General features: G+C 36.5%; 1 protein-coding gene across 1 annotated transcript; it reads right to left on the bottom strand.

Annotated features, from left to right (window-relative positions):
• Nucleotides 1–30,796: 30,796 nt before the first annotated feature.
• On the bottom strand, nucleotides 30,797–113,020 carry LOC131859291 (replication protein A 70 kDa DNA-binding subunit A-like). Its single transcript, XM_059212882.1, has 3 exons — nucleotides 112,889–113,020; nucleotides 112,109–112,306; nucleotides 30,797–31,891 (listed from the first exon to the last, which is right to left on the bottom strand). Exons 1-3 carry the CDS (start codon nucleotides 113,018–113,020, stop codon nucleotides 30,797–30,799), a joined length of 1,425 nt encoding a protein of 474 aa, XP_059068865.1.
• Nucleotides 113,021–144,179: the final 31,159 nt, after the last annotated feature.

Here is a 144,179-nt window from a genome sequence, read left to right as displayed (position 1 = left end):
TGTTTTTATGGATGATTAAGTTTGTATGATTCACCCCCCCCTCTCATCTTGTTGGCTATTGGATCTGTACTTATATTAAGTATCAGAGCTATCATTATGTTGCACCAAATGCCAAATATTCTTAATATGCCACAAATTTGGGTCAATAAAGAAATTCCTAACATGTCATCAAATAAGAATATGTTTCTAAAAAGTGTAGATGACTATTGAGAAGAAAAACATGTGATAGAAAATGAAAGACATAGAGAATAGAATACAAGAAACAACAAAGAAAAAATGAGGGTCCCCCACCTCATTCTATGATTGAAAAAGCCCTTGATCAGAGGGATAAAGATCAACAAGAGGGCTTTAAAATGGTGGATAGAAACTCGATGGAGAGGAGAAGGAAAAATTCCCAACAGTTGGCACTCGAGAAAATTAGGGCGGCTAACCCTAAAAAACATTAAGCAAGATAATGGTAGAACTGCTGTACAAAGAAATGTTATATCACCTATGGAAGATGATGCACATGAATTATCTCCAGAGAGAATATTCTCAGGTATGAATGCCAATACCTCCCTAGTCAAATCTATGGTTAGAAATTTTGAAGGGTTGGACCAAAATAGTAGTGAATTAGGTAATGGAGGAACCCCTTGTTGGGACTCCTAACAAACATGAACCTCGTAGGGATTCTGCTGAAATGGATGTGTCCTATGAGCCTTCTATTTGCAATGACCCTGGAGTGGTGGAGGAAGGTCCCCCTCTTACCCAATTCACTACAGAGTCGACCATGGCCCTTCCCCCTAAGAAGTTTGATGAGATTGCACATAACTGCATTATTGAGGTCATTGTTTCCGACCCTAGTAGTGGTCTCCCTAACCCAACTGAGTCGTCAACAGATGTTGTTGATAGTCTTGATTGTAATAGAGATAGATTAACCATACACGAACTCGATATTGGGGGTGAGGTGGCCATCAGTCAATGCACTCCCACTAAGGATTCAGACTACGGAGATGACTCCCAATTTGAGGAGGATTTTGTGAAGGAGGGAGAATAGATGGTTGACAGTAAGAACACTGATCGTAAGCCTAGGAGGAGAAGAGATAGGCCACTAGGCTCCAAAAACAAAGGCTCATCTAATAGAAGGAAGGCATAAGAGAAGAAGGAACTCCCTAAATGATTCAACAGATTCAAGACTGCCAAAGAGACATAATCAATCCCCTTCGACATGATGAAGTGTATCTCATGGAATATCTAGAATCACCAGATAGGAAGCAGATAGTTGGGAGATTTATTAATCAATATAGAGATGCAGACATGGTTATGTTGCAAGAGCTCAAAGTAGTTAAGTTCTCTCAAGGTCAATATTGATTTCATATGGAGAGATTCTATCAAAACTTGCATGGATCATGATAAAGGGATAGGGGGAGTGGGGCTCCTTATCGAACCTAAATGGAAGGAGCACATCATTAGTTAAGGGCACTCATGATGTAATAGAGCTATTTAAGCCACAATAAACATTAACAACTCAGTTATTGGTATTTGTTCAGTATATGTTGCTAATGACTATAGGGAGAGGGCTGAGTTGTGGGATTGGATTGCTTCTCTTCCTAGCATCCCTTGGATCATAGGGGGGGACTTTAACATGATTGAAATCCATGAGCACAAATCTAGTGGTGCATCTATGGAGTGGAAGGGGTTTGAAAAGTTCCATTGGGATAGGATGAAGAATTGTAAGAATCTCTTTGACCCCTTAGTAAGTGACAAGCAAGCTGCAAAGGGGATCTAGTATACCTGATGCAATTACCAGAGACGAAAACACAGAAAATACTATAGACTGGATAGATTTTATGCAGACAAGGATTTTTTTTCTTTCACACCAGATGAGCAGGGCAACACAATGGTAGTTTGGTCGGTTTCCCTATCTTATCACCATCTAGTCATCTCATAAGGATGGGTGACACACCAACAAGGCAAGGGAGGGGTGGAGACAAATTTATACTCAATACTCAGCTTCTTAAGGATCAAGATGTGTTTGCTACTATTAATATTATTAGGATTCTTAACAAAGGGAATGAGAACTTGCACTCCCACATCAACAAATGGAATCAGAATGTTAAAAGTTGGCAAAACCTGCTGCAAACCATTGGAACAAAAAGATAAAGATAATAGATTTCAGGAGAGATCCCTAACTGATGAGCTCGATCGGGTGGAAGAAGAAATTCAGAGCAACCCAAGTAATATTGAGTTGTCCAACAGAGTTCCCAAATTAGAGACACTTGGAGGAGACACCAACAAGTTAAAATGAAAGGAGCTATGGTTAGGGCCCGTAGAAATTGGATGCAATTTGGAGACAAAGGGACTAAGTTCTTCTTCAATCTACTTAGATAGAATAAAAACAAAGAGAAGATTGATAGACTGTGGGTTGACAATAAGGAATTTTTAGAGGTAGAAGACATCAAATAAGCCTTTGTCTTATTCTATAAGAATCTCTTCTCTTTTGAAGATTCTACCGCATCTCAGAGAGCTAGAGAGAAATGCAGACTCTTATCCCCAACAAAATTTCAGAGGAAGATTCCAGAGCTCTGAAACAATCAATATCTGTGGAGGAAGTGGAGAAAGCCATATGAGCTCTGAAAAATGATAAATCTCGAGGCCCCGATGGATTGCCTATTGAATTTTATAAAGCCAATATGGGCTGGAGTAGCAAAGACCTTCATGAACTGTATGTTGAGTCTCTGGAGAAAGGGTCCCTAGGAGACTCCATAAATAAAGGGATTATTAAACTTTTACCTAAGGAAGGAGACAAGACACTTATTAAAAATTGGAGACCTATTACTCTCCTCAACATGTCTTATAAGATATTGGCAAAAATTCTAGCCCTTAGATTGGAAAATGTGTTGCCTAAATTCATCTGTCCTACACAAACAGGGTTCATCAAGGGGAGATTCATACTTGAGAACTTAATTACCAACTAGGAAGCAATGGACTAGGCCAAAGTTTTCGGGAAAAATGTTGCAATGTTTCTTTTAGATTTTGAGAAAGCCTACGATAGAGTTGGATGGGATTTTATTATGATGATGTTAAAAGCATTCAGTTTTCCCACTGAGTTCTATCACTATGTGAAAGTGTTACTCAAAGATGCATCCACACAGGTTGAAGTAAATGATTCTCTTACTTAGGTTATTAAACTGGAAAGGTCCATCAGGTAAAGATGCCCCCATGCCCCCGGCTCTGCTTGCCATTGCCTCTGATGCATTGTACTACTTATTAAGAGATTGCACTATTTCCCCTAACATTAGAGGTGTTGTGCTTCCTGACGGTTTAGATCTGTTGAACATCCAATTTGCAGATGATACCGCTCTATTTGTGGAGCTATCTAAACAAAACTTGGAATCCCTTGACAATAAAATCAAATTCCTTGGTGAAATCTTAGGGGCCAAAATCTCTCAAGCTAAGGCCATCCTTCTTGGGTGGAAGGAGGATCCTTCAGATTGGCTAGGTCAAAAGAAGTTGAATAAGTGGAACAATAAATATCTTTCCCTAGCAGGAAGAGTGCAGGTCTGCCAGAAGGTTCTCTCATCCTATAGTATTTATTACTCCTTTGTCTGGATGTTTTGCAACTATCAAATCTTGGAAATCTAAAAAATTATAAGGAAGTTTTTATGGTCTGGTGGCAATGGGAACAATAAAATACATGCAGTTAAATGGAATTGGTGTCATACTGAGAAGAGGTTGGGAGGGCTCAAATTGAAAGATTTGAGACTTCAAGGGATTGCACTTGCTACTAAGCGGACATTTCAGGCATTGGAAGGTCCTTGTCAGAAACAACATTGAGAAGGTAGTTCCTAAAGGGGCCAAATCATGGAAGTCTCTACCCTTTTGTGATCTGGTGGCTAAAGGTTTCCCAGTCTCAGTGTAGGGGACATGTGTGTTTAAACCTATCTGGAGGGCTTGGGAAATTGTGAGACCTTACATCACCAATAATAGGGCCAACAACAATGACCTCATTCACGGGGAAAGATCTATTTGATGGAATCTGTATCACACCTCAAAGTCGCTTATCGTTACTCAAGGCTCTCTGCTAGAGCGTAAGCTAATAAAACTATTTGCTGCTTTAAAGATATTATTGACAATGATAAGATTATGAGATAGGAGGTACTTAGTAACAAATATGACCTTCATGCTTCTCATAGAAGAACTTATAATATGGTTAGAAGTGCCTGTAGTGTTCTTCGATTGCCTAAATTGTGTCATGTGGTTAATAATAGATTTATATCTTACAAATGGAAGGATGATATTCTTCTCTTTGATGTTAAGTCTATAATTGTTTATAACACTCTTTCTTATGATGAATCGATAATCAATCATGCTAACAAGTTGTGGTATGCAGATTTAACAGTAACACAGTGGCAAAAAATATTTGTAGGTTTATGGAGCAACCCCATTGCTCCTAAAAAGAAATGTTTTAAATGGCTTATGTTAATTAACAAACTTCCTTTCGGAAAAGATTAGTCAAGTACTGATGTGTGTAATGTATGTAGAATACCTAAATCTAGAAGACATATTTTCTTTGCGTGCAGTATTGCTAAAGAGATCTAGTTAATGTTTGGCATTTCTATTCCTAATCAGGTTAACATTATGGAAATTCTTACTGGTCGCATTCATGGTTTGAAAAAAGACACTAATCTATTTTGGCATATTCTTTCTATTGATATTTTATGGTACATCGAGAAGATTAGAAATGAGGATAAGCTCCAAGGTAAGACTAGGGACCTTACTGAGTCATTTCGTGGACTCACTCTTCATCATATTATTTTTCAGGTCTCTGTCACTATGAAGATTGAGAGGAACAAATTTCTGAGGTTTCTCAAGGATGGCCATACAACAACATTTATCTACAAGCTGAAGAACGACTATGAGTGGAGACGTATTACAAGAGACCATAACTCTTTTGTCAAAGCTCTTGAGACTCTTAATGCAAAAATCTAGAGAGCCAGGGATCCCTCAGTTGAGAACAATATGGATGGAAGGCCCCATGGGATGGACAATGTGGATGGAACCCTGTCATGGTCACCTCCATGATTGACTTCATACTTTTTTGCCTTTTTTTGCTAGTCAATTTGGTCGTTTGGATAATATCTATATGTATAGTATGTATTTTTTGTGTAAGCAGAACTGATAGCATCTCATCTTAGGTTTGGACATGAGTATATAGGTATTGGTTGTTGATCTAGAGGCATAGCCTCAATGGACTGTTGAAGCTGTATTATCTGTTTCCTCTTTATAATATATATATATATATATAAGAGACATGTTTCTATTATAGATTCTTAATTAAAAAATGAAGTTTATTGCTTTATTATATTCTCTTTTGAAAAGACTTCTTTATTCATTGTGAAGATATGTTTCTATTATAATTTTTAATAAAAAATTAACTTTAAAATTTAATATTATTTATTGAGTTATTTACTTTCTTCAAATACTTCATCTTCAATTAATTTCTAATAACTACACTTTCTAAACTAGCAGTTGCAGGGGGAGTGCCTGCAACAGGAGGCCGATAGGTCTGATTGTAAAGGCAATATGTTAGTAGATGTATTAGAGTTGTAATATTGAGAGGTATATTGATTTACATTCATGCCATAGAAGTATTGTATAACTGAATAACAAAATTCTATTAAAGTTAAACAAATAATTGTACAGTTTGAAAATTTTGGTGTACATAACCCAGCCAATGGTTGTTCCCAAAGTTGAAAATTTTCCACCCACCATCCCCAATGCTGGTGTATGCAGCATGATGTACTTGAAGAAAATGTCATGAATATTTTATTTACATTTTTTTTAGGCTATATTATTCCCAACCAAATGTTTTTGTTGGACCCAAAGTATTGTTGTTATCCACCCTCCATCCCCCATGCTAGTAAGAGTAGCATGTTATATAGCTTTTTGTTGAATTCCATGTGATCTATATGATGAAAGACCTGCATCATTGTTTCATTTATATAAGTTAGATTTGGATAACATGTAAGATTGGTGAAGTTAAATACTTTTAAAATCTTGAACATTTGAAGTGTAGTAATTTTTAGTAATATAATACCTCATGGATGTGAAATGGTAGAATTGGAATCTCAACTATCATTCATGTCAGTATTTGTTTGTTGTGAGAGAGCTTTTCTGCAGAGAACTTTTTGAAATCAATAATTAAATTTGGTTTAAGAAGTGAAAGCAAGTTAATTTTTCTAAGTGGTTATGATATAGTTATCCACCTAACAGTATTTTGTATTTTGAAAAGATTTACATACCTTGATAGTAATGAGTTTGGTGTATTGGCTGTTGTTCTTTATGGAAAGCTATATTCTTGAGTGAAGAGAACCTGAAAGTGTGAAGGGGTGTTAAAGAGAGAAGGTAGTTAATGTTGAATAGAATAATAGTTACCAATTGAAAACCTTCACAAACCATAATACGTGTAAAAGTGAACATGTCCAGAGATAGTTGAACAACCTAAACAAAGTAAGAAGCCTGCAAGCACAGGTTGGAAAATCTTAAGGCTGTTGCAAATAATATGTATTTTTGCATTATTAGATGATATTAAATATATTGAACAAGTGAGTAAGGTTTACACACCGTGAAAGTAATGATGTTGCTGCATTTGATGCTATTCTTTACTGAAAGCAATCAAAAGAACTTGAAGGTGTAAAGGAATGTTAATGAGAAAAGGTAGCTAATGATAAATAGTATAATACTTACCAATTGTAAAGAGAGACACAGTGAGCAAATACCATCAGAAACCATTATACATGTAAAAGTGAACAGGTGCCTTGTAGAGTGAAAGTGGTCAAATCTACAAACAGTTAAAGAACATAAACAAAGAAAGAAGCCTGGAAGTACACCACAGAAAATTTGAAGAGTGTTGCAAATAATATGTATTAAAACATTAGTAGTGGATATTAAATGTATTGAATAAGTGGGTAAGGTTTACATACCTTGAAATGAATGAGCTTGGTGTATTGGATGTTCTTCTTCATCGAAAGCTAACCTTCACAAACCATAATACCTGTGAAAGGGAAGAGGTGTCTTGCAGACTGAAAGTGGTCACACCCACAAACAGATAAAAAACACAAACAAAGTAAGAACCCTATATTAGAACATCATTAGTGGATATTAAATGCATTGAACAAGTGGCTAATATTTGTAATTGTTATATTCATATATTTTACAACTTTCTTTGTTGGGTTGCATTTGGAACCTGTGATAAATAACAAAGTATGATAAAGTAATTTTGGCAAATAGGAGGGGAAAAAATTGTTGAAAGCAATAAAATAGTTGAACAAGAAGTGGGTGTTAGATGTGTACCTTTTGTTGCAAAGTTGGGACATGTAAAAGGGCTCTTCAATTTCATAGACGTTAGTTGTGTTGTTGATCCTGAAAAGTACAAACATTGTTTTGGGTTGATACATTGAATAGAAGATATACAATAAGTGAAAACATAATGAAGATGTGATTTGCATACCTGATTGTGTTTGTTTTGTAGGTATGTTTCTTTTGTTTTGCGCGAAAGCTCCAACAAGCGGGCTTCCTCGGTCTTTCTTAGAATTGTTGATCTTGTACCTTTCAATCATGAGTACCTTTGGTAGGTGAAGGCTGGTTGTATGCGTAAGTGTTCAATTGCTTTTACTCTTGAAAGTGCTGTGAATGTTAGGCCTTGTTTCTCTATTTTTCCGATGTCAACTATGGCAAAGTCTAATGTTAGCCCCTGTGATTTGTGAATAGTAATGCCCCATGCCATTGCTAGTGGAATTTGTGTGTGGTTTCCTCTAGTAATTGGTGGAATAGGCACATGTTTTGCATTTTGTGGATCCCATGAAGGACCAGTATAATGTTTGAAAAGAACGACCACATATTTTGGCAAATCAGGTGGTTTGGAAGCTGCATCATAGACAATTTGTTTGATTTGACCCAAAGCACCATTTACAAAGCCAACTTCTATCCATAAATTTGCAATAAGCATAATTTCCTGGTCTATAGAAAGAAGAATTTCAAATGGTAGTTGTTCTTCTTGGTGTGCCTACTTATCTCTTCGATGGGCAATGATTGTTGTTGCACGTGCAATGGGTGAGTGCAATTGTGTTAACATTTTTATGTTGTGTGCACTTGAAGCTGCATTTGTTGCAAACAAATGCTTCTGTTGGCTGAAGTGGTTATTCTGATCAAGTGTCAAAGCATGAGTTGACTGCAATTGGAGGGATTCCCAATCTGTTTGCAATGGTGTTGTGTTGCGGATATTAAGCAACATTTCACAAAAACTTATCTATGAAAAACTTGTGCCTTGTTGACGAAATGGAATATCTAAGGTCACAACAGTATTGAATGTGTGCCATAGAGCCAGTGTCATTGAGTGAGATGCGTATAATGGCTTATCCATAACTGGCGAAAGCTGTGCAAGATCACCAACCAAAATGACTGAGATAGCTGCAAATGATTCATGTTGTCTGCTGGGAAAAGCTTCTCGCAATATTTTATCAATATTAATGAGTAATTGAGGGCCAACAAAGCTCATTTCATCTATTAAAATGTAACGTAAATGTTTGCATTGCCCTTGAAACATTAATAGGGAATGGCCTGTTAAGGGTTTGTATTATTGAATGGGTATACAGAGGGCAACATGGTTTGTGGTTGCTTGGATATTATATGCGGAAACACCTGTTGGTACTAGTACAAGAAAAGGGTATTGTGCATGTTCTAAATTTGAATTTAACTATCTGCATATGCAGTCAATAAGAAATGATTTTCTAGTGCCTGTTGTGCCTTGAATGATTAATCGTAATGGTGAAGAATGCAAGTTCTATTCAACATGAGTTTTAATGATATCAAGTGCAATAATTTGGTTTCTTGCAAGCTCATAGTTAGTAGGTACATTTAAATGTGGGTTGGCAAGGTTGTGGGGTGCTTGGCTTTTCTCTGTTAAAATAAATTGAGATGCTTTTGAATGCAGTGCTTCATCAGGTATAGAAGAAGTCCAATCAAAGTGTAGATCAAAATCATGTCTGCCAAGCATTTGAAGAGCAACAACGTCAAAGTTGTTTGATACTCCCATTTGTGACAAGAACTCCCATTTGTACAGATCTTCATGAGTAGATTGTTGAATGTCTTCTGGTTGTAGCTCTTCACCAGTTTCTGTTGTAATGTGTTCTTCAAAACCATTTACATGCCAGTAGATGTAATATGTACTTAGAAGATGTTTCCAATTTATTATAATTTCTTTAGCTGAGTTCCCTATATGTAGAGGAATGATTCGAAATGGTTTGTAAAGAAGCAATTCACTCCAATAGAAACTTTCAAAACTACTATCCTCTTCTAAAGGTAAAGATTTGTGTTGTGGGTAGACATTTAAAATTGCTGGTAGCTTTCTTTTCACCCATTTACATGATTTACGCTGGTTAGAGTATGTATATAGCTAGGCTGAATGAAGCAGAGTCAGGTTTGCTAATTCTGATGGTCATTTCATGTAGTTTGAGATATAAGATATTGAGGTTTGAGATCCTTCATCACAATTAGCTATGCGTTGGAAGATTCTTTTGCCAACATTGAGCGTTACACACTAATACATTTGGACTAGATTTTCGACTGAGGTTTCCAATGTAGAAGGTATATTATGGCCAAATTTGATTTTTTTTTGAAAAAATGCCTGCATTCATCATAATTCCGATGGAAATTACCCATTTGGTTTCGATGAAGAAGGCATTAGCAATGAGAATTTTCTTTTTTTCAAAAAAGTGCTCAAGTTCATCGTAATTCCGACGATAACGACCATTACAAAATAAAAAAAGAGGCGGGGAATTCATTTTTGAATTGTAATCCCGCGTAGGTGTTCATGGTGACTTCAACCCCCAAGAACATCAAACCCGCATCAAAGGCAATCCCACACAGGAGGTAGATTCAAATTGCCCTAGTTTTTAATTTCATGTTGCAAAAAATATACATGTGGTGGTTAATTGTCCTAGTTTAATCTCATAAAACCATAGAACTGTGATTGAGGAGTGAGCATTCAATTTTGTATCAGCAATCCCTTCCTCCCGTATACGCGCGTATTGATTGTTCACATGAGATCACATCTCTTTGCGACATCATATCAAACAATTCACGAGCCTTGTCCATGTTTCCACATTTTGCATTCATGTCAAGCAGGGCATTTGCAAGTACAACACCTAACAAAATTCGTCTATCCGTTATGCTTTGATGGATGTCCATACCCTGTTCCAAAGCTCCCATTTTTGCACAGGCAGGGAGGATGCTGGAAAAGGTTGTGGAATTTGGCTTTATGCCTTCCAATTTAATTTTCTTGAAAGTGTCTAAAGCCTTTTCGACAAATCCATTTTGTGCATATCCAACAATCATTGTAGTCCATGAGACAACATTTCTTTCAGGCATTCTATCAAATAGTTCATGTGCCTTGTCTATGCTTCCACATTTTGCATACATGTCTACCAAGGCAGTTACAACTACAACATCTGAAAAAATTTCTCTATCCTTTATGCTTCGATGCATGTCCATACCCTATTCCAAATCTCCCATTTTGGCACAGGCAGGGAGGATAGTAGCAATGGTCGTGGAATTTGGCTTTACACCTGCTGATTGCATTTGCTTGAAAGTTTCTAAAGCCTTCTCAACAAATCCATTTTGTGCAGTTGCAACTACATCTGACAAAATTCCTCTATCTTTTATGCTTTGATGGATGTCCATACCCTTTTCCAAAGCTCCCATTTTGGCACAGGCTGGGAGTAGGCTGGCAAACGTAACTAAAGAAATGCAATGATCAGCTCCAAAGACATCAAACCACTACTAACAAAACCGAGAGTCTAAAATATGATAGGGAATAGTGTGAGCTGTCCTGAAATAAAATATTTTATTTTCAATTTCAACTAAAACATAATTACTCGGCCATTTAATGTTATTAATGAGTGTTTAATTTATGAAAGAGATAAATGGTTGGCCACAAGTACATGAGTTACTAAATGCACACAAATAAGTGAATTTGATATTCAAAACTATCTACAATGAATTCAATTCTTGTCCATTAGTCATTTATGTTTGCAATAAGCATCTTTCTTTGTTTTTCTTAATCTTTATTTATAGTTATGTGCATATTCCACATTCTATAATTAGGATATCAATTTCTATGGCTGAACACTAGCATGATGTTTGTGTTGTGGTATAGATGCGTGGAAACATAATTATGGGATTGTTATATTATAGAGATCATAAATCTAGATATCGCATATTAGTTATAGCTCTTCTTGGATTGAGTCTAAAGTTGACATACAGTCATAAAGCCATTATTAGCAGATCTATCCATTTCTAGTAAAGACAATTGAGAAAGTCATTTTGATATTGAGAGTTTCTTATCTGTTTACCTATTGATCATTATTAAGCCATAATATTTAGGTCTATTTATCTCTCTTGCAAAACCTCTGTAAGTGTCCTAGATTGTCCCTACTACTCACTCTTCAATTCAGAAAAATGGAGTTCTAAAGATTTGTTGCACAAGATGGCATTGAACATATCAACAAGGCTATCATGGAAGGCATGTTCGAGCTTCCACTTGTACAACTTACAAAAAATGGTTTGTTGATAGAAGAAATTCTTGAAATAGGGATACAATCAAAAGACAAGTAAGTACATACAAACCTCCTCAGTTGAAAGTAAAATATGTGTATAAAAAGAGTACATTGAATCCCAATCCATAAACACAATAGAGATACCGATGGAGACTTAATTGGATGTAGCATGTCGCACCAAATTTGTTAGAGTATGCTAAGCTAGTACATAATGTTTCGTAAAGCCACATTAGTATTTTACCCAGATCATTATCTACCAAAACTAACTATAGTAATCCTTTTGAGGATTAATTTCATGGTGCTAGATCTTCATTTAGTTCCACTTCTTGTTGGAGATAAGAACAATTATTTCTTGAGGTAGATGAATATCCCATCAACAAAGGACAAGACCCTTTCTAGAATATAACAAATTCTACTGCAACAAAAGATCATGGGGGTTTCACTAGAGATATTGAATAAGAGATAGACTTCTACTGCTGCATTAAAAGCATTGGCATGCTCTTCATTTATTGATGTAAACTCTCTGTGACGCCACCACAACCAACAAAGGTGTAAAAAGTTGTTTGCAATGCATGGATTTTTAGGATTGTCCTTTGAGAAAATAGAATTAAAGTATGGAAGTAGGATCTGCCAGCTCTTGAGGGAAAGACCATGTCAGACAATAATTTCTGTTTTCTTGCCTGTGAAGAAAGACCTTGTCAGACAATATCAACAAACAACAAAATAAGGAAACAATTGCTAGATTGTGGTCTAACTTGAAAAGAAAAGGTGATGGAAAATGTTATTGTCCGTGCAAAATTTGTAAGGGGTTAAAGACTAGAAGACTTCTAATCAAAACAATGAAGAAAAATTGTAGGCTGCATGGTCACATTGAAGGTGGACATGATTATCATCTATTGGTAAGTTTTTCATTATATCATTTTGACAATTTATATACATAATAAATCACGTGATGATGAGATCATGATCATGATTTATTTATGTATATCAATTTTATATAGGTCGAGCACCCCGGAGCACATGGTATGGATCAACACAACCCTGAGAATATGGTTTTCGAAGTGGACGAACATGGAGGTGTGAATATCGAAGCTGAAGATAATGATCCCATGGAAGATGACGATCATGAGCCAGAAAACACAATTGAAGATGATGGTACAAATACATTGATCCATAACTCATTTAGTACTCGCGCAACTGAACATGATGATGAAGATGACCTTGATGTTGTTCATGATGTTCCTCTACTTGAGAAGGCATCTGAGGCCCTTTATGAAGGCTCGCAGGCAACTCTTCTCTCTGCTGTATTGTTGTTGGTGAGCTTGAAGGTTATGAATGGTTTATCCAACATAACAATGTCACATATGTTAAGTTATGTCATATATGTCATAATAAACTGTGAATCATGTTGTACCATTAATATTATTTATTATAACAAATTATCTTTTGTTGTTGTAGATTGATAGGTGAGTTTTTGTTACCACCATCAAATATTCTACCTCACTCATACTGAGAATTATCTGCAGTTATGAAAGATATTGGAATGGAGTATCAAGCAATAGATGCTTGTACCAATGATCATATTATATATCACAAACAACATGAATTTCAAATTGAATGCCCTGAATGTCATATCCGTAGATATCAAATAGATCAAATAACAAAAAGGGTTCCTCTCAAGGTTCTTCACTATATTCCCATTATTCCACGTATGCAACGATTATTCAAGTGCACTAGCTTGGCACAATTTATGGATTACCATGCACGCAATAGAAGTCAAGATGACATTATTCGAATGCCTGCGGATGCTTTAGCATTTATGGACATAGAGGAAAAGTGGCCACACTTTAAAGAAGAACCTCATAATCTCAGGCTTTCATTGGCAGCGGACGGTGTCAATCCATTTGGAGAGATGAGATTTGTTTACTCAGTGTGGCCTATTTTTGTTATCAACAATAACATTCCTCCATGGATGTCAATAAAGAGGGAGCACATAATGTTGGCAATGATTGTTCCAGGTATTTTATCATTTAAATATAGTCGTCTAAATTTAATTATAAATATTGCAGTAAAATGGTCATAATAATTATGTAATGTTTTTGTTCATTCGATTAGGTAAGTACCATGTTAAAGATATGAATGTATATATTGAGCCTCTTATCGACGAGTTGCTGGAGTTATGGAATGGTGTCACTATGTATGATGTCTCTAGACCAATAGGACAAAGACAATTTCAATTCCATGCAATGCTTCTATGGACAATACACGATGCCCTGGGGCTAACACATTTTTGTGGTATGTTATAGTGTTTAAGTTGTGCATGAACATTATAATTCAAAAAATTATCATATTTAATCCAATTATACATTATCTTGTAGGTCTTCAAACAAAGGGAAAATTTGCATGTCATGTTTGTGGTCCAAAGATGAAATCTCGTCATTCAAAAAGTTTAGGAAAGCAGGTGTTTGATGAGTATAAGCACTTTCTCCACAAAAATCATAAGTATCGAAATACTGAAAAACATCTTTTCACTGGGAAAGAAGAGAATACATCAAAGCCACGAAGAATGACACCTCACTTGTGGAAGTTGGAATATAATAGAATTAATCATTAAGGTAATGTCATTCCATCTATTGGTTTGTCATAAAACATCTTTTCTATTTTGTTTTGTTTACTGATGATGTGATTGATGATCATGAAGGTCGTGAAGGCATAAATGACCACCTTCCTAAGAGAATAAAAAGTTATCCCTGACAATTTAGTAGGTTGCCCTACTATGAGCAGTTACAAATTGTTCATTTGTTTGATAGTATGCATATTAGAAAGAATATAACAGAGACATTATGGAAAATATTGGATGGAATGCGTGACAAAGAAATTTTTTTCAAAATATGTAGTGACATTCAGGATTCCAATCATGCAATGATAAATGTCATTCAATCAAATAGCCATGGAGACCAGATTAATATAAGTGAGCTTCCTTGGTTATTAACGGACCAGCAAAGCAATGCTATAAAAGAAGTCATACGAAAAATTCGATTTCCCACAGGATTTGCTGCGAACATAAATAATCTCACATCAAAGAAAAGTGAATTTGGGCTAGGGATGAAAACACATGATTGGCATACCTTCATTAAGGTAATTCATGTTCTTGTGTTTTTAGTATGTATTTAAGTACTGAGCGTACGTGTACTTTTCATTATGTTACAAAAAAATGAAAAGATAATTTTATAATTGTTGCAGTACGTTCTACCTCTATCTCTCCCAGATGACTTCAACAATAATGTCAAGCAAGTCATATATGATCTTGGAATATACATAAGGTAAGTAGTGATATTTGTTTAGTTCGTTGTATAGATATTATATTTGCGATTTGTTTTACTTCTTATGTAATTTTTTTTTTTTGCATCTTGAATACCTTGTAGGTGGTTTTCATATAAAGAAATCCATAAAGACGATATAAAATATTGGAAGAGAAAAATTCCTCATTTAATGTGTGAAATGCAAAAGTGTCTACCTCCAGCTTTTTTCAATGCACAAGAACACTACCTCATACACCAAGTTGAGGAGATTGAATTGTGTGGACTTGTACACACTAGGTCAATGTGGATGGTTGAGAGGCACTTGAAATTTTTGAAGGCTTTGGTTCGACAAAGAGCACATCCTGAGGGTTCTATGGTGGAGGGATATATGGTATACTAGACTATGGTGTACATTTCTGAATATCTTCCTAAGTTTGCAGCAAAGATCCACGTGGACCACATTTGGGATCCCAACACCATTAACAAATTTGAAGGGGAGTACTTGACGGGGAAAGGTAGACTGAGGAAAGTGAGAGGTAATTATAAGATGTTATTGTAGTTAATTAATTCTTAATCTTCAAAATAAATCGATTGTAAGACGTCTATTTATTTTTTGTACAGTTGGTCGAGAGTGGGATGCACTACATTTGTATATTGCAAACAATCTTGATTGGATGACTGTATGGATTGAATGTTGTCAACATTCTGGACGCACGTTAACATGGGAAGGTGTGGCTTCATTGGTTAAAGAAGCACATCGTAATGGAGATTCCAATGTTACGCAAAGGGAAATTGATTTAGCATGTGGTTTAAGAGATAAACAAGTACGTATAAATTTATTAATCACCCATATGTTTATCAACTCACAATGCAATAAATTTTACATGTTTGACATATCGCAGTTCAAACACCACAATGCTATGTGCTGCAATGGTCATAAATTTCGCATAAAAAAGTTGGATGACATGAAGAAAACTTGTGATTCTGGCATCACTGCAATCTTTGAGATGACAAATATTTCATCGAGAAATGACATTCATCCTCAACAGTCTCAAAATCCATACTATGGTATTTTGGATGATATACTTGAGTGTGACTTTAATTCCTTCAAATTAGTTTTGTTCGTCGTCAAATGGTATAGGCTGCGATTGAATAAAAATGATCCTGATAGAACTGTTATTGAACATGATAATGGTTTTATAGTGCTAAATACAAGGTCATTTGAACCAGTTGGGGATGAGCCCTATGTTCTTCCAAGCCAATGTGAGCAAGTATTTTACTCAGAGGTTCCACATAAACCGGGTTGGTCATTTGTTGTTAGACATGATCCAAGAGGAAGGCCGATAACGTATAATGTGATGGAAGATAAAGTGGATGATGATCACGATCGACAGTTTCACAATGACGATGAAGAAGAACAAGAAGAAGAAGAAGAAGACGACGACGACGACGACGACGACGACGACGACGACGATGATGATGATGATGATGATGATGATGATGATGATGATGATGATGATGATGATGGTGATGGTGATGATGGTGATGATGATGGTGAAGACATTGATGATGATGATGATGACGACAACGACGACGACGACGACGACGACGACGATGATGATGATGATGATGATGATGATGGCGATGATGACCTTGATGTTCATGATGATGAGGAATGAAATGTATGCGGAATGCGATTAGTATATTATCTATTGAATATTGACTTCTTGATAGAATTTTTTTTACATAATTAATTCATTCTATTTTGAATTCTAATGCCATTACATAATTAATTCATGATGCACCTTTTAATATGGAGATGGAGATAGGGGGTGTGACTATTTATGTGAAATTTTTTAAACTGTGTTTATTTATGGAAATTGGATTGTTTATTAGCTATGTGACTATTTATGTGATCATTTAGTTGAGGATCCTGCATAGTCTACATAAAGTAAAGGTAAAGAATTACAAAATTTACAATGATTTTGATGACAACATCTTTTTATTATTTAATACTCTTTTTGTCTACAAAGTTCATGTTGTTCATGTTGTGTATGATGTAATTTCGCTAACGTTTTTTATATTTTTTCTTTGTCACAGGCCAACATGGATCCATCACATATCGCAGGCAGAGATGTACCTTGTGACACTTCTACCGAGCAGGTAAACCTCATTGTAATTTTACAAATTAGGTAGAAGCAAACTGTTACATTATTATGTTCTTTTTTTAGTGATTTATACTAATTTTGTAATTGTTAATGATATTCTTGACATATACGGATGTTCGGGGAAAGGGAAAGGGAGTTGCAGTACCTGAGTACCTTTCTATGGATGTGGAATCATTAGGGTTAAGAAATGATGACCCTGAAGATCCCACAGACCTTGTGAAATTCTTTAAAATGCCTCTTATAAAAATTAGAAAAGAGATTGTTGCTTTGGCAGACGTGCATCCTACCACTGATGAGATATGACAGAGGGTGGAATTATTGTATAAGACAGCAGAAAACTTGCAAGTAAGCAGTAATGAAAGCTTTAATTATAACAAAAGGTCAGTAATGGTTTATATTTTATTCTCTTTTTATGTCATTAACTAAAATATGTACGTATTGTTTTTACAACAATTTATCCGCCCTCATGAAAGTCGTTCCTACGATCAGGGTGTTGCAGGATCAAGTGATGACGATTTTCTTGTATTATCACTTGCTTGGCTTATCACTCTGAGTAGCCAAAACACATCATACTTGATACTGTCAATTTTCAAAATAAAGGTTCATCCTTGTTTACAATTCTTGCACTTTTCATATATTTAATGTTTGATATATTTAATGTATTATTCTTTAGGTGCTGTTAATGTTACTCTGCAAATGCCGACACCGCCTCATCAGAGGTCACCCTTACCTATATTGCCGACTACAATGTCGGCAACACGTAGCATGCAGACATCCTCTAGTGCACGTCATATTGGCCCACCCACTATTGGTAGATCCCTCTTTTTCTCTATCTTCTGTCATGTGTTTATTTACCTTCAAGCGCTCTTTCTTGAATTCTAATGCCATTTCATAGTGGATTCATTTTTTGCAGGAGGAGATGCACATGAGGATGTGCCACATGTGACTATTGCTAATAACATAGCATCATTTCCTGGATCTTCTCATATTGCTAGTACGGGAACATTGCAGGCCACATTTGTGGTGAGCGACGAAGAAATGCTTCCTTTAAAGATACAAAAGGTTCCAGGTACTTTAAAATTATTATTATATATACTCTAATTGTAATTTGCTTTATGATCACTCGTTTTGGACTAATATTGATCCCATGAATTTTTTGCAGGCAACAATATTTTCTATAAACATCTTAGTGACATTTCATTGCAGATATTTGGACCCACCATACGTAAAAGGTGGTACACCATATGTGAACTAACCCTTATCCACTTTTGATTTCATATCATTGCTAGAATACTTTTCCTTTGATCCATTTCTTGAAGTGTAATAAATGTAGCTTCAGTTCATTTCTAAATCTAACAGGTTTTTTTTTTCTTTAAAAGGTGGAATGACCAAGAAAAAAGGTTAAAAGATGAATTGACAAGCCAAATGGTTGAGTGGTTTGGAAATGACACCTTTGACAAAACCAAGCTCCTTGAAAAAGTTGGCACATATGTAAAGTATGTGAGGGACCAATATAGGACCCATTTAGAGAGGAACCTAAAGTACGAGCGTCCCCCCATGATTCCAAAGAGGGAGTGGAAGGACCTGATTTTGGATGCCAAGGAGAGAATTGAAAGGAAAAAAGGAAATACACCAGTAGATGCCAGAAGAAGGTACGAAATACTATTCAGAATGTAATTATGTACTAATTAATTACTCTTTATATTTATATAATCTAACATATTTCAAACTTTTTATAGACTGAGTGACACGTCAAAGGAAAAGCACAGGAAACACAAACTCGGCTCTGGTGGTTACATGAAACTTGTTGCATGAATTGTAAGTATCTCATGTAAACTCCCATATTGTCTCAAAATATTAATAAATTGCAAACGTTTTTTTTTATCAAACAATGCAAGCAAAATTCACGGTACCAAGCAAAAATGCAGGGCTCTGAATTCAATAGAGCGCCCACAGAAGATGACAAGAGAATTGCCTACCAGCAAGGCTATTTAGCCGTGGCTGATCGACTATGAGAATTGAGTGGGCATACACAACATTCAAGTGCATCTGTCACATAGGTAAATATGGTAAATGGAAGTTGTTTCAAATTGAATACTTTACCAATAATCTAATTGATGTTGAGTTCCAACATAAAGTGACTATATTTGTTTTAAATAAGCAAGCAATGATAACAATGTGCATGTCATTGGAATGCAGCCTGCTAATTGTGAAACACCACCTGCACATGAAGGTCCGGATGTGCATCCCAGTAGTGAAGGTATTCATTTGCTATTCAAATTTATTTATTTAGCTATTAATACAATTAAACATCTTAATTTGTAATTAGAGTAGTAATTAATGTAACCTTTCTTGTTAATATTTTAAAGCATGTAGTCGGTGGTGAGCAAGTGGAGCATGATCTGGGTACACAACCTCAAGAACGTGATGTTCCCCACTCAGGTGAAGAGGACCGTGGTGTTCAACATGTTGAGGTTGAGGCTACACAAAATGATGTCGCCCCATCAGGTAAAGAGTACAACAATTATGTTCTCTAAATTAATGTAACAATAATAATTTTTTTGTTTTTGAATTTAACCCATTTCTTTGTTATTGCAGAGGAGCCCCCTTCACTTCAGTGTCCTCATCCTCAGTATAGGACTAGGCATACATTGAGATCACAAGTAGTTCGTGGAACATTTGTAGAGGGGGGAAATGATGAAGACACCGATGTTCCACTTAGTCTTTTCATAGCTTCAAAGAAAAAACAAAGAAAGAAATGATTGTAATATAACTTATTTGATAATGACTGATTTTATGTGTTAGTGAATGTAATTATGTGCTAATTAATGGTTATGGATGATATGTGTTAATTAATATTGATGAATGTTGCGTGTTAATTAATGTTAATCAATGTTATGTGTTAATGAACGTTATTTGATATTAATGAATGAATGCTATATTTTATTAATGGTAGAAAGAATTAATGAATGAATGTTATAAGATGTTAACAGGGAATTTAGAGTGATGTTAGGGGGGGGGAGGGGCCAAATGAGTTTCCACCTTCACGTGGTTGGCCCTGTTAAGTAGAGAATATTAAACTATTCTCAAAACCAAGCGAAGCTCAACAAGGTAACACACTTTTCAATATTTCATTATGTTGCACAATTAATCTTATTGAATAATGTATATTGAATCTTAATTGCAGGGTCTAACAGAGCCAACACAAACAACAACACCACGAGTTGCTGGCTATAATGAACTCCCATATTGTCTTGTCTTTACACGAACAATATAAGTTGCTTCTAGTGTTGATATCCAAGGTGGGACTGCAAAAGTTATGAATATGCCTCATCCTTGTAAGTTTTTTTATTACAACTCCTAATTCTTGAGACCAAACTTTTTGTTCTTGATGTTTTTCACTAGTTGTCATAACCTCTGACTTTGATGCTTGTGCCTTAATAGAACTAGATGTTTCTTGTATGCATACTTGGTCAAGGACTGCATTATGATGCTATAGGGCTACAAACTAAGAATATTTATTGTATTGAGTTGCACATTTGACATGAGTTGTCCTATGACTGCTATGCACATTTATGTATATAGACTATTTCTAGTCTGTATATTGATATTAATTTTGAGAAAATATTACAAAACTTAGAGTATTCTCCATAAGACTAGAAAAAAGCTCAGATAAATTTCTGCAGCGTTTTCTTACAATTACTTGCGATCATTTTTTTAGGAGTCCTGGTATCCATTTATAATAGTATGGATGCATACAAGCTTTGGACCCTTCAAAAGAAAGTTTGTTACAAACAACTGATCATTTTCAAGATGTGGTTATAAGTCCTTTTCAGCATCTGCAGCTTCCTCTGCTTGTTGTTCTGTTGCAACCTCCTGTAACTGCTCCCGAGCATCTTCTTTCTGTCCCATATACTTATCTTTCCACTCCTGATACACATCATCACTAGGCCAATTAAAACTAGCAATCTTCTGTTTCATATCTTCTAGCCGCTTCCAAGTGACTCGTACATGCCCAATCTCTATTTCTATGAAACCATAATGAAATTACACTTTTTCAATTTCCTCAATTGTTTGGACAAATAAGGATGTGTTATCAATACTAATAATCTGATTGATCCTTAGGGACAAATTATGGTCCACCTCCTTTAACCAAGTCTTCTCTTCCTTTAGTTGGATAGGACCAATGAAACCTCCTGGAAACATTTCAAATTTATGATTTGAATATTCTTTCTTATAAAGTTGGGCTTTTCTTTTTATACCTACTCCTTCCACTGAAAGAATATTCGTCTCTTTTATAAACTCACACGTGGACCTTAGATTGTCATTCTCTTCTGCATCTGCATGGGAAGAACACATGAGCTCTAACTCTTTACCTCTAGGCACCCACTTATTCAGGATTGGTTCCAAAGTGGCTTCTTCTTCTCTCAATTTGATCAAAATCTCAAGAATCAAGATGGTGGCTTTCACCTTCTCCTCATATTTGTTTGCATACAATGTCTGAGCTTGTTTCAATTTTTTTAACTCGTGTTGGACATTTTCAGGTAATTGGGAACTAGAAGGCATAGGAGAAGGGGGATATTCAATGATGGGAATAGTAGGAGGGGGTCTTGCTGGAGAGGAGGCTATCATGAGTGTAGAAGATTCACCGGGATGATATTGACCTGCCAGTTGACTCTGGAGTCTAGCAATTATGCTGTCTCTGTTGGCTATTCCTTCTTTAGCATCATTGTAAGCTTTTAAAATAGTCTCCAACTTCAATTGGAGATTAGCCTTTTCTTGTGCCTCTTTCTCTACCATGGCAACACTGAATTTTGCAGTCTCTAGGACTGTGCTTGCAGCTTCCACTACCCCTGTGTCTTGGACTCTTTTAACTATCATGCCTCCTAAGAGGCTAGAATTTGATGCATCCTTCCTTCTTTTGTTTTCATCCTTCTTTAAAGACCACATGACAAGAGCAACATTATCTTTGCTGAATGTCACTCCTTCCATAGGCTTTGTTTCTTTCTTCACTGCATCAAGCACTAAGGCATCAACTATATCCCATTCAGGGAGAATCAACACACCAGCCTTTGCTACCATTTCTCTTCCTTTGTTAGGGGTGATTGCTTTGAACTCCTCCATCATTTCTTTCTTAACCTCTTCTTCTACCTAAGTTGTATTTTTAAGAGGCTGTTCACTTTTCCTCTGTTCACATCTAGTCTTGAATTGATCAATATTTTGCTTCCATAGAAACTGTATAAAAGCTCCTGATGTGACAAAATTACTATCAGCTAGGAATTCTTCACTAGCTTGCTTAATAGTAAGGTCCATCTCTTGGCCCTTTAACTCACCATCAGTCAAATCCATTTCAACATTAGGTGGCTCTTCGGGCATCCCCTCTTGGGTCTCCTCATAGGTATAGGCAATCTCACCGAGACTCCCTAACTACAATAATTGTTTAGCCACAACTTGTTCATCTCCAATGTGGATAGGAGACTGAGATGGAGAATATTGAGGCTCATCAGTTTCAATTTCCTTTCCTACTCTCTTCTTCTTAGGGGAATCCTGGATGTCAATGACATCTTCAATTTTCCTCTTCCCTTTTGAAGTGGAAGGCTCACCTGTCACTGGCATTATCAGAGTGTACACCTTTTGTGCATTACATAGTCACCACGTGGGATATCTCTAGCAAAGGCAGGCTTAGCCAATACCATCTTAGCCTTATCAGGCTCATTTTACATTATGGCCTCCCTTTTTTCTTTTAAGGTCTGCATGAGATCTTCAAAATAAAGAATCAGGAATTTTATTTTCTCCTCAAATGGATTGAAGCTAGAAAGGGGGTCATAGCCAGTGTCAAATTGATGGATAAAATCAAGGGCTTTCTTATATGCCACCTGCTTCTCCTTCCTCAGTTCTTTCTCATCTAAGCTGAATTCATTTCTAATTAGATCTTCTAGGAACTAAAATTGATGTGGCCTACCTATGCACACTGCTCTTTTTCTGAACATGCCATTGAAAAAATCCTTGGGGTCTGCACATCTTGACACTGCAGTAGATAGCCTATATGGCTTAAAGAATTCTTCAAAAAATCTGGTAATAGTTGGGAAAATAGTCCCTTTACCTCTATTGGTTAGCTCTGCTTCTTGTACTCCCCCAATTTGTCTTAGGACTTCTGCAATCCCTATCTTCAATGGGACCTGATAGGGTAGTAAAAAGGGGGTGCCTCTAAATCCAAACACTCTAAAAATAGTAGACATAGGGTACAAATATATGTCTCCCCAATTGTGAACAATCTTGATATCCTCTGCAAACTCCTTTGGTCTGAGAAACTCCAAAAGAGCCTTAGGAATTCTAGGGTTTTCTCTGCATAGAAGAATCCTAATTTTAGATGCAAAGCATCTATCAAACTTTAAATAACTTGCATCTTCTCTATCCCAAGATAGAACAGTACTCCACAATTGCGTGGGCATCTCCTCTTTATCCTTGACCTTAATCAGGTCCATCTCCTTTCCAAAATAATTAGCCCCTTTGAACATAAACATATGCATTAACATAGAGTACCATCCAAATGGCCTATCCACCTTACCATTTTTTATTCCTACTAGCCCTTTATGAATTGCATCAGCAAGGTATGAGGCATAATAAAATGTTATTGCTAGGGAGGGGTTTAGAATTTGTGCAATCATTAACATATAATGGGTTGGCATATTCTTTTCAACATCCTCTCCAAAAATATAGCATAATGCCCAATACATACCCTTAGCTCTTAGAGTGAATAGGTTGAGAGAGAATGGTTCCATTGTGCTGGGGCCTACAACTATTAACCCCCCTATCTTTACAAAGAATTCTTTCAATGGGCCACTTCTAAGATGATCCCTTTGTGTGTTGTAAACCTGGGCTAACGACTCAAAGTCAATAGGTTCTAACAAATTGGAGGACTCACTGAGTTTAAACACTTTCCTGAATTCATCTTCATTTATCTCAGTCAAGACTGATCCCTTTATGTTCCTGATGCATCTTGCCACAGAGTCATAATTTTGTGCAATCAGGGCTAACAGATCTACATCCATAAAAACACCTAGGACCACAAGCTTTCCTACATCTTGCTCCCATATGCCATTCAAAGGAGCTAGGGATTTTCTTTGCCCAAAACCGACTTTGAAGAGTCCTAAGCCTGACAATCCTATTTCAGGGTCCCTCAACCAATTACCCTTATCATAAAGGCCATCTCCAATTTTTAGACGAGGGTTCTTAGGCACTAGCTCTTTGGCCTTAGCCCTAGCATTGGTGGACATGGTTAATTGCTCTAAAAAATCATCACAGATATTTCGGTCCTGGTAATTCACTTTCCCTGTAAATTCTCTTTTGGGTGCCATTCTGGTCAAACAATTATACCACTAGAAGCTAGCACAGACCTCTAATGAAGTAATTCACACATCAGTATTTGAGAACAAACCAAGAGTTATCAAGAAAAGCACAAGAAACCTGATTATTCGCCTGAAGAAAATCGCTCTGCAACAATTCACTCTACAACAATTTGCTCTGCAACAAACTTCGATGAAACAATACTTAGCAATCAAGTTGATGCAGACGGAAAATGGCAAGTTGGCATTTAAGTTTTTAGAAATTAACTCCGCATGCTTTGGATTTCTTTTCAGAATTAACTTTGCCAAATCGAATTCAAAACTGGCTCCAACAGGTCATAATTTCTCTAAGTCTTTCCTCTGTTTTGCTCTTTCGCTACTTCGCAAAACATAAAACCCATGCTCTTTTCTTTCATGAAACAATGCTGGCCATTGGATCTCGAGAACTTACATCGCCTTTATCTCCATTTAATCTCTTTGCTTTAGTGTCGGGCCCTACCTCCTTTTTGCCACTTCACAGAGTTTAACAGTCGTGCACTTTTCCTTTGCGAGGCCGCGCTAAGCGTTAGATCAAACTCAAATCACCTAGCCTTTAACTCCAACCGGGACTGTTAATCCTTTTAACTAACCACGCCTCATCTTGACAGCTAACTGTTTTTTCCATTTCGCTAACATTAAGCTACGGGCATCTTTAGGTCACGAAACAATGAGAAGCTTTGGATCAATCTTGAGATGAATGCCTTTTAAGTGGGCCCTTTATCTAGGAATTACTTACCCCACTTGTTATCCAATTAATAAACGCCACATGGCAGTCGGCCATTAGCCCTGGAAACTCCTTTTGGTTCCACCCTTAATCCGCCACGTGTTCCCTTTTACTATTCCCACATAACTGCTAGTTACACCTAGGCGGGCCCTCAACCACTTTTTTAAACCACGTGTCACGTCACTCCTCCGTGTGATTTCCACCTGTCTTTCACGACTTTGCGAACATTATTCTTCGTTTGGCTTGCAGCCACGAAACCATGAGAACCATTAGATCAAAACAGACCTGATCTGCTTTTAACTTCATACCATGCATGTCCATTGGGCCCATCGGCCTTTTTGCTACTTCGTAATGACTAACTTGCTAGCATCTTATCTTTGCGAATTCACGCGAGCCGTTAGATCTCAAGAACTTGCTCATTGTTTACTCTTTTTATGACAACCTTGCCCGGACCCACTGCATACCGCCAACTGAGTGCCTTGTCACCACTATGTCATCGCCAACTGGGGTTACCACATTTACTACCACTCTTAGCGAGACCCTCCACCTTTTCACTATTTTGCTGAAGGTATATCTCGTGCATCTCCCGACCATGAAACAATGAGAAGCCATTGATCTTTTTCCAAGCTCTACAAAAAGCGACAACTGTTATGCCACGTCACTCCTCCGTGTGATTTCCACCTATCTTTCGCGACTTTGCGAACATTATTCTTCATTTGGCTTGCAGCCATGAAACCACGAGAATCGTTAGATCAAAATAGACCTGATCTACTTTTAACTTCATGCCATGCCTGTCCCTTGGGCCCATCGGCCTTTTCGCTACTTCTCAATGACTAACTTGCTAGCATCTTATCTTCACAAATTCACGCGAGCCATTAGATCTTAAGAACTTGCTTGTTGTTTACTCTTTTTATGACAACCTTGCCTGGACCCACTGCATACCGCCAACTGAGTGCCTTGTCATCGCCAACTGGGGTTACCACATTTACTACCACTCTTAGCGGGACCCTCCACCTTTTTGCTATTTTGCTGAAGGTATAGCTCGTGCATCTCCCGACCACAAAACAACGAGAAGCCATTGATCTTTTTCTAACCTGATCATTCTTTAACCAAAGAAGACCGCTTATCTCTGGGACCCGCCAAACCCTTTTGCCACTTCATGAAGGTTAAAACACGTTCAACTTAACCTCACGAAACCACGTTGTCCATCCGATCAGATGAAACTTGATCAGTGTTTAGCTTTGGTCCAAACCTATATGCCAGGTCCACCTTCGCCTTTCGCTACTTCACGAAAACTAAGTTTCAAGCACTTTTTGGTCGCAAATCAACGCGGGCCGTCAAATCAATAGAAAATCGCATGATACTTATAAGGCCCGATGGACATTAGAAAAGGCAGACTAAAAGCGAACAAGAATAAAATATTTAAAGGGACCGCCTAGGTAAATGACAAGGGGAGAACACTTTTATGATAAATGGACCCATCGCTTAAGTGAATACAGTAACGCCAAATTAGAAACCAAAAGGGCTTTTCTCAGGTATTGAAGAGACTTAAAACCTAAACCCTGAACCCCTTAGGATTTAAAACAAATTGAAAGAACTTCCTTCCTTCGATGGCTCTTTTATATTTATTTTTTTTATAAAAATGATCATCGTTGGAATTACGACGAATACCAAGCTTTCGACTGACGACTTCTTTGACTGTCGGCAGAGTCCATTGGATTGTCGAATTTCCGACGAGAATGGCATCGTCGACCAATCAGATGCCGAGTTTTTGACGGTGGATTTTGTCAACACTCCGATGAAAATTCATCAAAAATCTGACAAACGGCCATTGAAAATTAGCTCCGAATGTATTAGTGACAAATTAGTGTGTGCAAGATATCAATGGGAGTTTAAGCAGCATGTGACAAGTTTCTTGTGTGCTAATGTCCCTATCAGCAACAATTCCCATTAACAGTCTTTGGTATGCTAAGAGAATTGTATCATCTGAATTTGTTGATTCAACTATGCGTTTCAGGATATCAGTATAACTTTCTGACTTCTGTTCAGTTTTGGATGCATACTTTGAGATATATTGTAGAACTGCTTTTTTGGAGCAGACAGGTTGACAGTCAACATTAGCCCTCCATATGGTGAGCATTGTTGGGTTGTGTACATTTAGACGATTGTCATTCCTTGCTGGTTTGTATGATGGGTTATTGTTGTGGTCTAATATCAATGAGGATTCATGTTGTTCAGGCCAAGGAGCTTTGTACCGACATTGAAGAGTTGAGTTTTTTTTCCTCAAGCAGGTATACTCTGAAAACTTTGTATGTCATTGAACAACATTGCCCAAGTCAGTATAATTAGTGCAAGGATCAGACCTAGATATGATCTCTGTATCTACAAGACATGGATCTGAAATTGCGGGCATATATTGCCTATTCAAGAGAGCTTCTTCAGGACGTGGATTCCATGTTGTGATGTACTGGTCAAAGAAGTGTTTAACTGATTGGATACTTGCATGATCTGACCAATCAAGGTTATCAACATTTGGTGCTTCTGGTAACCAAAAAAAGCCATGTATATGTGCAGATCCTCGGTGTTGCCATTCATATATGTACCAATGGTCAATGGTTTTCAATTCTTTGACAATGACTTCATCATGAAAGATTTGAAATCTTAAGTGCAAGTATAAAGCTATAATGTGTGGATTATTGACTAAATTTTCAATAAATTGTCTTCTATTGTTGGGTACAGTAGTTGACTTTGTTTTTGGCAATAACTTATGCAAGTTTGGCCATTTTGTATCAGATGAGCTTAAGGTAAAGAACAGTGTAGGTGCACCTAACTATTCTATCATTGATGTAAGGTCACGCCGGGATTTGCTCCAAAATGCTCGTGTACCATGCAACGAGGCTGCATATCACATGATATGATTTGGTAATTCACTTGAGGGTGTATTTTGTAAGTATTCTTTTAGGCCATGATGATTGTGTGGAAGACTATCTTCTAGATTAGTCTTAATGAACACAATAGCTGATTGTTGGGATCGATGTCTCATCATAAGATTATAGATATAATATCTAAAGCGAACATGTTGCCCAAATATTTGATCATAATATTTGATCAGGTGCAAAGCATATTCATGTAAATGTACATGCCTTGTTCTTTGTTGTAGTGGTAAAGCCATTCTAGAAGGGAAAAGTGCCAGGAATGCCATGGAAAGGAGGCCCTCTGTATTGTACTCATTGATAGGTGATGTACTGATTTGTGGCCAAGGAACAATGGTGTTGTTGCTATTATCTAAATGGAGGATGTTTTTTATGGCATCAAGTTCTGGTATTGATGATGGTAGTTGTGGGATAAATGAGGAAGTATTCTCCCCTATTTGTTCTTCATTGTTAATATTCGACAGAGTGGAAGTATCTTGAACAACATCTTCTTGCAGTGAATGCACTAAATATAGTAGCTCTGCAATGTCAATGGTTTGGTCTGGCAATAGATGCACTGCATCTAGATCAATGACTACATCCTTGTAGTATTGATCATGTTTCATTTTGTAAGCCAATGCATTCATGACGTGAAATCTATTCATGTAACAGTCATAAGTTAATCCTTGTAAATTGGTTCTATGGACAATAAGAATTTCTAATTGCTTAATATGACAAGGTAATGTTATTGCAATTTCAGAAATATCTTGTGGGAAGTTTATTGTATGGCCAAAATATTTGTATTGGTCTCCCCTTGCGTGCGTTACTTGTAAAACATGGGCAATTCTTGATATGAGCATTTCTTCTACTTGAGAGAGAGACTTTAAAACATAAGGTTGCTCACTTGGGTCCATATTGTTTGATAATGAGAAACGATGGAGGCCTTTTTCACCATAACATCTCATGCACATAAGTACGTGATTGACTTTTTTAATAGTCACTCCCACATACATTTCTTTACAAACAAAACATGGCTCTGTGACCTCCAACATATCAATCCTTTTGCGGAAATTAGACAATATATTTTGAAATGAAGGAGTCTTCAGAACAAGTTCAGGAGCAGTAGAATATGTTTGATTGACATTAATTTGCTCAAGATCATTGTTTTCTATTTGTAATAACTTTCTTGAGTTATTGTCAGGTTTGTGTAGTGCATGACGTCTCAATTGTCGTTTCTTGGAGATATTGTCTTTGTTCTTTGCATAGTAAGTTCTATTGGTCTGGCTTCTCTTCAATTTGATAGCATCAATTTGTTGAGGGCAAGGCTGGATAGATATCTAATATTTCAAAGAGAGTAGAGGTATGTCAGAGTTTTCATAATTGAAGATAGTTAACTTTGAAGTATGTATTAAGAATGTATGAGAATTCAAAATTGCTTCATCTATAGTTATGCGATTTTAGAGGATTTGTTCTGTATGTAAAGTAGTTTTGTGATGTTTATTTGTATGTGTAGTGATCTGTTCTGTTGTTTTGTTGCTCTCATTTACTGAACTTATATGTACACATATTTATATATATGTAAATGACTTTACTTGAAATGTATGGGTTTTGTAAAGTTATAAATTGTCTTTGTAGTGTTCTTCTGCGTACACTTGTTGTTAGTAACTTGGTTTTTCAAAAGCATCATTGTAATATAGGTATGCATAGATATAGTAATTTTTGATACATATAGATGTATGTATACATATACACATGTATATATACATATGAATTAAATATTCAAAGTGTTGTATACAAACATATTCACATATATAACTACACATGTATATATCAAAAAAACTAAGACCTTGAATAATTATAGTATATATATATATGAGTGTATATATGTATAATTCTTTGTTGTTGTTAGTTGCTTGCTGTTTTTAAAAGCATGATTCTAATATAGGTATGCACAGATATAGTAATTTCTAATACATACAGATGTATGTATACATATACACATGTATATATACATATCATTTAAAAATTCAAAGTTCTGTATATGAACATATGCACATATATAACTACACATGTATATATCAAAAATACTATAACTATGAATACTTATATATAGATATGTACATATATAAGTATACTTGTATATCTGCAGAATTCTATAACTGTGAATAATTCTGGTGTTGTATAGTTATACAAATAGATATTACAAAGAAGAAGAAGAAGATATATGTGCATATATGTATAAATTTTCTGCAAATAAGATAGAGTTCGGTACATTTAAAAGTAATGAGTATGAGTGAAAATAACTTATGTCAGGAGGAAAAACTTTCAAAGAGATAAGAGATAGATGTAAGAAATGCACATATAGATATTTATAGAAGCAACCATGTGTTTGTAAAAGGTAATTGTTTGTATATGTAAAACTATTAAATATGTAAATTATCTAATTAAATAATTGTATTGTAAACTAAAAGTTTAATAATTAGGAAAGATGCGTTATAACTCTAAGCCTGTGTACTCAGGCGGCCAATTTCTGCAAGTAGTGCATGACACTCAACTTTGAAGTCAACAGGAGAGATTTTATTGACCATGACTTTCATCTTTGATTCTGAATTATATGTGTCAGTGGAAACTAGCAGTGTGAATGAATAGTGATGTGACAATAGTCTCTTGATCACTGAGCAAGGTGTTTGTGTTGTTGTCACATCATTTTATAGTGCACAAAGCTCTTTTGCAGTTTTGTGTAGCAAGTGAATGCCACCCTCATCAAATGTAGTGGCCCATAGAATACCTGTGGCATCTTGTAACTTTACTGGCAAGAGGTAACTATAATTACAATCTTGCATAGTCATTTCACATCTAGGGCAGAACCAAGAATCATCAACTTGTTGTGTACATTTGTTTTTGCAAGGCCTTCCATTGACTATTAGTGGACAAGTTGTGTAACATAAATTTTGGTCAGTTACGTTTACAAAACGCAGAACAACTAGCAAAGTAGTTTGAATTGTTTCTGGTTTGATACTCATCCTCTCACGGATTGAAGAAATAGTCATTCTAGTATATTTCCCATCTATGTGGATAGTTTCTGCAACAAAGGGTACAACAAGCAAAGGCTCCTTTCCTCTTAATGTTAGAGGTTCTGCTTCTGGAAAAGTTGGGTTGATATGTAATATGGTTGTAGCTGTTATGTTTATAAGCTTCCCATTGAAATAGCCAACATGAGCATTACGCAAAGCAAGGATAACCACACTATAATTGGTTAACATATTTTTCAATTCTAGGCCTTTTTGTTCTGCCATTGGACCCCATAGGTTGATGTCAATTGTTGAACCAGATAGATCATTAATTTTCACAACACGTTTTTGTGTTTGACTGCCATCTTTCCTGTGTATTGATATGATATCTCCAACGTATAAAATAAGGCCAATTATGTCAACCAATGTGTTATTTGTTAGATGAAACAATTCACTAATGGGTGTGAAAAGAGGACGTTGTTGATCTGATTGTTCTTCGTTGCTGCAACGTTTTAGTATGGATGCATCAGACAAGATGATTTCTAAATAACTATTTAGTTTGTTGTACCTCACATTTGCCTCCTTAATGGATCCCTTTGAAATAATATAATGTGAACCTACGTCCACACGGTTAGAGTGTAACTGAGCTATTTCATCAAAACATGTGACTCTAATTTCACAGCCCTCATAGTCAACAATGTCAAAACTAAACACATGGCCATTTTTTATGGCTGTGCTATATGCCTTAATAGGGCGTTTATGAGTAACTCTCCCATTGATTGTCCATTTATTCTAGTATGGATTCAAAGTTTTGATAGGGCTTATATTTTCAGAAGTTGTTGTTTGCGGGGATGGCAATTCAGTGGGAAACTGAAGAGATCGTTTAGATGTTGATGGTCTATACTCAAACATTATTTCTGGTTTTTGTTCTTTGAACATGTATATTGGTTTACCAAAGAACGGGCAATCACTTTGTTTCACTTCCAAACTAAGTATTACAATAGTCATGTGAAAACAAAAGACTTCTTTTTAAATTACTGTTAATTATACTTAAACAAAATTTAAAAGAGATGAAACATATTGTATTTAATAACCATAGTTTGTTTCCTACATTGTGTTCATATGTATCAACATGTATAACTCGATAATTGGACTATTGTGCCTATTTTTAGAATATCTGAATCTATTAGAGTAGCATATTTAGAAGGCAAGATTGCCAACTGCATGTATGTGCCATCAGATAACACTAATTTATGTCTGTTAGTATCATCTGTGTTGTTCTGCATTTTCTAAAATGACAAAACTTGTAGCAATGTTGAAGGAAGGTCATCCCCAACATTGATAGATTGTATTGCAAAAGGGGTAGGGGCATACTCTAAGGATTTTGCCTACAAAAAAAATATGAATATAGAGGATTTAATTTTAACGTTAAGCAGGTCATATATTTGCTTACTTGTTAATATAAAGCTTGTGTTAGTAAAGTATGTAATCAAGCTATGTTATCTACAGAGTATTCATCTACTTTTGCACTATGCTATGAAAAAATGATGCATGTGGTAATGAAAAGGATGGTATGGAAAAGAGAGATGTATTGTCAAAAAAAAGAGCATAAAAGCTTTCTATTTTGAAAAGCTTTGATAATTTAGCTTACCAAACTATCAATTGTGCAGTGGTCTATCAGTTCAGATGTGGCTGTTGAAGATGACATTGTGCATATATACCTTTTGACAATTAAAAGTAAATTATAAGCATGATGAATTCTAGTTCTTATATCAGAATACAATCACAACATGATTTAAGCTGATCAAAGGTATATATGCACAAGCACAGTAAAATTAACTAAGCATAGAGTAGCGCTGTTAGAGTTTAAATTTTGTCTCAAATGGTAACATATTGATCATAATGTGATTGAAACATGTATTCAAAACGATAATTGGTCATATGCTGATAAGCTTAAAAAACATAAAGTATCACTTTATGATTTACGTATTTGAGAACATGTTAACAAAATATGAGTTCATCTCATCAAAGATCATTCAAAATATAAGATGCATTTGTTTGTTTCAAATGTTAATCAAAAAATGAATGTAACTTTTCAAAGATTCAATAATTACAAAAACATAGGATCAACCCAAGCAACCCATCCAAGCTGGTTATCAGTCCATTTAAATACTCTGTCTTCCAATGTGAAAATAACCATTGGATCAGTTAATTGTTCAGTACTTGGTATTGATAAAGGCACTAATTCAATACTATGTATGGTTGTTACAACACTACAAGATGTAGAAAGGTTCACTGTTGTTTGGTTTGGTGATTTATGTTGGTAGTGTTGAATTATCTTTCTGAGGTTGCTCTTTAACTCGTTGCTTTATTGAAACATGCTTTTAATGACATTGTTGATGTCATTTGTTTCTTTCAATCTTCTATCCATTGTTGAAATTTGATTGTGTTAGTGTGGTTGTTTTCTGTTGGAATGACAAAATGGAAATGCATTACTAAAAAAAGTGAACATAGAAGAATAATACAACATATCTTTAAGTAGGTCATATTTTTTTTTGTAAATCGTAACGAATTTAGTATTGACTGATTATAAAAACTTGTAATAATTAGTTAAATACTTTAAGCTTTGTAAAATGACTAATGAGCCAACTTTGAGATGTGATTACTTTTTTTTTGGATATATAAATTTCAGAATGAATTTACATGTAGGCAATGCTTTCACTCTGCAAGACAAGTGCTTAGTTTGATTTATTTTAGAGTATATGTATATATATCCATAGATATACATACACGTATACATGTCTATATAGATATACATACACGTATACATATACATCTATATCTATATATATACATGGATATATATATTTAAGTATGGACATGAATGCTTTCACTCTGCAAGGTAAGTATTCAGTTTTACAGTTTGAAGGGTCTGTGAAATGAATACAACAACGAAATCAAATACACTTGTGTGTTTGGCTAGGGAGGAAAACATTAAGGACAACACCACTTCAAAAATGAGAATTTATAATTAGTAAAGGAAAGAACGTATCTATCTTATATAATAAGTTGGTCACAAAATGAGAATTATACACATCAATTGCAAAATATTAATGTTGTAAAAGTGGAACATTTTTTAGTGGTTATTTATCTTGGAGATTAAAGGCCTTCATGTGCACAAATTCAGTTATCTGATTTGTGTGAATCTGAGCAAACATTTTGTGAAGCAATGTTGTGTTTAATGTTTTCCTGTGCAAGATGCAAAATCCTGCTATCAATCCTTGTCATTGTCAAGCTTGGGAAAATATACCGAGAAGTGTCCTTTTCATGTATAAATCCTCAAGATATATATGTGAATGTTGAGCAAAGCTCATCAAGATAGTTTAATAGGGAGAAATCACAGGGATAATCATGGTAGGATCAAAACAAATGCAAGGAGTCATGGCCTAATAATGGGAATTTCATATAATGTATCCTTAGACTTGATAAACGTGTAGGTACTTATATGTGATGAGGTTTACATGACAATAGAAAGTGAACAATGATAGTCGTCAAGGAAGTCATTTTTTGAAAAAAATTAGATCTTAGATAACATGGAGCAAAAATAAAGACGATAGTGAATTATTAGAGAAATCACAAGGATTTTCATACTAAGATTATATAAACCTTAAGGGGTTTCCTACATAAAATGACAAAGAAGTTTACAAAACAGGGGAAAATTTAGAATCTTATAACAAGCAGTTAATGACATCCTTTAAATATCAAGCAATAACCTATAGTATTCATCAATAGTATCAACCAAGGTTAACCATGATAAAGTGAAATTTATTGAGTTGCATTTTTCTGAGTTTATAGATTAATATTGAATTGGGTTTTATGCAATGCTTTACGAAACACTTTCGGTTTGTGTGCATTTTGTTGTAGGTTAAAAGGGTTTTAGTTGGGTGTTGCAATTTGGAGATATTCATTGATTTAAGTTTTAACCAGTATCAATAGTTTAAGGTTCTATTTCGACTACGATATTTCTTAATTTGCTTTAATGTTTTCATCCCTGATGGTGTGCACGAATGTCGACGTTCTTTATGGCCGCTTCGAACCATAAAATGTAATTTCTTTTGTTGCTCTCGAAAATATTTTGGTCTACAAATTTTCATATAACGTTGGATGTAGTTGTCGAGTTAGGTTTTATTCTGCCTGTCAGTGTTTTGTTGGGCTTGTTTGTGAGCTTCTAGTCGTGAATGGTTTTACTCTGCAAGGTAAGTGTTTATTTTAAAGTTTTTTTTAATTTGTAATGCATTGTTTTATAGTGTTTTTTTTTTTCCACGTGCAGTACTTGCAGGGTTGTTATTTTGTTTATGTTGTTTAATTGTTTTTGGATGTGACTACTTTCACTCTGCAAGACAAATGTTTATTTTAAAGTTTGTTGCATTTGTAATGCATTTTTTTATAGTGTGCTTATGTTTTTCCGTGGTGTGCTTGTAGGGTTCTTACTTTGTCATGGGCGCTTGAAGCTATAAAATGTAATTTGTTTTGTTGTTGTTGTAAGTATTTTACTCTGTAAATTTTCTTGTAACATTGGATTTAGTTGCCGAGTTAGGTTTTCTTCTGCTTGTGAGTGTTTTCTTGATGGGGTTTCTAAGCTTCTCACTGCAAGGTAACTATTTTGTTGTTGTCGTAAGTATTTTACTATGCAAGGTAACTGTTTACTAATGTTTGTATTGCATTGTTGTTAATTTACAACAGTATTTATGTGATTACTGCTGTGTGCACATGAAGGCTTTTATTTTGTAAGATTATATATATATATATATATATATATATATATATATATATATATATATATATATATACATCATGTGTATATATATGTACATGTATATACATACATACATACATACATACATACATACATATATATATATATATATATAGAGAGAGAGAGAGAGAGAGAGAGATGTGTTGGCACTCTAAAAATTTCTTTATCCTTGCAGGCTTGCTACTTTGTTTATGTTATTTAACTATTTGTGGACGTGACTACTTTTAGACTACAATGCAGACTTGTATCAATAAATCCTACACACTTTAGAATGGAGTTATTAAAATAGAGATATGATAAAACCCTATATATATACATACACACATGTGTATATATACATACATGCATATATATATGCGTACATGTGTGTATTTATATACATGTATACATGCCTATACATACATGCATATATATGTGTACATATTTATGTACATATACATATAGCAACAATACAATGCATTCTAAGAAAAAAAATTATATATATACTTTGTTTATGTTATTTAACTATTTGTGGACGTGACTACTTTCAGACTACAATGTAGACTTGTATCAATAAATCCTACACACTTTAGAATGGAGTTATTAAAATAGAGGTTTGATAAAACCCTATATATATATATATATATATATATATATATATATATACATACACACATGTGTATATATACATACATGCATATATATATATGTGTACATGTGTGTATTTATATACATGTATACATGCCTATAAATACATGTATATGTGTGTGTGTGTGTGTGTGTGTGTGTGTGTGTGTGTGTGTGTGTACATATGTGTATGTACATATACATATAGCAACACTACAATGCATTCTAAGAAAAACAATTATATATATACTTTGTTTATATTATTTAACTATTTGTGGATGTGACTACTTTCAGACTACAACGCAGACTTGTATCAATAAATCCTACACACTTTAGAAGAATGTTATTAAAATAGAGATTTGATAAAACCCTATATATATACATACACACATGTGTATATATTCATACATGCATATATATATGTGCACATGTGTGTATTTATATACGTGTATACATGCCTACACACACACACACACACACACACACACACACACACACACACACACACACATATATATATGTACATTTGTGTATGTACATATACATATATCAACACTACAAAGCATTCTAAGAAAAACAATTATATGTATATGTATATGTATATGTATATGTATATGTATATGTATATGTATATATATATGTATATATATATATATATACATGTATATATATATATATATATATATGTATATATATACATGTATATATATATACATGTATATATATATATACATGTATATATATATATACATGTATATATATATATATACATGTATATATATATACATGTATATATATATATATACATGTATATATATATACATGTATATATATATACATGTATATATATATATATATTGGTACTCTAAAAATTTGTTTATCCTTGCAGGGTTCATATATATATATATGTATATGTATATGTATATGTATATGTATATATATATCTATATATATATATATATATATATTGGTACTCTAAAAATTTGTTTATCCTTGCAGGGTTCTTACTTTGTTTATGTTGTTTAACTATTTGTGGACATGACTACTTTCAGACTGCAACCCACACTTCTATATATAAATGCTACAGACTTCAGAATGGACTTATTAAAACACTTATATACATAAATGTGTACGCATAAAGAACGTCGACATTCGTGCACACCCTCGGGGATGAAAACATTAAAGACAACGTCACTTCGAAAACAGAGCACATACATGGACAGGACCGGAAGCGGACAGCTGAGGAAAATGCAGGGACACGTCACCATGTGGGCTAAAACGTCGGGCAGTGGACACGTCACCACAGGAAGGAAAACACTGGTTGCAAGACATTCCGGCGGTTGGCGGAATGTCTTGCACTTTGTAGGCGGGTTTCTCCCACTAAAAGCCTATCAACTTAATAAATGCTACAGACTTCAAAATGGAGTTATTAAAACACACATTTGATAAAAGTATATATATATATATATATATATATATATATATATATATACACGCATATAAATATTCGTACATGTCTGTATATATGTAATAACCCACCATAATTAACTCAACAAAATTGACCATTCTTTTTTTGTGTGTTTAATTTAATCATTGTGTTTGATTCAATTGCATACTCTGGGCATCCATCCATTTGGATTAGGCATTCATCCATCCGGGATGAGCATCTAACCATACGGGTTAGGCATTTGTCCGTACGGAACATAAGATTTCATCTATCCAATATGGGATAGGCATCTACCCATACGGGGTAGGCATCTATCCAACCGGGATAGGAGGTGCTCTGGCCAGAGACTTAGACTCATCGGGACCATTCGGGTCCTGAGCCACTCGCTAAGTACTACACTCTTCTAACAGAAGTGCACCGAGGTCATCGTCCTTAGGAGTAATTGAATAACATAATACAAGCTTGAATTCTACCTTGGAATTTGGCTTAAAGCCTCGGGAAGTCAAGTGAATCCATACGGGATTCCTTCCGAGTATGCATTGAATTACTTTTTCCAATTTTAATTATCTTATCTTTCAAAATAGGATTCTTACTCAATCTTTCCTTTTTCAAGCATAGAGCCCACCCACAAATGCCTGAGTACGAGGGACAACTCCGTTCCAAGACTGCCTACATACCCGCTTCGGCACGGGATCAAGGCGTAAAGTATGTAGTTCTATTTTCTACTCTATGGTTTGATGTAAACTGATTAGTGGGTATGCAACCCTTTCTAGGGTCAATGTCCCAGACAGTTTCTCTGCGGTTGCTACCCACGATGGTAGCGCTTAAGCAAAGGCTCAAGATGGCCTATTGCTTGTGGCCTAAAACAACTAGATCCTAATTCCTATCATGAGCGTCACCCTTGACCAATTGCCAATCGACGACAAATCTTCAAGATTTAATCAACTTCGTAAAAGTATTTCACTCAACATCCCTATAGGGGTTTACTATAGTTTAACTAGGCGAATGAAAGATCGTTTTACAATTATCTTATTAAATTATTGATCCAAGGGGGATTACCCGCCCCTTTGATTTTAACCTCCAAGTGTCCCTTATTACTCCCCGACAATTTATAGGGATGATGCCATAGACATCATTGATGTAGCTTTATTAGGCGTTAAGTGCAGTAGTACAACATGATGGCATTACCCGTAAGCGTGACCCAGAGGCACCGTATATACCGAACGCTACTACGTTTTGGTTTCCATCTTCCTTCATTTATTTTTCTAACTAAGAAGCTATGAAAACATCATGCTTGAAAATAATTACTAATTGAACGTGCATAATTTTAATTGATTGAAATAACTACTTGAGGAGTTACATAGAATAAAAACCATAACTTGAAATATAACTTGCATATTAATAATTACATGTGTACTTGCATGGAGATGATAACGTTAATAAAAGTAATTAATCTATAAGTAATTTGCATGATATAAGAATAGTGTAACTTGCGTGTATGATTAAGCAATTCAAAAATAGTAATTAATTTAGACCTTCGATACAATCATATTAATGTGAATTAATCGCTAAAGGCCAACTAAGTGCCCCAATGGATCTTAAATGGATTGAATAACTCAAATTAAGAGAATATAATTTACAATTATAAAATTTACTAAGGATAAATTAATTACGAACTTGCTACACAATAATCCCAAAATTTTTCCTAAGTCAAAATTCAATATCTTAAAATTTATACTAAGGGAAGAATCAACATTTCCTAAATGCCATTATTAACAAAACTTAAAATTTAAACTAAAATAATTAATAGCAATTAACTTAAATTTTTAACCCAAGTAATTACTAAAACTTCAAATTGCAAAATATATAAAAACTAACTATAAACTAAATAGGCAAAAAAAAAATTGAAATAGTTAATAGGGGTGTGGGGTAGGGACCACGGGTCCCATTGTTGAAATGTGGCGACTGATCAACAAAGTACTGTACACTCAGCATGTATCCTCGCCGAGGTCCGGTAGGGGTTCGGGGGTGGTAGCCCCCGAGAAAAGCGGGGGTTCGGGGGCGGCAGCCCCCGAGAAATTTTTTTTTTGCCATTTTTCGTTGATGAAAACCAACATTGTAATAAAACCCTAAAAAGGCCGACTTTGTTTGTTGCCCTAAAAACGCATGTTGTAAGCGGCTGGGATGCTTAAGGCATTGTAAGGTTGATGTACTATTTTTTGCTGGATAATAAGAAAGATTGGACGACTGTGTATGGTGGACGTAACCCATTCTGGGTGAACCACGTTAAATCTCTGTGTTATCTATGTCCTGTTTTATTTCTTTATCTTTTGTATTTAAATCTGCATATAATTGTTAGTTCATATTTGCTTCGGATCTGATTGAAACCCTAACACCCATCACCCCTGCGGTCCTGCATGCGCAGGCCCGCAGGGTTGAGGGGACATCGCGGGTCCCTCCATTCCCCCTGCGGCCACTATTGTGACAATGACCGCATAGGTAGTGGAGGGTACCACTACCCCCCCCCCCCCCCATCCCCCCCAGGCGGTTACAATAATTGTTGTCCCTGCATGCCATCCGCTAACCGTTCGAATATTTTTTGAATGTCGTGCCAGTTCGCCTTGCAATATTTAATAGATTTTAATATTTGAAATAAATTTGATGTATACTTATATATGCATTTTTATATGTAAGAGGATTGCATTTCCAGATTATTAAATTACATAAAGAAGAGCAGATAACAAGTATGTGTATAAAAGAATATTAATGTAAGAGAGAATAACAAATTAAATCCCAGGGACAAAAATATAATAGAGAAATAAAATAACCAAAGAAGGATTTATTTATTCATTCACAGAGAGATTTATTTCTTTATACAGAGAGATTTATTCACAGAGAAAGATTAATTTATTCATTCATAGAGAGATTTATTCCTTCACACAGAGAGATTTATTCACAGAGAAAGATTAATTTATTCATTCATAGAGAGATTTATTACTTCACACAGAGAGATTAATTTATTCATTCATAGAGAGATTTATTACTTCACACAGAGAGATTAATTTATTCATTCATAGAGAGATTTATTCCTTCACATAGAGAGATTTATTCACAGAGAAAGATTAATTTATTCATTCATAGAGAGATTTATTCCTTCACACAGAGAGATTAATTTATTTTTATATTCAATATCATCTAAGAGAAAATAGAAAAGCAAAAATTTGATTCTCTACCTTTTAAATAGATTAAATAAGATATACAAGAGAATTTTGCATTTGTATTTAAAAGAGAAGGGATCATAACACTGTATTTCTTTAAAGGAAACAAAAATAGATTTTTCTTCTTATCTAGCTATTGAGAAATGATTTCTTCATAATACTATATGCAACCAAAGAATCTAGAAACTATATATTTTACTAAATACAAATTCCTCATAAGATAAAGGGAGAGAACCTGGTTTACTGAAGCTTGATGTTGAATCCTCTAGCTATCCTTTGATCTTTCCTTGCAGTGTGAGAGATATCCTTCAACCAACAACTAAAACAAATCCTGCAACAAAAATGAGACTACAAAAAAAACTTGGGAAATTTCCTTCAAAACATAATCAACTCTCTTCTTTGAAACTTGCCTACAATTTTATAAGAAAATTCCCTCCATTCCACTATCTAAAAAATTTAATTAAAAGGGAGATTCTTTCCCAATTTTGGACTTCATGCAATTGATTAAACTTAGTGGGGGAGTTACATGCAAGGTGGTGGAGAATCCTCTAGAAACTTCTTGTTCTTCCTACAACATGTGCCATAATTGGATGTCGAAAATAAATAAATAAAAATAATGTATATTTTCCATGTGTGTGTATGTGTTATTATTATTTTATCCTTTTATAATATTCATTCAATCATTTAAATAGCTTATCCAAAAATATAATAGAGTTGTATTTTAAATCCAAAAGTGATAAAGGAGGGTTGTGACATCCTCCCCCCCTTAATTTGTGCATCGTCCTGATGCACTTATTGAATGCATCCAAAAGAGTCTATAGTTCATGATTAAAACAAAAAAGGAAACATTTGCTGCATTTCCTTAGTATCTTCCCACGTGGCATTCTTTTCATCATACTGGTCCCATTGCACTTTGCATTGATCAACCTCTCTGTTGCACAACTGGCACTGGCGCCTCTCCAAGATTTTGAATGGCTCTATCATTATTCCTCCCATTTCCTGGACCTATAAAGCATCCCAATTCAAAATGTGTTTCTCATCAGGTACATACTTTTTAAGAAGAGATACATGGAAGACATCATGGATTCAGCTCAATTGGGGAGGTAAGGTCAACCGGTATGCAACTGGATTGATCCTTCCCAATATTTCAAAGGGTCCAATAGAACGAGGACAAATCTTATGGAACTCTTGTGTGGCCTAACCCTTAGGAAGACTTTCTCTCCCACCTCAAACTCCCTTGGCGTCCTGTTTTTGTCTGCATAACTTTTCTGCCTATCTGAGGCTTCCTTCAATCTTTGCCTAATTTCCTTAGTTTTCCTTTCCATCTCCTTCAACATATCTGGTCCAACAATTACTCTATCTTCGAGACTATCCCAACTCAAAGGTGTTCGACATGGTCTACCATACAATGCTTCGAAAGGTGTCATTCCCAAAGATGTTTGATACGTATTATTGTAAGCAAATTCCACTAGAGGTAGGTATTCTTCCCATTTCCTCTGTTGGTCCATGCAATACATGTGAAGTAGGTCTTCCATAATCTGATTTGTCCTTTCTGTCTGACCGTCAGTTTCAGGATGGTATGCAGTGCTAAAATTTAGTTGAGTTCCCAGAGCTACTTGAAGAGTTGTCCAAAACTTTGAAGTGAATCTAGCATCTCTATCTGATATGATTTTCTCTGGTATTCCATGCAACCTAAATATTTCCTTAACAAAGCACCTAGCCAAGGTAGGTACATCATCCGTTAGGTTCCCTGGTATAAAGTGTGCCACCTTAGTGAGTTTGTCAATTACCACCATTATTGCATCATGCCTAGAAGGTGACATGGGTAACCCTTGCACAAAATCCATGCTAATAACTTGCCACTTGTGTTGAGGTACATCGTGCAATTGTAACAATCCAGCTGGATGTCTATGTTCTGCCTTTACTCTTTGACACTCCAAACATTTAGCCACATACTTGACAATGTCATTCTTCATCCCTTGCCAAAAGTAAAACTTCTTTAGATCTGCGTAAAGTTTGTTAACTCCTAGGTGCCCTGAATAAGGGGCATTGTGAGCCTCCGACAAGACTACTTCCCTTAAGTTCCCTGAATTAGGAATATAGATTATGTTATTGTATCTGAGCAACCCATCTTCGTCTAATGTATACCCTTCAATCTTAGGATCGATTGGATCATATTCTAGAGTCAATTTGACTTGCTCATACCATGGGTCATGTCCTTGTTCATCCATTACTTGCCTTTTGAAAGAAGTTTTAAATGTTGCTATAGTCATCAAGTATCTCCTCCTACTTAAGGCATCTGCCACCCTATTTTCCTTCCCCTTAATATATTCAATTTCAAAATCATATTCACTTAGAAACTCTAACCACCTTCTTTGTTTGGCATTTAAGTGGGGTTGGGTAAAGATGTACTTCAGTCCTTGGTTATCTGACTTTAACTCAAAGGGCTTTTCTAGTAAGAAATGTCTCCATTTTTGTAGGGCATGCACAATCACTGCCAACTCTAAGTCATGGGGTGCATAATTGACTTCATGAGTCTTTAGCTTTCTGGATTCGTAAGCTACTACCCCTTCATCTTGGACGAGTACTCCTCCTAAACCTTCAATAGAAGCATCAGTTACGACTATGAAGTGTCCATTCGGATCTGGTACCTTTAGAATGGGTGTTGAAGTTAGTTTCCCTTTCAAAATTTGGAATGCCTTATCACTTTATGTTGTCCACACAAACCTTTTACCCTTCCTTTGTAATGAGGTGATGGGGTTTGCTATCTTAGAGAATCCTTCCACAAACCTCCTATAGTAACCTGCTAGCCCCATAAAGCTTCTTACCTCTAAAATGTTTTTAGGGATTGGCCATTCTACTATTGCCTTTATTTTATCTGGATCAACTGCTATTCCTTCCTTTGATATTATAAGCCCAAGGTAGTGAATCTTTTCCTCAAAGAAGGCACATTTGGACAATTTCCCATATAACTTATGTTCTCTCAACCTTTGCAAAACAATTTGTAGGTGTACTAAATGTTCCTCCTCATTCCTAGAGTAAATCAATATGTCATCCAGAAATACCAAAACAAATTTATCCAAGTAGTCATGGAGTACACTATTCATTAGGTTCATAAATGCAGCTGGGGCATTGGTTACACCAAAAGGAACTACTGTGAATTCATAATGCCCATATCTAGTCCTGAAAGCTATTTTTGGAATGTCTTCCTCCTTAATTCTGAGTTGATGGTACCCTGACCGGAGGTCTATCTTTGAGAAAACTGCTGCTCCTTTCATTTGGTCAAAAAGATCCTCTATGCAAGGTAAGGGATACCTATTCTTTATGGTGACTTTGTTCAACATCCTATAGTCAATGCATAGCCTTAAGGTTCCATCCTTCTTCTTAACAAACAAAACTGGCACTCCCCATGGTGATACACTTGGCCTTATTAATCCCTTAGCTAAGAGTTCCTCTAATTGCATTTTGAGCTCTTGTAATTCAGTTGTGTTCATTCGGTAAGGTGCCCTTGATACTGGTTCAGCTCTTGGTAGTACTTCGATAGAAAAGTCATACTTCCTTTTAGGGGGTAAGCCGGGTAATTCTTCTGGAAAAACATCCTTGAATTCTTTTAAGAAAGGGGTATTTTCAAAGGTTGGTGTATTTTCCTCTTTTCCTTCATCAATTTCAACCATATAGATTAAGCCTCCTCTTCTCCTTTCCTTCTTTAATTGCATGACTGAGATGGTTTCTATATTAATGGGTTTAAACTTTCCTTGGATTTTGACCTTTTCCCCCCCATCATCCAAACATTCAACAACTTTGTTATAGCAATCTACATTAGCTTGATGGTCCGTTAACCAACTCATTCCAATAATTACATCATATAATCCCAGGGGTGCCACATAGAGATCTACCCTTGTTTCAAACTCAGGAAATTGTACCCTTGCCCTCGGCAAACACTTAGTTACTTCCCTAGTTGCCTTATCCCCATATTGAACCATCCATGATGACTCCATTTGATTAACTTTTAATGCATATTTCCTTACTAATATAGGTGAGATGAAACATTCAGATGATCCAGTGTCAATTAGAATTGAAATTGGTTGTTCAAATAGTGTACCTGTAGTTTCCACGGGGACATTCTGGTATCTTCCTCTTCGGTTCCTAACTGCTGCATGAATCCTCTGTTTGGGGCCCTTGTTGGGGTTGATTGGCCCTAATCTGTCCTTGCATCCTGGGGCACTCTCTGGCAAAATGGTTTTCCCCACACATAAAGCATCCACCTGGAGGACCCCTCCTACCTTGATTCCTAGGGGGATCATTCCTTGTTTCATTGGCCCTGGGTGGATAAGTTATCCTGTTTTGTTGGTCATTCCTATTATAGTTGCCTCTGTTATAGTTGCCTCTGTTATTATTGCCCCTGTTATTATTATTATTATTTCCATTCCTCTGATATTGATTAGGAGGTGGCCTTCTTTTGGAAGAATTATTTCTTTGACCTTTGTTGAAATTAGTGTTCCCATTGAATTCCTGCTTCCTTTTAAATGAGTGGTTCCCATTATAGTTCTGCCCTGCTAGTGTTTGAATCTTCCTCTCTTTCCTTAGGCACTTTTCAAGTACTCCATTCATGTTTTTGGGTCCATGCATGTCAACCTCTGCCCCTATGTTGGTATTAAGCCCCAAAATGAACTTCCTTGCTTGGCCTTCTTCATCTTTCTGGTACATAGGTACATATTTAAGCAACTTGGCAAACTTATCCCAATATTGTTGAACGAATAGGGGCCCTTGACGTAGATTATGGAATTCTGTCACCTTCTCATCAAAGAACAATTGAGGGAGCCACCTATCTCGGAAGTGGTGAACAAATTGATCCCATGTGACCGTATCCCTGCTATACCCATTTTGTTCCTTGGTGTTGGTCCACCAACTAGCTGCCTCCCCTGTGAGTTGATAGGAACCCCATAAGGCTTTGGTTGTTTCGCTAAAATCTCTTAGTTCAAAATACTTTTCCATTTCATTTAGCCAATTCTAAGCTCCTTCACCAATTTGCCTCCCATTGAACTTAGGACGGGTGATTTTCTTTAAGTCCTTGGAGAGTTCCAATATGTTATTTTCCTTTCTATTACCCACCATATTCCCTTGATTGCTACCAGGGTTTCCATTTTTGGTACCACTTCTATTTTCAAAGTCATTTTGCCTTTCCCTAAGGTTCTGCATTAATTGTTCCACGAAGTTGATTTTATCTCTTTGTTCGGTTAGAAGGTCGATTATAGCTTGGACCCCATCTTCGTTATTTCCTGGGTTGTGTCAATCCTCTTCATGGTCTTCCTCATGGTTTTCTTCATGGTTTTCCTCATGGTTTTCCTCATAGTTTTCTTCCCTTTGACTCCTAGTATGTCTTCCATTACCCCTTCCTCTTCCTCTTCCTCTTCCTCTTGCCATTCTAGGTTTTTACCTGAAAGTTAAATTATGTAGTTAGTTCTTGATTTAGGATTTTAAAATTTAATTTCTACCATTGCAAAACATTCCCTTAGTTGAATAAATTGAAGTGAGCACAAGGCCTAGATTTGAACCTTTGCTCTGATACCACATGTAATAACCCACCATAATTAACTCAACAAAATTGACCATTCTTTTTTTTTGTGTTTAATTTAATCATTGTGTTTGATTCAATTGCATACTCTGGGCATCCATCCATTTGGATTAGGCATTCATCCATCCGGGATGAGCATCTAACTGTACGGGTTAGACATTTGTCCATACAGAACATAAGATTTCATATATCCAATACGGGATAGGCATCTACCCATACGGGGTAGGCATCTATCCAACCGGGATAGGAGGTGCTCTAGCCAGAGACTTAGACTCATTGGGACCATTCGGGTCCCGATCCACTCGCTAAGTACTACACTCTTCTAACAGAAGTGCACCGAGGTCGCCATCCTTAGGAGTAATTGAATAACATAATAGAAGATTGAATTCCGCCTCGGAATTCGGCTTAAAGCCTCGGGAAGTCAAGCGAATCCATACGATTCCTTCCGAGTATGCATTGAATTACTTTTTCCAATTTTAATTATCTTATCTTTCAAAATAGGATTCTTACTCAGTCTTTCCTTTTCCAAGCCTAGACCCCACCCACGAACGCCTGAGTATGAGGGACAACTCCGTCCCAAGACTACCTACATACCCGCTTCGACATGGGATCAAGGCGTAAAGTATATAGTTCTATTTTCTACTCTATGGTTTGATGTAAACTGATTAGTGGGTACGCAACCCTTTCTAGGGTCAATGTCCCAGACAGTTTCTCTGCGGTTGCTACCCACAATGGTAGCGCTTAAGCAAAGGCTCAAGATGGCCTATTGCTTGTGGCCTAAAACAACTAGATCCTAATTCTTATCATGAGCATCACCCTTGACCAATTGCCAATCGACAACAAATCTTCGAGATTTAATCAACTTCGTAAAAGTATTTCACTCAACATCCCTATAGGGGTTTACTATAGTTTAACTCAGCGGATGAAAGATCGTTTTAGAATTATCTTATTAAATTATCAATCCAAGGGGGATTACCTGCCCCTTGGATTTTAACCTCCAAGTGTCCCTTATTACTCCTCGACGATTTATAGGGACGATGCCATAGACGTTGTTGATTTAGCTTTATTAGGCGTTAAGTGCAGTAGTTCAACACGACGACATTACCCATAAGTGTGACCCAGAGGCACCGTATATACCGAACGCTACTAGGTTTTGGTTTCCATCTTCCTTCATTTAGTTTTCTAACTAAGAAGCTATGAAAATATCATGCTTGAAAATAATTACTAATTGAACATGCATAATTTTAATTGATTGAAATAACTACTTGAGGAGTTACGTAGAATAAAAACCATAACTTGAAATATAACTTGCATATGAAAACTTGCATATTAATAATTACATGTGTACTTGCATGGAGATGATAACGTCAATAAAAGTAATTAATCTATAAGTAATTTGCATGATATAAGAATAGTGTAACTTGCGTGTATGATGAAGCAATCCAAAAATAGTAATTAATTTAGACCTTCGATACAATCATATTAATGTGAATTAATCGCTAAAGGCCAACTAAGTGCCCCAATGGATCTTAAATGGATTGAATAACTCAAATTAAGAGAATATAATTTACAATTATAAAATTTACTAAGGATAACTTAATTACAAACTTGCTACACAATAATCCCCAAATTTTTCCTAAGTCGAAATTCAATATCTTAAAATTTATACTAAGGGAAGAATCAACATTTCCTAAATGCCATTATTAACAAAACTTAAAATTTAAACTAAAATAATTAATAGCAATTAACTTAAATTTTTAACCCAAGTAATTACTAAAACTTCAAATTGCAAAATATATAAAAACTAACTATAAACTAAACAGGCAAATTTTTTTTTGAAATAGTTAATAGGGGTGCGGGGTGGGGACCACAGGTCCCATCACCCCTACGGTCCTGCATGCACAGGCTCGCAGGGTTGAGGGGACATCGCGGGCCCTCCATTCCCCCTGCGGCCACTGCTGTGACAGTGACCGCACGGGTAGTGGAGGGTACCACTGCCCCCCCTGGCGGTTACAATAACTGTTGTCCCTGCATGCCATCCGTTAACCATTCAAATATTTTTCGAATGTCATGCCAATTCGCCTTGCAATATTTAATAGATTTTAATGTTTGAAATAAATTATATGTATATTTATATATGAATTTTTATATGTAAGAGGATTGCATTTCCAGATTATTAAATTACATAAAGAAGAGCAGATAACAGGTATGTGTATAAAAAAATATTAATGTAAGAGAGAATAACAAATTAAATCCCAGGGACAAAAATATAATAGAGAAATAAAATAACCAGAGAAGGATTTATTTATTCATTCACAGAGAGATTTATTCACAGAGAAAGATTAATTTATTCATTCATAGAGAGATTTATTCCTTCACACAGAGAGATTTATTCATAGAGAAAGATTAATTTATTCATTTATAGAGAGATTTATTCCTTCACACGGTGAGATTTATTCACAGAGAAAGATTAATTTATTCATTCATAGAGAGATTTATTCCTTCATATAGAGAGATTAATTTATTTTTATATTCAATATCATCTAAGAGAAAACAGAAAAGCAAAAATCTGATTCTCTACCTTTTAAATAGATTAAATAAGATATATAAGAGAATTCTGCATTTGTATTTAAAAGCGAAGGGATTATAACACTGTATTTCTTTAAAGGAAACAAAAATAGATTTTTCTTCTTATCTAGCCATTGAGAAATGATTTCTTCATAATACTATATGCAACCAAAGAATCTAGAAACTATATATTTTACTAAATACAAATTCCTCATAAGATAAAGGGAGAGAACCTGGTTTACTGAAGCTTGATGTTGAATCCTTTAGCTATCCTTTGATCTTTCCTTGCAGCTTGAGAGATATCCTTCAACCAACAACTAAAACAAATCCTGCAACAAAAATGAGACTACAAAAAAAACTTGGGAAATTTCCTTCAAAACATAATCAACTCTCTTCTTTGAAACTTGCCTACAATTTTATAAGAAAATTCCCTCCATTCCACTATCTAGAAAATTTAATTAAAAGGGAGATTCTTTCCCAATTTTGGACTTCATGCAATTGATTAAACTTAGTGGGGGAGTTACATGCAAGGTGGCGGAGAATCCTCTAGAAACTTATTATTCTTCCTACAACATGTGCCATAATTGGATGTGGAAAATAAATAAATAAAAATAATGTATATTTTCCATGTGTGTGTGTGTGTTATTATTATTTTATCCTTTTATAATATTCATTCAATCATTTAAATAGCTTATCCAAAAATATAATAAAGTTGTATTTTAAATCCAAAAGTGATAAAGGAGGGTTGTGATAATATATATAGATGTATACATGCCTATATATATATATATATATATCAACACTATATATCCTTAAAAATTAAAGTTTCTTTTTTTCTAATTATATTTTCTCTCTAAAAATGACTTTTTTTTATTGTGAAGATATGTTTCTATTATGATTTAGAAACGAATCAACTTCAAAATTTAATACTATATGTTTTTTTTTTGGTTTTTTTTTTAAATTTCTTCAATTATTTCATCTTAAATTAATTTCTAAAAACCATACTTTTAGTGTTAAAATAAATTTTTCTATTATAAACTCTTTAAAAAACTCAATTTTTTTAATCATTATTATTATATTTTCTCTCTAAAAGGGATATTTATTAATTTCTATTGTGAAGATATGTTTCTATTATGAATTTGGAAAACAATTTCAAAACTTAATCCTATTTATTAATTTATTTACTTGTTTAAATATTTCATCTAAAATTAGTATTTCAAATCACACTTTCTAATTTTTAAAACAAAATTGTATTAATATTTATTATTATTTAATTTTCTATTTTGAAATTTTATGTATATATATCTTTAGAAAAAAAGAATTATATAAAATAAAAGGCAATTTGATAAAAAAATAGACACTTCATGAAAGATATGATACGTATTATTTTCATCAATAATCTATAGATAAAATTTTATTTATATGTTTTAGTAAGCTTTGTGTAATTATATTATAGGCCAAATTGTTCCTAAGAAATAAGAGGCAAATTTAGGGAACAAAATTCATAATAAATCCTATGCTCAAACACTTGCTCACTGTCAATGGGATGGGACAAAGAGATGCTAAAATGTGAGAAAGGGAAAAGAGGAACATTCATCCATATAAAAATTGGAAAACTTGGAAGCGGAGCATATAGCCACTAAAAAATGGTGGTAATGTTTAGTATAAAATGGAGATGGCAAGAAATAGCATGCAACAACTGCAACCGCCTTAGCCTCTTCTGAGACTATACCTTCATGGTGGCCTTAGCTTCTGTCATGGTAACCTAGTCCACATCAACCACTATAGACTTACTTTGTGCAGTAATTTTGTTCAAAAAATTTGGTATCCCTATCCAAAGGAGAATATGATGAAAAGGAAAAGAAGCCATGCTTGGACTTTGACATACTTCCTCATGGCATTGATTCCTACTTTTCTGGGCCATAAGAGACAACAAATCGTGTTGAAGCCCTTTCACAGAATCAATGGTGCCTCCGATGATGGATGCTTGATCTACCTGAATGAATACACCAGAAGAAAAACCCGATTGAATAATCATGCATAATGTTATGCTCAGCACTAACAAACAAACACAAATCATTCTATTCAAGTTACATTTCAATCTTGAAGGGTAAAATCAATTACATATAATGTTTCCAACAGATATTAAATCATACCAAAACTGACTTCTTATTAAAAATTTATTTGAGAAGTTGAAGAGAAACCTACCAAGTCTAGTGCAGAGATGCCTTGATGATGAACACTGACAGGTGCATACAACTTAGTCTCTAACCCAAAGCTCCAACCCTATTAAAACTTCTCATGCATGTTCAATAGAATTATAATTCCATTTAAGTATATAAAATAGAATCATTGCCATTCGTTTCTAAGTATATAAAATCGTTACATCTTTAATGAGAGTGAAAGAGTGCAGTATTATTCGACTCCATGTCCTTTTTGACAATTAATAAACATGTCAGTCAATTATATGATATCTCTTGGTATTATTTTAATCTTTAATTTTTTATTTTTAAAACACAAAAAAATGGGATGGATGCCACTGTAATGCTAGGCCTCTCCACGTAATGATAGAGTTGTTTATTAGAGGAATGGGTCTTCTTGTTATCTTCCAGTTGGGCACTGGAACTGTTGATTATCATTGATTACTTTCTACTAATAACTATAGGTAGTCTGCAAAATAATCCATCTTCATACAGTACGAAGAGAACCTAGTAAATGCAATAGTTATGCACATACGCAATACTCTGCAAGCATGACCTATGCTTGATTGTCTTATGCCATGCTAGGCCGGGGAATTAAATCCTCCTTAAGTAGTAGCTATGTGGGTAACTATGGCATAACACAAAATTGTTACACACCCTTCATTGCAATGGCAAAGGATATGAAATATGTAAAGAATCTCAGAAAGATTGCATAACAAGCTGTGCTGATTCTAAGAAATTATTTTATGAAAAAGCTTAAAATAGTTTAATGTTATGAGAATCAGGGCATTTTATGAAAAATCAAAGAAATTAAGTATAGAAAGAAACAATTCATGCAAAATTATCAAAATTAAATCTAAAATATTTTAAAATATTAATAGCTATATTTATCCAACCAGATTTTGGATTATTGATTCAAAATTAAATAGAGGGAGCTTGTTATCATGATGGTGAAAAGGAGTTACTAGTTTCATAGCGGCATAAATCTTTATGGAAAAAGTTTTAAAATAGCACAAGTCATGAGGAGGAAGTGGAAGACGTTATTGATAAAAACAACACAAACATAGAAATACAAAGGAGACAAGAGAGAAACTCATAAATGGGCTCTACTAAACACAGGCCCTTACAATTGAATTTATAAGAAGATAAATAGAAGATTCTGGATAAGAGTTAGTTACAAACTTAATGATGGGCAATTGAAACAGTGCAACACAAGAATCACGTGGACAGAAGTCTCTAGAAGTCATTCGGTGGAGGAATTTTCTGGAAGACAAAAGTTTCTAGGAAAATCTGGAGGATAATTAATTTATCTCCAACATCCCCCCATAAATTAATTATCGAATTGTTTTTGATATCCCCCCATAATCGAATTAGGATGGGTCCTGGTCTCAAGCCTTTTTAGGTACCCATTTACAACAAATTCTGTTTCCCTTAATCACTTTGAGTTTTCACAGTTTATCCTTAACCGATTCGCTACAAACTTCTCTTTTACAATAACTTTTGGGTTTTTAACCGGTTTACCCATAACCATTTGGGTTTTCCCCAACTGATACAATCGCTTTGAATTTCACATTACTTTGGTATTTTTTACCCAAACAAGTGGTTTTGGCTTACCACAAACCATCACAATAGACTCATATAAAAAACAAACCATCTACCGAGACACATAGGTAACCAGCCACTATGCTCGCCAGTTCTATAGGAATGCTTTCCAGATACATGGTTCTTCAATATATTAAACCAAACACTGCTACAATACATACTTTCAAATTTACCTTTTAACAAAAGTGACTCACACTCAATATATTTGCCCATTTACATCGACACACTTGTTAATTTCACAAACAACACTTAACTATTCCTTTGCAAATTCACACAGTCTTCACAACTCGCAACACTAAGGAGATATCTTTGAACTCCAACAATCTTATTTGACATGACCACTTTTGACAACGATATAGCCTTCAAATTTAGAGACACAAGTTTTCTCACCACCATAAAAAAAAACACTTTCCACATTTAATCAAAACACCATTTTCTTCTCACCTCCAACCAAACCATTTTAAACTATTGGTTGTTGTACTATGGCCAATAGCACAACTTCCTCTAGTACTTGATTCCATTGTAGCACACTTGAAGCTTTGAGGCCCACAAGTCCATCCACGCTTCCATTTTCAGTTCCCTTAAACTTGCCATCACAAGACACTAACAATCATGAACAATCTGACTTCAAGAAACACAAACACACAGCACAACACACATTGCTAACAAGTAACAACCCGCTGAAAAATATAGGTCACAACACACATAGTTGACAGCCTAATTAGAAAATAACACAGAGCCAACTTAGAACAAAAAACTGGGCTGTTTCAGAAACAATATCGAACTTCAATCCTGGCTCAGATTTCTGCACTTTTAACCTTCAGCAACGTCGAACAAGCTGCAAAGCAAGCCAATCTACTGGGCATAGAAAAACAGAACACAAAGACACTTGAACATAGCAAAGATTATTCAATGCAAATCATAGAAAGCAGCCAGCATCCTAGCTTGTTGCTCTGATACCATATTAACAGATAAGAGTTTGCAGTGAAGAAAACAGAGCATGAAATACACTTGCACAGAAAAAACAGAGCAACAGAACACTAAAATTAAATTCATATATTTCACAGCAGTATGCTGCTATATTCATACACATTGCATTGCAAATGTTAAGGGAGGCTGCTGTATTTAAAGTCTGTATGCAGACCTCCAGAACATTCTGATCTTATCTGCAAAGTCTACCGTGAAGAGAGAGAGTTCTAGAAGATAAAAAGTCTAGAAGAGGCGTTGGCTGGAGAATTCTGGAAAAGTCTATAATAAATATTTACCTACTAGCACTGTAGTGTATTAACTAAACATTATTCTAACAGTTATTCGGCTAAAAATAACCTAAAGTTATGGGAATCAACAAGGGAGTGTAAGGCATGGAAGGTATTATTCATTCATTTTGCAGCAACTCAGTATAAAGGACAGTTTTGTAAAGAAAAATCTGAAAAAACAGAGAAACCAAACATGAATAGAAAGATTTCATGCACAAAAGTTTTGGGCATCTGTGCCCTTCGCTTGAAAGAGAGCCTCAACCAGATGTTACTTATCTACAGCCGCTGTGACCAACATTCTTCTCCTCGCCCTTCCCCACACAATCTCAAGATTCGAACTCGCAACATTTGATAGCTGATCATATTTTGAGGATTACAAGTCACCACTATACACTTCAATGGAAGATTAACTTCACATTAACAAAGATGACTTTATATAGTGGAAAAGAGTACTAAGTGACAAAAGTTGCCGACCATGTCAAAGACATTAGCAGGGAGGTTACAGACATAGATTTATAACCTGAACATTACATTCTGGGCATAAACAAGTTTACTAGGCTCTGGGTATTGTCTTTGCCATATTAATAAAAGAAGACAAGCAGCTGTAATTTGACAACAAAAGCTCAATAACCTAGCTTGGAATAGATAATGTTCAGTGAATGCTTATCATATTTCTAAGTTGATCATAATGTATTGCAAAATCTTATCCTTTCAGCACACTTTTCAGAAAGTTATGCAAGCTCTTTACACATAAACCTCTTCTGAAGAATTCATCAAGATAGTTTCTAATGGATTGAATTTGATATACAATTGGTGCAGAGCTCAGCAAGACAATCCAGGATCATTTCAGGATTTGCATGGTGTGAAGGTGAAAATGTCATTTTTTTGGGGGGGTGTCTATATCTAAAGTAGAGGTGAACAATGGGAAGTTGAAGTTCGTTGTTGGACCCTTCTCTCCTAACTTTGATCCTTCAAGTTTTGATGTCAGCCCAACTTGTACATAGGCCCATCTAAGTCATATACCAGATATGAAAAACTGCTTAAAATCCATTAGAAAAATAAATATTTATTATTTTAATATTATATTGCTTAATTAAATTGATTAAATAAGGATTATTGTTTATGTTAGAACTATGTAAGATTATGTTTCTATCAAAGAAAATAAGACTGTATAAGCACTTAATTAGAATGAATTTAGGTTAATTTTGTATGATTCAAGCATTTTATTATTGAATAATTATTGTTAAATTGAATACATTGAATACTGATTTAAATTATGATTTTTAATTGTTCATAAATAGAAATTATCTTCTCTTTAATTATTAATATGATGTATGATAATTGTGTTTATAGATATAAGAATGAAAATAAGTGATAAACTTTGATATACCAAACATTTTTTACATTCAATTGTATATACATCTATACAAAAATATAATAAAAATGAATCAATCCATAATCTGTGTGAACTCCTACTCTAGGGATGTGTATTAAAGTTGCATAGCCTAACACAGATTCGCACAGGTTTTATGATACCTATGGGCAGACTAACATAGATTCACAAAGGTGTAAAGCAATATAAATATAAACTATAATGAGCTTGTAAACCAAACCTGTAATGACAGGAGTGTCCGATTTGAACTTTAGCCGACCCACAAAATTACAAGAGTTCAACAAAGATAGCAATAGACTGAAAAGATCAACAGTGCATCTATAATAAACTCCTTGGTCTGTGGACATGCCCTGTCAAATCATTCAGATTTGAGCCTTTTCCATCAAAATAGCTATCTTCAACCACAGCGGCTAAAAAAAACACTTAACCGGTCATTCCCCCTCAGCGGGAGCTGACCGCATTTAATGCAAATGGTTGTTAGAGGAAAAGAGTTAAGTTTAAAAGCCTTAAAGAGATTTAAATTTAAAGGCCTAGCTGTGCGGGGCTTCAACTAAGCTTCTTCTCGCTGCTGGAAACATGTCTGTCAACCAAACTCCTAGCTACTAAAAATTTTTAAGGTCGAATTCCTCTATCCACCAAGTCTGTTGAATACCTTCTGCTGCCAATTTTGATAAGGAATCTGTTGTTGAATACCTTCTGCTACCAATTTTGATAAGGAATCTGTTTCTGAGTTGGCTTCTCTGTAAATATGTTTGCAAGTGAAATTGTCAAATTTTTCCAAAATATAGAGGCATTTTTCCAACAACGTATTGAGTTTCCAGTTCGGAATACTTGACACCCTTATCGCATTTATATCTAAGGTTGAATCCCCTTCTATTTCAACCTTTCTAATACCTTTCTTGAGACACTCTTGCAAGCCAATCATCAGAGCCGAACTGCGAGCTTCCCAATGAAACTACCTTCATGGTCCCTTATAACACACACAACCCTCATTTGGAGGAGTCCAAACTGCTTCACTTTGCTTGACCCCAATACCCCTAAGAAAGAAGGAATCTTGATCCATGGCCAACTAGATCTGATCCGAGCATCACTGTCCATGAAGTTATTTTTGCCAACTGATAGATCTAAATCAAGTCTGTTATTAATATTCTCAACAATAGATTCTTCTAGAGAGTTCACAATTGAGCCAAGTTTCCTTGTTTTATTCTCAAGAATTCTCCTATTTCTCTCTTTCCAGACCTCCCAAACTAGGCAAGAAATGCTGACTTCCCATAAAGAGCTGAGGATACCATTATGTGGATTGATTGGCCAACCTTGAAAAAGAGATACAATATCTTAGGGATATCTTATCCCCAGTCAAAATTTTCCTTCTAGTGGCTAGCCACGCAAAAACCTGCCTTAGGAATATCTTATTTGATCTTCATGTGATTTAATTAATAAAGGAATAATTAGTCAAAACAAATCCTATTTGATCTTCATATTATTTGATTAATGTCATTGCTCACTATTTGGAATTAATATAAACTTCAATTATAGAAGCTTCTCCACATGAAAGGTAGAGAAAATAGATATTGATCCATAAAAAATGCAAGCATAATGTTTTGGGTAATATAGTAACACATTTTAGTCTCATAATAGAGACAAAATTATTAATTCATCATTACTAAGCATGCTGATTATATTGAAAAATTAATTCTATATTTATATTTATTATATATTGTCTACTCTAATTATTAAATATAAATATTATATATAATATTACTTAAATTGATAAAAAAAATTAAAAGTTTAAATTGAAAAAATATAATATTAAATTACTTTTAATATAATCAATATTTTTTTTTTAAAATATACAAATTTAAATTAGAAAAATATTTAAAAATATGAATTATGTCAATGATATAAGACAACTCCTAAATGGTGTGTGATTGGCTAGACATGAACTTAAGTAGAATTGCTGAAACAACCCATGGAGACAAATGGCGCACATTTTTGAAATTCATCTAGGTGGGTGTGAAGTGGTTTTTTCACATGATGGTCACAAGTCAAAGCGTATGATTTTGGGTGATTTGTGGGAGATTGGGTTGTTGATATTTTGATAGGATGTAGGTGTAACACAATATCTTCTAACAATCTATACTGCACTGCCCAGGACCTTGTGGAATGTGTATTCTCTTGCATTGGTTTGTGAGAATGTAGCTAACAACTTTCTACAACTCTAATCACAAGCTGACAAAATATTGCAAAACAAAATTTTAGATAAAAAACCGTGAGTTGCTCATAGCATATTGTCTAATATGAATTTATACAAGAAATCTTTGCAATTTGATTGGTAGAGAGAAAACAGTTTAATCCCCATTTAAAGGGGTTGCCTCCACTATAGTTCCCTTGCAGGAACTAATAAAAAATGCTAACTAATTAAGTTCCAAGGATACCCACAAAACCCCTGGGTCAATTAATATGTCTTGTTCTTTTGAAGATCTCGGTTCCTGTTGGGATTAAGGTGTCTCAACCTTAGAGTCCTAACATGCCAAATTAATTTATTCTAAGATATAAACTTCCTAAGTTCTCATTCACTTGGTGGGAACTAGGTGGCATCCTACATGGTAGGTGATGAAATGACATATTCCTTATTTTCTAGGAAGTTGGTACCCACTTGGAAGATTCTATGTTAGAGTAGAAATTGATTTGGTATTTTCCCGTGTTGACTAAAGAGTCTAGGATTTCAATTTCTATTATGTATTGGAGTTGTATTTTAGCTATTGACATTTATGGTGGAGTTCACTTGTACAAGTGGTGTAAGGTAAGGAAGGTGCCTATTCCTGACACTAATACATTTGGACTAGGTTTTCGACTGAGCTTTCTGACAGAGAAGGTATATTGTGGCCAAATTTGATTTGTTTTGAAAAAATGCCCGCATTCATCGTAATTCCGACGGAAATTACCCATTTGGTTTCGACGAAGAAGGCATTAGCAATGAGAATTTTCTTTTTTTCAAAAAAGTGCTCGAGTTCGTCGTAATTCTGATGACAGCGGCCATTACAAAATAAAAAAAGAGGTGGGGAATTCATTTGTGAATTGCAATCCCGCGTAGGCGTCCGTGGCGACTTCAACCCCTAAGAACATCAAACTCGCGTCGAAGGCAATCCCACGTAGGAGATAGATTCAAATTGCCCTAGTTTTTAATTTCATGTTGCAAAAAATATACATGTGGTGGTTAATTGTCCTAGTTTAATCTCGTAAAACCATAGAACTGTGATTGAGGAGTGAGTGTTCAGTTTTGTATCAGAAATCTCTTCCTCACGTATACACGCATGTTAATTGTTCACATGAGATCACATCTCTTTGTGGCATCGTATCAAACAATTCACGAGCCTTGTCCATGTTTCCACATTTTGCATTCATGTCAAGCAGGGCATTTGCAAGTACAACACCTAACAAAATTCCTCTATCTGTTATGCTTTGATGGATGTCCATACCCTGTTCCAAAGCTCCCATTTTTGCACAGGCAGGGAGGATGCTGGCAAAGGTTGTGGAATTTGGCTTTATGCCTTCCAATTTCATTTGCTTGAAAGTGTCTAAAGCCTTTTCGACAAATCCATTTTGTGCATATCCAGCAATCGTTGCAGTCCACGAGACAATATTTCTTTCAGGCATTCTATCAAACAGTTCACATGCCTTGTCTATGCTTCCACATTTTGCATACATGTCTACCAAGGCAATTACAACTACAACATCTGACAAAATTTCTCTATCCTTTATGCTTCAATGAATGTCCATACCCTGTTCCAAATCTCCCATTTTGGCCCAGGCAGGGAGGATAGTAACAATGGTCATGGAATTTGGCTTTACACCTGCCGATTGCATTTGCTTGAAAGTTTCTAAAGCCTTCTCAACAAATCCATTTTGTGCAGTTGCAACTACATCTGACAAAATTCCTCTATCTTTTATGCTTTGATGGATGTCCATACCCTGTTCCAAAGCTCCCATTTTGGCACAGGCTGGGAGTAGGCTGGAAAACGTAACTAAAGAAATGCAATGATCAGCTTCAAAGACATCAAACCACTACTAACAAAACCGAGAGTCTAAAATATGATAGGGAATAGTGTGAGCTGTCCTGAAATAAAATATTTTATTTTCAATTTCAACTAAAACATAATTACTCAGCCATTTAATGTTATTAATAAGTGTTTAATTTATGAAAGAGATAAATGGTTGGCCACAAGTACATGAGTTACTAAATGCACACAAATAAGTGAATTTGATATCCAAAACTATCTACAATGAATTCAATTCTTGTCCATTAGTCATTTATGTTTGCAACAAGCATCTTTCTTTGTTTTTCTTAATCTTTATTCATAGTTATGTGCATATTTCACATTCTATAATTAGGATATCAATTGCTATGGCTGAACACTAGCATGATGTTTGTGTTGTGGTATAGATGCGTGGAAACATAATTATGGGATTGTTATATCATAGAGATCATAAATCTAGATATCGCATATTAGTTCTAGCTCTTCTTGGATTGAGTCTAAAGTTGACATACAGTCATAAAGCCATTATTAGCAGATCTATCCATTTCTAGTAAAGACAATTGAGAAAGTCATTTTGATATTGAGAGTTTCTTATCTGTTTACCTATTGATCATTATTAAGCCATAATATTTAGGTCTATTTATCTCTCTTGCAAAACCTCTGTAAGTGTCCTAGATTGTCCCTACTACTCACTCTTCAATTCAGAAAAATGGAGTTCTAAAGATTTGTTGCACAAGATGGTGTTGAATGTATCAACAAGGCTAGCATGGAAGGCATGTTCAAGCTTCCACTTGTACAACTTACAACAAATGATTTTTTGATAGAAGAAATTCTTGAAATAGGGATACAATCGAAAGACAAGTACATACAAACCTCCTCAGTTGAAAGTAAAATCTGTGTATAAAAAGAGTACATTGAATCCCAATCCATAAACACAATAGAGATACCGATGAAGACTTAATTGGATGTAGCATGTCGCACCAAAGTTGTTAGATTATGCTAAGCTAGTACATAATGTTTCGTAAAGCTACATTAGTATTTTACCCAGATCATTATCTACCAAAACTAACTATAGTAATCATTTTGAGGATTCATTTCATGGTGCTAGATCTTCATTTAGTTCCACTTCTTGTTGGAGAAAAGAACATTTATTTCTTGAGGTAGATGAATATCCCATCAACAAAGGACAAGACCCTTTCTAAAATATAACAAATTCTACTCCAACATAAGATCATGGGGGTTTCACTAGAGATATTGAATAAGAGATAGACTTCTACTGCTGCATTAAAAGCATTGGCATGTTCTTCATTTATTGATGTAAACTCTCTGTTTTGCCACCACAACCAACAAAGGTGTAAAAAGTTGTTTGCAATGCATGGATTTTTAGGATTGTCCTTTGAGAAAACAAAATTAAAGTATGGAATTAAGTGGTAAAGGGGCTTCTGGAAACAAGAGGGACAGAGAGGTAGTGGAAGTGAAAACTTCTGGTGCTGTGTCTGCTCCATCTTAGAATGGGAATGACGAAGGTGCTATAAGAGGAGCTGAGAAGGGTGTTGGAAGAAGTGGGGGTGTTTACATTCCCCCATTTAAGCTGGCTCAAATGATGAAAGATGTGCAAGACAAGAGCAGATTGTGATATTACTAGATCAACGAATCCTATTATTTATTGAGTATTTCTTGTTTTCCACATTGTGTGATGTACCATAAGCAAAATAGAAATCTAAATTCAATAAGATGCTTTGTTCAATGATGATAATTTCTATTTTCTTGCCTGTGAAGAAAGACCATGTCAGACAATATCAACGAACAACAAAATTAGGAGACAATTGCTAGATTGTGGTCTAACTTGAAAAGAAAAGGTGATGGAAAATGTTATTGTCCGTGTAAAATTTGTAAGGCGTTAAAGACTAGAAGACTTCTAATCAAAACAGTGAAGAAACATTGTAGGCTGCATGGTCACATTGAAGGTGGACATGATTATCATCCATTGGTAAGTTTTTCATTATATCGTTTTGACAATTTATATACATAATAAATCACGTGATGATGAGATCATGATCACGGTTTATTTATGTATATCAATTTTATATAGGTCAAGCACCCCAGAGCACATGGTATGGATCAACACAACCCTGAGAATATGGTTTTTGAAGTGGACAAACATTGAGGTGTGAATATCGAAGCTGAAGATAATGATCCCATGGAAGATGAGGATCATGAGCCAGAACACACAATTGAAGATGATGGTACAAATACATTGATCCATGACTCATTTAGTACTCGCGCAACTGATCATGATAATGAAGATGACTTTGATGTTGTTCATGATGTCCCTCTACTTGAGAAGGCATCTGAGGCCCTTTACGAAGGCTCGCAGGCAACTCTTCTCTCTGCTGTATTGTTGTTGGTGAACTTGAAGGTTATGAATGGTTTATCCAACATAACAATGTCACGTATGTCAAGGCATGTCATATATGTCATAATAAACTGTGAATCATGTTGTACCATTAATATTCTTTATTATAACAAATTATATTTTGTTGTTGTAGATTGATAGGTGAGTTTTTGTTACCACCATCAAATATTCTACCTCGCTCAAACCGAGAATTATCTGCCGCTGTGAAAGATATTGGAATGGAGTATCAAGCAATAGATGCTTGTCCCAATGATCATATTATATATCACAAACAACATGAATTTCAAACTGAATGCCCTGAATGTCATATCAGTAGATATCAAACAAATCAGATAACAAAAAGGGTTCCTCGCAAGGTTCTTTGCTATATTCCCATTATTCCACGTATGTAACGATTATTCAAGTGCACTAGCTTGGCACAATTCATGGATTACCATGCACGCAATAGAAGTCGAGACGACATTATTCAAATGCCTGCGGATGGTTCAACATTTATGGACATAAAGGAAAAGTGGCCACACTTTAAAGAAGAACCTCGTAATCTCAGGCTTTCATTGGCAGCGGACGGTGTCAATCCATTTGGAGAGATGAGATCTGTTTACTTAGTGTGGCCTGTTTTTGTTATCAACAATAACATTCCTCCATGGATTTCAATAAAGAGGGAGCACATAATGTTGGCAATGATTGTTCCAGGTATTTTATCATTTAAATATAGTCGTCTAAATTTAATTATAAATATTGTAGTAAAATGGTCATAATAATTATGTAATGTTTTTGTTCATTTGATTAGGTAAGTACCAAGTTAAAGATATGAATGTATATATCGAGCCTCTTATCGATGAGTTGCTGGAGTTATGGAATGGTGTCACTATGTATGACGTCTCTAGACCAATAGGACAAAGACAATTTCAATTCCATGTGATGCTTCTATGGACAATACACGATGCCCCGGGGCTAACACATTTTTGTGGTATGTTATAGTGTTTAAGTTGTGCATGAACATTATAATTCAAAAAATTATCATATTTAATCGAATTATATATTATCTTGTAGGTCTTCAAACAAAGGGAAAATTTGTGTGTCCTGTTTGTGGTCCAAAGATGAAATCTCGTCATTCAAAAAGTTTAGGAAAGCAGGTGTTTGCTGAGTATAGGCACTTTCTCCACAAAAATCTTAAGTATCAAAATACTGAAAAACATCTTTTCAATGGGAAAGAAGAGAATACATCAAAGCCATGAAGAATGACACCTCACCTGCGGAAGTTGGAATATAATAGAATTAATCGTCAAGGTAATGCCATTCCATCTATTGGTTTGTCATAAAAAATCTTTTCTATTTTTTTTTGTTTACTGATGATGTGATTGATGATCATGAAGGTTGTGAAGGCATAAATGACTACCTTCCTAAGGGAATAAAAAGTTATCCATGACAATTTAGTAGGTTGCCCTACTATGAGCAGTTACAAATTGTTCATTTGTTTGATAGTATGCATATTGGAAAGAATATAACAGAGACATTATGGAAAATATTGGATGGAAGCCATGACAAAGAAAAAATTGTCAAAATATGTAGTGACATTCAGGATTCCAATCATGCAATGATAAATGTCATTCAATTAAATAGCCATGGAGACCAGATTAATATAAGTGAGCTTCCTTGGTTATTAACGGACCAGCAAAGCAATGCTATAAAAGAAGTCATACGAAAAATTCGATTTCCCACAGGATTTACTGCGAACATAAACAATCTCATATCAAAGAAAAGTGAATTTGGGCCAGGGATGAAAATGCATGATTGGCATACCTGCATTAAGGTAATTCATGTTCTTGTGTTTTTAGTATGTATTTAAGTACTACACGTATGTGTACTTTTCATTATGTTACAAAAAAATGAAAAGATAATTTTATAATTGTTGCAGTACGTTCTACCTCTATCTCTCCCAGACAACTTCGACAATAATGTCAAGCAAGTCATATATGATCTTGGAAAATACATGAGGTAAGTAGTGGTATTTGTTTAGTTCGTTGTATAGATATTATATTTGCGATTTGTTTTACTTCTTATGTAATATATTTTTTTGCGTCTTGAATACCTTGTAGGTGGTTGTCATGTAAAGAAATCCATAAAGACGATATAAAATATTGGAAGAGAAAAATTCCTCATTTAATGTGTGAAATGCAAAAGTGTCTACCTCTAGCTTTTTTCAATGCACAAGAACACTACCTCATACACCAAGTTGAGGAGATTGAATTGTGTGGACCTGTACACACTAGGTCAATGTGGATGGTTGAGAGGCACTTGAAATTTTTGAAAGCTTTGGTTCGACAAAGAGCACATCCTGAGGGTTCTATGGCAGAGGGATATATGCTATACCAGACTATGGTGTACATTTCTGAATACCTTCCTAAGTTTGCAGCAAAGATCCACGTGGATCGCATTTGGGATCCCAACACCATTAACAAATTCGAAGGGGAGTACTTGATGGAGAAAGGTAGATTGAGGAAAGTGAGAGGTAATTATAAGATGTTATTGTAGTTAATTAATTCTTAATCTTCAAAATAAATCGATTGTAAGACGTCTATTTATTTTTTGTACAGTTGGTCGAGAGTGGGATGCACTACATTTGTATACTGCAAACAATCTTGATTGGATGATGGTATGGATTGAAAGTTGTCAACATTTTGGATGCACGTTAACATGGGAAGGTGTGGCTTCATTGGTTAAAGAAGCACATCGTAATGGAGATTCCAATGTTACGCAAAGGGAAATTGATTTAGCATATGGTTTAAGAGATAAACAGGTATGCATAAATTTATTAATCACCCATATGTTTATCAACTCATAATGCAATAAATTTTACATGTTTGACATATCGCAGGTCAAACAACACAACGCTATGTGTTGCAATGGTCATAAATTTTGCATTAAAAAGTTGGATGACACGAAGAAAACTTGTGATTCTGGCATCACTGCAGTCTTTGAGGTGACAAATATTTCTTCAAGAAATTACATTCATCCTCAACAGTCTCAAAATCGATACTTTGGCATTTTGGATGATATACTTGAGTGTGACTTTAATTCCTTCAAATTAGTTTTGTTCGTCGTCAAATGGTACAGGCTACGATTGAATAAAAATGATCCTAATAGAACTGTTATTGAACATTATAATGGTTTTATAATGCTAAATACAAGGTCATTTGAACCAGTTGGGGATGAGCCCTATGTTCTTCCAAGCCAATGTGAGCAAGTATTTTACTCAGAGGTTCCACATAAACTGGGTTGGTCATTTGTTGTTAGACACGATCCAAGAGGAAGGCTGATAAAGTATAATGTGATGGAAGAAGAAGATACAGAAGAAGTAGAAGATGAAGTGGATGATGATCACGATCGACAATTTCACAATGACGATGAAGAAGAAGAAGAAGAAGAAGAAGATGATGATGATGATGATGATGATGATGATGATGATGATGATGATGATGATGACGATGATGGTGATAATGGTGATGATGATGGCGAAGACGTTGATGATGATGATGATGATGATGACGATGACGATGACGGCAATGATGATGATGATGATGATGATGATGATGATGATGATGATGATGATGATGATGATGATGATGATGATGATGATGATGATGATGATGTTGGCGATGATGACCTTGATGTTCATGATGATGAAGAATGAAATGCATGAGGTATGCGATTAGTATATTATCTATTTAATATTGATTTCTTGATAGAATTTTTTTTACATAATTAATTCATTATGTTTTGAATTCTAATGCCATTACATAATTAATTCATGATGCACCTTTTAATATGGAGATGGAGATAGGGAGTGTGACTATTTATGTGACAATTTTTAAACTGTGTTTATTTATGGAAATTGGATTGTTTATTGGCTATGTGACTATTTATGTGACCATTTAGTTGAGGATCTTGCATAGTCTACATAAAGTAAAGGTAAGGAATTAAAAAATTTACAATTATTTTGATGACAACATCTTTTTATTATTTAATACTCTTTTTGTCTACAAAGTTCATGTTGTCATGTTGTGTACGATGTAATTTCGCTAACGTTTTTTATATTTTTTCTTTGTCACAGGCCGACATGGATCCATCACATATCACAGACAAAGATATACCTTGCGACACTTCTACCGAGCAGGTAAACCTCATTGTAATTGTACAAATTAGGTAGAAGCAAACTGTTGCATTATTATGTTCTTTTTTTAGCGATTTATACTAATTTTGTAATTGTTAATGATATTCTTGACATAGACGGATGTTCGGGGAAAGGGAAAGGGAGTTGCAGTACCTGAGCACCTTTTTAGGGATGTGGAATCATTAGCGTTAAGCAATGATGACCCTGAAGATCCCACAGGCCTTGTGGAATTCTTTAAAATGCCTCTTATAAAAATTAGAAAAGAGATTGTTTCTTTGGCAACCGTGCATCCTACCACTGATGAGATACAACAAAGGGTGGAATTATTGTTTCAGACAGCAGAAAACTTGCAAGTAAGCAGTAATGAAAGCTTTAATTATAACAAAAGTTCAATGATGGTTTATATTTTATTCTCTTTTATGTCATTAACTAAAATATGTACGTATTGTTTTTACAGAAATTTGTCCGCCCTCATGAAAGTCGTTCCCACGATCAGGGTGTTGCAGGATCTTTAGGCGATGATGATTTTCTTGTATTATAACTTGCTTGGCTTATCACTCTGAGTACCCAAAACACATCATACTTGATACTGTCAATTTTCAAAATAAAGGTTCATCCTTGTTTACAATTCTTGCACTTTTCATATATTTAATGTATTATTCTTTAGGTGTTGTCAATGTTACTGTGCAAATGCCGACGCCACCTCATCAGAGGTTACCCTCACTTGTATTGCTGACTGCAATGTCGGCAACACGTAGCATGCAAACATCCTCTAGTGCATGTCATATTGGCCCGCCCACCGTTGGTAGATCCCTCTTTTGCTCTATCTTCTGTCATGTGTTTATTTCCCTTCAAGCGTTCTTTCTTGAATTCTTATGCCATTTCATAGTGGATTCATTTTTTGTAGGAGGAGATGCACATGAGGATGTGCCAGAGGCAACTACTACTGATAACATACCATCATTTCCTAGATCTTCTTGTATTGATAGTATGGGAATGTTGCAGGCCACATTGGTGGTGAGCGATGAAGAAATGCTTCCCTTAAAGATACAAAAGGTTCCAAGTACTTTAAAATAATTATTATATATAATCTAATTGTAATTTACTTTATGATCACTCGTTTTGGACTAATGATCCCATGAATTTTTTGCAGGCAATGATATTTTCTATAAACATCTTAGTGACACTGCATTGCAGATATTTGGGCCCACCATACGTAAAAGGTAGTACATCATATGTGAACTAACCCTAATCCAATTTTGATTTCATATCATTGCTAGAATACTTTTCCTTTGATCCATTTCTTGAAGTGTAATAAATGTAGCTTCAGTTCATTTCTGAATCTAATAGGTTTGTTTTTGCTTTAAAAGGTGGAATGACCAAGAAAAACGGTTAAAAGATGAATTGACAAACCAAATGGTTGAGTGGTTTGGAAATGACACCTTTGACAAAACCAAGCTCCTTGAAAAAGCTGGTACATATCTAAAGTATGTGAGGGACCAATACAAGACCCATTTGGAGAGGAACCTAAAGTACGAGCGTTCCCCCATGATTCTAGAGAGGGAGTGGAAGGACTTGATTTTGGATGCCAAGGAGAGAATTGAAAGGAAAAAAGGAAATACACCAATAGATGCCAGAAGAAGGTACGTGATACTATTAAGAATCTAATTATGTACTAATTAATTACTCTTTATATTTATATAATCTAACATATTTCAAACTTTTTATAGACTGAGTGACACGTCAAAGGCAACCAAGGCAAGGCAAGAAAAGCACGGGCAACACACTCTCGGCTCTGGTGGTTACATGAAACTTGTTGCACGAATTGTAAGTATCTCATGTAAACGAAATATTGCATCAAAATATTAATAAATTGCAAACGTTTTTTTTTTATCAAACAATGCAAGCAAAATTCATGGTACCATGCAAAAATGTAGGGCTCTGAATTCAATAGAGTGCCCACAGAAGATGACAAGAGAATTGCCTACCAGAAAGGCTATTTAGTCGTGGCTGATCGACTATGAGAATTGAGTGGGCATACACAACATTAGAGTGCATCCGTCACACAGGTAAATATGCTAAATGGAAGTTGTTGAGTTCCAACATAAAGTGACTATATTTGTTTTAAATAAGCAAGCAATGATAACAATGTGCATGTCAGTGGAATGCAGCCTGCTAATTGTGAAACACCACCTGCACATGAATCAACTGACTCAAGTGTATGTTAATTATCTTATGATGGTCATTTATGACCGTTATTCTTAGTAGACATTAAGCAGTTCACTAGATAGTTGGTTAGTAAACCAGTGAGTAAACCATTGTCCAATAACCAGTGGATCTTATCACCTTATACAAAAAAACTGAAAATATATATGAAAATTTAGGCTCATTTTCAGTGTTGATCCTCAAGAGATTTTAGAAAAGAAAGCATTAACAAATACCAGTGCCTTATCTAGGGTACAGAGTCATCTGAGTTCAAACAATAATATCACAATTAGACATCTTCATACATCTCATCACCTCGGCTTCTATCAACCCCACATATGCCTGACATATGTAAGAATTTATCATTACTGGACTAGACTGTGTTTATCAAATTCGAGATCCCCAACAAACAACTTATTGATAGAGATATTTCCTGCATATTTAATTTCCCTAAGAAACATGTCTATAAAAACTGCATTATAGTCTATGTTCAACTGAATAACCCTAGATTACTCAAAATTGAAACCAATAAACTATTGAAAGTAAACCAGAAGACAACACAAAATCTAGGCTCGAAAGTTCATAGTCTGTATATTGATATTAATTTTGAAAAGTATTACAAAACTCAAAGTATTCTCCATAAGACTAGAAAATCCCAGATATATTTCTGCAGAGTTTTCTTACAAATTATTTTGATCCCCCTTTTCATTAGTCCTGGTATCCATTTATATAATCATGGATACATACAAGCTTCAGACCCCTTTTCAAAAAGAGTTTGTTACAAACTGAAAAATACTCCCCAAGAAACGGTTACAAGTCCTTTTTAGCATCTTTGGCCTCTTGCACTTTTTGCTCAGTTGCAACCTCTTGTAACTACTCCGGAGCATCTTCTTCCTGCACCGCATATTTTTTGGACCACTCTTGAAAAACATCATCGATAAGCCATGAGTAGCCAATAAGCTTTTTCCAAGAGTTCCTTATTTTCCTCACTTCCGACTCCAAGAAACCATAATGTGATTTGATCTTTTCTATTTCCTCAATTGTTTTAACAAACAGTGAGGTGTCATCTTTATTGATTATTTCATTTACCCTTAGAGACAAATTAGCTCCTAACTCATCCAGCCATACCTGTTTGTCCTTTATCTAATTTTGGTTGACAAAACCTCCAGGAAACAGTTCAAATTTGTGCTCAGTATACTCTTTTCTATATAAATTAGCCTTCATTTCCACATTGGCTTTCCCTTCTGCCAGCTTTGTCAAACCTTTGGTCAATTCACATGTGGATTTGATAGTGGCATCGGATCCAGCTTCATCATAAGATACACACATGAATTCTAAATCTACTTCCCTTGGGATCCACTTATTTAGAATAGGCTCTAGAATGGCCTTGTCCTCATTTAACTCACAAAGAGTGTCAAAAATTCTCTTCATATTGATATGTACCATGGGAGCATCAACGGTATCAACAAAACTCAAAATTGTAGCCTTTATCTTCTCCTCATACTTATTTGCAAATAAGGCCCGAGCCTGTTTCAACTTTTCCAATTCATGTTGATAAGTCTCAGCTGGTTGAAAACCAGAAGGCATATGAGAAGGAGGGAATTCTATGATGGGACTAGTAGGTGGGGGCCTTGCTGGAGAAGAAGAAATTGCCAAGGTAGAGGACTCACCTCCTTGGTATTGTCCCATCAGCTGACTTTGAAGTTTGGTAATGATAGTGTCCTTGTTGGCTACCTCCTTTTTGGCTTCATTATAAGCCTTTAAAATTGTTTCCAACCTAATTTGGAGATCAGCCTTTTCTTTTGCTTCCTTCTCTACTACTACTACATTGAACTTAGCAGTCTCTAAAACAGTACTAGCTGCTTCCACTACCCCTGTATCCTAAACTCTTCTGACTATCATAGCTCCTAGAAGGTTATACTATGAGGTATCTTTCCTTCTTCTACCTTCATCTCTTTTAAGGGACCACATAACCAGAGAAGCATCATCTTTGTTGAATACCACTCCCTTCATTGGCTTAGTTTCCTTTCTGACCACTTCAAGAACCAATGCATTAGCTATATCCCATTTAGGGAGGATTAGCACACCAGCCTTATCCACCATCTCTCTTCCAGCCTCAGAAGTGATAGCTTTGAACTCAACCATCATTTCTTGTTTAACCTCTTCCTCCACTTGGGCTACATCCTTGAGAGGCTATTTATTTACCCTTTGCTCACATCTGATCTTGAATTGATCAATATTTTGCTTCCACAGAAACTGCATAAAAGCTCCTGATGTGACAAAATTGTTGTCAACTAGGAATTCTTCACTAGCTTTTTTGACAGTAATGTCCAATTCTTTTCCCTATAGCTCACCATCAGTTACATCCATTTCAGCATAGGGTGGCTCTTCTGGCATTCCTTCTTGAGTCTCATTGTAGGTGTAGGCAATTTCACCCAGACTCCCCAATTGTATCAATTGCTCAGCCACCACTTGCTCATCTCCTATATGAATAGGGGACTGAGATGGAGAGTACTGAGGGTCATCAGTTTCAATTTCTTTACCTGTCCTCTGCCTCTTAGGCGAATCCTGAATCTCAATAGTATCTTCAATGGCCCTTTTCCCTCTAGAAGTAGAAGGTTCACCTGTTACTGGCATCATTACAATATACTTAGATCTCTTGTGCATTATATAATCACCTGGTGGAATAGCCTTAGCAAAGGCAAGCTTGGCTAGGACCAATTTAGCCCCGTCAAGATCATTCTGCATTATGGCTTCTCTTTTTTCCTTCAGGGTTTGCATTGAATCTTCAAAATAAAGAATTAAGAATTTAACATTTTCTTCAAAAGGGGTAAAACTAGAGAGAGGATAATAACTAGAATCAAATTGATGGATACAGTCAAGGGATCTTCTGTATGAAATCCACTTCTCCTTCCTCAACTCCTGCTCATCTAGACTAAATTCATTCCTGATCAAATCTTTAGGGAATTGGAATTGGTGAGGCCTGATTTTACAAACTGCTCTCTTCCTGAACATGTCGTTGAAGAAATCTTTAGGATCGACACACCTTGACACTGCAATTGATAAGATGTATGGTTTAAAGAATTTTTCAAAATACTTCCATCCACCTTTGGTAATTACAAAATGATGAGCCATGGTGATGGTTGGGAAAATTGTCCCTTTACCCCTGTTAGTTAACTCGGCCTCTTGCACTCCTCTAATCTGTCTTAATACTTCTACAATCCCTATCTTTAATGGAACCTGATAGGGCAGTAGATAAGGGGTACCCCTAAATCCAAACACTCTAAAAACAATAGAAATAGGATATAGATACATATCTCCCCAGTTATGAACAATCTTGATATCCTCTGCAAATTCCTTGGGCCTAAGGAATTCCAAAAGAGCCTTGGGAATCCTAGGGTTTTCTGCACACAAGAGAACTCTAATTTTAGATGCAAAGCATCTATCAAACTTTAGATAACTTGCATTCTCTCTATCCCAAGATAGAACAGTACTCTGCAATTGCACTGGCATCTCCTCTTTATCCTTGACCTTAACCAGGTCCATCTCTTTTGCAAAATAATCAGCCCCTTTGAATAGAAACATATGCATCAACAAGGAATACCATCCAAATGGCTTGTCTACCTTACCATTCTTAATTCCTACTAAGCCTACATGGATAGCATCAAAGAGGAAAGGAGCAAAGTCAAATGTTATGGCCAGGGAAGGGTTCAAAATTTGGGCAATCATTAACATATAATGGACGGGCATGTTTTTCTCAGTATCTTCTCCAAAACTTTGACACAGTGTCCAGTACATACCCTTAGCTCTCAAGGTAAATAAATCCAGGGAAAATGGATCCATTGTGCTAGGGCCTACAACTATTAATCCCCCTATTTTGACAAAAAATTCTCTCAATGGACCACTCCTAAGATGATCTCTTTGGGCATTGTAAACTTGGGTTAATGCCTCAAAATCAATAGGCTCAAGGTAGCTGGAAGCTTCACTAAACTTGAAGACATTCCTAAATTCATCATCTTTGATTTCGACAAGGGCTGATCCCTTTATGTTCTAATGCATTTGGTAGCAGGGTCATAATTCTGCGCAATTAGGATCAACAGATCTACATCCATGAAAACACCTGGGACCACAAGCTTCCCTACATCTAAATTCCAGATACTATTCATAGGGGAAGGGGCATGTCTCTGACCAAAACCCACTTTAAACAAAATGAGACCGAATATCCCTATTTCAGGGTCCCTCAACCAATTTCCTTTATCATATAAACCATCCCCAATTTTCAAATGGGGGTTTTTTGGCACTAACTCCTTGGCCCTAGCCCCAACATTGGTCGACATGGTTAACTGCTCAAGAAAGTCATCCCAAATATTTTGGTCCTGGTAATTTACCTTCCCTGTTAATTCTCTTTTGGGTCCCATTTTAGGAGTATGCAACTAGGCCAATTATCAATCAAAGCAATTTTCTAACAGGACAAGACCACAATTCAACAATCTTTAAGCAATGGGTAAACAAAGAGCAAGAGAACCTGATTTCGGTTTGCAAACTTTTGCTCTGCACCAGCTCTCTCTGCAACTTCTTCTGTGAAATGATACCCTCGTTCAATTGATGCGAGGATATATATGACAATTTGGCTCCTTAAATGCGACATTAACACCGCATGTTTCGACCGTCCCTTCAGAATTGAATTCATGAAAGAATTCAAAAATTTGGCTCCAACGGATCAAAACTGCTCTAAGTATTTTTCATTTTGCTCTTTCGCTGTTTCATAGAGCGTAAAGCTCTTGCATGTTCATCTAGCAAAAAGACGCCAACCGTTGGATCAGATAGAACTTGCACCACTTTTACCCTTTTGACTCTTCCTGCCAAGCTGAAAATCCTTTCGCTATTTCGCGATGGGTAACCATCTTGCATCTTGACCTCACGAAGCTGCGCTAGCTATCCGATCAACTGAAACTTGATCGATCTTTACATTGTCCTAACCTGGCGGTTTATATCACTAGCTACGTTCAAAACAGTTAACACTAATAATTTTCTCTATTTCACGAATGGTAACCATCATGCATTTAAAGGTTGCGAAATAACGCCCGCCGTTAGATCCTTCTTGAGGTGCCCTTCCTTTAACAACCTGTTAGAACCGGCAAACGTGGGCCCTCTGAATCAGTGCCATTCACTTTGGCATTCGATCCCTCTTGAACTGACGTGTCAACTTCCTACTCACTAAAAGACTTCAGCGGGATCCACTTCTGAAATGCCACCTATGCCTGGCAGGTCACCTCTTTGTCTTTAGTTTATATCACTCTATTTGTTGGGCCCACCACTTGGTCACCAAGTTTTTTCTTTGATTTACGTGATCTGGAGGACACGTGTAACCTTTTGATTTGCGATCCCTACCTCCTGGACTGCTCACTTGGAATGCCATGTCATTTCGCCACTTCGCGAAAACTAACTCTCGAGCATCTTTGGGTTGTGAATCAACGTAGGTCATTGATTATTCTCTGAACCATTCACTCTTTACTCGTTAGAAAAACCACCGGCTTCTAGGACCCACCACAACCTTTCGCTATTTCGCAATAGTTAAAACACGTGCGCTTTGATCTCACGAAATAATGAGGGCCATCCAATCAGATAGAACATGATCGGTCTTTAATCTTCAGACGAAGCTTGGATGATGGGCCCACCAAACCCTTTCGCTATTTCGCAGAAGGGTAAAACTTGGTTATTTTTATCTCGCGAAACAACGTGAGGCATCAGATCTCAGGGACTTGCACTACTGTTACTCTTTCTACTAACCACTTCACTCGGGCCCACCATCTTTTCGCCATTTCGCAACTTGTAAACCACGAGCATCTTTAGGTTGCAAATCAACGCGGGTCGTTGATCTCTTTCCAAACCGATTGCCCTTTAGCCAAGAAAGAAGTCCTCATCGCTGGGTCCCGCCAAACCTTTTCGGTACTTCGCGATAGGTAAATTTCGGGCATGTTGAGTTCCCGAATCCATGCGGGCCATCCAATTGACTGAGAGTTGCGCAACAATTATAAGGCCCGACGGTCATTAGAAAAGACAATTTAAAGGTGAATAAAAAATAAAACATTTAAAAGGACCGCCTAGGTAAAAAATAATGGGGGGAACACTTTGCATGACAAAAGGACCCATTACTTAAGTGAATAAAGTAACATAGAAATAGAATTATAAGGGTTTTTTCTCAGACATTTTGAAAGTGATTAAACCTAAACCCTAAACCCTCTTTAGGACCCAAAGAAATAGAAGTCACAAGGCCATACCAGACCCAAGAATTTCATAGACTTAGCCAATTATGGAAAAGAATACTCATTTTTTAAACAGTGATAATAGTAACCTCTGAACCTTTATCTCTTCCCTCAAAAATGAAACTTGCCATTTGAATTCCTTTCTCATATTGATTAGCTTAATAATATTTGTTCAATGTTATTTATCGTTAAAATATTACCTTCCTTTTAGATAAATTAGTTAGATTCTTATTATGTTGAAGAACATTTAGTTAGTTTTCTCCTTCAACTGAAGTAGTTATGTTTTATTTTGAAATGCTCAATTTTTTATCTTAATATAGATCACAATTTATTTTCTTTAAGTATAGAATTAATGGAATATTACATATGGTATCAGAGCAACCAAGTTCGACATTGAACCTCAGGCTTTCCACCTATAAACAAAACTATATACATATGTAGGTGCACCATGGTTGAGATAATATGCATGCACACTATATACAAAACTATATTCGCAAGTAAATGTTTTATTCAAATCCAGAATATAAAACACAAAGTTTTACTAGAAGAACAAAAGTAACCTTATCTCCTTTAGATAATATCACAAGCAACTGCCTATAGAAAGATGCAGTAATCCACAACATATACACAAAGGAAAGATGACTGATTATATTATGTATGTTCACAAAATGGTACAATAGTAAGCCTGAGGCTATATTCTACTTCTTCTCTAATGATCCTTATTTTTACAAAAATTCCCTCATTTATAGGAGGGTATACATTGTCACCAAGCATCGTGGCTTTTCAACACATAACTATTAATTAGCACTTTTGTTAACAAACTGGAAGATAAACAAGTTCAACATTCCTATGTGTTCAATGTACTTATCATCTTTATACATTAGAACATCATTGTTTAGTGTCCTCATGTCGCTTTCTGTCTGGAAATGATTGGATAGAATATTGTTAACACAAAGTGACAAATCTTTGTCCCAATCCAACTCTGCTATTGCTCGATTCTTCTCATCACTGAACTCTTGTTTCCACTGTTCCAACAATACTAACTCACCATTACTGTAAAAAGAGGGCACCCTAGGGGTATGCCCATCATCCAACCTCTGATGCTCTTTCCTTAATTGATTTGCCAATTCATCATGGGACTTCAAGTGAGCCTCAGCTTCAATTTTATCACCTGGATTCATCAGACTGTTGTCATTCATCAAGCCTTCCAACCGAGACCTGAGCCTTTCATGCTCTTTCATAGCTTTGACTGTTCTAGTGTATGTCTTCCAATAGATTTTTGCAACCTGCATCATATTTTGAATCTATGGTCAACGACCTCGAGAACTAACTTATCCATCTTTTGTTGTTCCTTTTTTAGTTGCCGAGATGTCTTTTCGGCCCTGTTCCTCCAATACATAGTGTCTATCAAGGCATCCATGGCATCTCTGTCAACATCGTATGTCATCCCTGTTTGATTGGTACCTGTATCAATCTGAAGCAATCTTGCTTGCAGCCTCTGTTTTTCTTCATCGGTTTTCTCGTATAGGCTTTTGTATGTACAATTTTCTCGGACTAGAAACTCTATCTGATCTTGGTTCATTTTAGTGACATCCAAATTTAGTTTGGCAGTTGTTCTAGGGTCAGTCTTTCCAACTTGCTGCACCATCAAATGTCCAAAACTTCTTCTGTATCAACCAATATAGGTCTTTTATCTTTGGGATAGATAGCCCACTGTAGAAGAGCCTTCTGATCTGGATCATATCCTGATCCTCTAAAGAGTTTATCAATCTCTTTTGGCATCATTTGCCTACTTGGGTCTTATTTCTTGAGGAATCCATCAAACAACAAGGCAAAGTTCATGTCCCATCCAGAGTATAATAGCACACCATCTTCCTTTAGCAACTATCTTCCCTTCTCAGGTGTCATTTCTCTCATCACAAGATCCATCTCCTCTTGTAACTTTTGAAGCTTCTGCTCTTCTTCACTATTTCTCATGTTATTCCTAATTTGAGATCCTTTATGTTGATAGAGGAATGCGGTGAACTCCTTGGAAGCAATAAAGTCACTATCAACAATGAAATCCTCATGCTCCAAGAATCTGATGTCAGCCACTTCTCGGACATTCAGTTGTCCTGTTGCCAAGTCTATCGGTGTATCCTTTGCATAACTAGGGGGGTAATCCTCTTGAGGAGTGAATGAAATGATGACAGATGTGGAAGTAGGAGACATATGAGCCAAAGGCTCTGTATTCCTAATAGTATCAATGTAATCCCTAAAAACATGAGGCGAGACTCCCTCAAGTATTTCCAATTCATGCTCCATAAGTTTGTTGGCCAACTCCAAGGGGTCTTCAATCTTTTGTAGCGCATTCTCATCTATTTTCCTTCTATAAAGCATCCATTTATAAGCCTGCATTGCTTTCTCAAACTTTATTCACTTCACTCTTGCCTCTTCTCTGCTAAAATTCTTAATGAGGTCATCTCGTAGGTAAGATTTATGCTCTCCAGCCTTCATCTTTTGTGATGACCGGGCTATCCTTATGTATCCTTCACGATCAAAATTAGGCCTTGGATCCCCCATAGCCATGCCATAATAATCCAATTTTGTCTGCAGCAGACCATAACTCTTTGAACTTTTCACAATAAAATCTGAAAATACTAACAACCCAGGTACAATTGATTGTTTTCCATGGCTTGTCAGATGTTTTGTATTCACTATTGACAGTTGCCACACAATTTCCAGACAAGCCACTCTGTTAGGGACTGTAAGTGGTAGTAAGTATGGTCTCCCTTCGAACCCGTATACCCTATTTGTGTGCAGTCTGAAAAACAATACCAATCTCCCCAATTGTGTTCAATTGAGGGATCTTCATCGAAATCTTTTGGTCTTAGGAATCTTTGAACCTCTAGTGCAAGGGCATGATCGCACGGGCATCCCAATAGTCTATATAATGGCTTGACAAAGAACTCCTCAAAATGCCAATATTGATTATTCACATACCTCTGGTCCCATGAAGAAACCCATAGTTGCGCTGGTTTTCTCATTCCAGCATTGTCATATGTCCTGACACATAACTCTTCTGGCCATAACCCTTCATCTTGGTTCACATACAATAGCATATGCATAAGTAAGGAATAATGCTTGAAATGAACATTAATGACATCCCCCTTTAACTTTTCTAACCCATGATTCAAAACCTCAACCAAATCAGCAGAAAAATCAAAGAAGCGGGGGTCCTTAGACTGCAAATCAGCACAAATGACCATGGCTGCAATATCCATCAAAGGATGGGCTTTTATCCCTAGCACTTGGGCAACACAGTAATAGGTATACTTGAAATATGGATGGAAAGAGTTGACATAATAGGGAGCTTTGTCATCCTGACCTAGTGGCACTAAGGACCCTGCATTCCTAGGTCTATGTATAGGGAGTCTCCATGTTTTGTAAATGTGCTCTAGGTTAAAATATTCACTTGTTAACTTCTTGATGTCAAACAATTCTTCAAATCCCCAATCCAACTCGAACACGGTGTCAATAACCTCCTTTGTGATTGCAAGAATTGGCTCACCCATGTAGTTATATATGGTCTTGGTTTTAGGGTCATAATTGTTTGCCAATGCCTTCATGAGCTCCACATTCACGAATACATTAGCCACAGCTAACCTTCCTAAGTTCAATCGCCATAAATTTTTGATAGGTTGAGGGGCAACTCTTCTGTTGTACCCATATATGAATAATTTATACCCTCTCAACTCTGTCCATATGTCTCCAAGATCCTCAAACCGGTCCTCCAGGCCTTCCTCATTAGCTCTAATCTTCTTGGACCTCAAACTGGATGATGGGCACTGGTCAATCAGGTCCTGGGCCAAAGAACGCCCTTCCCTTTTCTGTCTTTTTGGTTTTTCTTCTGCAACGATAGGTCCTTTTCCCTTTCTGGTCTTATTAGTTTTAGATGATGATTCCATTTGAATTTTAAAAAAGAGGTCTGTGTGCAAACAACTTACTTGGAATTACTGAGCTTTATCTGTGAATTCGCCCAATTCCTGCTTTCAATTCGTCGCCTGTGAATTCCTTAATGTTGTGTCCTTTGATGGTTGATCCACTACTTATGGCGTATTTAATTAGTTAGTAATGGCGCTTTGGACAATGGTCACTTGGGCACACATTTGAATTTAATGGCGATGTGACCTTCCCTGTGATTTGTTTATGATTTTCGTGGCAACCAATAATCATTTCGATGAGGATATGTCTTTCGATCATTTGTTTCTTTAGTCCATCGATCTCTTTGTTTCTATTGACAATACTTTTGTTTTGAATATTACTTCGATCAAGTATTTTTTCCCTTCATCGAAATACTCTATTCGATCAATATGGTTGTCTCCTCATCGAAACATATCTGATATCCATAGGGTCTTATGTCGAAGAAACCTTGGGCTTCGGTGTCCTCCTTTATTTTTCCATTGAAATACTTATTTCATCTATATCACTATGCCCCATGGATGAATGAGTCTATTATCTCACCGAAGCTTTTCTTTATTTTCCCTTACCGTTCTTCATCGATAAAGTTACATCGGCAAAACCACGCATATCGAGAACATGCCTTTTAACCTTCTCGAAACCTATATCCTCATCGATATCTTTTATCGATGTAGCTTCCTTTTGTCTGATTGTTATTATTCTTTCGATGAAAATGCTCCTTCAGCAACCACTCATCACGCCAGCATGTGCTTTGACGCCTTTCATCCTAGGGAAGAGTCAAGAAGAAGAAACCAAAGATGAGGACTTAGCAGAATGGTTCTATAAAGATCCTATCACCACTGATATGTCGCAAGCTACACTTCCCATGGATCAGTATGGCAAAGGCCTCCTCATTATGCAAAGAATGGGTTATGATGATCAGAGTGCTTTGGGATCTTGCAAACAAGGAAGACATGAACCACTGCTTCCAGAATTAAAGCCCAAAGATAATACAGGCCTAGGCTTTGAAAAAGTGACCTTTCCTAAGCTCAGATTCAAAGGAAAACCCAGCAAACCACTATATCAGCCTATTGCAAAGAGGACACCTTTCATTATCAAAGCAGCATAAAAAACCATCGCAACTGCCCCACCGAGGCTCGAAATCCCAACACAACCATCTACAATGCCAATCATCCCACCAAACAAACTAGTAATCCCATCAGCAGTAGCAATAACATCAATAGCACCATTAGCAGCAACAACTATATCAAAACCCACAGCAACATCTACAACATCAGCAGTTCCAGAAGACACAACGGAGTCAACACTATCGATACTCCCTGTATCGATTTCTTTGATCCCCATCATCCTTCCTGCAACACCAATCATTTCATCTACAAAGGTACATCAATCGATCACCCCTGTAGTACTTAACATAAAGGACATCCCAGTATGGTATAGTAATTGGATGCTAGAAAGTGATTCAAATACTGACTCACATTAATGGGAATTTGATTCCATACAGCTTAACACTTCAGATGAGGAAGACACATCACCACCTCCACCCCCCAAAGACATCCCTATTTATGGAGAAGCACAGATAACGACCTCTTGGGTTCCTGAGCTAGAAGCCTCTTCCACAGACCTTACGTCACATCCTACGCCTAATTCTGACAGGGAGAGTACCATCAATGACCTTCACCATAACATCTTAACCCTCACTGATACATCTAACGAACATAACCTAATTGATGAAGTAATGCCCATTATCCATCCTGAACTCATCGAATGGAACCAACCAAATCCACCATGTCTTGACCTCTTCCAAAACGATGAGGCCGTCATTGACTTTTTGGAATTAAGGGATAACCTGCCAAGCGGGGATCACAAAGCTGGATTCGCCATAGAACTTAATAGCGCAACATACTTCGGGGCGGATGCCAAACCTTTCAGCTACAAAAATATAACAATAAAACATGGATCTTCCAGTGAAAACCACACCGTGGCACTGTTTGATTCAACAAAAGTAAAAAGAAAGAGCGTATCCAATGGTGAAAACCTCTCTGAGGCGCCTGAGGATGAGAGGTTTGACATCCTTCCCTGCAGCACACAACGAGAACGATCAATGATTCTCATCGAGGAAACCAAAGAATACAATGTGGGGACTCCTGAAACTCCTCACCTCATACATCTAGCATCTCTTTTAACTCCAGAGGAACAACCTAAATTTGTAGAGTTCTTTCAAAAGCGTCAGATCAACTTTGCATGGTCATATGTAGACATGCCTGGGCTTGATCCTGATTTAGTCATGGATCACCTCACCGTAGCAAAAGGAGCTAAACCTGTCAAGCAGAAGCTTCGTTAGATGCATCCTCAGATTGCAGTACTAGTCAAAGAAGAACTCAAGAAACTTCTGGATGTTGGTTTCATTAGACCAATTGATTATCCAGACTGGATCTCCAACATTGTTCCTGTCGGCAAACCAAAAGGGGGCATCCGCATTTGTACTGACTTCAGAGATCTGAATAAGGCATGTCCTAAGGATGACTTCCCCCTACCAAATATCGACATCATAGTAGATCTGACAGCAAGACATGCCATGCTTTCACTCATGGATGGCTTTTAAGGATACAATTAGATAAAGATCGCACTAGAGGATCAACATAAGACAACCTTCACATGTCCATGGGGCACATACTGCTGGAATGTAATGCCTTTCGGTCTCAAAAATGCAGGAGCGACCTAACAACGATCAATGAACACCATCTTCCATGACATGATGCATACTATGATAGAAGATTATGTTGATGACTTACTAGCAAAATCACTCATCGGAGAAGGTTATCTCGACATACTAGACAAAATCTTTGATAGACTGGAACAATATCATGTTCGACTCAACCCAAAGAAATGTGTCTTTGGAGTAACCTCAGAGAAGCTTCTAGGATACATAGTCTCAAGTAAAGGTATTGAGGTCGATCTAGCAAAGGTCCAAGCAATCATGGACATGCCACCACCAAAGAACATCAGTCAGCTAAGGACATTACAAGGACGGCTCCAATCCATCTGAAGAGTCATTGTACAATTGGCTGATAAGTGTCACCCATTCACACACCTGCTACACAAGAACATCCGCTTTCAATGGGATGCCAGATGCCAGCAAGCATTCCAAATGCTTAAAGACTATCTCATAAATACACCATTATTGATCCCACCGGACCTAAGTAGAACTTTGTTACTCTATATATCAGCAACAAGTACAACATTGGGGGTACTATTGTTACAACATAATGCAGAAGGGACAGAGTGTGTTGTTTACTACATCTCTCGTACACTAGTTGGCTATGAACTCAATTACACCCCTATTGAGCGAGCTTGCCTAGTAGTCATCTTGGCAGCCACCAAATTAAGACACTATATGTTAACACACAAAGTACAACTCATTGCCAAGATCGACCCACTCAAGTACTTACTCAGCAAAGCTGCATTAACTGGTTGTTTGGCCAAATGGGTGATGATTCTAAGTGAATTTGATATTGAGTATGTAGATCGAAAGGCTATCAAAGGACAAGTTATTGTGGATTAGTTGGCCGATGCGCCACTCATAGGTAATCATCCTCTCATTTCTAATTTTTCGGATGAGGAGATCTTCATGCTCATAGCCACACAACCATGGAAACTATACTTTGATGGTTCATACACTAGGCACGGCTCGGGGGTAGGCATTCTGTTTATAACACCTCAAGGTGACAGTATCCCGAAGTCATACAGGCTCACATTTTCATGTACAAACAACATAGCGATTATGAGGCCTTGATCACAGGACTAAGGCTAGCTATACAATGGAAGTTACAAGAGCTGCAAGTATATGGAGATTCCCAATTGGTCATTCGACAAACAACGGATGAGTATCAGACCAAGGATGATAAACTCATGCCATACAAGAAAATGGTGGACAGTCTAAAGGCATCAATTACTACTATCACCTTTGAGCAGATACCAAGAGATCAGAATCGATTTGCTGACGCTATGGCTACCATTGCATCTCTCCTAGATCTTTTGCAAAATTCAACATGCTACGAGTTCTTGGTAGAACAACTTTGGATCCCTGCTTATGATATCCCTAAATCCGAGATGATATGTTGCCTTGTCGGTTCTGAATCCCTATGGTACGGTGAGTTCTACACCTATCTCCGCGATCACACCCTTCCTCCTAACCAATCGAATAACCAACGTAAAACCTTCATTCGCCAAACCGCTCGATATACCATTATCGCTGAAACCCTATACCGATGCAGTCTTGATGGTACTCTCCTTCGATGTCTGGAACAAGATGAGATAACAAAGGCCTTGGAAGAGGTACATGAAGGAATTTGTGGAACTCATGCAAGCGGTCCGTCACTAGCCAAGAAACTCCTGCGCAATGGATACTATTTGCCATCTATGGAAAAAAACTCCTACTACTTTGTCAGGAAGTGCAAGAAATGTCAAGTTCGTGGAGACCTAATACATGCACCGGCACAAGAATTGCAACCAATCACAACACCATGGCCTTTTTGTCAATGGGGCCTTGACCTTGTGGGTAAAATCCATCCATCTTCATCCAATGGTCATAAATTCATTATTACCGCCACCAAATATTTCACAAAGTGGATTGAAGTTGTTCCACTTACCCAAGTTACCGGCAAGCAGATCACCTCATTCATCCTCAATTACATCATCTACCGATATGGTGTACCCATGTCCATCATCACAGATTACGGTCTTCCTTTCAAAAATCAGGATGTCCGTGAACTCTGTGAGAAATTTCACATCCAACACCGCTTTTCCACTCCCTATTACCCACAAGGCAATGGTGAGGCCAAAGCATCAAACAAGAACATATTGAGGATCCTAAAGAAGACAGTCAATGATGTTGGTCATGATTGACACGTTCAATTGAATCCAGCACTATGGGCATATCGAACTAGCATTCAAACCCCTACAGGCGCAGCTCCATACTCATTGGTCTATGGTGCAGAAGCTATTTTACCTATTGAGGTCGAGATCCCATCACTACGGGTTTCCTTGCACAATCTCATTGATGATGAAGCATACAGAGTATCCCATCTCCAAGACTTAGAGCTACTTGATGAGAAACGACAAGCTGCATACAATCACCTCAAAGCCTATCAGCACTACATGAGCAGAAGCTATAATCGTCGAGTTAGACCTCATACATTCGAGGTAGGTGATCTTGTTCTTCGAGAAAATCCTCATAACCAACCCAACCGGGAACATCAAGGAAAGTTTGAATCCAATTGGCTAGGTCCATATGTTGTCACTGTTGTATTTGGGTCTGGGGCATATCAGTTGGCTACTTCAGAAGGAGAACCACTAGCAGATCCGATCAACAGCATGCACCTCAAAAGGTTTTATACATAAGCTACATAGAGCATCAGGCTCCCATATATACTGGCAAAAATACCAAAAACATCTAGATAAATGACCTAAGGAAAATACAAAAACACCAAAAAGAGTAAGAGAAAAATCATGCATCCAAACGGTGAACAACCACTCCGGTGGCACCTTGGGTAAGTGCGATGGTGAAAACCTGGCAAACAGTCGCCGTTCGTAAAGGCTATGGCTCCATTATTTTTCAGACTTGTTGCGATCACATCCACTACATACATACATCCATCCGTCCAAAACCATGGCTTGTTATTCATCTGCAATTAAGAAAGTACTCCATGCGTCTTGTATTCTGCTTTTTCATAGTCATGTCTAAACTGGGGGCAATGCCCTTAACCTATTGATGGAAGTGGATTCTACATTGTCTTATGATTCATTAAGTTCTTCATTCAACACTATCTCACAAACTACCAAAAACATTGGAAAACAATCATCAAAATACCAAAAACATTGGAAAACAATCATCAAAATACCAAAAATATTGGAAAACAATCATCAAAATACCAAAAACATTGGAAAACAATCATCAAAATACCAAAAACACTGGAAAACAATCATCAAAATACCAAAAACATTGGAAAACAATCATCACAAAATCCAAAAACATCAGAAAACATAAAAAAAACAACTCAAAAACATGGCAACACATTGAGCATGCTCATCTAAGTAGATACCAAACAAGCATTGAAAAATACTCGCACGATGATCACTTCTCCAAATTGACCAAACCATCAACACTCAAAACTGTCTTCACCAAGGATGCATCCTTCCTTACCAAAACAAAGACAAAATGGCGTTTTCTTTGACAAGCAAATTATGTGTTAAGCTATCAAATACTTGGTTGATTTGTGAGTAAATGATTCGTTTATATGTATCAGGTTCCTACGGCATTGTTTGTGTCTCTTCGGCACATTATTCTAATGAAGTTCTGGGGCATGTCCTAATGGTGTCTACGTGGAAAGTTCACTAAGCTACATGATCTTATGCAAAATGCAATCATAGATCATTATGGCTTGCTGACTACAGCGTATACCTCGACCATATGAGCATGAACCGTTACCAAGGATCCATATTCTTTATTCTTTATGTCCATACTGTTTGCTTGTAGGTACGAATGCTCTTTCTTTGGTTCCTCCTACCTCATCCAAATTGGACAAAGGTTTTATCTATTATTAACGTATGAACTTGTCTCAAGATATGATCAATTCAAGATCAAGGAGGACGATCCAAGTCATGCATAAATGGAGATGATCCTTGTTTGTTCCGCAAGCAATACTCAGGTCAACTTGACCCATTATATCAAGTTGTTTGTATTAACTTGCTATATCAAAATCCATCTAAGGAATACTCTGGTCATCTTGAATCATTATGTCAAGTTGCTTGTATTTTCTTACAATATTTTAAAGCTCAATGATGAAAATAAAGCACTATGGATCGTCATTCCATCTCATCTGTATATATTGCATTCCGTTGCATTCCATCCATCCATACATTCATAAATAGCTGCATATCATTCATACATAGTCATAACAATGCATACTCTATTTTACTCATCTTCTTCCATAGGAATGTGTCATAGGTCCTCCATTTCTTCTATCTAACATCGGATCCCCCCCTCACCCTCCCCATCTCGATAAACAACATCACATACCCTACATCATCTCCCATCAACCCAATCAAGCCAACTACTCTGTCTGCATGGGTGCATCGACTCACATGCACCTAGACTATCAACAGATACTCTAATCAAGTATCTTCGAGTCTCAACAAGTAATCAATCATGGTAAACCTAGACTACATCAGGCCTTTATCATAATGACCTAGTCTCAACAGGGCTGCCATGATTCTCCAAAACCATCCATCCCACGCCCACAATATCAATTGATCAACCAATCCAAACATAATCTAACAAACAATTACATCAATTGTCTATGTCTCGAGTATTTTGCTTCATATACCTTGACTTCATCGGACAATTACATCAATTGTCTAAGTCACATCAGGTCACTTTGATTCACTTACTCAGACTTTATCTTGTCCAAGCGACCAATTGACATCAACTGTCATGCTTTGACTCGACCGGGGCAATTAAACCAATTGCACCAGATTGTCCAACCAATTTTGATCAATTGTATAGCATCACTTGAAAGCACAACCACCACATTTTCCCTGTATCTCCTGCATAACCTACGAGTACTTACTGGCTTGCCATTTCCCCGTATTCACTCTATCTTCTTCCATTCTTTCACCGTTATTGCTAATTTCTTCTATTCTACCTCCCCTCCACTTTTCATTCTTTTTCAAGAGATCGCTCAATTTTTCAAAATTTTCGGCCCATCTCTCGAGGGGGCATACCACCCATTAAATTAACATTTTATGGGGCATTTCTTCACGCCTGTTTTTCTTTCTTTGAAACGACATGATAAATCGCACCATCTCAAAGAGGGGCAAATGTAGTCACATAAATCTATCCAGTTTAATTAAATGAATATTTGCTATTTATTTGATTAAAAATCCACTAGCCATCAGTTAATTAAATTAATATTTAATTAATTCATCTTCAAACAGTCTCCTATTAATTAAATAAATTATTCAATTTATTTTAATTAATTCATTAAACCAAATTCACAAATCAATTAAATGAATAAAACCTATTTATTTAATTAATCCCCCTTTTTCCTCTTTTAAATAACTTAAATTAAACATTTATTTAAATCATTTATCCCCCCACTTGCATTTTCCTACAAATGCAACTTGCACACATTTATTGAAATAAATGAATTTTATTTTAATAAAAATCCTATTTTCCCTCACCCACCAAATCCACTTGCAAACCTAAACCTCTTCTAAATTCTTCTAACCCATTCCTAATTAGCCTAATCCATCCCCTAATTATTGTCACATTCCTAAGCAACTTTAAGTCACTTCTCAAAGACTCCAAAGTCTTTGAAAAACATTAAATGCTTTGTGTGTTCAACAATTTAACCTCCAAAGTCTTCCAAACCACTAATGGCTCTTACATGACCATTAATGGCTCTTACATAACCATTTATGGTTATTTCAACTTGCACTCATGGGTCTCCTCAAGCATTTATTGCTTTGACCATGGCTATCCCTTTTGCCTTTGCACAAGAGTTTATCCATTGGATAAAAGCTTTATTCTTTGAATAAAGAATTTATTCACTCAACCCAACCTTGACCTTAACCCCCAAGTTGACTCCCAAGTCATGTCAAGCATTTAATGCTTATTCCCTCTCCTCTCAACCTATCTCATAATGACACTTGTCATCCTGGGATTGGGTTGAAAGTCCTCACATGGATTGAATATCATTCAATCCTGACCCTTGTTGAGATTGCTCAATCTCAACCATCCATTGCTCCATTTTACCTATAAATAGAGCCCATTTCTTCATAATCCAAATCCTGAAAACTTGTATGCATTTAAGATATAGGCATTTTGAGAGAGCATTTTAGCATAATCAACTAATATCTTGTCATTTTGGTTAAAATAAATCATTTTAGTATCAATAGCATAGTATTAGTTTTTTATTCACATTTAGAGCAAATACTTCAATCTCAAACCTCCATAAGCATCCATAGTGCAAAAAGCTATTGAGAGCTACACTATTTTGGAACTTGGAGAGGAGAGGAACAAAGGAGAAGAAAACAAGAGCATGTTAGGAGGCATTTGGAGATGCCTCATCATATTTACCTTCCTAGTTAGACATTCTATCATGCTTTTGGTATCTCTTTTGATATGCTTGTGTAGGAAAGTATTTTGTTTGTGATTTCTGACACTAACAACTTGGCCTTTCTTCTTGTTTGTGTTTTGTTATCATTGACTAACCTTCCCTTTTTGCAGAGCATCAGAAATCAAAACGAAAACCAAAACAAAACCAAAATTAAATGGAAATAAAAACCAAACCGAAACTAAATGGATGTATCAAAGCCAAAACCAAAACTAAATATTCATTAAGAATTAGCCATTGACATAGTCAAATTATTATAGATTTGATAACTATTTTCCTATTATTCCATGACATGACATAATAGGACCAATTATGGACCTATTATGGCATGTCATGGCATAATAGGACATATTATGCCATCATGTCATATTAAGGCATGCCATGGTCTAATAGAAATATAGTAGGTCCTATTATGCCATGTCATGGCATAATAGGACACATTATGCCATGATGGCATAATAGGTCCTATTATTCCATGAAATGGCACAATAGGACTGTTAAATGTTTCTAGGAATTATTTTTTTAGGTATTGAGCCTTTCAACCAATAAACAAAAAAAATTTAACCACTTCTAGCAAGCTACCATTCCAATTCCTTAAATTGAACATATGTACCAAAATTGTTCTTAATCCTCATTAGGCAATACAAAAGTTACCACTATTAGTATAACCTTAAAAGTAATTAATATTACTCTTCAAATTTTAGATATCAAAGTTTAGGAGCTTAGGTTTATGCCATGTCATGGCATAAAGGTCCTATTATGGTCCTTTTATGCCATTTCATGGTATAAAAGGACCAATTATGGACACATTATGCTATGCCATGGCATAATAGGATACATTATGCCATGATGGCATAATATGTTCTATTATGCCATGACATTGAATAATAGGTCCATAGTTGGTCCTATTATATCATGTCATGGTATAATAGGACCTATTATGCCAATAATGGCATAATAGGTCCATAATAGGACCTATTAAGCCATGACATGACATGATTTTCTCGAATTGCCAACATTGAAGTACTAATTCGACATGTTTACTTAGTATGATAGGACCAATTATGGACCTATTGTGCCATGCCATGGCATAATAGGACCTATTATATCATGTCATTGCATAATAGGACCTATTATGCCATGATGACATAATAAGTCCTATTATGCCATGACATTGCATAATAGGTCCATAGTTGGTCCTATTATATCATGTCATGTCATAATAGGAGCTATTATGCCATGACAACATAATAAGTCCTATTATTCCATGACATTGCATAATAGTCCACCTATTATGCCATCATGGCATAACAGGTCCATAATAGGACCCATTAAGCCACGACATGACATGATTTTCTCGAATTGCCAACTTCATCATCTAATACATCTCCAACACTGAAGTGCTAATTCGCCATGTTTATTTAGTATGATAGGACTAATTATGGACCTATTATGCCATGACGACATAATAAGTCCTATTATGCCATGACATTGCATAATAGGTCCATAGTTGGTCCTATTATATCATGTCATGGCATAATAGTCCACCTATTGTGCCATCATGACGTAATAGGTTCATAATAGGACCTATTAAGCCATGACATGACATGATTTTCTCGAATTGCCAACCTCATCATCTAATTCATCTCCAACATTGAAGTACTAATTCAACATGTTTACTTAGTATGATAGGAGCAATTGACCTATTATGCCATGTCATGGCATAATAGGACCTATTATGCCTTGTCATGGCATAATAGGACCTATTATGCCATGACGACATAATAATTTGTATTATGCCATGACATTGCATAATAGGTCCATAGTTGGTCCTATTATATCATGCCATGGCATAATAGGACCTATTAAGCCATGACATGACATGATTTTATCGAATTGCCAACTTCATCATCTAATTCATCTCCAACACTGAAGTACTAATTTGACATGTTTACTTAGTAAATGACCACTTAGAGAGGTTACCATCTAATATATTAGTACTATTCCAACACAAAGTACTAATGTAACATGTTTACCAGAACTGTGACTTAATTATTTATTATATAAATTACTTTATATATGTTGATCTTATTTAACTTTTTTTACAAGTTCATGTATGGAATATTTTATATTGATTTTAATAGTTGATGCAATTTACAAGAAATGAATGCATTAAATTGAATATATAATAGATTTATGAAGTTTCATTGAAAGTTTTTATTATGTTTTGTGCGCAAATTTTATATTTAAAGATTCAATAGTATGTACATGTATATTAATGATATGCACATTAATATTTTGTTTAACTTAATGTTTTGATGAATTAGTTTTTTTGGGTAACTAAATAGGAAAATATAATACTAAAGATGATTTTTTCCCTCTTACTTCAATCAAATATATGAGAAAAGTATTTCATATTGATTAGACATTTCATTTAATTTATATTGATTGAATTTTCTTTTAAGCCATGACATGACATGATTTTCTCGAATTGCCAACTTCGTCATCTAATTCATCTCCAACACTAAAGTACTAATTCGACATGTTTACTTAGTATGATAGGACCAATTATGGACCTATTATGTCATGGCATGGCATAATAGGACCTATTATGCCATGACTGCATAATAAGTCCTATTATGCTATGACATTGCATAATAGTCCACCTATTATGCCATCATGCATAATAGGTCCATAATAGGACCTATTAAGCCACGACATGACATGATTTTCTCGAATTGCCGACTTTATCATCTAACTCATCTCCAACACTGAAGTACTAATTGGACATGTTTACTTAGTAAATAACCACTTAGAGAGGTTACCATCTAATATATTAGTGCTATTCCAACACAAAGTACTAATGTAACATGTTTACCAGAACCGTGACTTAATTATTTATTATATAAATTACTTTATATATGTTGATCTTATTTAACTTTTTTTACAAGTTCATGTATGGAATATTTTATATTGATTTTAATAGTTGATGCATTTTACAAGAAATGAATGCATTAAATTGAATATATAATAGATTTATGAAGTTTCATTGAAAGTTTTTATTAAGTTTTGTGCGCAAATTTTATATTTAAAGATTCAATAGTATGTACATGTATATTTTTTTAAGTTCAACATTATATTATATTTCATGTGTATCTCATTCAATAACATATAAATGTTACTATTTATAAATGTTTTTTTTTAAACTAAAATAGATTCTTCTTTGACATAGAGTTGTATATAATTCATGTATATCTTTATATATGCAGGAGCTCTTTGTTATCATGGATGTCTTTGACATAGATGAATTATTAGGTGAAAATCCCCCACCACAACCCCCTCCTTCTCCACCTCCACCTCCACCTCCACCTCCATCTCCACCTCCACCACCACCACCACCTCCACCTCCACCCCCACCCCCTAGATTGGATGAAATTCATTTAAGAGAGCGAATTAATGAAAACCTACAAGTGATTGAATAAAATATTACTGCTATCCAAAATGAGTCGATCATGCTACCCCATCTTCTAGAGTTTGCAAAATCAATGCAAGCTGTTGTCATGTCGGTTAGATCTATTGATTCTCAATTAGATCAATTTCATAGACGATGACAAGAGTTGCGTGATTTTTATGCCGATGGTTTAACTTATAGGCAAATCATTGATCTCAAAATAACCAAAGCTCATTTATGTCCATATTTTACTAACCCAAAAACAAGAGAACCAATGCAACCTAGCCATAAAAGAATTTCAATTAGGTGGTGTGTGCATCTAGAAATGACTAGACACTTTTGGGATAGATGGTGGATGGTTTTTGATTATCCACCACATTGTAATTATGAGATCCCTTTATATTTTTTGAAGAAATTATACTATGAGTTTGTAATGCACCAAAAACCAAATTATTTTGATATTAAGTCATTCCAAGGTGTTGGTCGTGGAATGCCACATCATAGATTAGGGGCACGGAGTAATAATCCCCTACCAGATCCACCCATAGTTCCACTTGTTGCTCCATCGATTCCTATAGATGTGCAGAATACATTATTCATTTCAACACTAGATGCTTTGACTTCCCTCACAGGTAACCTGAGTGAGAAAGTTGCTCACATGGCATCCACTCCTCAATGGATGCCACATATGTGCTTGAGTTGTCATCAGATGTGTGTAGGTCCTACTGTTGATCCAGGATCTGCTTTAGTTGCAGCTGAGCATGATGCAGCAGATGATAGTATGATGACATCATATATGGATTTTATTTTCTCTAATGATCATCTTGAGAAGGTATAGATATATATATATATACATGTACATGTCAATCTTTAAATACTTCATTAAATATAGGTATAAATTAAGTGCATGTCTTTTTTTTTTATACAATCTAATACTTCATTAAATAAATTTGGTTTATGTAGATGAGGACTATGTACCAAATATTAGAGTCAATATTGGATCTACTCCTACACAGCTCGACACACCTTATGGGCTATAGTATCAATTTCTATCTAGACATTGTACTAGATTTTTAAGTTAATATGTTATCATCATATAGTATATAAATTTTCATGCTGATACATTGAATGCTTCTTTCTCCAGGCTCCATGATTTGCATGGTTCTTGCATGTGAGGATTCATGGTGTTTCAGGTTTTGGGTATTTCTTTTGTGCATATTTCTTAGCTTGGAAATCTTGAGGAAATTTGTTTTGAAGGAATCGACTGATGATTAATTCTTTGATGAGTGGAATTCTTGCAATTGATCTAGTTTTTCAAGTGACAATAGGCATTTTGAAGGATGGTGAAGATGGAGTTTCATGGAGTTGATCATGTGCTTTCATTTAATATGTTATAGATATGGAGCTCATGCTTGATAGTGTTATAACCCTAATGCATGGTGGTGATGTTTCATTTCATGGTTGTGGGCAATAGAGTTTTCATGTTGGTTCTTTGTTTTAGGCTCCCTAGCAATATGTAGAAACCCGAGTTGTCTAAACTATGGTGTGAATGTGCTTATATTGAATGCTTATTTTAGTTCCTGATATTGAAAGGCAATGTTTGTTTATCCTCGAATGCATGGAGGCTATGGAGGATTGTTTGATTATCTAGAAGCTTCTGAAATTGTCTCTCTCTCTCTTGGATGCATGTACTAGTGGTGGTTGTGGGGTTGGCCTACAAATGGGCCTGGAGTTCTTGATATACTTTTTCCTTATGGATGGTTGTACTTGCATGACTCAGATTCATGTTCCTTGGATCAAAGGGGTTTATAGATTTTCCTTAAAAATCTATGGTGATGCTCATCTATGATAGTCCATTGTTCCTGGTTAAGTTGTTTGGTGCTTTTCAAAATTTTGAGTCTTCTAGATGTGAAGTGGGTATGGATGTGCACGGGTGTTCTCAAACACAGTGGTTTTGCAGGTTTTACATGCTCAAGAAAAAAACTTGCATTTTTGTGGAGCTGTAGAGGAGCTATTTTCTAGACCCTATTTCATTTGGGGTGTTACTGGTGAGATAGTTGCAGTTTTGCATGCATGCTTCATGCATGGTGAGAGGAGGTGAGATGCTTTTTCTGCATGAGGATGTCGATACGTGATTAGTCACTCAACATTTTTGTGGTGATGTTTGGTGGATTCATAGACTATGGTGCTCGATGTGGACATGATTGGCAAATAAGATCTATGCATGATTTGGTGCTTGAGTCATGTTGTCTACATGATTATTGTCTTTGAGATCTCAGTTTGCATGTCACTGATGTGATAGTGGGCTTGTATGTTGCAATGATTGGATCTATGAGTTATGTAGTTGTGTGGGTTGGTCACCTATTCAGTTGCAGTGGAAGAACTCAGATGTGGACTGTCTATATCCACAAGGTTTGATTCAATGTCTATGTAGACTTGTTAGTTGGCCTTGTCTATGGTCACTTGTACATGATTGGTGTGGTTTCTTTGAGATGAGAGGATGGATGATAAGTGAATACCTGGATAGTTGGTTATGGGGTCTTGTAGCATGGTATTTTTTCTTAGTTTTGAGATCTTGTTTTCACTTGGTGTGATTAGTTGCACACTTACATGTGTGTGGACTAGATGATTTTTCAGATTTGGGAGATGGTGTGTCATGTGCTTGGAGAGCTCGATATCACATTTCAATGGGAGCTTTGGTAATGACTTCATATTCATCATTTGGATGGATGATCTTCTTTAGTGATGTAGATGGTTCAGAGGGACTCTTTGATCATGTTGTTGTAGAAGGGTTCTTTCATCTTTTGCATGTACACTATTTGATGATGTGTAACATCTTGTATCCATGGAGGGGTTTTACAGTCTTTGGTGTGAGGTGTTGGTGGTGCTTGACAGGTGATGTTGGTTTAGAGTAAGTTGGTGTTATGTCATGGTATACTCTTGATTTTGGCATGACACATTTCTCTTGAAACCATGGTAATTTCACTTGGAGCATGTGATCTCCTAAGAGGGGATGGTAAGATCACGATGTCATGATGGGTTCCTGATTCAAAAAATTGGAGCTTTGATAGTGATCTGGTGAGTTCTTTTTGTATTGGGTGCATTGGTCACATGCCTGAGAACTTCATGGAAGTGTAGAGATGCATTTGGAGTTTGGAATCAATTGATCATCTACTAGTACTCATGGATACATGGAGATTTAGGTGAGGTTGTAGTTCTCTTAGGATGAGAGACATGTGCTGAGATGGTTACTCTTGATGAGATTTCAGCTGGAAGTCTGAGGAGCCTACACCTTCATTAGATGTAAGTTCAATAGAGACCTATGAGGAGATTGCTCTTGGATGAGTCATGATGACTTGTATGTCTTGAAGGAGCATTCCCATTCCCCACTCTTGGTCTACTCGGCTATTTATAACTTGAGATGAATTTCTCATTGTTTCTCTCAGGAGCGTCATACTTTTATTTCATATTCATGGATCTTGAGCTAAAGTTAGATATTTATAGAGGACTCATTGTGAGAGGTGAATAGCGTGGTTATCTCCTTGGAATGTGTATTCTTTTATGATGATCACAGGGGATGGTAATGGGTTGATTTCCTGAAATGGGAAATGGAGAAATTTGATCTTCTTTGAGAGGCTTACATCCATGTAGATTCATGATGCACATGTTATGTTTTATCTCCTGAGGCTGAATGGATTTGGATGTTGTTATGGCTTTTCACATGGGGATATGAAGGAGATCTTACTCGGCACAACTAACACTTCGAGGTATTTGTAGAAGGATATACTACATGTTTATGGTTTTGTTACTACTTATCAAGTTGCCATTAGTTTCATGTCAAAGTTATTCTATATACTCTAGTCGGTTATCTCTACCGAGATATTCAGTCGGTATGAATAGTCTAGTCAGTTATAGAATAAAGTAGTCTCAGAACGTAGTATACACCGAGCTATCTACCGAGTATCATTTCATGTCTACCGAGCAGCAAAGATGACACACCGAGTTGATATACACCGAGTGAAATGTGTTACCAGATTCATTGAACCTGGACATACATATGAAAATGTGTTACAAGATCGAGGCACATCTAACCGTTATCACATTGGAAATTGCACTTAAAGATTGTGTATGATTTTGATGTCATCTAACCAATGAAATAACTTGCATGGTTATTCATTCGATAAAATATGTTTGTAAGATCGAAGCAATGAATGAATCACCATCATAAGAGATCTATTTATACAGCATGAGTTAAGAATTTAAAGTGTGTGTGTGCATGAGTGTAAGAAGACTGTTACAAAGACACAGAGGTCATCAAGAAGGATTTCAGAGAATAGTTAAAGAACAGAGTAAACAGAAGGGTTTACCGAGTTACTATATGGGTTACCGAGGTATGCTATAAGCAAGGTAACTTATTCTGAGCACATAGAATCTGCTATAACATTCCAGATGTAAAGTTGCAGATATTTGTAATGATTTTATTGTAACATTTTGAAGTTGAAAGAGAAACCTTTAACAGGGTAAAAGACTCTAATCAAGTCTATAAATTATAAAGCCTCTAACCAGGTGCAACATTTAGATTAAGTGTTGTAAAATCCTTAGCAAGGTAGATCTAACAGATCTTGATACTCCTAACACGGTAAGCTATCAGAAATAGCTAAACATGTAGCTCTAATCGAGCATTCTTTATTATTGTAGTAGTGAAGTTGTGGGTGCCATCCCCACCATAGTTTTTCTCTCTAACCAAGAGTTTCTGCATAACCAAAATATATGTGTTATGGAGTGAATCATGTATGATTGTTATCTATTTGTTTTAGCTTTATATTATGTTACTGCACTATTCGGTTTATGCATAACAGAAAAGTTATTATTGAAGAAAAGTTTTGGAGTACCGATTCATGCCTCCCCTCTCAGTACATTAGCTTTCCATATTGGGCCTAACAATTGGTATCAGAGCTACAATCTTGGAAAAGGGTATAACTGCCTAAAGAGAAAGTTCTTATCAATGGAAGGCTATAAACAATCTCGGAGGATTATATATCTGCAAGAAGAACTGGATCATGCTAATCAAGTGATTGCAGACATGCAAAGACAAATGCAAAAATCTCTGAAAGTAAGAAGAATATTATCTGATGATTTGCAGGACTCTCAAGAGTTAGTGGAACAAATTGAGACATCATCTAAAAATAGTATATCTGAAGAAACTGAAGAAATGATTGGAGTATTGAAAGAAAAGAACAAAGCACTGGCTGATCAACTGAAAACAATGAAAAGAGAACATGAACATTTCAACACATAGATGACTGAAAATATTGATGCATTGAGGACAACCGAGGATAAAGTAAGAGATCTAGAAAGAGAGAAATAACAACTTGAAGTCTTAGTATCAGATAAGAATGATGAAATCACAAGGTTGACTAGAATTCAACAAAATCTGTTAGATCAACTAGGCTATGCACATCATGAAGCAATTCTAAAAAATGATGAGAATCAAGCATTGAAACTTGAAGTATCAAGGTTGACCGATGAACTTGATTCAGAGAAGAAATCCAAAGAAACACTCAAGAAGAGTTATGAAGCATCAAAGATGTTGGATGAGCAACTGAATACAAGAAGACCCAACAAAGATGCAGGACTCGGTTACAAAGGAAAAGACTCTACCAAGAAGGGAATTCATATTACTGAGAGAGGAGAATCATCAAAGAAAGATAGAAACAAGAATAACATCAAAAGAAAGAAGCCTATTTGCAACTACTATGGAAATCAAGGTCACACTGTCAACATGTGCCAAATCAGAAAAGGTAAGCAACCGATTGTCACTAAGTCCAAAGGTTATTGTTACAATTGCAATAAATATGGTCACACATCTAATCAATGTAGGACAAAGTCTGTGAACAATTATCAGAAGGAAAAGTTCAAAGGGTTTTGTAAAAACTGCAATAGATATGGACATAGTACTGAGAAGTGCTGGCTTAAGCAAAAGAACTATATGTGGTCTGCACACCGAGCAAATGCTAGAGGTTGCCGAACTCACACACATCCTTACCGACAGTATTCTGCAGTACCATGGGATTACAATACAAGGATATGGTGTGAATGTTGTGGAAGATATGGACATATAAGTGCCAACTATTTTATAAGGTTTGGAATGAACAACCGAAGATCATGGAGAAATCCTGGTATGGCATGTTTTCATTGTCACAAAGTTGGACACCTAGCTGGAGATTGCAGAGATCAACCTAGAAAAGACACTGAAGAAATAAAAGACAAATTAAAGATGATTTGGAAAGAGAAGGAAATTGTGTCAAATGAAGAAAGCACCTTACCTACCGAGTTAGGTGCACCTATTCCAAATTAATCGGTAAAGGTATGAAGGGACTGCATTCTCTCAAGGTTAAATCTTAACAGTTCCTATTTTATTATGTACTCAATTCAAAATTTGCATAGTTAAGATGTATTAGTAAGTTTGAAATTATATTAAAGTCTTTTGAAGCACTATAAAGGAAACCTGTCTAGTCGGTGAATGAAGGAAGTTTGGTTACTCAGTTGAAGCGAAAAAAGGAAAGAAGGTTTAGTGGAACCGAGTGCATTTAATGTTTTTGACCTAACCCGCATAGAGCTTGATAAGGCATATGGTGTATCTAAAAGCATTTTCGCAGTCATTTACACTTACCAAGTTTTCGACAGAGCAGAGAAAAGAGAATCAAAGGCGATCAAACCTCCTACAAAGAAAATTCAAGGTGTAGACGTATAAAAATGACCACATTCCTAAATGAATATTTTATGTTCATTTCTCTATTTAATTAAATCCAATTTAATTAAATTATCCACATTCTTCTATTTTATTAAATAAATTATTTAATTTATTTAAATAAAATTCACTATACCATTTAATGAATAAATCATTTTATTCAATTAAATCCCCCTAGCCACTTTTAATTAAATTCAAATTTAATTAAATAGTTATCCTAAATTGAATAAATCAAATTTATTTAATTTCAACCGAATTGAATGAAAATCAAATAATTCAATTAAATCCTATTATCCCTCCATCCACTTGCAAAATCCCAAACCCCTTCCTAATCCCTTCTAGAATCTTCTAATCGATTCTAATTAACCTAACTCTCCTCTAAACTTTGTCACATCCCTAAGCAAAGGGAGGTCACTTCTCAAATGGCCCAAAGTCTTGAATAACCATTGAAGGTTTTCAACCTTCAACCACCAAAACCCCCAAAGTCTTTGAAAACCATTGAAGGCTTCCAACCTTCAACCACTTAAACCCCAAAGTCTCCAATAACCATTAATGGTTAATTCAAACCCTCCCACATGGTTAAAACATTTGTTTTGACTCAACCTCTACCCAACCCAAGGGTCTCATCAGGTCATTAATGCTTTGACCATGATTATCTCCTAATCATTTGCACAAAGGTTTATCTTTGGATTAGATCCTAATTCAGTGGGTAAACCTAACTTAGACTTGACCCTTAGCCTTTAGATAACCATGAGGTCTTCTCAGGCCTTTAATGCCTCCAACCTCTTCTTTCAACCCAATCCTATGTTGACATTTGTCACCATTTCATTGGTACAAATTGTGCACATGGATCCCCAACTTTCAAACCTGGCCCTTGATTAAACCTTTCAATCTTGACCATCCATTGCCCTGTTTATGCTATAAATAGAGCTCTCATTCCTCCATTTTTAACAATCATCTTTCAAGTTTGAAGCATTATACTTATGCTCAAATTCTTTCAAGCTTTTTCATCATCTTTATGCTCTTCATTTAGCCTCTTTTAGATCAAATATGCATGCTTATATTACTTTCTTTATCATTTTAGTTCAATTATAGACTAAATATAGTATGCTAGGATAGTATTCATACTAATCTTGTCATCTTATAGTTAGTTTATTGCATTTTAGCATCATACATAGCTTGCAACACATCTCATACTAAAATCAAGCAAAAGCATCTCTCGTTCTCATATTTGCCATCCCTAAACCATTTTGCTCAGTGATCTGAGAGCAAAAATGTTGGTTTGAGGGACATTGTGAGATAGAGAACCATGGGACCCTCCTTGGGAAGCTGAGTAACACTACGTTACTCCATAGCTTGCATCAAGAAGTCCTGTGTGTGTGTGTGGACTAGTAATTCATCATATTTTCACATATTAAGTTTTATTCGCCCACTTTTCCCACATACATTTCTGGCGCCCACCGTGGGGCACGCACCCCAATAACCTATCATTTTTTGAATTTAAGGACTTTTGCAGGTACGCAAAAAACCAGAACTAGCGCGTCTACCTGACAGATTAGCGCATCCGCCTAACAGTTTAGCGCTTCTAGCCTACTGTTTAGCGCGTGGGCTTACTTTCTTAGCGCGTGAAAACTGTTCCTTAGCGCATGATTTTATTTGACAAATTTTCCTGTAGGTATCGACGCCGGCGAAACACAGATTAGCGCGTCTACCTGACAGATTAGCGCATCCCATAACAATTTTAGCGCATAATCCGCATATTCCAGCGCGTTGCAACTGACAGTTAGCGCATCAAATTCAAAAATTTTCCTGCACAACAGACCGCGGGAAAATCAAAACACAGATTAGCGCTTCTACTCGATAGATTAGCGCATCCGCTCCAAAATTTAACGCTTAAGTTACATATTCCAGCGCGTTGAAAGAAACAGTTAGCGCATAAAGTTCAAAAATTTTCCTGCACAACAGACCGGGGGAAAATCAAAACACAGATTAGCGCATCTGACACACAGAATAGCGCATCCAAGAAACAGAATAGCGCACATAAAAGGAACAGTAGCGCATCTGCCAAGCATTGTAGCGCGTACAGTTTGTCCTGTAGCGCATCACAAACAAAACAAACAAAAAGATTTTGTAACTAAATTCCAAAAATTTAGACTTGTGGAAGTCCCCCGGAAACACACTAACAGCCTTCTTGTTATTTTGCAGGATTTTTAACAAGTTTCTTGCAGGTAAAGCGAAGAAGTTTGCCTTCACAGCAAAATGTTTTTCCTTTTGTTGACCTCCGAAAGTCGAAATTTGCTTTGTTGACGATCTGTTTTCAATAAATTAGATAATTATTGCTATGAAGGATTAAAAAGAACATCATGCTTATTGGAGCAACATCTCCAATTAGAAGTTAGCAAATTATTGCCTTGAAAGTTAAAAAGAACAAACTTATTTGTCTTGTCTCGAAAGTGGAAGGTATATGCTCTCCCCTTAACTGGGTGACCAAAAAGCCAAACCACTCTTATGTTTTCAGTATTTCAAGCAATAAATCCTTTAGCAGGCCTGCCTTCCCGAGGAGTTGCAATCAACTCTTAAAGCCGTTTATGGCCGGTGTGAAGGGAACGACCTAAGTGGGGAACGGCTTTGACGCCAAGAATTCCAACCCACTATAATCAAATGTGGAAAGTGACGAAAGTCCTTTTCGACGGTTGCGCGCAGTGATTAGCCTTCCCCCAGTATCCTCGAGATACGTAAAGCCTTTGTTCTAAAGGTTGGGAAGCCTCCTGAGGGAGTTTATCACTGACAGCCGAACGGGAAGCCTGATTACGAACCTTAGCATTAGAAACTTTGAGTTGAGTCAGTATCCAAACATTTGTAACATCATAGTGCAAGGGTGGGGAAGAATTCGCCCCCAAGATTACTCACCATATATCTCCCAAGATAACTACTCAACTGTGAAGCAATTCACTTTGGGTTAACTTCTGGCAAAAGGCAAAAAAACGGGCGCCCTCTAGAGGGTGACACGGCTGTTTGAGCTGACGGAGTATCGAGACTAGTGGGCTATGATGTTGCTTATGACCCTTGAATAAAGAGTCTTTCTGAAGTGTTTATCTTGTATCCAACCTGTTAAAACATTGGGGATTTGAACACATCCTCGACAGAACATACACTTTCTGTTAGATTAAGTGAAATGATTGTACTTTGTGTGCCGTGTTTGCATTTCGTATTTCAGAAAATCATCCATCACACTTAAAAATTTCACTCAACAAAAGTCAAAAACATTACAAAAACAACAAAAGGAAAAATCAGGGCAGTTTAGCACGTCAGAGCAACATCTTAGCGCTTAAAACAGTTATTTTAGCGCATCCACAGAACGAAATAGCGCGTGCAACAAAAATAGTAGCGTTTCAACGGCAAAGCAAAACAGAGAGCCATCTTTTAGCGCGTACAACACATATTCTAGCGCGTAGAAGAAAAACATTAGCGCGTAGATAGCCAAAGTTAGCGCATTAGAAGAAACAAATAGCGCGTAGAAGTCACAGTGTAGCGCGTACTTTTCCCAGAAAACTTCACAACAAATTTCAAAACAGACTGTTTTAGCGCTTCAAACAAATATCTTAGCGCATAGAAAGCCTATTTTAACGCATTAACCAAAACAGATAGCGCGTAGGACGCACAGTGTAGCGCATTCTTTTCCAAGCAAACTTCACAGCAAATTTCAAAAGGCCTGTCTTAGCGCGTAAAACAAACAGCCTAGCGCGTGGAAGTCCTACTTTAGCGCATTAGCCGAATCAGTCAGCGCTTCTGAAGCCCAGTCTAGCGCGTACTTCTTTCACAGTCAAGAACATAATTTTTCCAGAATCAATACTTTAGCGCGTAACCGGGGGCAGACTAGCGCGTGTGAAAAACATTTTAGCGCATCGGGGAAATTAGGTAGCGCGTTGAACATCTGTTTTAGCGCGTGAGAAAAGATAGAAAAACAGAGAGTTGGAAAAACCAAAAATTTTGAAAATTTCAAAATATTTTAAAAACACAGTTTTTCATCAAAACACGACTTTTATCAAACCAGAGTGACAAAAATGAATCATTAAAACTATTTCTCAAGTCAAATTTGTGTCAAACAAAGTTGTCAGAATCCGAAAACGAATCGAGCAATAGAGGACGTCTTTCATATCATAATCCGGAAACTTTTCATCATCAGTATCAATCCAATCCTTAAAACATCTTACGGATTTTATCTCAAAAACACTTGTCTAAAAATTTCCAAATTGTCAAAACCAGTTTCCAGATCGGGAAACTCTTATCCATATCATTTGACATACTTTGTCATGAAGGGACAGCTAAACCTTCACTCTGATAAAGTAAAACTTGAAATTTTCAAAACAAGAATCAATTGAATCCAAACAAATCAAAGGAAATCATTGATCACTCATGCATGACTAATCCCCTCATTTTGAGAAGAAAGAACCTCTATCGCAACATCACGTTGAAGAAACAACAACCTAGCTTTTCCAAATTCATCAAGAGAAATAAATTTTTAAACATCAATCGTCAACTCTTCAAATCCCATCGGGTATTTCTTCATCACGTCAAACGTTATATCCAAAACAAATCCAGCGAATTTGACAAAGAACCCCTGAAAACAAGAGCATACTGTCAAAAGTCTGCTTTTAATCAAAAGATAAACCGCGGAGGAAAGATCAATCTAGCATTCCTGCCCGACGAGTGCATCACATATAACATATCTAGACCAGAACCACCAACACCCGAACAACACATCGAAGAGGCTTTTTTTCATCACTGAAAGCTTCTACTAAAAATGCCTGTTACTCGCTCTCAACGAGACAAACAAAGCGAGGCACACGCAGAATCAAGTATGAATCGAAGATTATCAAATCCTTTTGAAGTTCCACCCGTAGAAGAACCTGAAATTACCGACACCCTTCTTAGAGAATGTCAAGTAAATCCCACCTTCCAAAAACTTGTCGAAAAGCTCATAGACAATGACAAGGAAAAATATTTGTTGATGCTCACAAGCAAGGGCGTTAAACTTCCGGAAGATTTCGACCCAAATCTTTTTCACACCGAATCCCAACAATATGCATCTCATGAACAAAACCAAGAAGAAGAAACTCACATACCTGAACAACATAACTTTGAACAACACATTCCAGAACAACGCATACCAGAAATGCATATACCTGAACTAGAAACACCAGAGCAACATATACCATTTACCACTCCCTTTCAACTAAGAGCCAATACTAGGCAAGAACTTTTTCCTCGGCAAGACAATGCACCCTTGATTGCTCTTACTCAACAAATGCAAATGTTACAAAGACAAATACAGGATATGCAACAAGGGACAACAGTGCGGTATTCTATAAACGAAATCTGTCCTTATCCATTTGACAGAAGCTTAAACATGGTACCTTTTTCCTCCAAACTCAGACGTTCCCAAATTTGATAAATATGATGGGAAAGGTGATCCTCGAGATCATGTTCGAGAATTTTGCACCATGAGTCTTGAATTTGCTCATGATGACACTTATCTAATGAGGTTATTCTCGAGAAGTCTGGGAGGACAAACAATGGAATGGTTATCCAAGATTACACCACCTGTCAGATCATTTGATGAATTGGTTAACAAATTCATCACCCACTATTCTTACAACATCCAACATGCCATAACCATGCTAGATATTTGTAACATCAAACAAAAGAACAATGAAACATTCATGATATTCCTTCAACGTTGGCGACACATGGTATCAAGATATCCTCGAGATATTCCTGAAAAAGAGAAAATGGAAATCTTCATTGATAACTTGAATGGTGAGATGAGTTACAGACTCAAACTTCAATGCATACCATCTTTTGACAAATTGATCGAAAATGGCATCCAAGTAGAGGAAGCTTGTGTCAAAAAGGGAACACTCAAGTTCTACAAGGAAGGAACAAATTCATCAAACTACAATAACCAAAACAACACCAACTTTGACAAATCTAGATTTTGGACTCGAAACAAAAACGAAAGCAACAATGAACCACAGGATCCTAAATCGAAACAACCAGTCCTTGCATTATCTGGAAATCCTCAGAACACGAAAAATGCTAAGAATACCACTCCCAGTGCTAATACGTATGCGCAAAACACTGATCAAGGACAACTAAATACCAACAACGCCAATGATAATCCAAACAAAAACCTGAATCCAGGGCCTACCAACAATTCACGCAACAATACAAACAATTTCCAAAAGCGTATTTTCACACCACTGGGACAATCACTAGAATCCGCATTCAGAGAGCTGTTAGCAAACAAGGTTCTTTCTTTACCTCCAATCAACAATTATGAACCCCCAATCAAACCACCTTGGTGGAATGATTCACACTATTGTGATTTCCATCGCAACAAGGGGCATAGAACAAACGAGTGCATGAGATTGAAACACATAATCCAAGACATGATTGATCGAGGTGACTTAACGGTGGATGGTCTCAAAACAAATAATGATCACGCAGCCTTCAAAGATCCTCTCCCAAATTACAACAAAGATGGAGCATCAACTTCAAATGATACACGCGGAGCTCGTATTAATCACATCTACGATAACACAATCAATCACATCTCAGCTGAAGATCATCAAGTAAATGTCATAACCATTCGAGATAAACGTGATCATGAATCTGTCAATGTAACAACCCGGACTCAGAAATATGTCTTGAAGGGACATACTACACCTCCAACTACTACACCAAAAATCCAATACGACTTAGTTAATCAACTACGCAAAACTCCGGCTCAGATATCTATCCTGGAATTGTTGAAACTATCTCCAAAACACAAAGACATCTTGGAGCAAGCGCTATTAGAAACAAATGTACCTCAAAATCTGGATACAGACAGATTCCAAGCTATGGTTGCCCACATGACAGAATCTCATAACCTCACCTTCTCAGAGCATGATAATACTTCATTGAGTCATCTGCATAATACTCCTCTACATATTGAAGTCATTGTTTGCAAACACCGTGTCAAAAGAGTCTTAATAGATGGAGGAGCCGGACTTAATATATGTACTTTAAAGCTTATCCGTGCACTAGGCTTCTTAGAAGAATCTATTGATCCTTGTAAGAAGATTACCATAAAAGCATATGATGATGAGGAAAGGTCCTCTAAAGGAACAGTGATATTGCCTATTCAAGTAGGACCAGTGCAAAAAGATACTGTATGTCAAGTCTTAGATATTGATCTCACCTACAATGTCTTATTAGGCCGACTCTGGATACATGAAATGTAAGCAGTACCTTCTACATACCACCAGTGTGTCAAGTTTCCTTATGATGGACAGGAAATCTCCATATCAGCTGATCACAATCCATTTCAACATTGCAATGCAATGGGGGTAGCCCAAGACAGTTTGGTTCCTTATAACAGAGAAAAGCAGCGGTCTTCAACACCTGATCCACCAACAGCAAAATCCAACTCCTTATGGGGAGACTTCAAATAGAAAATGCAAATCAAAGACCGAGGCATGGGCGAATACTCTATGGAGCCTTTATGTTTGACCAGATTGCCAACATCACCTAGATCGCATGGTTTACCGACTATATCAACACATCTGGCAACTCAACCCATAACTAAATTTGATGGCACCTTCATCCAATTGGGGACTCTAGCACATGAATCAGAAGATAAGGATGTTCTTAACTGGCTATACAAAGATGAAGAAGAAGCTAACAGAGCAGCTGCTCTAGACATTGTTCTACCGACACACCTATATGGAAAAGGCTGCTTGATCATGAAACAAATGGGATATGGCGGCAAAGGACCTATTGGGAAACGCCAAGAAGGAGTTACGGAACCTATAGATCTTCCTTCACAACCTAGTAGAAATAAAGCAGGATTAGGTTCTAAATTCACTTTCCTATTGAAAAGGCCGCCACATACAAATGCAAAACCTCAATGGAAGGAAAAGTAGAAATACAAGGAAGAATCCTGGCAGGAAGCTCTCTTTGAATCAGCAGAAACAATCCGCAAGGCAAGAGAACGTCAAGATCAGAAAATACATCAGGGAAAGCTTTTGAATCATAAGAAGGCCATCTCTGCAGCAGTGGCTCATATTCACACACCAATGGCACAAGAACAAATCATATCATCACAAGAAACCATCATTCCTCCTCGAGGAAGCACAATCTATGAACAAATTCAGACTGTAGAAGACGGGTCGGATACAGAATCAACACAGAATATCAAAATAGTATCCATCATCAAAGATTTGTTTTCACCATACAACACCCCTGTTTACAACACAGATAGAATTTGGGATGATGCCTATGAGACAGATTCAAATGAATATGAATGGGGTGTTTGCTCTGATACTACTACAAATATCCCAGATGATGCTGATTTCATATCCATTTCTCAAGAAGAACATAACACAGACGATAGACCTCTTGAATTTGGACCACAACATATCTATGACGCTCCGGAAAGTGAACAGAAATATTTCGAACAAGTCTTTGTAGAAGATGATGCCATCGAAGACCTCGATGAAACCTTAGACTTATTTAAAAACAAGACCCATCACGCTGATAACTCTATCCTAACACTTACAGTAGCTGAACTTGACCCACCCCATGATTCCTTACCACTTGTCTTCCCTGATCTCATCGACTGGACTGAACCTGAGACTCATGATATACCTATTTTCCCAGATGATGCATCTATTATCAACTACCTATGTACCGTAAATCCGGAAACAAGCTCTACCAGTGAACGACATAATGATATCTGTTCTTCAGGGAGTGCCAAGTCTCTCAGTCGCAAAAATGAATCAAATAATGAATCTAATGCTGAAAACCAGTCAATGGCAGCAATGGATCCCAAAAAAGTAAAAATAAAGGACGCATCTGAGGGTGAAAACCTTTTTAAGGCACCTAACGATGGGAGACTTGACACCCTTCCTGAACATTTTCATGAACGATTGCCCATATTGATTGAGCCCACTCAATCAATCAACATTGGTACCACAGAAGCAGCCAAAAATATACATCTTGCAGAATCTCTAACAGAGGAAGAAAGATTGGCATTCATCATCTTCTTTAAAGAACAGCAAATCAACTTTGCTTGGTCATATGCTGATATGCCCGGAGTAGATCCACACCTAATCATGCATCACTTGTCCATCTCTGCAGGAGTCAAGCCAGTCAAGCAGAAACTACGAAAGATGAATCCACAGATAGCACTCATGGTCAAAACGGAATTAAAGAAATTATTAGATGTCGGATTCATCCGACCTATTGACTATGCAGAATGGATTTCCAACATTGTTCCAGTATCAAAACCAGATGGTAGTATAAGAATATGTACTGACTTCAGAGATGTCAATAAAGCTTGCCCAAAGGATGACTTTCCTCTGCCAAGTATTGATATAATTGTAGATCTCACAGCAGGCCATGCAATGCTCTCCTTAATGGACGGTTTCTCAGGCTATAATCAAATCAAAAGAGCTCCTGAAGATCAAGACAAAACAGCATTCACCTGTCCTTGGGGAACATACTGTTGGAATGTTATGCCTTTTGGCTTAAAGAATGCAGGGGCCACTTATCAAAGAGCAATGACAACCATCTTCCATGATATGATGCACACATTTATGGAAGACTATGTGGATGATTTACTAGCAAAATCCTTCACCAGAGTTGAACATCTCGGCATCCTAACAAAGATCTTTGATCGATTGCAAAAATTCCAAGTCCGACTCAACCCTAAGAAGTGTGTCTTCGGGGTTACATCAGGCAAGTTACTAGGCTACATAGTATCAGCTAAAGGTATTGAAGTTGATCCAGCAAAGGTACAAGCCATCATGGAAATGCCACCACCACGAAATATCAGTCAACTCAGATCTCTACAGGGACGACTTCAATCAATCCGGCGGTTCATCGCTCAGCTAGCAGATAAAAGTCTACCATTTAACCATTTGCTACACAAAAATGTACCCTTCAAATGGGAGGCTAAGTGTGAAGAATCTTTTTACCAAATTAAACAGTACCTGATGAATCCACCAGTTCTAGTACCACCAGTTGCTGGAAAGCCACTTATTCTCTATATCTCAACAACAGATATTTCACTAGGGGCACTATTGGCACAAGAAGATCAACAAGGAAAGGAACATGCCATATACTACATCAGTAGAACATTGAATGGCTATGAGCTCAACTATACATTTATTGAAAAGGCTTGCCTAACAGTAGTCTTTGCATCTCAGAAATTCCGACATTACATGCTAGCACACACCATAAAGCTAGTTGCAAAAATTGATCCTCTCAAATATCTACTCAGCAAAGCCGCTCTTACAGGCTGATTGGCTAAATGGGTCGTGATTCTCAGTGAATTCGACATCCAATACACAGAAAGACGAGCCATCAAAGGACAAGCAATTGCAGATCAATTGGCCGAAGCACCGCTACCAGGCAAACAAACCATGGAGGTTGAATTTCCAGACAGGGATGTACTCGCTCTTTCTACCAAACAATGGACCCTATACTGTGACGGATCCTATACTCAACATGGTTCAGGTGCCGGCCTTCTGTTCATCACTCCTGAAGGACACACTATGCCAAAATCATACAGACTTATGTTTCCATGCACAAATAATGTGGCTGAATATGAAGCACTGGTCATTGGCATCAAAATGGCCGTCGAATGGAAAATCACAGAATTAAAAGTCTATGGAGACTCACAATTGGTCATCAATCAAATCAACAACAACTATCAAACAAAGGACGACAAGCTACTTCCTTACAAACGCATGGTGGATGACTTCAAACAGTATTTTGTGCACATCACCTTTGAGCAAATACCAAGGGTGAACAACAAAGCAGCCGATGCAATGGCTACAATCGCTTCACTACTACAAATTCCTGAGCAACAGAGTCGTTATGAGTTCCTGGTAGAGCAACTGTTCTCCCCCGCCTATGACCACTCTGAATCCCATGTTATATATGCCTTAACCGGTTCAGATTCTCCGCTATATGGACCAATATACGACTACCTCAAGCATAATATCTTACCCATTGACCAATCCCGTAACCAAAAACGTAACTTTATCCGACAAGCTGCCCGTTACACCCTTACAGCTGATACCTTATATCGTCGAGGTCTAGATGGTACTCTTCTTCGTTGTCTTGATCGTAATGATTCTGATTCAGCTTTACACGAGCTTCATGAAGGTATTTGTGGCACACATTCAAGTGGCACTACTCTTGCTAAAAAGCTTCTACGAATGGGATACTACTGGCCTACAATGGAGAAAGATTCATATCACTTTGCCAAGAAATGTCCTAAATGCCAGATCCATGGCAATTTGATACATGCACCAGCACAGGAACTGCAGCCCTTTACAACATCATGGCTCTTTTGTCAGTGGGGACTAGACCTAGTTGGCAAAATTCATCCTTCATCTTCAAATGGACACAAGTTCATCATCACTGCCACAGAATACTTTACCAAATGTATCGAAGCAGTTCCCATGACCACAGTAACCGGGAAACAAATTGCCTCTTTTATCCTAAATTATCTGATCTGCAGATATGGTATTCCAAGTTCAATCGTCACAGATAATGGACGACCGTTCAAAAACCAAGATGTGCAGGAATTATGTGAAAAATTCAAAATCCAACATCGGTTTTCTACACCATACTATCCCCAAGGAAATGGTCAAGCAGAAGCATCTAACAAAACAATCCTAAAAATTCTCAAGAAAATAGTGAGTGATGCAGGCAAAGATTGGCACGTACAACTCAATCCAGCACTTTGGGCCTACAGGACCAGCATTCGCACACCTACAGGGGCAACACCATATTCCTTGGTATATGGATCAGAGGCTATTTTACCCTTGGAGGTAGAAATTCCATCTCTTAGAGTCTCTTTGAAAGGTTTGATTCCAGATGAAGAATATCGAGTTAACCGACTCCAAGAACTGGAACTATTAGATGAAAGACGCCAACATGCTTATACTCATCTCAAAGCATATCAGCAACGCATGTGCAGGAGCTACAATCATAAGGTCATTCCTCGTAATTTCAAGGTTGGTGATCTAGTCCTAAAAGAAAATCCAAGAAACCAGCAAGATAGAGAAAAGAAAGGGAAATTTGAACCTAACTGGTTGGGTCCTTATGTCATCATTTCAGTCTATGGATCGGGTGCCTATCAGCTAACAAATTCTGAAGGAGATGTGCTCGATGATCCAACTAACAGCATTCATCTGAAGAAGTACTATACTTAAGGTAGCCTAGTGCACGGAAAAAGCCAAAAACAAACAAAAACACCAAAAAATCCAGAAAAAGCAAAAATACAAAGTACAATAAAAACAAATGGTGAAAACCTGGCAAACAGGCGCCCTTGTGAAAGACCGGCTCCTTTATCTATATCCATGCCATTTTATCCATCAAAACACTCTCGGCCATCGCCCGACACTTAGCATATATCTATCCAGGCCATACTTAGCGTAGTCACTATCCTGAGGTATTCATCTACCGCATTTCACCATGGCTTGGAAATCACTGTACATAATCATATCCAGAAGAAGACTCATCTAGGGGCATTAAACTGTTCAAAAACTTGCAAACATTCAAGACATACCAACTATTGCAAAACTCAGACATATGACATCCAACAAACAAAACTACGCTTCACACCAAACACCCCCACGCCACACGAACAATACACGAGAAACTTAAGGATGGATGATTTTCTGAAGTACTAAATGTTACATTATCACATTAAAGTCTTGATTGTTTTGCATTTTGAACTTTTTAAATAAATTGGAATTTTTTCCTTATCTCATCAAAAGCTTCACAGCCAGAGATCATGAGGAACTTCCAACATTTTCTTAGTCTTCTGTCTGGGAGACGATCACTTGTATTGTGTGAATATTTGCCTCGAGACATGATCCATATCACTGAAGGCCTGATTCCATTTCACGCATATAAATGATCTAATCTTGTATGTTTACGCAATACGCACTCAGGTCGTCTTGGTTCAATTATACCTTGAAGCTTGTGCTATCTTGCAAAATCAAATATCATGTAAATTTTACTCAGGTCATTATCGTTCAATTATACCATTATGCTTGTATAAATTTTCAACATATCCAAAAATCGATAAATGCTCCATGATGATATTTACAAAGAAAGCAAATAAATGGTTATATCGGATGGCAAATACAGAATGAGAGATGCTCCAAAAACAATTAAGTTGCATTTCATTTTATAATTAGTTGCATTTCATTTTACAATTAGTTGCATATCATTTTACAAATTAGTCGCACATCATTTTACACTATTATCCCATACCATTCTTATTACATCATTTTTACATCATTTTACATATAGCAGCATATTAAATCATACATCTCATTTTCAAGATACATCTCATAGCATATAAAAACATACATCCTGCATCACACATTACATCATATATGTAAGTATTACATCGTCATATGAAAGGAAGTAACACACATAAAATGCATCCATAAACACATCACATCGATCAAAAATGGTGCTCCGTATATATATATCTCTCAAAAAAAATAAAAAAAATGATGATGATCAAAATCTACAAAATGTGTCTCAAAAAAATGTCCAGTACAAAGAATGCAAAAATCCAAAAATACAATGGAGACCATGTCTCTCAAGTGTGACTATCCCCTGATGGAGATGGTCTAGCTCCGGATGCACCTGCCCCTGGATCTCCAGGAGGATCCTATCTCGCTCCCAATACACTCGCCCCCAGATCTGCGGGAGGGTCCTGTCTCGCCGGCCCCGTCACTCCTCGGCTCTCAGATCGTGTACCGACAGTTCGAGATCGACTCGATCTCGACTGTGCAAAGCTGACTACACGTCGGTCTCTGGGCACTGCAGCCTCATAATGCTGTCTATAATAATCAGCCTCCTGCACTCTCCGTGTCAGCTCTCTAAGAGTGTCTCTCATAGGACCACCCGTCGCTGCTCTCTGCACGGTCGCTAAGGCCTCCTCTGCTCGACCACGCCGCTCTATCTTCGTATCTCTCTCAGTAATCAACTGAGAAATCTGCCGCTGGTAAGTCAAAATCTGTGCCTGCAGTTGCTGCACAGTAATCTGTAGGGTCCGGATCTGTGCATCCTCTACATGACCTGGCACTCGAACCCGCAGTGGTCCCTGTGCTGGAGGAACCCCTCCCACTCGCCCTGTCCTTGGCACTGGAGGTGGGAGTATATCTATCCTCCTCCTCTAAGCTGGTCTCACCGCCTCCTCCTCTCCTCCCACTACAGCCAGCACCTCCGTCACTCTACCCTCTCTCCCGGCCCCAATGGCCAAACCTCCTCTCCCCCTCTCAATCCTGCCCTGCCGTACTGCCCTCTGCACACCTCTACCTCTCCTCCTCCCTCTATCTCCTCCATCTCCTCCATCATCCCCATCATCTCCCCCGTCTCCCTCCTCTCCATCTGAATCGAATACCGGTCTCATCTCCTCTGGATCTGAGATCCTAGCCACGGCCCGAGCAGCAAATAAACGAGCGAACTCCTCTGTCATGCCCGCATCCTGTATCTCTGGGGCATAGTCCCAGACCTATCCGGCCAACCCTGTAAACTCCTCAATGGCCACAGCACTGTCAATGGTCGGCCCCCAATCGGCCACATCCTGCTGCCGCCGTGCATACAAGCACGCTCCCTGCGGAATCCCCTGCTGTCTCCCGAACTGTCGCAAAACTCGGGTAACCAGAAACCGCTCTATAACAAATGGCGTCCTCCCAATCAGATACCTCGTCATGAACACGAAAGGCATCTCCATCCCATCCTCAGCCCACACCTCACAGTCTGTATACGGTCTCCAGGTGACCGTATCTATATCGTCGAACACCCTCCTCCAGTGCTCTAGTTTGCCCAGCTTACGCTGGACAACTAGGCCTCTATATCCATAAGCATAAGCCGCCCCTACGGGCCTATCCCTGTCTGCCAGTGGCCTAGCTGCTGGAATGTGCTCCCAGCACCATACCTGTAATAGGGTCACCCCTGCTAATAAACTCCCATATCCAAGGTATACTACCTCATGCAGACTCCTGTAAAGGTGGGCCAACATCGCTGACCCCCATGCAAATCTCCGGCCCTGTGTGACCATCTGCTCCAGAACCAGCCCCCATCCCACTGAAAATCCCTTTGACCTGAGATCAGGACAAAGGAATCCTCCAATAAATCCTGTCAGTATAGATGGCAGCGGTGCATAATCTAAATCTAGGAACTCCTGCCACGGTATCTCATAGCCGCAGACACTCTCATCATGGAATATCCGGCGCAGTGCCTCTGTGCCGCCCTCCTCTGTCTGCTCATATGGTAATATAGCTCCTACCACAGGAATGCACAGAATGCGATAGCAGTCCTCTGGTGTCACTGTCATCTCTCCCGTGGCAAAATGAAAGGTGTTCGTGTCACTATGCCACCTCTCTGCCAAAGCTGTCAATAGTCCCCGGTTCACAGTGAACCGCGGCATATCAAGAAGTGAGGTCAATCCGCATCGCTCAATAATGTCCAAGTCTGCCTGTGACAGACGTGGTATAAGCGTCCATGGTCTCGGGAATCTCTCCCTCGACTGCACAATACCCAATCGCTCCTGTCAACAAACAAAACATATCCAATATCAGTTTCCACATCAACACAAAGATATCAACATAAAACTTACATCAACAACATGACACAAATTTGCTCATCTACATCAAGTTCAAAATCCTAATCATTTCATATCAACTTGTAAAACAACTCAAGTTCTCAAAAACCATATCAAAACTTGTAAAACAACTCAAGTACCACAATCACATAAACTTGTAAAACAACTCAAGTTTCCCACCCATATCAAAACTTGTAAAACAACTCAAGTTTCCAACCCATATCAGCTTGTAAAACAACTCAGGCTTTCATACACATTGAACTTAAAACTGATACCACAAATAAATCATGTTCTGCTCACCACAAACAGCTTGATATCTATATGTAACTTGGAAAATTGCACATCAAAACAAGTTATACAAATACTCATATTGGATACATGCATCAAAAACACGACAGGCACGGAAAAACACAACTTTTCAAAATCGGCCAAAACACAAAATTTTGATGGATGCGCTAAAACAGACCTGACATGCACTAAAACAGACCCACGCGCTAGGCTTCTTGTCCTACGTGCTAGTCTATCTGCCTTCTGCGCTAGATTTGACCTATGCGCTACCCTTTTCTACTCATGCGCTATCTAATTTAGCCTATGCGCTAGACTCTGTCTACGCGCTAATATTTTCCCCCCTTGCGCTACCTAAACTACCCTATGCGCTAGACTCTGTCTACGCGCTAGTCTATCCTCCCTAAGCGCTCCTCTTTTCATCCTATGCGCTAGGTTCATCCTACGCGCTAAACCCCTTTGCCTCGACGCTACCCTTTCAGCCCTATGCGCTAGGTCAAGCCTACGCGCTAAACCCCCTGCTTCATGCGAACTTCTGCGACTCCTATGCGCTAGGTTAGACTTACGCGCTACCCTGTTCTTCCAACGCGCTACTCAACGCATTACCTGCGCTATTCTACGTGGACGCGCTAACCCAGGTGACCTATGCGCTACCAAAATACTTTCGGACGCAACCCTAAAATTGACTTCTATACGCTACTGTTTACTTCGTATGTGCTAATCTACGTCCTAAACGCGCTAAAACGATTTGTCCGAACTTGAAAATTCAAAAAAACACCTAAAACCGACAAAATCAAAAATCAAAAAGGGGTCAAAAGGGTTGACTTACTGGTGGTCCACGCGCTACTGGTCTCCGGTATCTCCGAACGCGCTCGAAATGGTGTCTGTGATAGGGAATAGGCATTTTCTCTCCAGAGCAAATTATCTTTCTTCAAAAGTCAACAAGCACAAATGACTTTAAATCAAGCCCTTTTCCCCTTTTATAGGAGGAAAATGAAATTAGGGTTAGCTAACTGGGCCTGTAATATGGTCGCGGTCTCCCCTATACCAAAACGTTTGTAATTTATCGGGAGATGAATCAATTTACACACTTTCTACACGCAGGAAATCCTACACCTCATACGAACTTCATCAATTTAAATCCAAAATTTTCCAAAAAAAAAAATATTGATTCATCTCCCGAGGGGGTATCACAACATCAATCTGGGGCATCACATCAAAACTGAGACATGACTGGCAAATCAAAAGAGCGACACAACAAAAAAAATTGCATTTGATCATAAATCATGATAAAGCATCATTTTCTTTGAAATAACATGTGCACACACGTCACTTCAAAGAGGGGCAAAATGTAAACGTATAAAAATGACCACATTCCTAAATGAATATTTTATGTTCATTTCTCTATTTAATTAAATCCAATTTAATTAAATTATCCACATTCTTCTATTTTATTAAATAAATTATTTAATTTATTTAAATAAAATTCACTATACCATTTAATGAATAAATCATTTTATTCAATTAAATCCCCCTAGCCACTTTTAATTAAATTCAAATTTAATTAAATAGTTATCCTAAATTGAATAAATCAAATTTATTTAATTTCAACCAAATTGAATGAAAATCAAATAATTCAATTAAATCCTATTATCCCTCCATCCACTTGCAAAATCCCAAACCCCTTCCTAATCCCTTCTAGAATCTTCTAATCGATTCTAATTAACCTAACCCTCCTCTAAACTTTGTCACATCCCTAAGCAAAGGGAGGTCACTTCTCAAATGGCCCAAAGTCTTGAATAACCATTGAAGGTTTTCAACCTTCAACCACCAAAACCCCCAAAGTCTTTGAAAACCATTGAAGGCTTCCAACCTTCAACCACTTAAACCCCAAAGTCTCCAATAACCATTAATGGTTAATTCAAACCCTCCCACATGGTTAAAACATTTGTTTTGACTCAACCTCTACCCAACCCAAGGGTCTCATCAGGTCATTAATGCTTTGACCATGATTATCTCCTAATCATTTGCACAAAGGTTTATCTTTGGATTAGATCCTAATTCAGTGGGTAAACCTAACTTAGACTTGACCCTTAGCCTTTAGATAACCATGAGGTCTTCTCAGGCCTTTAATGCCTCCAACCTCTTCTTTCAACCCAATCCTATGTTGACATTTGTCACCATTTCATTGGTACAAATTGTGCACATGGATCCCCAACTTTCAAACCTGGCCCTTGATTAAACCTTTCAATCTTGACCATCCATTGCCCTGTTTATGCTATAAATAGAGCTCTCATTCCTCCATTTTTAACAATCATCTTTCAAGTTTGAAGCATTATACTTATGCTCAAATTCTTTCAAGCTTTTTCATCATCTTTATGCTCTTCATTTAGCCTCTTTTAGATCAAATATGCATGCTTATATTACTTTCTTTATCATTTTAGTTCAATTATAGACTAAATATAGTATGCTAGGATAGTATTCATACTAATCTTGTCATCTTATAGTTAGTTCATTGCATTTTAGCATCATACATAGCTTGCAACACATCTCATACTAAAATCAAGCAAAAGCATCTCTCGTTCTCATATTTGCCATCCCTAAACCATTTTGCTCAGTGATCTGAGAGCAAAAACGTTGGTTTGAGGGACATTGTGAGATAGAGAACCATGGGACCCTCCTTGGGAAGCTGAGTAACACTACGTTACTCCATAGCTTGCATCAAGAAGTCCTGTGTGTGTGTGGACTAGTAATTCATCATATTTTCACATATTAAGTTTTATTCGCCCACTTTTCCCGCATACACAAGGTATTTACATCAATCTCAACGCATTATTAAGTTGATTTACCGATCATATCTAGTTGCCATTATCTGCTAAGTATAAAGCGTCAGTTGTTTAAAATCCTAAAACCCTAAGGATCCTTTGTTATCTTTTATCTGAAAACTTCAAATGGAACCGAAGATCCAAGATCCCATAGTTGTCAAGAATGTAGAGAAGCCCTCACTAAAATACTCTTTGACTCCCAAAGTTGCATCTGAATCAGATGACAAAACCGCCTTTTCACTCATCCTGGATAGAGTGTTGTTAGTCGAGGATGTGAGATTCTTCACCAAATGTCGTGTTGAATAACTCGGTCATGTTGAAATTAAAGACACCTATGATGAGCTGTGCACAGATTGTAAATTGGATAGCAAGTATGAGCACATTAAGATCAAGGGATTAACTAAAGCCCTAACCTATCCCTGTGTGTTCAAACCCCAGTGGGTTAAGTTTGTTCTAAGCAGAGTTCACGATGATTTCATGTGGCTAGAAGAGAAACCATTTAAGATTACCAAGGAAATCATTCATCTGATTACCGGTTACCCCATTCATGATCATGCTCGAGCCCAAAAGATGATATCATACAAGGAATTGATCAGGTTGACCGGAGTAGAATCTGATTGCAGAGGATTGAAATTGAACAATGTCATAGATGAAGAACTAAAATTTGCCATTTGAGTAATTGGCTACTGTTTCTTCCAATCGGCAAGGGAAAACAGTGTACCCTGTGCAGTAGTAGACCTGGCTTACAAAATTGTGAAAAAGGGAATGAAAATTGACCTATGTGAGGTGTTGCTGAAGAACCTATTTGAGAATCTGAACACCATCAGGAAACCGGAGAAGAACAACTCGGCTAATACTCTTAAGTTTGGATCATTACTGGTATGCATGTTTTTCTATTTTGAAAAATTCTTTCCATCAATCGGTAAAGTTGTTTGGGAACTACACCGACCAATCACCCATCAGATTAATGACTTCATCAAGAAGTTAGGTGATAATTTCAATGATATTATGGATGATTACTTCAGTAAATTTCAAGAGAAAATGCATAATAGAGATAGGATTCCACCCCAGCTAGTGGAGAAATACAAAAATGATATATGTTTTGAAGTTGACACCGATTACTGTTATGTGAATGTTGTGGAACCGAGGACTCAATCTTTGTCACCGATGGGTTACGAGATTGATTTTGAGATAAAAAAATAGCAAATTGATGCATTTCTCTCATTACTGAGGCATGCTACCGAGCTGAGGTATGGAACCTATGAGGAAGTGAAGGAAAAGGTAAAGATGAGCATTGAAGTACCCAAAGCTACAAGAAAGGCAACAAAAATGATAAAGGCATTGTCAGAGAAATTCAGAGAGGACTCTTCCTCTACACCTGTCAAAGGCACCATTACCATTACCGAAGAGGAATCTGAAACCCAAGAGGCAGCAATAACACTAAGCACTGAATTGCCTAAGGGAAAAGTGTTGAAGAGAAAGAAACAAGACACATCAAAGGCCTCACTGACTCCACCTCCAAAGCTACCTAACACAAGAGCATATGCAGCCTCACCGAGTAAGAAAACAAAAAGTGTTACTGTTCCCAAGGTAACAAAGACCTACAAGAAATCTAATCAGAGACTAATTTTGGCAAAAGAGTCTAGTGATACCAAATCAGAGGATGCAAGCAAATTTCAGATTGTCAAGAGCAAGAAGGTAAATGTACATAGTGTTGAAAACTTTTGTGCTAATCTGAAAGAATATGGAGGATTTGGATCATTTAGATATGTCAAGTATGAAACCAGAAATAATGATGAGAAGAGACAAATTGAAGAAGCTGTCATCTACACACTTCTAAAATTTCGGTTAGCTCCATTGGAACTAGCTAAGTCACTTTCGAATGAACTTTATTTGCATATTGATAATAGGTGGAAGTATGCAATGGACTCGAAGAAACAGATCAGAGAAAGAAGTCTGGTTCATCTCTTTCCTGACATGTCAGTAGCTGAAATAAAGGAACATCTGACAACCTACAATTCAAAGTTTCTTGTCAAACAGGGAGCTTTAAAACTGATGAATGGGTTGTATATTGAAGTGGAAAATGAGACAAAAGCAAAGTGGTAGGAAATATTTAAAATCAAGGATGCCGGTGAGCAAGCTGAAATTGAAATTGTTGATGTCACCGAGCAAGATCTTGATGTTACCGAGAAAGACCCTACTGACACCATTCAAATAGATGAAGATGTCATGGATATAGAGGCACCGGAACATGAAATGATAGAAGGCAATGCATATGCAAAACTTGTATCTAGTGAATCAGTCTTGGAACAAGTTCAGCCTTATCCACCGGTCAAGCAACCTGTCTCAACCGAAACCCCTCATGACACAGAGCAAGGCACCGAAGGTCACAAGTCTACAACAAGAGAAGGTACTACTCAAGAACAGACATCTCAAGCACCTTCTATCACTGAGAATGTTGCAACTGAGACACCGAGTACCGAGACACCAAAGGACTCTACAGAGGCTAAGGAAACCAATCAAAGTGTTGCCTCTACCGAGCAACCTACCGAGGGTCATCAAGCCTCACAAGCCCTTGTCTTAGTTCCATCGATGAAAGGTAAAGAAAAGAAGATGAAAAAGCATAGTTTTAAAGTTGATTTGTCAAAACCAATAGTGTTGCCCAATGTAGACATAGCAAAATTAAAGGGGCAAGCACTCATTGATTTCGGTGAACTGTGCAAAGCAAAGGCCGAACAAGAGAAGCAAATGGCCATTCAAAAGAAAAATAAAGTACTTCAGAAGGTGAAAGCACTCTTAATAGATATGCTACCTGAAGCTACAGTATCAACAGATGCAGCCATCCACATTCAACTGGATGAACTCCTAACAAAGATAGAAACATCTGGAGTAGATGCATCAGAATATTTGAGCAAGCTAAAAGACAAAGAGCTCACTACAAAAATGATAGAAGAGGTACAGAAAGCTATTGCTATTGGAAAAGTCAAACTTGTCAAATTTATTGCTGAGTTGACTCCTCAACTCAATCACATTCTTTATTTATTTCAGAAACTCTTCACATTTTCTTTATTCATTAAAGACATTAAGAATAAAACAGAGGCAATTGAGAAAGAGATCACCGATCTCTCAAGCAAGTTGACCACAGAGCCAAATTCAATTCAGAATTTTTACACAAAGCTACAACAGCTCATGGCTCAACAATTGGACCTAAGAAATGAAGAACACAAGATCCGGATGGACATAATGACACTTTAGACATTATTCCTTCCTCATCTTTCATCCATCCAAGAACAGATCAACCGAGCCACCTCCTTATCTACTACACAAGAGGGAAGCACTCTAGATGGCTTAATATCATTATTGGTTGATATTCAAGCACAGGATTCTTTAATGGACACTGTAAAGATTGCACTCTCTGTCGCTCTCACCGAAGCACGGACCAAGTACAAATCCATTTTTGATCAGTTACCACCCTCGAATGGTAATTAAGTTTTGATGTTTGTCAAAAAGGGGGAGTAATATGTTGCAGTACTAGGGGAATGATACAGTATTTCATACAGTATTGGGGGAGTGTAGCATTCAAAGCATCAAAGTATAAAATCAAACAAATAGAGTATAGTATACAGGGGGAGTATACCGAACAGAGCAAGCAGAGTATCCAAGAGCAGTGCACTGAGCAGTAAACAGAACATTAAGCAAAGCACACAGAACAGATCACCAAGCATGCAAAATCAGAAGTTTTGTACAGTATATCGATAAGGGGAGTATATCTGGATATATTATATTATTGACTATATATACTATCAATATAGTCAAATTTTGCAAGTACATAGATTTTTGAGTTATAACTTTGAAAGTAGTTTTTGTCAAACATCTCAAAAAATGTCAAAAGGGGAGATTGTTACTACTTATCAAGTTGCCATTAGTTTCATGTCAAAGTTATTCTATATACTCTAGTCAGTTATCTCTACTGAGATATTCAGTCGATATGAACAGTCTAGTTGGTTACAGAAGAAAGTAGTCTCAAAACGTAGTATACACCGAGTTGTCTACCAAGTATCATTTCATGTCTATCGAGCAGCAAAGATGACACACCAAGTTGATATACACTGAGTGAAACGTGTTACCAGATTCATTGAACCTGGACATACATATGAAAATGTGTTACAAGATCAAGGCACATGTAACCGTTATCACATTGGAAATTGCACTTAAAGATTGTGTATGATTTTGATGTCATCTAACCAATGAAATAACTTGCATGGTTATTCATTCGATAAAATATGTTTGTAAGATCGAAGCAATGAATGGATCACCGTCATAAGAGATCTATTTATACAGCATGAGTTAAGAATTTAAAGTGTGTGTGTGTATGAGTGTAAGAAGACTATTACAAAGACACAGAGGTCACCGAGAAGGATTTCAGAGAATAGTTAAAGAACAGAGTAAACATAAGGGTTTACCGAGTTACTATATGGGTTACCGAGGTATGCTATAAGCAAGGTAACTTATTGTGAGCACATAGAATCTGCTATAACATTCCAAATGTAAAGTTGCAAATATTTGTAATGATTTTATTGTAACATTTTGAAGTTGAAAGAGAAACCTTTAACAGGGTAAAAGACTCTAATCAAGTCTATAAATTGTAAAGCCTCTAACCAGGTGCAACATTTAGATTAAGTGTTGTAAAATCATTTAGCAAGGTAGATCTAACAAATCTTGATAATCCTAACAGGGTAAGCTATCAGAAATAGCTAAACACGTAGCTCTAACCGAGCATTCTTTATTATTGCAGTAGTGAAGTTGTGGGTGCCATCCCCACCGCAGTTTTTCTCTCTAACCAAGAGTTTCTGTGTAACCAAAATATATGTGTTATGGAGTGAATCATGTATGATTGTTATCTATTTGTTTTAGCTTTATATTATGTTACTGCACTATTCGGTTTATGCATAATAGTAAAGTTATTATTGAAGAAAAGTTTTGGAGTACTGATTCACCCCTCCCCTCTTAGTACATTATCTTTCCATATTGGGCCTAACAGATTTGAGGTTTCTCTCTTTGGTCTTAGTGATCTTCCAAGAGGTTTGAATTCACTTGGCATTGGATGTGAGGTTCTATATGGAACTACAGTGATCACTAGCTTGTGGTCATATGTTGTAACTTGGGTGATCGCACGGAGGTTCCTATATCTCTTTCTTCTATCAGATGTGGAGAACGTGGGAGAGATATTAGCCGTATTTTTGATAATGTGTAATTAAGAGATATAGTGTAGGTTTTTATTTATGAATTGAAATTGAAACATATATGAGCATTCATTATGATGATAATTCAGTTGTATACAAATAATAGGAAATGATGTATGCATTTTACTCATGCAATATGTAATTCTATATCTAGTATTATCTTAATTGGGGATAGTCAATGCTGATGAATTATTGAGTGCAAGTGATTTAGGGATAGGTGAACGAAGTTGAAGGCGAGAACATGACTCAGGTAGAGTTGTTTTTAGCTTATGACTTCGATAGACTAGGGGAAATCTCACACACCACAATAGAAAAATTGTTTGTGCAAATATGACTACGTCAATGCTTATTTTTAAATTGAAATGATTTGAGTAAAAATTAGTCGTTACGTTGGTTTCATATTTGAAAATGTCTAAAAGTTGAAAAATTAGGGTTAATTATTTAGCGACTTAAATTTTTTATTTAAATCTGATTTAGAATGTAAACTTTATGTTGACATGATTTCATTGGTATGAAGTTGATTATTGTTTTATTCGTTGGAAAATGAGTATTATGGTCTTGTCGATTAAGTAATTGTATGTGAGTATAAATTTCATAATAAGTTTAATGAAATTGATATATATATATATATATACACACACACATTATTGATTTATTTATCATAAGAAAATCATATTAGAATTTAATTTTTAGTGAACTAAAATGCAAAGCTTTTTTTTCTTTTTTGATCGATAACAATTTAATATATATTACTTAAATATAAAAGTTTTACATCCGAAGAGCAGATATACATTCTGCCAAACTATGGGGTCACACCCCTATTACAACAAGGAACCCGACAAGACACCATCCCACCATGGCCAACAGCCACAAAAAGGCCACACACCAACAAAAAAAACACACAAAAGATGCCCCTACTATCCCATAGAACCTATCTACTAAACCACCCCAATGCCTCTTCTCTTGAAAAATTGGGGATACCCCCGCTAGGTCCTGCCTCCTATGACACGCTCCCTCCACCTGGCACCATTCCTGGCTTGCTACCACATAGAGACCCATGCTCCACCACCTTCGCCTGTTTCTTTGGAATCTGGTGACAAACCAACGACCTCCCATCCACATCTAGAGGGGCCTCAGACCGAATGAGGGTCACCTTGCCACAAATCTTCACTCATTTAGTCGACCCTAGTTTATGCAGAAACTCCACAATCTGGCCCCAACCTAACCTTGCGTCATCCACTTGTAGTGCAACCAGTCGGGAAGCCGACCAAATGACAAAGGGCTGCAGGGCCCCCACATCCACCCCAATCCTCCTCCGCGAGCCTTCCACCAACTTCAGCCCCTCGGCAATGACAAAACGGGCCACCACATCCTGCAAGCCACCCACCCATTTGGGTCTCAGCACCAAGGAGGAAACTTGTTGCACTTCCTCCACCGACTTTCCCACCTACAAGGCCAGAGCAACAAAAAGCAATGAAATGTCAAGGTTTGTTCTCGGCTGCCAATCTAGAGTCAAGAATTCTTCTCCAAACAACAACCTCACTGCCCCTCAAAAGTCTTCATCATCCACTCTGAAGACATTCGTCAACCTAAGCCTCGAGATCAGCCCATGAAACGTAGGCAATTGCCCATCTGACGACAATGAAAAATTTGCTTCCATCCTTTCTTGCTACTACACAAAAGAAACCTGAACACACCGCCTACCACCAAGCAGCCACCACAAAATGCCAGGAAACGAAACACAAAAGCCTTTAAAAGGAGCCACCATCACATGTCATGATTACTCCACACACTTTGCAGAAAACTAAGCATCATCGCCAATCACTCACACTAATCACCTCCATCATCATCCATCACCGCAAGGCCACTTGCATAAACATCGTAGATCACACTCTACAAGGATCTTTAATTCCCACAGGACCATGGCTTCAAAAGGTCACTTCAAATCGAGCTCGGGTTCACTTTTCTATGATAATCCATCTTACGAAGTTCAAAATCGAGAGGACTAAGATTTCTAAAGTCCTCGAACAAACTATAACTAATTTCCAAGGAGCCATTCGCTCCCACATTTGAAAGTTTGTCAGCTTCCAAGTTTGCTTTCTGGAGGACATGAGTCACCTTAAAATATTCAAAACCACCCAACAGAAGTTGCATTCTTTGAACCTGCTTGTCTAAGTGCCATGCCTGCATTCTCGGCCTCGAGCTATCCCGTTCACCACAACCCGAGAGTCTCCTTCCAAATGGAGTTTCTTCACTCCCAGTTTCCCAGCCATTAAGATAGCTTCTAACACTGCTTGACACTCAGCAACGGTGTTTGACCCATCCACCAATCTTTTAGCAGCAATGGCCAGAGTGTTGCCCCAATCGTCTCGAGCAATCACCCCAACACCAAAAACCCCCGGGTTGCCCTCGATGCACCATCAAAATTAATCTTAATCCACCCCTTATCTGGCGGACTCCACTAAGGGATTGATTGACCCTGAATCTGAAGATTATCCCTCAGATGCCCATTAACAAGCCAAAATGCAAAGCTTTTAATTCGAATATGTTATTGTTAATATTAACGTTATAATTCAAAAGGTGGCGACGATGGGTATTAGTCGGCTAGTGGTAGTTGACAAGGCCGACCTCCCCACCAAGTAAGAAGATCACCCCACGTGATTGCAAATCAGCCCACATAATTACAGATCACACCACGTACAACAGACCACTCCTCGACCTTAGTTAATGGCTTGTAACCTATGGGAGGGAGGAGTTAATAGGCATGTGGTGCCATGGAGATTAGAATTGCAGATTGTCCATGATCCATGGAGTTAAGTTAGAAAACTGCAAACTCCACGATGATGGAGGAGAAGACCAATGATTTCTCCACTATCTGAGGTCGATCACTACAGAAGATATTACTTAGCCTTCCACCTCTCCAAGACGTGTAGACTAGAGAGATCGCTAAACTAGTAGTAATATGGGAAAAGGAAGACATGGAATAGTTAAATCTTTAGACCTGTCGATAATGCAGAAAAAACTTCAAATTGATAACAATAACTAAGCCTTAGACATAGCAAATATCATAGGGAAATATAGAATAAATATAGGCATAGGTTCGATAGGTAGGGGAGGAGAAAAGAAAGAAAATAGAAAGTGGAGCAGATAGAAAGATATTAAGTTAGAAGAGAGATTACAGAGAGAGAGCAGTTTTAGAGCAAAGATAGAAGGAGAATAGAAGATCTGTGAGAGAACTTTTGAGCCATCAAGGAAGAAGTAGACCAATTTAGAGGAGGCACGAAAGAGTTCATTCCAAGCTAGTCTCAAGCATAAGGAGGTAGGAACTTTGTTTCATTTTGGTTATTTTGCAATAAGGAAGGTTAGTCAAATAAAGCTATGGTTGTAGCATAAGATTTCATTTATGATATTCCATGTATTTTTTGTTTTATTGAATTTGTTTTATTATTCCTTGAATAGATATAGAAGGAAATCATTAGGTGGAATATATATTGAAATAGTTAACATATGCAATTTTATTGTTTAAGATTAATGAATAATGTCAATGGGTTAGGATAGATTTTCAATTAAAGAATGTGTACTCAAATTTTACTCATTTATATGGAAAAAAATCATACTTGCGTTACACCTTCTTCTTACTTTGTAATTATTCGAATATTTTTTATGAAAATATATTTGCTTATCAAATTATGAAAGATTGTTTCATTTAGGTGAAAGTAATGAAATAGTGTTTAATTTATGAAAGTGATAGGAAATATTTTAGATCAATTAGTCAAAAGATTGTATTCTTTAAATGTATTATTGTTTGTGAGAACCAAGCTAGATAGGCTTGTGTATGGAAAGTTACCTTCCGGGACGGGTGCCGAATATGGAATCTTAAAAGAGAGAATAGTTACTTTTTCTAAACTATTTATTTTTGCTATGCATGGCATTATACTCGACCGAGTAATAAATTGAATTATCCATTGAAATAGATGGAATTCTTTATTTTATTCTCTCTACCATATCCTTGAATGATAATGCTTGTTTCTTAAAAGAATTAGAAAACTGAAAATGCATGTATCATCTAGGCACGCACCAAATTCCCTCTTGTCTTTTGAATTATTTAGTTAAAACAATTCATGCAGGGTCGGGTATTCTTGATTGACCAAGAATTTCGGGGAAGCGTAAGCTTCAAGGTTGGGTGGAAAAAGCGCCTGAATCTTGTTCTCATCTTCATTCGATGGACTGAAAGGAAGTAACTCAGATTGGAGATTGACGGATGTATCTCACTTTCTTTATGTTTGTATAATACTTAAGGCAATTAGAAAGCCTAAGTATGGTATAATGATATGTAATGAGAAATTTGTACCTTCCATTGTATATGAAAATTTTCTTTAACTCTTTGATATCTATGATTGTTTTATCAATTTATTAAACTTGTTTTATATTATGTATGAAATAGACTTCTTAATTGACCTATGAGTTTATTTATGATTAAAGAGTAGATTATGTCTTATAGATTAATTTACGTCTTTACAACTATGGAGACTTGTTGAGAGAGATGTTTCTTGCAACAATTTTATTTGTAGGATGTGCATATCTTTGTGGGTGGTCCTTAGTACTACATGGTTACACTCTCTATGTGTTATGATTGGTATACTTGGTATGCCTATGATTCAGCATTACCCATGCAGTGGGAGTTCTTGGATGTGTTTGGTCTTGATTGACTGGTTTTGCACATGGAGTTTGAGGTTGCAGTCTCTTGGGTTTATTATGTTGGTGGCATGAGTTTACTGATGGTGTATACCTTTGAGGTATGAGTGATTGGATGGATTAGCACTTGTTGTGGGTGCTATTTTCAATTCCGTGATTTTATCAGTTGGATGGGAGTAGCCAATCTGATTGTTGTTCTAGCTGGTATTTTATCTTGTTTTCTGGAGGATTACTTCACAGTTGTGTTCTGGTTATAGGCTTTGAAGTTGATGTTGTTGATGCTTTTGTATAGCTTGTGAGTGTAGTGGAGTGGTGGCAGTATCATGTAGCCTTTGTTATCACTTGGATCTTATGCTTGTGTTCTTTGGATTGGTGTCTTGATGGAGCATGAGAGAATGTTTGGGACTTGTGTTGTTTCATGGATGGATGTGATGATGTGGTTTCATCATTTTGACTCCTATGAAGTTGATGTTATTGACTCTTGACAGGTGTTTGACAAGTGGGGGAATATTGGGATTAAGGTACATTCTCAACCTTAGAGTCCTAACATGCCAAATTAATTTATTGTTACCTAATTGATTTATTCTAAGATATAAACTTCCTAATTTGTCATTCACTTTGTGGGAACTCTTGGTGGGGTGGCATCCTACATGGTAGGTGATGAAATGGCATATTCCTTATTTTCTAGAAAGTTTGTACCCACTTGGAAGATTCTATGTTGGAGTGGAAATTGATTTGGTATTTTCCCGTGTTGACTAAAGAGTCTAGGTTTTCAGCTTCTTTTATGTATTGGAGTTGTATGACATTTATGGTGGAGTTCACTTGTACAAGTGGTGTAAGGTAAGGAAAGTGCCTATTCCTGGTGATAGTAAATTCTACATTTTCTTTGCATTGTATTTGACAAGATGACTGTTATGGATGAGATAGGTGGTGTTGCCTTGGAAGTTGCTATGAGCAATGTGTCATGGGATTAGCAATATATTATTTATGACACAACTTACCTCTTAGGTGTTGAAGGTGGTTTTCAAAACCATGGGCACAGGCTGACTCTTTGTGTTGAGCTCTATTTATATGTTGATGCCTTAGCTGATTTAAGAGAAGATTGGAATTCATTATTAGAGGGTTATGCTATCATATTTTCTCCAAGATGGAACAAGATGTAAATCTCCATGTAAAGGCTTAGAGCCTATAAATGTATTGTAACTTGTTGTTGAATAATACATTGGTTCGATGTTTTGGAGAGTGGGGTTTTTTACCCGAAAGGGTTTTCCCCACGTATATTTGTGTTCTCTCTTATGTCTCATTCTTCTTGTTTCATGATTCTAAAGTATTAAATCTGTATGTCGTAATGCTACTGAAATTTTCTTAGATATGTAAATTGCAATGAATTTCCTCTAAGGTTTTATTCATGGGAAATAAGCTATGTTTGTTTTTGCTTTTATGGCATAGTAGTATGTGCATGTATCAACGTGTTGTAATTTTTATTGAAGAAGATACAGGATACTGGAGGTGCATACTGATCTCAGATGGCTTTCTGGGATGCCCCATTTCCCTTTAGTTCCTACCATTCTTGTCTCTTTTTATGTTGAAAGGAGAAAAAAATGAGAAGCGGTGATCATTTGTATTGGGCCTCAAACTAAAATAGTTTGGTCATCTAGGGTTTAAGGCCTTGAGAGTAGGATGATAGTTTTGTACTCTAGGGCCATTCTTTCTCCACTCAAGAGATTCATTAGATCTAGTCTATTCGTAGGAAGTATTTTTTATGGTAGGTTGGCAAAGAGATCAGGGAAATGAAACTAGTTTTTAGATAGACCTCTTGATAGGTTATCTCTTATCTAGGCTTGGGAGTTGGCTTGTACAAAGGGCCAAATCTTTTCCATGTGATAGCATGATATAATCTTGTTGTCTTGTCTTGACTTACTTTCATGCTTGTGGTTAGAATTTGAGTTTATTTTTCCAAGTGAAAGGGCTTTTGCCTCCAATCCAGTGTAGCAAGATTCTCAAACACCATGTCTTTGTGGGTGTGAATGTGGTTTTATTCCACTCACATATACTTAAATTTACATAAATGATCAACATATCATGATTATTAGATATTAGATACTTAGTATTTAATATTGTTTATAGTATATTTAACTTTTGTTGTAGATAGTTAACGAGTTGTTAGCGAGTTATTTGATCATTCTAATTACCTCATCATCTCAATTTATTGTTGACATATGATAAAATAACATCATTCCAATTGTTTCTCTTTATATTATGAAGTGTCTTTAATTTGGAGGTTGTTTTCTTGAATGCTCTAACATGATATCAAAGAAAGAAATTTTGCATTCCTTTCCTCATTGAGAGTTATGTTTGAGGTCCTAGGAGGCTCGATTGACGATGAATGCACCATTGCATTTGATGCATCAACATTGCCATTGACTAGATCATGTTCTCGGATTTATTTTTTGGCTTGGTTTGGTGGTTGCAGTATTTGTATTGGTTTGGTTTCCCTTTCATTGATCAACTATTGAAAAATTTGCCAGCCCATGAAGCCATTTCTTGGATTGTTCCATGAATTCATTAAGTCGGCCTCTCCTCACTAGTTGGCACATTTACTCATTAGTGGTGCATGTTTAATTATGACATTTTATTTGTTAGAGATCAAACAAGAAAAAAATTTGGTTGTGAAGACTTGCAATAGATTGGTTATTAACGTGATCTTCTATCATTTTTCTTGGTGTTGCCTACAAACTTTGGCCTTTGCCCTATGTTGTTTGTGGATAGGTGTTTTGGTGATGCCATTAGCATTGGTGCCAACACACATCTGCTTGGACTGCTCACACATATGTTGTGTTCATGGCATTCTTGATTGGTCAAAGCTAAGAATTTTGCATCGACGAGGGCTCTTTTCCCTTTATATTTTAACTCAAATCTATGAGTGTGGGGTTCTTGTTTGGTGTGTAGGGTCTCCTTTATGCTCGCAGAGGTCTTCCTGTGACTAGCTAGCTCATCCTCCATTTTTTTCAACTTGGGAATTTTGTGTCTCCTCTACTTATGATCGAGATCCTTTGCATTATCTAATTGTTTGAGGCTTAAATGGGGCTAGTCTTAAATCACACACATTAGGCAGCATGTTAAGTCTAGAGAATGCAAGTCAACTTTGAGTGTAACACTTTTAAGATTAGAAGTTAAATCTTAGTGTGTGATTTAAGTTGTTCTCTTAAATGATAGTTTTATAAGACCACATTGCATTTTTACGGGTGTTGCCTATAGAGGCTCATGGTACTCGTGAGCTTCCTATTATGCTATATGGGATCGATTTTCTTTTACAAATTCTAGAAACTCTAATGTTCCTCCCAAATATTTCATATTCTTGCCAATTTTAGCGTTTCAAGTCCCATGAATAGGTATTTCTTTGTGGGTCCATAGTGTGGTGTTTGAGCATCACTTCTTGAAAATTATCCCACAATGCTCTTGCTTCAAGATTTTTAGTACTTTATATGTCTTACGACAATATCAAAGTAGCTTATGGACATGTTGTCTATGGATAATGTACGATTGAGGTTGTGCAAAAAACCACCACCCACCCCCACTTTTGTGCTTCCTTCACTTTTGCCCATCCCCGTTAGGGGTGGTGGCCATTTTTTTATCACATGGGTGACCAAACCCAAGCCCTTGGCTTCTCAAGGGGAGTGGGCCCTTTTTTTACCACTTTTGAGTTTCATATAGGTGATTTTTTTTTCAATTGGCTATAACTTGGGTAGAAAGGTGCTTTTGTGCACTTTGTAGTGGTGCAAGTAGTGTTTTTGTTTTCTAATGTTGGTGGTTTTTGTAGCCTATCAAAGTTAGATGTGCATTCGGGCTCCTAGGCTCTTAACTTTTGACTATTTTATGTATTTCTCATGGTTCTTGTGGCATTGAAAAGGTCTTTTAGAGCACTTTTATTCTATTCATACAATTTTTCTAGATTTCACTCAATGTATAATTAGTTCTTGTGGCATTGAAAATGTTTATTTTGCATGGAATAGTTTTTTTTTGGTTGCATCACATGTATATACAACTTTTTTGTCCTTGTGGATCATTTGAGAACCTTTTGTATGCACTTTATTTTGTAGACACGTTGAGATAAGTGCCACATCTTGTTCATGTATTTTGGGGATTTTTCACAAATGTTGTGCCATATTATTGTACTTGTGTTGCATTATAAAGTGTCATGTAGGTTGCTTAGTTCTTTTGTTGTTTGTCAATTATAACTTTGCCAAGTGAGTGCCCCTCAATGACAATAATAGGATCTCTAGGATTTTACCTCATGTATGTGTGCCTTGTTGTTGCACACCCTTTTTTTTAATTATATGTACTTTATCTTGGTTACTTTGTTCATGTTGTATCATCTCCTTCATGCATTATTTTGTGACATAAAGTTGCAATGGATCTGTAATGGGGGCTATTATACTATTCAAGCTAATGCTTACTTAATTTTTCTTGCATTGAGTTATTAAGTATTATTGTATTCCTATTTTGTTCAAGTAACCTTAGATCCTTGATTGATCATGGTTCTTTAGACTATTGCACCTATATTTTCAACTTGCATTGGTTGAGAAGTGATAATGAGATCACTCATGCAACTTCATTGGTTGAGTAGTGTCATTGGGGTCAATCCTGTTGATTCTTGTGCCATATAAATTTTCAATTGATAGATATTTTGTTGTTGTTTCCATCTAATCATTTTTCAAGTAGTGTTGTTTGGGGCACTCATGCAAATTGGTGTCTTCTTGATCGCGATCATCATTTATTTCAGAAAAGGTTATTTAGTTACAACACTAGATCAATCCTCGTTCAACAGTTATATATGGCTTCTTTATGCTTCGGTGATGTTCATGTTCTTGTTTTTGGGACATTATTTTTTAGGCTTTTTAGCCCTTTATTTTATCTCTTTTTGGAGATAATTTTTTCCCCACTAGGTTTTTCTCCTTTTCTCCATTTGTGAGAGATTGCATTGCATTGTAATCATGCATAAGTAACTAAAATGGCTTAGTTGTCTGGATCCATATTGCATCTCATATTGCATAATAATCTTCTCCATAAGTTGTACTTAAGGGGAGTTTTGGTGTGAATGTGGTTTTATTCCACTCAAATACACTTAAGTTTACTTAGGTGGCCAACATATCACATTATTAGAAATTAGTTACTTAGTATTTCATATTTTTCATAGTGCATTTAGTTTTTATTGTAGGTAGTTAGCTAGTTGTTAGCTCATGGTCCCCACATAGTCTTTTGTGGGGTCCATATTCTTTGTTGATTGAGTAGTCACATGTGCTTGTAGATAGATCTTGGCCCTAGCCATTGCCCACATATAAATTGATATTGGATCCTACCATGCATGTCTCAACTATTGTCTCATCCTTATAAGGTTGTTTTGAGGGCCTCACATGTACTCTATTTTTCATAGATTAATATAAGCTTGGTTCTCTTTAGTGGTGAGGCTTTTTCTATAAGAGCGTCTACATATATTTGATGTTCATATATGGTTTGTGTGTCCTATGTTTTTAACATTAGTATTAAATTAATACTTATAGGTTAAGATCATATTGAATCATAATAAAACATTTTATTTATAATAATACCATTGTATCATTCACCATGTATTCAACTGTCATAATTGCCATTGGCTTAAATTAGTCAAATATCTTTTATATTAGGTAAGGTGTTGTTGGGAAGATAGCATAATTGACCACTTACCATACTTTGCTCATTTAGTGACATCGATTAGTTTGTGTTTGTGTTGCTACTTGTTTTAATGCATTTAAAGTTGTATATTTAAGACTTGACAAGATTTTCTTGTATTGAATTGTATTTCATTTTTAGCTTTGTGTCATGTAGAATTTCTCTTCCGTTAAGAGAAGAATATTTTTGCAACCATTTTGCTCAATGTGAGGAAGTCTATAATGCATTTTCACCTATTTTATGGTTGCAATGTTTTTAGTAGTAGTAATTGTAGAATTTGTATGCCCATTCTAATTCTCATTCAATTTTGAGCCCATTTTAGTGGAATGTCTTAATACAATTACATATCAACAAATGACATTACCCTTGTGCAAATTTGGGTTCATTCATAAATAGTTTATACGTTCTTGTTGGCACATACTTATGTGCATTTAACCTTATCCCATCCCTATTTGAGCTTACTTCTATCCATTCACATATGATACGCTAGAGGAGAGAATCTTCTCTAAGAGAATATATATATTTTTTAAATTGATAAAAACATTTAAACAAAAACTAAATTCTTGTGGAAACTTTGATGTTCTAATTAAGTTTGACTTTTAAAAAATATAAGAAATAAATATTCATTGTTTTTTTCATTTGCTAGATTTTCAAGTTATTCAAAATTTACCATCCATTATTAGCTCGTTTAGTACAAATTTACACAAGTTTTTTTGCATGTCTTGGTATTTACTATCATTCATTTGTGCACTTAAACATAAGAAGGAATATCAAAGAAGCTAAGCAATTCAAAGAGAATCATCTAGAAAGGTTTCATTTTGAAAGGAACTAGAATTTGCATCAAAATCATCTAGGACAACTAAATGTGTAATAGTTTTGTCTTCAATATTCATCTATGACTATGGAGTTGGTCTAATTAAAGGGGTCAACCTTGGAAAGCATACTCATTGCAATTTGGAGAAATCCTCAAGAGTCCTTAGATATTAGCAATCATTAAAGATAATGATAACACACTTTTCAATAGTCCACAATTAGCCAATTCAAACCCATGCATCATAATTTAATCGTATGGATTACATGACAATATCATGCAATGAAACATCTTTACAAACCACAAATTCGCTCATAAAGAATACAAATTGGATCAAGGCAAAATTCTATAATTTTCTAGAACTCAAACCAATGATTACATCAAAAACATCTGTCTTTTGTACTAGAATAATTAAAATATACATAACATCAATTTATTTTCATCATTTAATTATTTGTATATTCATTACATATATCACATTTTAATTGTCAAAAGCAATCAAGAGATGAGATGACGTGTATAAAGAGTACAAAGTGAAGTGAAGTTGCTTTAGCTTTACCCGGCTCACTGTTTTAGCATTGAAAATCCACAGCATTTAACGAAAACAGAGGGCATTTACCCTAAAACTAGCAACTTTTATTCACCCACAGAAGAAACCCCAAAACTCAACTTCCTCCCATTGTTTATAAAACAATGACGCCCACTCTTTTGACAGATCCTTTCTTTCCCTAATCTCGCCCAAATCTCTATAAAATGCCGTTGAAATCTGTAATCTACCATTCAATATTTGCAGATTCAGTAATTTAATCTGAGATTTTTATGATGGCAAGTCTACTGTTGTTGGTTTCTGAGCTTCTGAGAAAAGATCATGGCGATCCTCTTCTTGCTTCTCCTTCAAATCACGGAAATCGAAAGGTCCAGCGTTCGAATCTGGTGGAGTGTAGTTTTAGGGGAAAAGACGGCTCACGGATGGCAGAAACAGAGGAGGAAGAGGATACAAGTCCAATAATGATATTCAGGTTTTCTGTCGCCCCACTTCTCTCATATTAGCACCAATTCAATCCAATTAGGGTTTCAGGCTTTCTCCATCGAAATGGGGCATAGGGTTGTACAGTGTAAATTACAAGCTATATTGTGTACAAAGGCGTTGTTTAAATGGTGAACAAATGATTGGAATTTCCAAAAGTGTATTTGATTCAAATTTTGAAGTTACTTCAAGGTTTGTAGTTTAATTCGATTTTTAATGGAAATGGATTTTTTTATAGTTCACATTATCAGGTTTGATGATTTATATAGTAATATAATACTATCATTGAGACACCTAACTACACTACAAATGGGGTGTACATATCTTAAACCTTGCAAAGTTTGCATTTGTGATCTCTCTTTCAAGAGTACAAGTTCTCCACCATTAGGATGATGAGATTTCACTTATATTTTATAATTTTATTATTAATGGTCTACTTAACACTTATTACATCTAAACAATGTTTATATAAGGAAGCACCATTTAAAAAGAAACCCTATATCTATATTATTCTTGCAAGTACACAACCATATAATTTCCTATTTAATTATATTCACTTATGACACTTATCAAACCTTAGAAATATCTTTGTGAATTAAATAGTATAGATATCTTAAATATATCTATCTAGGTTGTTGGTTTTGCTAGGATTTCTTTGTATGCTTCTTATTATCGTCACATTGTTTTAGAAAGCATGGGTTTTACTTGCATTTACTACAACACCCTTTCTGGCACTAAGTCCCTGGGCATTTCTTGCTCAATTTAAATGGTCTCAACCTTTCATTCCTTTGTAGCTGTTATTGTTGGAGTTGAAGTTTTGATGGTGACAAACAATGACTTCTCCACCAAAAAAACCCCAAAAACGTGGTACACCCAAGTGTTCTAGGAGATATATCTTTCGAGATACCATCAAATGTTATTCTTCACATTCTAGAATTTGATAATGCATGTTGTTGGTTAGAATATTTTAATTTGATTGGTTATCGTGTGAGCAGGGTCCCTCCCAAAAGCATTCTAAATATTGGGTTTTGGTAGGGCCTAGAGCATGCATGGGATGTGTTTTGTAGTCATGTAAAACCTTACCAAAGATTCTTTTTCTTAATCGCTTTGTTGAAGCACAACATTTATAGGCAGTTCTCACTTGTGGCCCTTAGGTTGTTCATTCCTTGCTAGTTGTTTTCAAACCCTAGACACAAGACTTTATTGTTTCAAATGAAAATTTTTCAAGTTCCCTGTTTGGGTTGGGTTTTCAAGTCTTCCCTTGGCATTCTGATTTTTTTGAGCTAGATAGTCTCCTCTTTAGGGAAATGCATGTGCCTTGAATTGGAATGGTTATACTCAACTTATCCTCAGTGGCAAGTTTATGTTGAGGTAGACTTATCCAACAAGCTCAAATTGAATGGATATTTGAGCTGGCCATACCAAATATACCCAAAGTGTCATTTATATCAACCTTCCAAATACATGTTATTGGTGTCAATCCTTAGGATATAAGATTTGTGACTATCCTCTAGGTTCTCCATGCTCAAAGGTCATTGCATGACCCTCCTTTAGGTCACCTTCTATAAAGGAAGAGGATGGTTGGTCTCCTATAGGCAATTACAAAGCCAAGAATTTTGGTTATAGTAATCCTTCGCCTATGCCTTCCAACTTTGCAAATTAGGTAACAAAAATATAAATTAAAGCCTCTAGAATCAAGAAATGTTTTACCTACCTCCTCGAGGGAGACTTTTGTTGTGGCAAAAATAGGTTAGATTTTGATTGCAACATCAATCTTATCTTAACTAATTGTTAGCAACATGGTCAACATAATTCCCTTACTCCTAGGTAGAGGATCTCTCACAACCTACTTGGGAAAATGAAGGAGAATCCATGCCACTCAAATGGTACTAGGTACCTCTTCACTTCTAGATAGGAAGTATTGATGTCCATGAAACATGTTTTTAGAATAATTATTCTACTTTGCACAAGCTAGATAATGAGGTGATGCCTCTTGATACTCATTTATGAATTATATTTCCTAGAGTGTTCAGGGTTTGATAGATCTTCTACTCAAATATTTTGTTTCCAATTATCACGTTTGGTCTTTCTCTACTTACAAGAGGTTTAAGTTTCAAATTTATTATTTTCTGTTGGAAGTCATGTGATTTGACTTTCCAACCACTATTTGTATAGGCATCATTAAATAGGCTAGAGGCGGAGTTATAACATTTCTATCTCTTACATGGTACCAACATTTAATTTAACAAGATTGTGACTCCACTAACTAAGCACTATGAGATCTTTTCAATATAAATAATCATTCATTTGGGTTATTAATGTTTATTCATTGAATAGTGCAATTCAAAGATCTTCCCTTTAGAGATGGACTATTATTCAATGTTAGCTACCACTTGGGTTATCCGTGAAAATTTTAAATTAATTGAGATGAGTTATGATAAATGTGGGGCCTTGCCTATGTACCTAATAGTAGGAAAAAAAGGGACTTGATTCTTCATGTGTAATAAATTGGGACATTTTCTTATCCCAATATTGGCTACTACTAAGATCATACGGCATGACATATGTGGATTAATTTATGAGTTAGGCCTAATAAATTTTAAAGAGGTTGGATTGTGTTATGATGTTAAACTAAGTGTTTTTCCCCTTCCCAATTGTTATTCCTTGCTAGTGGAGCCTTTGTTGAAATTTTTCCTTTTAGACCACTGTGAATGGCAAGTTCGCATGCCTAAGACCATGGGGTGAACTCACAATACTGGTTCCCACTTTTTGACTAACTTTGACACTTAGATGAACATTTTGAAAAAAACCTTCACTTTCTGACACTTATAACTTTTAAACCATTAAAAATTTGAAGATGATGTAAAATAGTGATTTGTAGCATCTTGTTTTTAGATTCTAAATATATTTTTTTCAAATTTTTTTGAATAAAAATTTATTGATTTTTCCATCTCCCTCAAAAAGTAGTTTTTTACAACAAACAACCTTTTTTAAGAGTGATGTGCATCCTGAAATGCATAACTTTTTTCTATAAATGATAAAAACTTAATTATTTTGAATTTCGGTTTGTAACATCAATACCCAGAGCATGCAATTGGGTTGATAGTGATATGTTGAATATTTTTCATTTTATTTAGTTTTAAAGTCCGACTAATTATAATTTAGATATAGGTGTATGTTTGAACACATAACTTGATCTATATATATCAAAATTTAATTTTATTTATTTTTTTAGAAAGAAGACATCAATACTAGGGCATAGATATTTTTCAGAATTTGTTTGAATTAGTTTACTATTTTTCCCAATGCATTGAACAAAGAAGTTCATGTTTGGTGAAAAACCTACATTCATAAGAAATAAAACAAAATTATATTAAATAAAATAAATATATAAAAAATTATACTATTTGGAAAGCTTATAATAAGGACTAAATACTTAAAAAAGAAAAACTTCTAAATGAATTCATTTGACCCCCCCAAAAGCTAATGTAAAATTGGTTTTTTATCAGCATTTGATAGATGCGAAGGAGACTCCATTGCAAGAATGATTTATAAGTAGAGAGATTCTATCCAATAAATTTTGATCTAAGATCCTTTGATCTAACTCTCTTTAATTAATTACTTCAAATGGGACCTCTTAAAGCTTAAATCATTATATTTTCTAAAAATGTATGATTTCAACAAAAATCAAGATGTACCAAAAAGTTGGAACTAGTATTGTGAGTTCACCCCATGAAGACTCATTTTTTTCTTAACACATTAGTGCACAATCACCAGGTCACTTCATCTCACATATTCAATGTGTTTTGGATTTAGTCTCCCCCCATGCATAGAACCACCTCAATATCCTAGTAGAATGATTCCATTACCTATATTTCTCACTTCCATTGTATTTATTAACAATAGTTAGCATGCTTCCATCACTGCACTCATAAGATATCGCCACCTTAGACCTTTGTGGAGCCATTGTTTCCTTAAAGGTGCAGCCATTTGATTCTATTGCTCAATTTGTGTGTGATTCAACTTTTCTAGTAGAAGTAGGTTGCAAATGTTCATTCCACATGATGAAATCAAATTAAATCTAGGATCGACTAACTCAAGATTGGTGATAAAGTTTTGAAGGAATTTTTGTAGGCCTTGTGCGCTTTGACTTTTTATTCTTCTCAACCCATCAAAAAGCCATTAAGTACAATAGCTATTTAATGAAATTCGTAAAATTATTTAAGAATTTCTTTAGAATTATTAACAAGTGATTTCTACTTAGGAGCATACTCTTGATAGGCTAGAGTTTCTTCACAACAATTCATCAATGTGATCCCCTTCTAGGTGTCTAATTTATAGTGCATTCCTTGTGACCAAATTCTTATCAAAGAAGACCTCGAGGAACTTTTTTTCATGATGTCTAATGATAAGGCACCTAGGGTAAACAAATTCCCTTGTTAATTTTTATAAATATTTTTGTGATATTATGGGAGATAATCTTTGTAAGGTCTATACTAAAGCATTTCACTCAAAATAATTGGGAAATCTAATTTACAAAGGAAATGATAAGTTCATATCTAAAGATAATGATGTTTAAGTAATTTGTAGTTGTCAAGTGATAATTGTTTTGAGCATATCTTACAAAATCATAACGAAAGCTTTAACTCTCAAACTCTACCCTTTCCTACCCTAACTTGTTCATCTTTAAAAAATAGACTTCATTTTAAATCCAATTTTATCTTCGATGTGTTATTGTTGTTTGGGGAGGAATGAAATGGGCTTGTTATTCTCATCATTCTATCATTCAAATTGAGATTGATTTTGCTAAAGATTATGATCACATTAAATGACCATTTATTCTCACTATTCTCCAAGTGATTGGTTTCAAGCCTGATTTCATTCTATATGTAGAGATGTTATTTCTGGATTATTTAGCTTGCATCATATTTATTGGCTACCCATTGATGTATTTTTGGCTTCATTGGTCCATCCATAAAAGGTATAGGAGTTGAGAAAATACAACACCACAGGAGCCCAAATAATCTCTGCAAGCTGAAAAACCTGTTACAAGGAGAAGCAATGAAGCAAATCACAGAAGGAAAGAATACAAAAGAAAAATATGCTCCAAAAGATGAGAGCTCAATAATCTCCAAAATGTATTGTCAAAATAATCCTTCTTCATACAATGAAAAGAAAGAACTCAACCTTTAATAGGTCAAGAAACCCTAAAAGGGAAAAACCTAGGTTTGTACATAATAATTAATTAAAATAATTAATTATATGCACCTAAAGCTAGCTTAAGTGTAAAAGAGATAAAGGGAACTTAAATAATTAAACAAATAATGTTTAATTAATCAAGTAAATACCCGAATACTCTAACACCCCCCCTTAAGCTAGACTTAGGGAGAAGCTAAAACCTAGAACAACTACTGAAAGCAATAAAGATGGGTCCCAGCAACAAGGCCTGATCAGGTACCCAAATACAATGAAATCTCTATGAACTGGAGAAATAGAGAAAACCACATGGGAACAAAACTCTACTCCAAAAAGAGATGGAAAAGAATATCACTGAAGCATGAAGAACCTGCAAACTATGTCGAAGAATAACTGCTGATCTGAAAAACATCCACTGAACTAGAACATGACCAAGTAGAGAAGACTGTAATCTGCATGACTGCCCTCAAATGACACTACTCGAATCAGGAGGCAAACAAGGCAAAAACAACTGAAATCGAAGATACAGATGGCATGAGAAACCAAAGCCTAAAGAGCTGATCAATCGAACCACGGAAGCAGTAGAACCAACAGGATAAACCTCCCCATAATGTGGAAGTGGGAGAGGGACAGGAACACTGAAAAGGACAGCCAAAAACAACTGCATGATGAAGAACCAAGAACATCAAAGGTGCTGAGACACATCATCATGAGGCGAATGTCATGGAAGTAACACTCACTAGACAAAGGAAGATGGCAAACAATAGGTAAACATCAACCCCCTCATGGCACTTGATCAATAGTGCATGTACAACAAGACACAAGATATGCAAGATTCCAAGTAAACAATGCATGATAGCACTTTATCTCAGTGTGTTTGCATAAATACAAGCTACAATGATAAGAAGACTGGAAATAGAAACGTGAACCAAAATAGAGACATCCTACTCAGAGAACAGATCCCAGGACCTGAAACAACCACGATATCCACCAGAGTGCTGAAAAACAAAAAATTGAATAAAATATGCATGGAGCAGAATCTAGAAATAAAACTCAAATGGTTGGAAAGTACATAGCACATGCTTTCCGAAAATATAAAGTTTTCAAAAAACGGAGGTCGGATGCTCATTCTATGGCTCCCAGAGTGCAAAAACTAGACCTCACTTTGACTGGAAAAAAACACAGTCAAACAGCAAAATTGGAAAAAAAATACCAATACCATGAGGTCGGCCTCGAAACCAGCTTTCTGACGCCTATTTGTTTTCAAAAAAATGACTCTGTATGCCCAAGATAGAGCCAAAAAACCAAACCCCCCCTGAAAAATGCCAAAAAAGAGGTTTGGTGGCTTGTTTGGGCGGAGGGGGCCAGGGAGCGGCACTCCGATGGTGCTCCGATGGCGGCCGGGCGGAGCTCCGGTGGTCGGCGGCTGAGCTCAGTGGCCAGGCAGCGAGGAGTCGGGCAGAGCGGCGACCGGGGAGCGGAGAGGTGGCCGGGTGTGGGCGGCGGGCCGAGGAGCTGAGCGGCAGCTGGGAGCTGCAGGGCGGCGACCGGGGAGAGGAACGTCCAGCGAGGGCGGCAGTGCAGCGGAGACCACCGGCGGTGGTGGGGCCAGAACCAGCAGTGGGGAGATCGAGGCCAGGCTAAGCGCAGGGGCAGGCAGGTGGCGGCCGGCGGGGAGCCAGGGAGGGCAGAGGCCGGTGGAGGTGTTGCCAGCGAGGGCCGGAGGCTGCAGGCGGCAGCAGCAGACGGTGTAGGGTTGCCAAAGGGGGCCGGGAGCCGGCAGCTGGCGGGGGCCGGAAAGAGGGTCGGCAGGGCTGGTACGGTTCCTGCAACATGGCAGGGGCCCCACGGTACCCTGCGTACCGTGGGAACCCCCCCCAAAAAAATATATGCCAAAAAACAATTTTTTTTTAAAAACCCGTTTTTTTTTCTTTTGCTTTTTTTGAAAGAATTTTTTTTTTTAAAGCAAATTTTGGCTTGCATGCCATAAAAAGACAAAAAAAAAATTTAAAATTTTTTTTTCTCGATTTGCGTGCTAAGGCCATACAGCGTAGATCTGAGAAAAAAATACACCCAGAGGCTCAGGAACCAAAATAGGTCAAACTTTATATGACCACAGAGGTTTTTGGGCCTTCTGAGCACGATGGTGAGGTCCGTTTAGGCCCAAAGTGCTTAGAAAAAAGGTCAAACCCTAAGTACATAAAAAATTCCTGAAACCCCAGATCTGCTTCCAAAGCAAAAATTCTCAAAACAAGAACAGGCAGCTGCAGATCTGAAGCTCTGATACCATATAGGAGTTGAGAAAATACAACACCACAGGAGCCCAAATAATCTTTGCAAGCTGAAAAACCTGTTACAAGGAGAAGCAATGAAGCAAATCACAGAAGGAAAGAATACACAGGAAAAATATGCTCCAAAAGATGAGAGCTCAATAATCTCCAAAATGTATTGTCAAAATAATCCTTTTTCATACAATGAAAAGAAAGAACTCAACCTTTAATAGGTCAAGAAACCCTAAAAGGGAAAAACTTAGGTTTGCACATAATAATTAATTAAAATAATTAATTATATGCACCTAAAGTTAGCTTAAGTGTAAAAGAGATAAAGGGAACTTAAATAATTAAACAAATAATGTTTAATTAATCAAGTAAATACCTGAATACTCTAACAAAAGGTATCATCTTTTCTTAAGTAGTATACCTTCTAGCTCATGTAGTCTCTCAATCCTTGACCAAGGGGACAATTCTTACAAATTATTTTCAATAGCTAGTTAATAATCATTTTCTAATTACTCTTATTGGAAAATAGTGACAATTTGTTCAAGGCTTTGACATCTTCTTCCAAGCTTCTAGGTCAATTATTCAATGGAAAAAGACTCAATGCTATAAGAAATTATTTATTCCTAGGTTGAATTACCTTGGTCATTTTTTGCTAAAAATGGATCAACCCTGAGAAATTGTTTCAATTTCTAAGAATTCCCCTTTCTTTTAAACCTCACCCTCCACACTATGGGAAGTGACGATTAATCTCAAATTGAAAAAAAACTCAACAATTAAATTACCAAGACAATTTCTTTGACAAGTAAATTTCATTTTGCTGGCAATAGGCAACAAACTTAGAGAGGGGGGAGGGGGGGCATGAATCAGTTTGCACAAGACTTTATACAATTTAAAATTAAACTCAGATCTGATAATTAACAGTTAAAACACAAATAAACACCACATCAATAACACACATATCACCAAGATTTTTGACTTGGAAAACCTCGTTAAGGGAAAAACCATTGTGGGAAGCTACCCACAATAAGATGATACCCTCCTAGAAGTATATGAAAAATTAAAATGGGGAATGCACATGCATTGAAGCACACTGCCTAAAGTTCACTGCTCAAACCACAATAACAAAAAGGGATGCAACCCTAGGGAAGACTCACTATCTTACAAAAAGATTCAGATTATATTCGCAAGATCATGAACTGACAAAATAGCATGTCCTAATGCCTGGTTACAGTTCCAGTTAAGCTCATATGTTGCTCTGCAACACATCTCTTCTCCTACTGAAAGATCAAAGCTTTATTTGCACTTTACACACACTTGCAGATATCACATATACATTAGCAACATAAAAATTACATCATTTTATACAAATCATCAATCTATATTTCAAGGTCGGCTCAACCCACAATATAAATTACAAAATATGACCACACACGCTACAATGAAACATGTAAACCAAAAAAATGTCAGCTAAGACATAGTATGGACCTAAATCACCATTGCAAACATGAACCACCTCCAAGAATTATGCCTCAAACTTCTGCAACATGCCACAACCAACATGAATGTTGCATAACATGAGCAACACCATTGGACCAAGAGAAACATCACCAACATGTACAACGATAAACATGGACCACCAACACAAATAGAATATGATGTAGAAACATCCACAAGCATCATGAATTATTGCAACAACATCTGCAACATCACCACTTACTAGAATCTTCATCATCATTATACCATACCTTAAGAACACTAAATCAACTGATTATAAAACTGAAAGATACACTTGCGAACATCCAAATCATGAACCATTTGAATTGAGGATACACTAGATCATCCAAAACATTCTGCCAAATCTACAAACTAAGATATTGCAATTCCAGAGCAGTGCGGAGCAAAAACTAGAATACTAAATAACACGAACAATTGCAAAACGAACCGCAATACCAGGCCATACAACTTGATCAAATCATCATGCGAACCACTGAAACTTTTGTTGAATCAACTAGAGATACTTATCTCAAAACCCTTTAATCCACAACAACACAATTGAAACACACTGGCCAAACCAACTCATTTAATCTGACCATAACACTAGAATACACAGAAGAGTATGCTGACATCAATGACAAAGTATCATTCCAACAAAATTGTCAACAATATCCAACAATCTCCCCCTTTGGCATTGATGGAAA

The sequence above is a fragment of the Cryptomeria japonica genome, chromosome 10, assembly GCF_030272615.1.
Source record: "Cryptomeria japonica chromosome 10, Sugi_1.0, whole genome shotgun sequence".
NCBI lineage: Eukaryota > Viridiplantae > Streptophyta > Pinopsida > Cupressales > Cupressaceae > Cryptomeria > Cryptomeria japonica.
The sequence above is the reverse complement of the archived record's forward strand: the minus strand, read 5'-3'. Positions and strand labels throughout refer to the sequence as shown.

Bases quoted from the DNA above. Each gene is read 5' to 3' on its own strand.
- LOC131859291 (XM_059212882.1), bottom strand. From the start codon at position 113,020: ATGACGAGGTATCTGATTGGGAGGACGCCATTTGTTATAGAGCGGTTT. The intron at 112,307-112,888 runs GTGGCCGATTGG...TTGACTTACCAG, and splicing joins ATGCACGGCGGCAGCAGGAT to CGGCAGATTTCTCAGTTGAT. The intron at 31,892-112,108 runs GTAGTCAGCTTT...AATCCATACTAG, and splicing joins CAGTGCCCAGAGACCGACGT to AATAAATGGACAATCAATGG.